The following is a 124,734-nucleotide window of genomic DNA, read 5'->3' on the forward strand; positions in this document are numbered from 1 at the left end:
TCAAAGGAGGTTGACAAAGGAGTTGTTGATCAGAAGATGTCAATTGATGATTTTGGGTGCAAGAATTCACCATGGAGACCAACCCTGCAGACCATACCAGAAGCGCCCTCTCCACCTCTACATGCAAATGTGTAATTTATTCCATTTCTTTTTCTTCTTTTCAATTCTATACCGTGCCATGTATTGTGTAAGATTTATCAGATGTCATGATCAATGGTGTTGAAAGAACTGGCAAAACCTCTGATGCAAATATTTGATTTCATGTGGTATGACAAAAGAAGTATGCGGTGAGCAAGTTTACTATTGGTAATTTGGGTAAATTATACAGACATTCAAAACAAAAAACAAAAAGGTGATAAATACATCCAATTTTTTTTTTTTCTTCTACACTCACCTTACAAAGTTTGTATTTGGCTAGCAAGTTTACCTTTGGGTCAATTTTAATATTTTACTCACTCCAAGATAGTGCTATCTTGCATAAGATTTGTGAGATATGTCATGGTTAATGGTAAAATGAACTTGCCAAGCTTTTATGCAAATATTTGGCTTCATGTGCTATAAGAGAAATAATAGTGGCAAAAGTGACTTTTCATATTCATTATCTTTTTCAGAATCTATTATGATATTTTTTTTCATTTTGGAAAACAAATTTGCAAGTAGAATGCATACAAAATAATGCCAATAAAATGAAATAATGAAATATCCAAAGGGTAGATATGCAGCAAACCCTTTACCCAACCAAATAAGCAGTTTTGTAACCATTCAATCAAGAACAAAAACACCACACATTCATAGCACATAATCTGATTTTAAAAATGTTCTGGGTTTTCAACACGTGTCAATCACCCTTTAGTATAATCTATTTATGCAAATGACATCAACAACACAATTCAATAAGGGTATCTAAGTACATGACAGAACCAGCTTTAACCATTAACACCACCACCACCTCTCTCTTCCCTCAAAAGAAAGAAAGAAAAACATATGTGGTAGATATTGCAGTGAGTGAGAGACAAAGTCATTAAACAATACACATGCCCATTTCTTGGAAAAGATAATTAAACCTAGATATTGTACTTCCATTCTCGATCTACACATTGAACTGGCATTTTCAATAGACAGTTTGGGATGAGAACTTTACACACAAGCACAACTTGCTACCACGATTTTCAAGTACTTTAATAATTAATAATGACTTTGGCTCAAGAAAAGATGTGAAGCATTTAGTACTGTAAAAAAAAAAATTGACTAAAATAATTCAACCACTGCCAATAGTAATATAATAAAGAAAAGTATTATAAACCTAACAAATTCTTACAAAATTTTCTTGTCATCATGCAATAATAAAAAAAAAAAAAAAAAAATCAAATCTGAAATATGACCACATATTATTCATAAATAATATGATGTTTTACATTAGTGAGTAAAACAAGTTACTAAATTTTGTTAGTTTTGTATGACATTACTCTACAATAAAAATACATACCTTGTCAAGTGAAAAAAATGTCAAAAAAGAATTACAATCTTAATTCACTTTTGAACATATTTCTAAAAAAATTTACATATTTCTATACAATTAAAATATTTTATACAGTTTGTAAGGTATAATGAAATTAATGACCACCTATTAAGCAGTCAATAACCATTTTCATAATGTTAGATCTTTAAAATAAATGAAGGGGGGCCAAGTGGATACTTTTTAAATTATGTTTAATAGACCCCACAAACTATCTCCAAGTTCCAACATCTGCATAGGTTGCTTAATTAGCCCATCAGACATGAACCAGAGTTTATGAATGTATAGAAGCTATTAAATGGTAAAACCCTTGGGCCAAAATATTTGAAAATATTTATACTTTCAACTTTTGCTTTCACAAAACCAGAAGCTAAGGATAGTGCAGAGAGGTTCCAAAATTCATATTCTATCTCAAGCCTCAAAAATGGATATAACAAATTCCATCTCAAAACATATTGTTCCAAAACCCACAACCCGTAGAAAGAAAAAAGAGTTCCAAACCTTTAATCAAATCTTACATGGAGTTAATACAGCTTAAAAGTGGAAAAGTGGAAAAGAGTTAAAGAGCTAGTAGATTTGTTCTGCAATTCTTCTCAAAAAGAGAAGACACCCTAAAAAAAAAAAAAAAAAGAAGAGGAAGAAGAAAAAGAAAAAGAGAAGTGTTTGTTCCTAGGTTGTATTCTCAAGGACTTCATAAAGAAACAAGGTAAAGCAATTTTCATTGAACTTGTTCTGGAAAGATCTAGTCTACCTATATCCCTATATAAGACACCAACCTGGGATCCTCAGTTTGTTTTCTAGACTGGAATTGGTGCTAAATCAGTTTCCTTCTAATTTCTGAACATGAAAGGTTAGACTAAAAAGCAGAAACAGAAAATAAGAAACTGACAGCAACATCTAACAACCCCTTACAATGCCAACAATCCTGGAACAAATTCTTCTGTGTTATTTTATTTTTTTTGATAAATTTTTTTAAAAAATTTTTTAAATTGAGGTATTTTAGAATACCTCTTACTTTATTTTATTTTATTTTTTATTCCTTTTCTCTACCAAGTTTTGAACCTTTGGCCTTTGGGCAAATTCTTCTGTGTTCTCCAAGGAATAAAAACCAAAACCAATCCAAAGGCAGTGCAAAATGACATAGGAAAGGCATGGGAGGGAATGGAAGGGAGTATAAGGCATTGTTGTTGATAAAAATTGCTGGACATAAAAATGCAGCATCATTCAAAAGTAGGAAATGAAGATAAATGACAAAAAGAAAAGGCAGTTGCCATTTGCCTTCAAAGATTAAGAAAACTCCTATAGGGTTTTGAAGGAGGAGCTCCCTATGGCCCACGGGCCCAGACTGCACTGGTCCAGTCCATATATGACTGGGGACAAGCCTCATCTTTCAACAATATGTTCATAGTTATTAACCAAGCAAAAACTTCGAAGAAAATTTTAAAGTAATAAAACTTCCAAGAAACTAACATTCAATGAACTTTAAGTTCTTGTTGAATTGTTCACTTCCATAAGGACAAATTCCAATTGCAAAGGGAAAGGGGAGAAGTTCCACATGAATCAACAACAGGTAAGAGAGGTTAGTTTTAATCCTTTCCAAGGGTGTAAATAAAATCCATCAAATTCAAACAAGCAACCAGTAAACAATAACTTCAAAGGATATGATACACTCAAAACTAATTGGAAAAAGGTGGGGATTCACAAGTTCCTAAGTGAAAGGATTCATTTGGTAGAAGAAATGAAGAAAACAATAAAAGGGAGATCCCTTCAGTCCAAGCATAGAGAAGAGAAGGAAGAAATTCATCTCCCGCATCATTCGTACATTCACAGTAGCATAAACTACTCCGACCTACTGCGTTTGAATGAATGAGTCGGCAGTTAATTTCAAATCATTCACCCACCCATGAGTGGACTGAAGGAAGCTCACTTATACCATTTTCCCAAAATATGGGTAACGAAATTTAAACTACAAGACTTCATTTCATAAGAGAGGAAAAACAAGAATTAACTTATAGACTTAATTCAAAAATTTAATTAAATTAAAAATAAAATTTATGGAAGATAAGCTCAATATTAATGCATTTTCAATGACATAGTATAATCTAATATCTACTCTAGGAATTCATAACCAATCAAGAAAAACAATAATCCTATAATATATAACACTCTGTAGACTAATTGATGATAATTTATGTAACTTTTATTCAGGTATTAGCTATATTTCTTAGTTTCATGCGTCCAAATTAAGAGGTTAAAAACTGACACAATAAAAATGGAAAAAAGAGAGAGAGAGAGAGAGAGAGAGAGAGAGAGAGAGAGAGAGAGAGAGAGAGAGAGAGAGGAACAAATTGACTAATGCAACAGAAATTTATTGAACTGACCCTAATTCATTATTCATATTTATGGTGATTATACGTAATTTGAGACTTTGACATAAAACAAATTTTAAAAATCAGAATCTGCTGTGAGAATATAAAATAAAAAAATAAATAAAAAAAAAAGATCATGAAGAAGATATGTTGCATTTTGAAACATAAATTCCAGAAGTACTCAAGAACTACAGGATCGAAGCCAAACATTACAAACAATCCATTTTAGATATATATTTTCATTGAAGAAGACAAACTTAAAACCAACCAAATGCCTAATATCCTCATAAATCTTTTTTTTTTTTTTTTTGATCGGCAAAGAAATATCCTCATAAATCTTAATATTATAAAGCATTAGCATATTCAATTTTTGGATTTTCAAAATGTTTTTCCGGGATATTTGGGGCTTTGCCCCGACTAGCTCTGGTATATGTAGTCCTTCTGTCTCACACATACCAAGACATAATAGGATAGTCCAAGGGGTTTAAAGACTTCATAGGATCGAACTCATGACCTACTAGAATTGTTGCTCCATGAGTGGAACATAATCTTGCATGAAACCCTAATCCTAATCCTAACCCTAACCCTAACCCTAACAATGAGTTAAGGATTAAAGTTAATTAATGCAAGAAAAAAAAAGACCCATTTCGCATTAGCGCTGAGATGATCAAATATCGTTGTGTAAAACATCAGATCAAACAAGGTAGATATTTCACACGTAAGATCATGCATTGCTCATCACCATTAACAAGACACATATTCAAGATCTAGTTTGTTTCATCACTAGCCACTCACAGTGAAAGCAATGAGAACCATTTGAATCTAGTGGTCGTTTCAAGCCTTTGCTTTTGCAAAATCTAAATAAATATAGATAAATCCACACGTATATATATAGGAAATATAAATACGAATGAGATGAATAAAAGGATTTTGTGCTTACCAATGGGAGCCCAATAGCTCCATAGATGCTTTCTGTTCATGATCATCACAAACCCTAATTTCAATGATTAAAAAAAGAATCAACCTGCACTGTTATGTAGAAAGAAAAAAAACCCAAAGAAAGGAATTCAAAGAAAGAGTACTCTTGTAATACAAGGAAAAAAGAAAGAAAATAAAAACGAAAAGTGAAAAAGTGAAAAGCACAAATCAGAGAAGTGTGGTTGTGTGAACAGGCAGAGAGAGAGGATGGGTCGCTGTCTTCATGAGAGTCAGAGAAAGGAAAGCGATACGAAGATCTCTACAAATCTGGCAAGAGAGAGAGAGAGAGAGAGAGTAAAGAGAAGAGAGAGTGGGGTTTTCTTTTCTTTTCTTTTCTTTTCTTACTCTGGGTATATTTTCCAAGCAACCAAGGAATGTGTATTTATAGATAGATATAGATATAGAGATAAAGATTAAAGAGCTCATAACCCTTTCTCTCTCCCCCACTAATCTAGACAGAGCTTTCAATTCCTACATCACCAATACACCTGTAGCCTGTCGTGAGAACATATGTGGTGGTGGGGTTTTCTTTTTCCATTACTCCATTTAGTGTCCTCCTTTGAATCTCTCTATCTCTCTCCTTTATTGGCAAATACTTGTAGTGGGAACTACTACTACACAGTAATAAGATAAGTATGGATAGGGCAAGAGTATACTACTTGTAAGAATTTTTTAAATGCACACTTCAAAATTTCTCACATAAATGATAAGTTTTACATACTTCTATTTACATCACATTATTTTTTATTTTTTATTATAATTTTATCTATCAAGCTTAGGGATGATCATGGGTAGAATTTGGAATTGGTTTGTAGCGTCCCACCCCCGTTCCAACCTAAGTGAGAGTGAATCAATTTTATAATTTTAAAAAATATAAATATTAATAAAAAAATTATTGATAATATAATATATTATGAATAATAACTTATAATTGAAAAAAGCTAAAAGATATAAGATGATAAATGAATTAGTGAAAATAAATATTAAGTATAATACTTTGAGATTTAATTTTATCATATTAAAAAAAATTAAATGTAAGGTATATTTTAAATAAATATATTTAGTAATATAAATAGGACCGGACGAGTTAGAATGGAACATGATGGAATGGGAGAAATAGAATTTGCCCCCTTCCCACTTTCTCATCGGGGCGGAAAAAAATAATCATTCCTAATTAAGCCATTTAAACAATGGCTTAACTTTCATATTTAAAAGTCTCTCAAAATTTTAAAAATTTTAATGATTTTTAATTTTAATTTTACGTTTTAATTAATTAATTAATTTTTTTTAGCAAAGGCTCTTCTTGGCAAAAGTCTCAGATTGGCAAGCCCACCATGAATAAAAAGTCAAATAAAAAAAATAAAATAACATAACGAAGCCCACACACCAGAACGTTCGAAATAAAAACAGCATTTTTTTTTAAGACTAAAATGTATATGGGCTATTTTGGTAACTTGGCTAAAAGTCACTTTTTTTGGTTAGTAGCAAAAGTCAAAAGTTGGCTTTTTTGGCTTTTTTTTCATTTGGCAAGTTGGTTTTTAGCCAACGGTACAATTACAATTTTACCCCTCATGGGTCACAATGTGTTACATAGGTTCAGTTGTAAATATTTTAAATAAATGGGGGTAGTTTAGTCATTTTATTATGATTTGACATCATAAACAAATATTAATAAAAAAAGTCAAAAGTCACTTTTTATCAACTTCCCAAATCATTTGTCTAAAAAAGCCAAAAGCTTGGTTAAAAGCCAAAAAGTCACTTTTAACCAACTTCCCAAAACAACCCATAGTATCAATCATTTTCAAGTTGAAACGTGTGTGTTAAACTTTTGAAATCTACTAAAAGTAACAGTTTAATGAAAATAAAATATTGAAAAATTAATAACAACTAATCCTTTCATATATATAGCAAACAATTTTTTTTAGTAGAGTATATTTGAACCATTTCATTTGAATATAGGATTTTTTTTAATTTTTGATTTAATTTTGAAAAATAAAATTATTAATTGATGATAGTTTTGAGATTTTTTTATTTTTATTTTCTGTGATATTGATGATTTAGATTTAATTTGAAGATTAAAAGTTTTAAAATTATATATATATATATGAAAAAAAAACTCCAATTAATTAATTTAATTACATTAAAATATTAGATTCTTCCTCTAAGAAAAATGAACCCTTCCATTTAAGATCACGCCACAATAAATATCAAATAAATTAGCAATGTTATCAATTGAAATATATATTTTTGAAAAAATGGATCATAAAAAAATAATTGCTACTTTTCATGTCAAAAAGTTAAAATTTTGAAAATAAAACAAAATAATTTCAAAATTTTAAATTAAAAAAATTAATAGATTCAAAAATTAAAAAATTTATTAAAATTAATATTAAAATGTCAAAAAATCTCAATTTAATATTTCGCTTAAATATGAAGCAGCCCTGGAAGGTAATCTTATTTTTAACTTCAATTCTCAATAAAAAATGACCACTCACCCACGGTATTTATCAACCACAAATAATAGTTTTATTTGGCACTTGTCAATCACAAATGACCATTTATTTGGCACTTGTCAATCAAAAATGACCATTTATCAACTCACACAATGGTGTTTTGCTCATTTAATCGTGTTTTTATTGGTGTCAACTAATCAATGAGAGCAACTAGAGGCCTCAGCTGTAATGATGAATATCTCAGATGTGATGTTTGTTAGCGTTTCACAATCATTTTATTTTAAAATATGTTAGAAATTTTTAAAAATTTATTAAATTTTTTATCAAAGATTTTATATAGGTGTGAGACTTACATTATATGAATCTTACATGTAAAATATTTAGTAGAGAATTTGGTAAATTTTTTAAAATTTCTAGCATTACTCTTTTATTTTACAATGATGAGATTGTCTCCGGTCAGATTTAAGTATCGTTTGTGTGTGGGTGATTTTCTGATCACACTGTCCAACTCAGTATTCAGCTGGAGAACACTGGCAGAATAGATGACACCTGGCTAACCTGTAACAGAAAGATAAGATTCCGGCGGTGGTTCATCCACCCGGGGGCACTCCGACGATCAAGTCAGTATATTTCTCAAAGATAATCAATAGTGCTTAACTCATTTGACAGAATATAAATTGCATACCTTAGACCCACTTTATAGCTAATTCAATCCTAGTCCCAATAGAAACCTGACCTCTATGGACTCCTATTCAGTATATACTTTGGACTCCTCAAGAGATATTGATAGATTCCCTAAGAACATTATCCTTATCCATCTTGAAGTCTTCCCTCATTCTAGGACTCTTGTCCTTTATCCGCTTTTCTCGGACTCCGATATTTTCGGAAATAACCTCGGCTTAACCGAGATCACCTCGGCGTCATGACCTGGACACGTGGCACCTCGGTTGACACATCGGCGTCACCTTGCCACGTGTCGGTACTCAAAAATATATTCCCACAGTTTGAGAATTAACTATTTTAGTTATTTTTTAATTTTTTATGAAAAGATATGTAGAAAAGCAAAAAGAGTGATGTGAGAATTTATAATGACTTTTTAAGTTTTTGAAAAAAATCTTAAATCTCCAAACGAGGCCTATTTATTTATTTTTATAGTATATTTGTAATAGATATATTTTATCATATCATTCAATGTGGATGTCATAATTTTTTTAATTTAAAATAATTATAAATTTATATTTTTTATTCATAACTATTAGATATATTTCATTCCATACATAAAATGGAGATAATTAAAGTCCATTTAAGGGTATTGTTAGGTTTCATAAATTCTATTAGGATTCTTATTTATATGATTTAAATTGTTCGGGGTAAATTATTTATGAACATTTTAAAATTGATTTTGCCGATCATAACTATATAATTCTATTACATTTGTTTTATAGTTACATAATTTTATTAAATTTGTTTTTAAAAACTGAATGGCTATATTAAAAACAACATTTGTCAGTTACTTTTTAAAAGTGAAATGTGATGAAATTGTATAATTATTATAATTATCAAATCAATCTCACATTTTAATGGATAATCAACATAGAAAGATTTAAAGGATAAATAATTTGAATTACCGACTGACCTAAACAGAATTTAATAAGAGAAAAGTTAATTTCTATGTTTTATGCTAGTGCCCTTTTATCATAAATCATCATTATTATCCTTCCTACTGTAAACTATTATGGAATTTGGCCCTTTTTTATGAGTATGATATCTTAAGATTAATGAAGCAAGTAATTGATTTAAAAAGAAAACAATTGATCAAGTATATTGTTTGGTGCCTCCATCTAGTGTAAAATAATTTGATTTTAATTTAGATGTTTCTCTCTAGGTCTTGTTTGTCTGCAAAGAAACTGAAATGATGATGGCAATGGAAGCATATCATGTGTTGATGTCTAGGTGTTATTGTACACACCACCAACACAATGCGCTAATTTGGTATGTAAAATAGATAAATATCATTTTATCTCTATTATCTTTATTAATAATAAAAGTTGGTACAGCCACCAGGGGTTGCCCCATGTTTGGTTGTCTGAAAAAGAGGCAGCCACCACACCGCCGTGGCCTACCCCCATATACCATGTTGGTTCATAAAATTTATGGTGAATATATAAATATATATATATATATGTAAGCAGTGTTGAATCCAAAAGAATTAATTTTGCTTCATTTTTCTTTGTTTGGTTGATACAGTTTATGTTGATACAACTATTATTACTCGTGTTGTACACAAATGTCTTGATTTTTCATTTTTTGTTATTTTTAAAATAAACATAATAAAAGTTTGAAAACACTTCATTATTATTGTTTTATGCAAAAATAGTTTTTTTTTTTTAAATTCCAAAACAATTTTTACGTACTTTCTAAAAACAGGTTTGTTTAAAAAAAAAAAAAAAAAATTGAAAGCAATTGACAAAAATAGTTCGTCAATTTTTTTTTTTAATTTTTTTTAAAAAAATAAAATATAAAACAGAAAACTAAAGCACATCAATTGGTCATCTTTTCTATATTGAAATTTAATTATCACACTATTGTCAAAGTAAAATTTGACTTGCTAAGCCGTTACTTTGAGTTTAAGTCACACAGTTTATTTTTTTTATTTTTTATATATATGAGAGTGTTGGAAACCTCATCCTAATTCATGCGCATATATATATATATATATATAAGTCGCTAATCTCATTAATTCTCACTAATTGCAAGACTCAAATCTTAAAACAACATTAAGAGAAAATCACAAATAAAATTTTTAATCACTCGTCTACGTAACTTTTTATGTTAAAATTATAAATCCTAATCAACCGATACGATCCAATTCATTACAAATCTCTTTATTAAGACCATTGACAAAAGTAGCTAATCATCCATGGAAACCAAACCAGGATTGCTGATATCTCTGGAATTGTCATCTAGTTTAGCATTATGCAGAGAGATGTGGACTTGATTTCTAGTATTTGATGATTAGTTCAACTTTATGCTTTTTTTGTCCTCTTGTATTTGGACTCAAGACAATTGTTTTACAGTAATTCCAAATAATGCAGCTCTAAGCGCAGCCCATGTAATGTATATATATAATGCTAGTTACAAAGGCCCGTGTTACAGTATATTTAAGATTTATATTTTAATAATTTAAAAAAATAAAAATATTATTTTATAAAATTAAATAGAATAAATCATTAAATTTATAATAGAATTATATAAATTGTATTATAAATAATAACAATTAAAAAATATATAATAAGTCCTATCATTTTAACATAATTATATTCTTTTCTTTTTCAGTAAGATTAAGTGTGAAGACATAAAGATAAACAAAATAAAATATATATTTTAGTATGAAAGAGATAAGATAATTCCCCATCTAAAAAAAACTGAACTAATAAAGAAGCATAAGAGAATACATATATATACAAATGACCCTATTTATTAATGAATAAATCATACTTGCATAACAAATGATCAATTTTATTAATAAATAAATCCTTAAGTCAATTCATAATTTTTAATGATATGAAAAATATATTTCAGTTAACCATTTTGTTAATAAATAAAACACTCAGTCAATTAATAGTTTTTAATAATATGATATTTTTCAATGAAAATTTTTAATAATTTATTATTACGTAGGAGAGTAGTTATTTATTTTTTTTCTTCTGGGTTAAATTAAAATTTATAACAAACGATAGTTATAATTTGTATTATTATAGGACTAATTCATGTTTTAAACAAACATTATGATTATGAGTGTATTTGTAATTTTTAAAAAATAAAAAATTTATGTTTTATAATTGACCAAAATGTTTGCATATTTATGAGAAAATCTTCATTTAAATTGTTATACCATTAGTATACTATACAAAATAAAAGGGTAAAATAGGAAATTTCCAAACAACCTAAGGGCAAAATAGGCAATCCAAAACAATCTTCCCAACCAAAGCAATCAATATGTCTTACATAATTTTCAAAATGTCACCACTCAAATTGTTTCACCAACCAACTAAAGGGCAAAATAGCAATTTCAAAATAAAGTACGAGCAAAATAAGAAAAGAAATGACAAGGCATAGGAAAAAAGAGCTTCTTATAGATATAGATATTCGCAAACACATGTTTTTTAAGGTTTAATTTTCAATTAAACTATAGTCTTATAATTCCAACATCTAGTGAATAATAAATTAATGATCCTCCCATTAATCGGCAGCGAATTGAATTCAAACTATATGCTAATATAATTCTTTAAAATTATCAAATAAAATGTTAATTACAATTGACACCCCTTTACTTTTATCAAAATATCATTTTGATCTCTCAACTTTCTATTGTAACGAGCAGCACCTTATAATTTAAGTTAAATCATAATGGAGGAGCTGAACAACGCAAAACTAACGTCTCTTGGACAATTGCCCTGAGTTATTTTAAGTGAAATTCATTATTCTTAAAAATAATCAAGATGATAGATTATGTTCTCCCATAAAAAAATAAAAAAAAAAGATAAATAAAATTGTTCCATTCATTTTACTCATTGTGATTGTCATGATTATTATGTTAATTAATCTTGTATTACTTAAACTAAAATTAATAAAATCAATTATAATCTATTTTACTTATTGACATAATGTCCAATTCAAATCAAAATGTTATTATGTTTATATTTATAATTTTTTTTTTTTTTAAACTTTCAAAAAGTGTAATGGGTAAAATAGATTGGTTTAGACTTCAATCTGGGTAAGTTTAGCAACATCAAACAGGAGTAAAAAAAAAAAAAAAAACACTAAAAAGTTAAAAAATCAACTAATTTTAAAAAAAGAAGTCAAAGATTCGCTTCTTTTTTTTTATATACTTTTTTGCACAATTTTTTCATAAAAAGTTAAAAAATAATCGAAATATACTAATTTTTTTCATCTCATATTTTAGTAAAAAAATTACTAAAATAAACCACCCTAAGCTCGTTTGGCAACATCACATTTTAGCTTAAAAATCAAAAAGTCATTAAAAAATGCCAAAATCCAACAAATTATATAAAAAGTCAAAGATTCATTTTTTCCTCTACTTTTTGCACATCTTTTTCATAAAAAATCAAAAAATCATCCCAAACATACTAATTTTTTTTACTTCATATTTTAACTAAAAAATTAAAAAATTACTAAAATAATCACTTTCCAAACGAGGCCTAAGATTAAAAAATATAAAAAATTAATTTGGATAATTTGAGTTTAGCCTGGATTTTTTTAATTGAACTTGGGTTTGGGCTTGAATAAGCAAAATAAACTCCTCAATCTCTCTATAATTGGACAGACTTTTACGCTGTATTTAGTTAGAGAATTTAAAAAAAAAAAATAATACTAAGAATCATGAAAAAGATATTATGAAATCCTTCATGAAGATTTCTTTTCTTTTGATTAGTATGTGACGTTTTCTTATATGTGTAATCTAACGTTAGAGAATCTTCATGATCATTTTCATGATACCTAGCATTACTCAAGAAAAAATATAGGTAAAATGTGAATAAAATATGCCTATATTTCATTTCATTTCACATATTTTTTTCCTTTTTATTTTTAAATTTCTTCTCAAATCTCTCAATCAAACACAATATTAAAGTTGGATTGTAGGCATAGGTACGGATATTGTGGCCCATATCTATTAGCCTGTTTTGCCCAATACAGATAGGCCGACTTAAGTTGATATGGAGTTTATCCAACTCAGCCCAAGAATTTCCTTATGAGAAGCCCAAGAACCCTTCTTCAGGGATCGGATCTCATACAATTGGGCGTTGACGCAGAGACGGAGAGAGAGAGAGAGAGAGAGAGAGAGGGAGAGGGGTTGAAGAGGGGGACAAGGGTCTAGAAATCAGTACCTTTAGCATATGCTGTAGGTTCCAAATCCAATTGCCACGCTCTGTCGGTTTCTTGATTTTTGCGGCGGCGGCGGTGGTGGTGGAGGGTTCATCGTGAGGCGGTGGAGCCGCGCAGTGTGGGTGGAAGTATTTGAAATTGAGTTAATCCTCCTATGGCGTATAGAAGAAAGCAGGGAGTTCCAAGACCTATGATCTTGAAAGAAGAATTTGGGCTTCGTTCTCCTCTTCCGCCCGATGAGAGCTCGTCTTCTTCCTCCAACTCTTCTCTCGCCGCCAAAGCCATCAGAGCATCGTCTGCTTGTCGCGACTCCTCTCTTTCCTCCGCTTACGCCCAGTCCGCTCTCTCCCCCCTCCGAGACCCCAACCTTGCACCCCCTTCTTCTCCTCCCTCTTTACCAAAGGTCTGCTTTCTCTCTCTCTCTCTCTCTCTCTCTCTCTCTCTCTCTGTGTCTCCCCTGTCTTTCACTCAGACCTCCTTATTGTTTTGATATCACTTTCGCTCTCTGGAACATTATTTCTTTTTTAATTGATCAAAATGTAGGCTTAAGTAATGCTTGCTTATAATTGATGAAAGCTTGGTGTGATTAATTGTTTTCTTGTTTATGTGAATCTATGTGCATTGTTATATATAATGATTGATGATCAAATTTATTTATTTATTTTCCTGTCAAATGCCAAATCCATCATGACATACACAAAATTTAACAAATCAAGAAAACTCAACATTTAGACATTGACAATTTATATTCACCTAATCCGTTAAAAGAATAATTCAACAACAATTAAGTTAATTACTAGTAACATGACAATCATTAAACCATGTACAAACTAAACCCAACTTTTTCTTTCTTATATATATATATATATATCATCTTGTAGGTTTCTTTGGGACAGCAGATGAAACATTTGTTCAGAGGATGAAAAACTCTTACATGGACATATTTTTAATTTCTCTCCATCCATATGAATTGAATAAATTGTTAGATACTTACAATTTATGGACTATCCCTCCATAGCCTCCAAAACAGTAAGTATTTACTACAATTGAAACAATGAAGTCCTATAGCATGACCCAATTCACCCTTTTAAAATAGGAGGAAGGGTGAAGGGGATGAAGCAAAATCAATTTTACGAATAGGGCCCTGATTGTTTGGTGGTTTACAGTATACAGTCTTTTAAAACACTTTGCATGGTTTGAACTTTCTAATTTTTAACTTTGCCAGTGCCCAACCTTTTTGAATAAGTAATAGCTGTTTATTACTCTCATTGCATGACATTTTTTTAATGATTTCTTTCTCTTTGTGCGAAGTTTTGCTTGTGGAACTAAAAGAATTTTTTCTCAGCTAATTAGTGTGGTGGTGTATGTGATTGTAGCATTCAAACAATTATGAGTATACATCTGTGAAAAGTTTGAGTGAACCAAAACATGGATTTTGGGGAGGCTTGGCAAGAAAAGCTAAAGCCATCATTGAAGATGATAATGCGGCTCAACAATTTGAAACACCTGGAAGAACGAGATTGCAGATGTCTGATACAGCAACAAGGGGTCAGGTGGGAATCAAGTTTCAAGATTAAAGTAACAGGCACTCAATGAAGGGCATAACTTTAGATAAACTGCAAGCTAACATGTCGTTCATTTTTATCTCAAGTCAAGTTAATTCCTGTCTCCTTAGGCCTTGTTTGGGAAAGGCTAAAAATTGGCTTTTTAGGTTAAAATTTACAAAAAGACAAAATAGGTTAAAATAGCCAATAAGACAAAATGTTACATCAAACCCATAATCATTTCACTTTTTCTCTCACAAACATCACATCCAACTACAAAAAAATTCAACTATTTTCCCAAACACAAAATTTTTTGCCTACTAAAATAGCAAAAAAGTAAAATAGCTTACTAAAATAGCAAACTTCCCAATCAAGGCCTTAGTCCCCTAGCAATGCTCTCATTTGGATAGTGACAATCTTCCTAACTGTGGCATGTATTGGTTTTTATAATACGTGTCTCAACCATCTTAATTGATTTCAGCGCAGGTTGTAGTTCTAAAATAGCTCAAGTAATTTTTTATTTTGCTAAAAATAATATTTGTAATTGTAAACAGTAGTAGGTGTTTTAACTTTTTGATAATTTGAGTCCTAATCTCTCTCTTTATAAATTTTAGCTATTAACCAATTTTTGAAACCTTGGCTTCAGACTATGTAGTTGTCATTTTGTGTTCAAATACCTCTAAATGTGATGATTCTTTTGTCCACATGTTTGCTGTAGTGTGATAATCTATCTCATTCACCTGAAAGCCAGAGAAAGCCGGACAATCCTGCATTGCAGAAGGGCCTAGACGCAATTACATCTTCCCTTGGTTATATTGGCGGCACCATTGGTAATGCCCTTGAGGTAAGCTTCAATATGTGCTTGGTTCAAGGATTTTGGGTTGGAAATGGGGTTGGATTTGGAGTTCAGCCTTTTAAATTGGTGTTTAGGGTGCAACAAACAAGTAGCATTTGACTTTGCTTTCAGACCTAATGTTGACTATTAGTTGTAGAAAAAAGAGGTGCAAAACACAAGTGATTTGGCATTTTTAGCAAAATCTAGTTTTTACTACAAAAGGTAGGGGAAAGGAGAAAACAAATAAATCACCATTACGAACTCCTGAACAATGCTAGTGTTGTCAGTTTAACTGCCACTGCTGCTGCCACTGGCACTGTTAACATTAATTGTTGTTGTCAACACTCTTCCTCTGGCACCTACCACCGCTGGAACCACCTCAACAACATGCTACTGGCACCACTGCCACAACTGCCTCTATCCCTGCCAAGTTGTCACCACCATCAAGGTTGCCACCATCATACTGCTGCCGGTTCACTGTATTACTGTCATTATCTACTCCATCCATCACACCCATCTCGACACCTGTCCCCTGCTGCCAGCCCCACCATTGCCGTAGACACCATCACAGTAACACTTTTTAATATCCCATCACAATTGATATAATATATGTATTGTGTTGATTAGTTCTATTTCCAAGAAGAATTAAAATTCAAATTACCCATGTAAATGATGTGGATTTTGATCCAGCATTTTTCCAATTGTTCGAGTTTGAGGGCTGTCACAATGTCAGCTATGCAATAAAGTTGAAAGTTAGGTCTGCATCCATTCGTTCCCTAGTTGACAAAACCAACACTAATAATGGTCTTCCATAAATGGTGAAAAGCAAAGCAACTTTGAAATTCTGTGTTCTGTTAGTTTTTCTCTATCACTGATCGATAATCTCCCCATTTTATAAAGAAACCTGATTGTTTACTCAATAGTTTTACTGATTTCTTTATTTGCTCTAATGATACCCCTTTACTTTTTTCAGGAGGGTCTCAATATTGTGGAGAACCGGACTGCAGACATCATTCAAGAAACTCGCAAGCTACAAATAAGGAAAAAAGGTAGCAGCAGTTCTGAGAAGCAGAATCAGACATTGAATGTTGGCGGCACACGGCAACAAACCTTAATGCAGACTCATATGCAACCCCAGATGCAGACTGATCAGGAAACCCAACTGAAGGCATCTCGCGACGTAAGGTGGCAATTGTGTAGCATTGGTTAAATAATGATAGTATCTTGGATGTGTTGTTTCATTCTCTTTCTATTTCAATGTTAGAAGTGTCATTAATAACCTGAATGTGTTTGATATTTTTGTCACAAGCTCACACTTTTGCATCAAATTCCTTGTATTTGGTGTGCACCTTACCTAGTACCAAGCAGCACACCAGTAAAAACACGAAATGCTAAATGAGTGTTGCTCTCAGTCTTAAATGATTGGCAGTATTCGCTTGTTTTTCTGCCTGCTTACCCAAACATTTTGATGTCAGGAACCATTTTGAGAAATATATTTGCTTTACTATCATATGCTGTTTGAACAATATTTATATTTAGTTGTGTCAATGAAACGCATGATATGCCTTCTGGTTCACATCCCAGGTTGCCATGGCAATGGCTGCCAAAGCAAAGCTTCTTCTACGTGAGCTGAAGACAGTCAAAGCAGACCTAGCTTTTGCAAAGGAGCGTTGTGCTCAGCTGGAAGAAGAAAATAGAATCATTAGAGAGAGTTTTGAAAAGGGAGATAATCCGGAAGATGATGATTTGGTATTTGCATTTTCTTGTTCCCTTTCTCTGTCTCTCTCTGTCTCTCTCTCTCTCTCTCTTTCCTTACATTTACTGAGAGTTCTTAGTGCAATACATTCTCTATTTTCAAATTACTCCTGTGAACTTCCAGCATTCCTGCATTTGTTTTAGAATTCTTATTCTATTTAAAAATTGATTTAAAATGGTAATGAAATTTGATATTCAAAACCCAAAATCAAAAATAGTTTTATCTTCTCTGTAGGATTTCAATATTTTCTTTATTTATCTTCCCCGTTTCAGATAAGATTTTGCTGGGTTTTTTTTTTTAATTTTATTTTAATAAGAATAGGAAGTCCTGATTGAAGCAAATCTACCTTTCTAGATTACAGTATGCTGATCCTCATGTTTTCATGTCAGATACGGCTTCAACTTGAGACACTTCTGGCAGAGAAAGCTCGATTGGCACAGGAGAACTCGGTCTTTGCTCGGGAGAACCGCTTTCTAAGGGAGATTGTTGAATACCATCAGCTAACCATGCAGGATGTTGTATACTTGGATGAGGGGAGTGAAGAGGTTACTGAAGTTTATCCCATCAAAGTACCTCCAGTGAGCAATATGGATTCTATGGGCACAATACAAAATTCAACCCCATCCTCCCCAACTGCGGTTCTGTGTGCAAGAAGTCCACAAGTGGCCCAGGATGTTTCTCCTCTCCATATGCCCACGCAAGAGCTTGCAAATATCTCCCCAGGTGTTAGCTCCTTTAGCCATATTCCAGAGGTAGAAGATTTGGAAAGACATCCAGATCATGCATGAAGGATGCCTGCTCTTTTCGCACTCTTTTCAAACAAAGGTTTGAATTTGTATCAATATCATTTTGTTTTTTTTAAATTGTTTGACATTCGTAGTCATTTTCACTCTTTTTGGCCAAAATATAATCGGTTTGTATTGATTGTATAATTTTTTTGTCATTTGGGTCATTGCCATGTTAAGAAAATGAATATAACTTTTGGGAGTTATTTCTGGAAACTTATTTTGTGCTCTATTTCAATTCGAAAACATTGTGCTATTGCCAAAGAAATATCTAGGGTATAAAGTTTTGTTAAGTTTGTGACTACGTTGTTACTCTAATCTCAGTCAGTTTGTCTGGCCCTTTCTAATTTTGCTTCGAAGAAATATGGTCTTTTATTGTTTGTAATGTTTTGAGTGATTTGCAGAGTATTGCATCACATGAATTTGGCTGTAGGCTTTATGTGAATTGATGCATTGATGAGATACCAATTCTCTGCATTATATAAGTGCTTTTATATATGAGATGCATTCGTGGGATGAGATAGCAATTATGTGCATATAAAGGCAGTGACAGATCCAGAATTCTATCCTTTTTTTTTTTTTGGGAATTGTCGAAAGCATATGATATAGGGGTTCTGTAGATTTTATGTTTTTCTCTTTGGTGGGAGGACATGCTAGTTATCTACCAACATATATTGAGAAACAATTGGGCTTTTGCAATTTTTCTTTTATGCCATAGTTGTTCATAAAAGAAATGGAAACAGGAAACAATAAAAATATTATGTGAAATGGAAAACACTATTTAATATAAGAATGAGTAAATAAGATATGTATGAGATATTTATTAGGAATCATAAAGATAGTAATATAAAGCATTAGAATTCTTGTATGATCAATTGGGGGATTTATATTTGTAAGGAATAGAAAATAGGAATAGGTACTAGGAAATCCTATTAATTCATTCGTTAGTAGAGTCAGACTCTTTTTACTCACCTAAAAAAAAAGTTGGACTCTTTTTAAATCAATGTTATTCACACTCTTACTTGAACAAATAATTGTGAATTAGTGGGTTCTCAAAAAAAAAATAAATTGTGAATTATTGATTTGTCCCTACTATTGTTTCTATATGTCTTGAACATTTCTTCAAACAACTGATGTGCAATTTCTTCAATAACAAAAACAAGAGAATATTGTTCTATCGAATTGACCGGTTTTGGTGTCATAGCTTGGCCAACAGAGGACAGATATGAGAGACCAAATAGATGGATTATTGATGGTTACATTGTTTGTTTGTTTTTGTTTTGTGATGGTCACATTGGTGCATTGCATTACAGTACTGCAGTGCAGAGGACAATTCCACAAGATGTGCATGAATGATTTTGAATAATTGGGAAGGTTGTTAATGGCTTTTATATATTTTGTGACCGACACATTGTTGTCTCCACAAGATGTGCAGTTGCCATATACTTTTCAAGCACACTCCATAGGGAATCCTATGTTGCATCATCTATTACCAATGTCTTGTAACAAACTTTGTTTATTTCTTTTTAAATATATATTCGTTGAAAGTGCTTAATTCCAAGATTGGGGTCTGATTCTGACTGTTATTTGCTTGGTATGCAAAGTAGTTGTATTAAAAAAATGGGCAACTCGTACAAGTATTTCTTTAAAGTTGGTTTTGAAAATGATAAAATGTACAAAACAGCAAGGTTTTTGACTTGCCATTAGAGTTCTGATGACATGATTTCAAGTTCTGAAAATAATCTCTTCAGAAAAATGGAGTGAGGTTGATGTAAAATAATTGAATTCTATTAGTATTAAGACATATTTGATTTGGGATTCAAAAGGGAATTAAAGGAGTTGGGAAAGTACATATCACTCTACCATATGGTCAAAAATAATACTCTTCTCTTATCTCATGTTATATCATATAGTACAAATATTTATATACAATATATAATCTCATTTGATATCTTGGGTATTATTAATCACATTCATAATTTCGTAGTATTATCAAATGAGAAATTATAATTTCCTCGTAGGACAAATCTAAGTGGTATTCTAACTTAAATATTATTAGATAAAATAATGGGTCTCACCACCTGTTTGTCTCTTTTGAGGAGGTAACATGACACTTGTCTAAGCATAAATGGTATGGAACAATACTCTAAGACTACCAAATAATTTTTTTTTCTTATCAAATATCATCTTAATTAAATGTTTGACAATGGGTTATGTGTCTAATTAAGGAAAATGTTTGTTTGTTGTGAGAGAATTGTTTAGGTGAGAGGGACAATGATGTGGTGCCACTTCTGTGGATTAAAATGAGGACAGAAACAGGTGGTGATTCTTGTGACAAACAAAAATAAGTTGGCATTGGGCAGCTATACATGAATCATTTGAAACAGTTCGTTGTTGGAGATGCTTCTTATGCCTCCTAAATACATCAGTGGAAATTCACATGAACACATGAGAGAGAGACACCGAGAGAGATTTATTTAATACTAATTAAGTTGTGTTAGGTTTGTTTGTGCGGCTTGTCGAAACTTGCTATAAAAATTGAAATCTCTAATCATTCCATGTTTAAATACGACCAACGAATCAATATTGGTTCCAAATGTAACTAATTAAGAAATTTCCATCCACCACTGTATGTTGATTTAGGTTTTGTTTGATATCTCTTAGAAGTTGACTTGTAAATTCATTTTATTAAAGCAGAATTTTAAGTAATCTAAACGTATACTTATTTCTCATCAAGCCAACTTTAACCATTTAAAAATGTTATAAAATAATTTAAAAATTAGTTTTTCCTTAAGTTATGTTTTTCGTTGGTTTATTTTTAGTCAGTAAATTAGTGTTTTTAACTAACTCTAAAAGGAAGTCTTAATCATCAATTCTAGCCAATTTGTGTAGTTTTCATCACAAAATGTAAATTTAATGTTATGCTTAGATATTAGATTTATGAAGTGAAATGAAATAAATAAATTTTGTTTCTTTGTCTTCGCAAATATATGATCCAACTGTAATAAATTTATGTCAACTTAATAAATTAAGGGCAAATTATACAAATAGTCTCTATAGTTTGGGACTTGTATTACTTTGGTCCTTAACTTTTCAATTGTAATATATTTGACTCTGTATTTTGAATCTTGTTTCAAATAAGGACAATTGAAGATACCATTCAAGGGAAAAATCGTCAATTTAATAAAATATAAACTAATTTAACAAAAATAAATGTCAAAAAAATATTTTTGATTTTTTAAAAATTATTTTTATCCACCAATGATAAAATTATGTAAAATTGATAAAAATTATATGATTAATTTTTTAAAATTAATTTTACATGATCATCATCCAAACACATAATAAAAATTAATTTGGTAAAAAAATAAATAAATGTTTAAAAGATTTATCAATTTTACATAATTTTATTTTTAGTGGGTAGAAATAATTTTTAAAAATTCAAAATTATTTGTTCAACATTTATTTTTGTCAAATTAGTTTATATTTTATCAAATTGATGATTTTACCCTTGAAAAATCTAATGATATCTTCAATTGTCCTTATTTGGAACAAGATTCAAAATTCATGGTCAAATGTGTTACAATTAAAAAGTCAGTGACCAAAATAACACAAGCTCCAAACTATAGGGACTATTAGTGTAATTCACCCATAAATTAATGGTGAGTTCTAGATACACTACAACAAAATGTACTTTTGGTGACTAAAAAATTTCAGTTGCCAAAAGTTGCGGAATTGGCGACCAAAAATAATATTAGTCGACAAAAGTCAAATATTTAGCTACTAATTTTTTTTAGTTAGGGAATATCAATTATTGGTGACTAAAAAAAAATTTAGCAACTAAAAATATCACAATTGTTATATAAAAAAATTTAGTTTATAATATATGATAAAGAAAATTTTTAAATGCATAAAATTCGATCATAATTAGATATAACTTTCTTACATGAGATATAAGCTACATTCATAGATCCCATTTCATATAATAAATTGTGTTTAATTCTATAATGAAATTATACAAAAATATTATATGGTAAATTTTGAATATAATAATGCCTTGCCTTGTTTGCCGTCATTAATTGATGGGAATGGAATTGCCGACGTGTAATAGCAGGATCACTTTAGTTACAGCAAATGATGCATTTTGCCATGTAATTTAAAGTTGAATAATACCAAAATGATCATAATGAATAAAAAATAATAATAATAATACCATAATGATTATAATTTTTTGGGTTAATTGCACTTTAACCCAAACAATTAATTATGAATATTATCTTATCTGATCAACTTTAAAACTTTATATTTTGTCTCCTCAATTATCAAAATTACTTCACTTTCATCCCATATAGGATAAGAGCTTTTGTACATATTTTAGTCGTTGAGGTCTGATTGTATGATTTTAAAATTTAAGAAGTTATAATAATATTCAAATGATAGTTAAAAAAATAAAGTACAATTTTTTATTTTATTTTATTTTATATGCTCAAGGTACTCAAATTTACTGACTTATGTATTTGTAAATTTAAATTCATATCTAATAATAAAATTAAGAGATAATTGTTAAAAAAACCCAAGTTAAAGAGGTAATAAGGTATTAAGTTAAGTAAATTTTTTTTGTTAGTGAGAAGTCCATTTTTTATTAAATAGTTTGGTAAGAAGTACTTTTGTTTGTTTTGAATGAAATTTTATTTTTAATTTTACTCATTAATTTATCTGTTGACTTTTGTTGACTATCTGTTCAAAAAATTTCCTATCTATTCCATAATTTTCATATTTGTTGAATTTTTTTTTTCTTATTTGTTGAATTTTTTTATCCTAATTATTTAATTTTTAAATCTTTTCAATTTAAATTTCTCTTATTTGTTTAAACATTTGTCCAAATAAAATTTTACCTGTCAAAATTATCTATCTGTTGCTATCATCAAATATTTTTTTTTATCTATTTAATGTTTTTTATTGATCAAATATTTTTTTTATCTATTTAATATTTTGTTCAATTTTTTTCATTTATCTGTCCAAATTTTATTATCTGCTTAATTTTATCTGTACAAAATTTTTATATCTGTACAAATTTCATCTGTTCAATTCCTGATCTGTTTAAATTTTTTTTCCCAAATCTCTTATTTGTTGAAATTCGTTCTCACCAAAACAGCAACAAACACACAACACAAAGAATCAAATATAAATAAAAAAAAATTACATACACAGAGAAAGGGAAGGGGAAAAAAACACAGAAAATATATATATATATATATAGATACAAAGAATAACTGTATATGTAGATATACATATATGAGATTTTATGTATGAAAATAACTATATATGTGCATCTATATATATGTGGATTTTATGTATGAAAATAGCTATAATATATATGTATCTATAGATCCAAAAGTACAGTGCAGCAGCTCTCCGTCATTCTTCATTTCATCGCCGAAACCATCCGCCGATGTGGTCACTGTCGGAGAGATCTCAGAGATCTTATCTGAGAGATGGAGAGAGGCGGCGGCGCAAGGCGGCGAAGAGAGAGAGATGGAGGGAGGCGGCGATGGATCTCACAATCTCACGGCGTGTGGATCGACGGCGGATCTAGAGAGAGAGGAAGTAGAGGAGATCGGTGTGGATGACGGTGGACGTGGCTGCAGTGGAGAATGCGGAAGAGCTAGAGAGAGGGAGACAGCGAGAGGAGGGAGGTGACGGAGGTGGTAGTCCGTCGGTGATGGTCACACGGCGGCGGCGGCGAAGCAAGGAACGGCGGTGGGAAGACCTAGGCAGTTCGTCAGTAACGGCGAAGGTGTGAGGGAGAGAGTCAGAGACAGAGTAGAAGGAAGAGAGAGAGTAGAGAGTGAGCGACTTAGAATATTAGGGTTTCAAATGAGTTTAAACTGTATAACAATATCCATATATAATTGGATAATTTAGTCATTTTACAACATCTCGTCGAACATTAGTATTTAGTGCGTGAATCTCCAGACAAATAAAATTTAAATTTGTTTATAGGCAGAATGGAGCAAGGATCCTCTAAAGTGATTTTTTCCTAAAGTTTCTTAAAGTGCTACAGTGTATGGTTGAGATTTACTGGCAAGTCACATCAATTTTTCTGATGTGACTTGCCAGTAAATCTCAACCACACAATATAACACTCTAGGAAACTTTAGAAAAATTTCACTCTAGAGGATCCTTGGTGGGCAGAATGACCTAAAATTAACTAATATAAAATATAAATATGTTATATATAATTTGTTGACCAGAACATGCTTCAAGTATTATTCTCGAACTTTTTATTGATAAATTTTATTTATGAGTATTTTAACTTAAGAAGTTTACGAAGAAAATTTATATTTTACCTAGCCTTATGTATTTATAATTTTATTTTATAAAATCATTTTTCTTATTTTACGCTACTTTTTTAGACTATTATACTCTTATATTTAATATTGTTATATATTATACAGAAAAAAATAAACACTATCATTATGTTTTGGTAGTTCTCCATATTAGTTGTCATCCAATTTTAATGTCGTTGTAAATTGTTTTGCTGTGTGATTCTTGGTTGTGTTAGGGTTTCTCTTATGTTTGAAAAAGACAAACAATGTACTCTGTTTGTTTACATTATTGTGAAGTCAAACATTGATCCAAGGAGAGAACAAGTAGTGCTCTGTTTGAAGAAGACGAATACTGTGCTCTATTTGATTACATTGTCTTAAGGTTAGTATGTAACGGATGCATGCCATTTGTGATTGGATTTATAAAAAGGATTATATGCTCTGTTTTTTGCTTCCAACTTCATTTTCTGATATTGATGGGCATGCAACTTCATTGTCTTAAGGTTTTGACTGGCCATGTGTTTGAATTATGTCTCTATTTTTTGAATGTGGTGAATATTCACATCGCATGAACAATGTGAATGTTCATAAAGTGTTTAATTTTGGGATTAGCTGTGCAAATTATAGACTTAGCGATTTTTTTTGTTGCATGATGTCAATGTTCATATACAGTTGTTATAAATCTTTTTTGTGGTGTTTGTGTGTTCATAATGTGGTTGCTCACTTCTTTGTTTTTATGTCTTTGCAACAGATAGATACCTTTATGTTGCTGGTGTGCTCATATGCGGGCAGTACTACTGTAATAAATATAGTGCGAGCACTGTCTTATGCACGTTTCGTGGAGTGTGTGCGTGAAAAATGGAGCGAATTATCTGTTGATTATGTTTCATTGTTCTATCGGCTACCTAGGATTAATAGGTGTAATTTGAACAATGATAATGAGTTTCAAAGTATGTTATTACTTGCCAAATCAATAAGGGTTCAACATATAGAGGTTGTTGTTGAGTTGAAAAGTAAAGTTGGTCAGTCTAGTAGCTCTGGTTTGTTGCGTGTTAGGGGTGGGGATGAAATGGATACACTGCAGAGATTTTGCCACCATAAGGAGAAAAAATTGTTGTTAACCCCTTAGGCCAATAATATTACACACGTAGGACAACGATTTGTAAGAGGTGCTGAAGAATTTTTTAATGTTTTATGCAAGTATGCAATCCAATGTGGGTTCCAATTTAAGTATGTCAAAAATGAGAGAGTGAGGGTTATTGTGGTATGCGATGCGTGAGGATAGGGGTTACTTGTGGGCTATACATTGTAGAGAACAACCAGCAAATGAAATTTTCTATATTAAGAGATTGAATAACGTACATAGCTATAGTACGGATGTTCGGACATCGAAAAATCCGAGAGTGAGTTCTGATTTGGTATCGACTATTATCTCTGAAATTGTTAGGGATAAGCCATTAACTCGCCCGTGTGAGGTGGTCGGTATTTTGAAGCGGGACTATGGATTGGATATAAGTCACCATATTGTGTGGTTGGGCGTGGAGAAATCAAGAGGAGTCATTCACGGGGATCACTCATTATCTTTTGACGAGCTGCGATGGTATTTGGACGCCGTGATGTGTTACAATCCGGGAAGTTATGTTAATACTGACTACGACTCAAGCACTCAAAAATTTAGCCCTTTTTTTGTTTCATTTGCTGCGTGTATTTCGAGATTTAATTTTTGTCGACTATTGTTATTCCTTGATGGGACATTTTTTAAAGGAATGTATAAAGGTCAACTACTTGCCGCAACGGCGAAAGATGGGAACAATGGTTAGTATTTATTGGTTTTCAACTGATGTAAATATTTACATTACATTTCATTCATGTCAGAATGTGAATATTGACATTCTGTTCAGAATGTGAATATTATTATTAATGTTACTAAATAACAAGTGAAATAGTAAGATGTTATTATTTACAACATCCCTACAAGAATTCACATGTAAGCAAAACAGAGTAATAGAATATTGACATGATGTAGATGTTCATAACACTTGTTTGATTCATGTTTTTAATTTAACACTTTGTTGTTAATATTCACATTGGAATATTGTGTTCATGTGTTCGATCTTGTCATGTTGTATTTGTCATAGGTTTATTTCCAATAGCATTTGCGATTGTTGATTTAGAGACCATGGCTAAGTGGTCATGGTTCTTGCACAAGCTTGGGAAGGTTGTTGATACTAGGCAACAAATTACGTTCATGCTGAAGGTATTCTCATCAGCTCACCACGGTTATTGCTTACAACACTTGAAGAATAATTTAAGAGACCGGATGAAGGATATTGATAATCAATTTAGGGACCACTTGGTTAGCAGTTTGGGTGATTGTGCATATGAGCCAATTGTGGTGGGTTTTCATAAAAAACTTGATAAATTAAATGAGGAGGGTAAGCAACGAGCGCATAGTTTCTTGAAGGAGTTGGCATCTGAGTATTGGGCAAATTCATATTTCAGGTAGGTTTATACGCTTGATGTATATCTAATGTGAAATTTCATATTCAGGTCAAGAAAATTCATTTCAATTATTGTGTAATGTTGTTATATTTTGTAGGGGCATGCGTTATGGAGAAATGACATCTAATGCAACAGAGTCGTTTAATAATTGGATAAAAAAAACATGTAATCTTCCTATCACTCGAACGGTGGACACTATTCGTACTCAGTTGATGCGGAAAATGTCGACGCGGCGAGACCAAGCGAACAAGTGAAATGAGGCTATTTGTGTTACATTTGAAACCATATTTCTTGATTCGTTCAATGACAGCAGGTCTTGGCAAGTTAGCAAAGCTAATGAGGATGTATTCGAGGTTTACTCAATACCATCTGTCACAATTAATATTGCGAGACGTACCTGTTCTTGTTTTCAATGGTAGATCAACGGCTTCCCATGTGACAATGCTATTATTGCACTTTAGAAGAGTCAGTACAATGTCAACGATTGTGTTGGACACTATTTTCATGTTGAGACGTATCATGCAGCATACTCGGGTGCCATATTTCATATACCATCGGTGGAGAAGCCATCCTTCTATCCCATGGACTTCACCATATACCCACCAAACTGTGAAAAGACCACCTGGCAGACCCAAGAAGAATAGATTCCATCAAAGGGGGAGAAATTGAAGCAAATAAGGTGCGAGAGATGTGATAAGTTGGGAAACCACAATTGGAAATCCTATAAGGAGCCGATATAGGATGTGCAAAGTTCATTTCAACATTGTACATGTGGGGTTTTATTCTTGTTTGGAATAAGATTACGTTTTGTGTGACAATGAGCATAAAGTGTGTTGGAATGATTTGTTTATCTTTTTGGTTTGTTGTACCTAAAACAGTGGCATTGTGAGTGGTATTGTTTAGCAAAATGAGATTTTGTTGTATATATTGTGATGAATGTATGCGTGTGGTGTGAATATTCACATTTTTGTTACCACTGACAGTATCAAAGTAGTTAACATGAATATTTATATCACTATAACCATTCACATTATCAAATCATTTGATGTGAATATTCAGATTTGTATTACAAATTGTCATTGTGAGTGTTTTTTGCTATCAAAATGGGATGTTGTATATATTGTGATGTGTGCATGGGCGTGATGTGAATATTGACAAACCTGTTACCATTTACAACATCAAAACATTTGATGTGAATATTTACATCATTTGTAACCATTCACATCATCAAATTATTTACTGTGAATATTCACTTATGTGTTAAGAAATATGATATTCACACCTATCACATTGTGTTACAATAATACTTTAAGCAATATTCACATCCATGGAGTGAGAATTTAAACATTAGATCCCTTGATGTTGTGGAAATTCATTTCATGTCATGTTTGGCAAAAAATAAATACAATCTTAATGTGAATGATCAACACGAAATATGTCTCAAAATGCATATACATATATTAAATGAAAAATGGAGTACAAGCAATGATAGAGAATTGATTTACTGTAAGAACCTGATTTTTTAGACAACTAATTAGTTTATTAATAATAATATTAAGTCAATCATTAGTGATTATTAAACTATTAAATTATAATGTTATAATATTAATAGCACCATAATTAATACCAATATTAAATTCTTTTAAATAAAATTATTTGTCTTGCTGTGATTAAATTTCTGTATCAAAATACAGTTGTGAAAACTAAATGAGTTAAGTAAATAGTAACTGAATTAATCAGAGGATAGTGAGGAACAAAATATCTAGTGACTAGGTTATATATATTTATTCAATTGATTTAAAAAAAAAATCAAATCAAATCAAAATTCATTTTGGGAATAGAAACTCAGCCCAGACATGCCAGACACACCTTTGCTTGCTGCCACTCTATGCTCACATGCATAGATGGCCAATTTCAAGACCTTGCCAAGGCAGCCACGATATGCAGCAGTTGTAAGCTATCCTATTAGGTGGTATTTCCTAAGCCAAAAGAGAAATAAAGTAAAACTAAAATAATAATAATAAATTAGGCCTCAAACTCCTACAATTAGGAGCATTCTTCAGCAGTCCCTTGCACACACATATGTAACTAAACAAACAAGAGGGGGAGAGGAAGAGAAAGCAAGAGGGGAAGGAGAGAAAAGAGGAGTAGAAGGGCTCAACACTTGAGAATGTTTTTTTACTTCATTGAGGTAAAGAAATACTCAATCTCTACCCTTTCTTAGATGTTTTCTTAAACCTACACATTAAAAATATGCAAGAGTGTGTATTGATAATACACAAATGCTCAATGCATGTTACATTTGGATAGAATGATAATCTTATGATTATGTGATTTCTGTCTTTTTTTTTACTAATATGGGTTAGGTGGTTTAGCTAATGATTTTGCTCTTTATGTGATCAAGTATTCTCCATTGTTGAATTAATCTCGCATGTTTGTGAATTTATGTTTACTCTTCATCAATATTAATTTCTGTTATCACTAATGAACATAAATATGAAGGATTAGAGTTTCACATGCGAATAATAGTAAGAAACATTTTTTTTTTTGGTCTTGCATGTGATTCATGGTGGATACAAAGTGTGTTTTCACAAAACTAATAAACTTCCAGCAAAAACAGATTTTAATCCGTTTTGAATAAACCCTAAACAAACTCATGAGAACACTTTCATAAAATTCGAAACTACTGGAGTTATTTTAGCATGTTTTTATGACACTAGAATATTGAAAAAAAAATTTTGACAACGTTTTCATGGCCTGAATATATTTTTAACCTCATTGCTATTTGGAAGCAGCAGCAACACTGACTTTACCAGATCACCGTTTATTCCAAAAAATGAATTTTCAAGTGATTCAAATTAGAAAAGTTAGATTTTTAAGTTACCTTTCAAACGCCGCTGCTTTCATAATTTTTTTCTAAGTATTGAGAGAGAAACACCAATTTTTCCAAAAGGTGACAGAATCGGTCCAGTTTTCTTATAAAAATCATTTGACCATCTTCGACTGGTTTTCAGCCTTCACACTCTTCTGGAAATATGTTCTAAACTCAAAAATTTAGCAAACTGTTCTAACCATGCCTATTTTTAACACCGTTTGAGACCCCTTTTTATTTTTCAAACCCGAATCACCAGTTCTGGAGGTGAATGTAACTCACTGTCCCAGCAAACCAGTCTTCTTCCAAAAACATTTCTCCATTTTAAAATCGTTTTTAGACCTGGTATTCTTCTCAAAATATTTTCCTAACTCGATGAACTAGCACCAGTTAAAATATTATAATGGTTGAACATCGTTTGGTATGGGTTTCATATTTTTTTTTTTTACCATACAGAACTGAAAGAAGTAGTGTGTGAATTCCTAAGAAATTTTATGATAATTCCTAAGACATTCTATCATATTTATTTTGGTTGTCATACACGATTGTGTTGTGCTATATAAACATTACGTCACTATAGTTTTCAAACTAAAACTCGTACATGCATCAAAATGTGAATTGGACAAAGTAAAGGGACACGGAATCGAACAGGTACATTAAAATTTAAAAGAGATGGGGTCAGCCCGGTTCAGAATTTTGCGCAAGTGAGTTGCGAACCCTAACATGGCACGGGAAGGTATTTCAGCTCTTATTAGTACAGGCGATATAAGGTTGGTGGTGCGGGTGTCACAACATAGACCGTTCCCTTGGGACAGACCATGATGTCACGACTCAGGTACGTAACCCTGGTGCGTAGGCATCATTAATAGTTACAGTAAGTAACATTTGAATATTTGACCAATGGGGAGTCAGAATTGTCCATGGCCATTGCTTAGCAGTTGAGTGGAAATAGTACTCCGTGGGGAGTTACTTAAATTTATCTGATAAACTGAATCTATGAGAATTTAAAAAGAAAAGCATGCATTTTCCTTATGATGAATCACCATTTCCGTTTGCCATTTATTTATTTATTTATCTATTATTATTATTTTAACTGTTGGCACTCCTATTATGCTTATTAGATGCTACATGTTATTCTGTTACTATGCATTATTCATTAATTATGAGTACTATTATCGGGGTAGATATTTTCGGGTTGTAGTATATTACTAAGCTTGTCGCTCATTGGCATTCTCGTTGCCCTGGCGTTTTATGCCAGGTAGCAAAGAAAACAAAGGAAACACTGAGACCTTGCAAGGTGACATTCAGCCTTGATTAGCTTGAAGAGTCCCTAGATTCCACGAACCATTTTCTATATTTCCTAGTTTTCTTTAGTTTTTCTTTCGTAGTTGTTTTATTTTCTTTTTGTGTACCAAGACTAAGTTTTAAGTTATTTGGAGTTGTAATTTAAGAACTTTTAGTTTCCATGTTGTTAATTAATGGATGATGGTAAATTCGGTGGCAACATTGATGAGGATTCTTAATTAAGAAAATTGATTTTAAGTTTTAAACCTTATTATGATGTCCTCAAATTTTGGGACGTCACATTTACACTTAAGCTAGTCTGCTCCAATATGTCAAAACTATTGATACTAAACTGTCTTAAATATGGATAGCAGTTATAGGTGGACACCCCCCATTTATAGATTTTCATATTGCATTGTCTTTGTGTGATTCAGGAAAATATGTATTAATGAGTCTCTTATTTGACACCATTCAAAGCGATTAAGGCTATTAACAATTTCTTCACGCTATACATGCGCCCTGATGATGTAACACACTGCGGGCCTCACAATTCACCCTGAAAATGCAAAGTTGTTATTGTTAGAATTTGAAATTTAAGTATGTATAATGGTTGTGGAAGATGTGTACAAATAAATGTGAGGCTTACGATTCAGATGCTTGTTGAGGACAGATGTCCACTGATATGATTGATTGTGATGGATCTTGGCCTGATAACTTGGTCCATAGTGGTGATGATGGTCCAATAGTGCACACCACTGCCTCGATGTCGTCCCTCTATCATGGGGGGAAGAATGAAATTTCATATTAGGTACAAAGCAACATAGTGCATACGTCCAAGTTCCAATATTACACATCATAACAACTATTATATGTGTTAGCCACATACAACTATTTGTGCTTGGTCAATAAATGGGTCATGTATATCGGGTCTTAGTTGTAATGAGTTATAATGCATCTATAGATTGTCTTTGACGTCGTAGACAACGATCATTCAGTGGAAGTTGTGGTGTATAGGGAAGATGAAAAGTCTCTGGCCTTGATAGTTATTGATATATACATCAATCAGTTTATTTCTCTTGTGGAGGGGGTACTCTTGCATGACTTTCTGCACACAATGGACATACAATTATGTACCACGTATTTATATTAATGTTCACTGTTAAAGATGTGAATGTTCATATCTTTAATTTGTCAATCAGTTATATAATGTATTATAGTTGTGAATGTTCACATTTGTTAACTTCTCAATTAGTTATATAATATTGATGTAAGTTAATAATATAATCACACAATGTTGAGGTGAGCATTCACATCTATTTAACATGCAATTCAAATACTGTTCATGTGAACATTCACATAAACATTGTACAACAAACCAATAGTCTAGTTGTTACCAAACATGTACTTGTGAAGATGAATGCCGAATCCTCCAAAGTTTGGTTGACCAGCTTTTGTAATTCGAGTAGTATTTTGCTATATACATCTATCACTTGCACAAACAGATGGATGACAATACATTATTTCTAGTGTCTATACAGTGTGTTTGTGTATATGTATGTTTTGTATAAATTTGCGAGTGTCATACGTTGTTGTGTATTGATTTTTCCTTGATGATGTGTATGATGTCATCAAAATACACATTTCTAGAATTTGAGTTCCCTCACCACACAAGCAACCTGTGCATTGTGATACCAAAAAATGTGAATGTTAACATTGCACAATTATAAAATGATCTATTCCATTACATACAGATGTTAAGCTTCACATCATTATTAAAATAAATACAATCTTAATGTGTATAATCACGTACTCATTACCACCATTCTTGTGCAAATTTTGGACCTTTTGCCTATTGAGTTTGCTTATGTTGGTCCAAATCTTCATTTTGTTGGTCAATGTTAACTTCTTAGATTTTATTGGGTGCTTTGTTTGTGGTCGTTTGGCCACATCTTGTACAATGTAGACTGTTTGAGATTGGTCTTTAGCTCCCTCTTTATCTTTCTTTTGGCCAGGCAGTTCGGGGTATTGAAAGTCAACCAAGCGGTGCTCTCTCTGTACCTTCTGCTTGATACGCTTTACCCTAGATGGTGGGCTGAGAATGTCTTTCAATGGTGCAATGGGATGCTTCTTAAGGATGTCATGAACCTTTTGTGCTTCGGCTTGCGTGATAATATGGACGGACTGATCATTGTAAAGGTCTTGAAGAATTGGTTTTTCGCATTCTAGGTTGATGACCAATTTTGTCAACCGCTCCATGCAATTCTTGATCTCCATGTCCACATTGAATGTGCCCGATTGGTCGAATAATTTGGCTTCAAGTACAGCGATTATCCTTGCCCTAAACTCCCATGATTCTTCTAAGTGTTTGTATTTTGCTTCCCATTGCCGTATGAGACCCTAAGTTTTTTGGTTTTCTTTTATATGCATATCCACGATATCCGATTCACTTGGTTGTGCTACGATAATACCTCTCTCAACATTGGGGTTGTTAAACCTGGTGTTGATGCCATCATTAACATCATTTAGGTCAACTGCATCCCCAGAAATTCCATCACAGTTGTCACTACCTTTATTGTCTTTGCTTTCATCATTGTTGCTTTCATCTTGTTTGGGTGTTGCACTCGACAAATCCTTATGTTTGGGATCCACCATCAAATTGGTATGATGGTACATCTTTGCTTCTATTGGAGATTCCATCAGTTCGCTGTCATATCCCTGGAATTGGAAACATTATGTTAGTTACATAGTTCATTGTGTCAATACGTGAATGTTCACAACATTTTGGGGTGTTCTTTTAACTTATTTAAACCAAGCTTCGACAAAGATATGGACTTCATGTTGGTATGTAAAGCTATGAGGTCCCACTTCACACATCGAGGAATGACATTGGGTTTGCGGGGTTGTAAGATGGTTGTGTGCTCACATAACCAGTACTTAAACAAATAACAAACATTAATGTTGATTTCAAAAAAAATTAACACTTGCATGTTCATATAAGTAAACACTGTTGTCAATGTTTGCATCAGCAACACACTGATGTGAATGTTCACACCATTGCGTCTATTGATGTGAATTTTTACATCAATGCACACTGTTATGAATGTTCCTATTATTGCACACTGATGTGGATGTTCACACCAGTGTCCATTGAAATGAATGGTTGTGTCAATGCACACTGATGTGCATGTTCAACATCATTGATGTCAACCTTGACATTGTTACCTACCAATGTGTGTGCCACATTTGTTTTTGTGTCAACATAAGCAAAACATTGCGTCAATCTTTACATTATAACATTTTATTATGAATGTTCCCACCATTGCATACTGTTGTGAACATTCATATCAGTTTGTATTGATACCAAACTAATGTGTGTGCAACATTTGTACATTTGTTTGCTACATTTGAATATAATGATGCCATGCTGGTGTCAATATTTACATTAGATCATATTGTTGTGTGTGCTACATTTGTGCATTTGTTTGTATACACTGATGTGAATATTCACACCAGTGTCTACTTATGTGAATTTTTACATCAGTACACACTGTTGTGAATGCTCCTATCATTGCACACTGATGTGGATGTTAACACCAGTGTCCACTGAAATGAATAGTTATGTCAATACACACTGATGTGCATGTTCACATCATTGATGTCAACTTTGACATCATTGCCTACCAATGTGTGTGCTACATTTGTCTTGGTGTCAACATGAGCAAAACACTGGTGTCAATGTTTATATTAGATCATTTTATTGTGAATGTTTCCACCATTGCATACTGTTGTGAACATTCACATCAATTTGTAATGATGCCAACATTCACACTAGTGTCTACTGATGTGTATGCCACATTTGTTTTGTTGCAAACAAAAGTGAACAGACCCTGTGAATGTTCATATTACATATATAATAAGCTTTATGGGATTTACCATTAATAGTATAACATATTCGGTGACTCGTCCAGGTTTTTCCCAGTTTTGGCCCACTGACCCTATGAGAGTTACTCGGATGCTCTGAGCCCGGTCATACTCGATCATCTTGTCCAATGGGTCTATGTATGAATAAAATGTCCATCCAATTGTTTCTTCGGACGTGGAAAAAAATAGTTTCACGTATACATACATGCAAACTAATCTTGCAACCTCTTCGTTGTCTTGTTGCTTTGTTCTATTTAATGCTTCATTCAGAATTTCATGTATTTTTGCTGCGCTTAACTAACTGATATCTTTGCACGTTCGGTGTATGATACTGATCGTTTGTTTCGCACTATAAAGAGGTCCATTAGCTTGGTGCTGCAGTCCACCCCAAAAATAAGTGATACATCACTTCTAAAAATCTAAATGTTCTTCTCCCCAATGTAAAACCTCCCACTGGATAGCTTGAATGTTTGCACAATACGTACAATGGTATCATCGTATTTCATGCAATGATTGAGGTCAACTTCATTATTGATCAAACAATCAAATAGGGGCCAAAATGGTGTTTTCCTAAAGCATTTCAATTGACCATTTGTAAATTTTGTACCCTTCAATAGTTTCACTAATCCAATGATATTAGACCAGTAGTTGACCTTTTTCATGTTCACTTGTTCGGGACTAGCTGTTTGATCGGGTGCGCCTTTGACATGGGCTTCATCTCTCTTTCTTTTGCCTTGAAATTTACGGAACACCTATTTGTTCAAATACAAACAAATTTAACGTTATTGTTCATAAATGAATAGTGATAATAACTGTAAATTATATGTCATGTGAACAATGGGATGATCATGGTGAAATATTATGTGAATAGCTGGTGTACATGGTCGCATGAACAGGTTATAGCACATGACAACCCAACATGATCCAACAACAAACTGGCAAAAACAAACATGATGTAAATGTGTGCAATGGGTACGGTCTTGTGTTGTTAATGTTGCCATTGGTTTGTAGTCATTACCAATATCTAACAATCTGATATAAATATTCACATTATGTACAATGAAATTCAGATTGAATCAAGAAAGGGTTGACAAAACCATCCAAGATTAGGGACTCTACATCAATAAGCAACAATATTAACAATTTTGTCAATATATATATCATATTTCATTGATGTCAGAATGTGAATATTGACATTATATTCAGAATGTACTAACATTGACAAAATGGAGGAGATAAAAGAGTGTATTACAAAACAATAACACATGAAAATTGGGGGTTCTATGGATATCAACAATTAGCAATACCAACATTGACAAAGGGAAAAAAAACAGAGTTCATTATCAAATCACAACCACAAACAACATTAATAACAAAGGAATGTAAATTATACATTTGTTTGTTAATATTATTCATATTCAACAAAAAAATCAACGTCACCAACATAGATAGAGTGAAAATGGGGAGTTCATTACAAAATGAAATCCAAAAACAACAATAATAACAGGGGCAATGTAAACATATACATTTGTGATTAGATTATATTATCGTTGTTTAAAAAATAGAAGATGGAAGGATGGTGCTTATCTTTGGTCCTCATTATGGATGAGATGTGTAAATCGACGGCTGGTAAGAACCAAGGAAGAACGAACCCCAATCCTTTCAATGTAAACCTTCGTAGTGGTGCGTTGATATGGAATAGTAGTGGTAGTAGTGGCCGACAATGGTTGGCGGTGGAGGACGACAGTGGTGAGACGATGTGAAATTTAGGGTTACGGTTTGAGAATTTTTTTATGCCAACGATGAGTTTTTTTGGGGGAATAAATGTGTTGTGGAGTAAAGAGATGAAATAGGAACAGTTGGACTTTCAGAATGGAGTATACACGGGAGAAATAGGAGGAGGGTATTTTGGTCTTACTACACTGAATGGGACCTAGTGGACTAATAAAAAATGATTTGGGTTTTATGGTATAAAAATCTTAGAAATGAGATTTTTTTTTTTTTTTTTTTTTTTCGATTCAATAGAAATGAGATTTATGAATAAAGCTTCCAAGCCTAAAATGTAATTATAAATTCTTAAAATTATTTGCACGCTTTGGTATGCTGGGTGAATCTTCGAACTCATGTTCACCCCTATCCTCAATTACTTTGGAGTACTTTAGGAAGTTGGTTAAAAGTGAGCTTTTGACTTTTTAACATATTTTGAGTCATATCACCTCTTATATTTTTTATTTACAAAAAGACAAAAAAGACAAAAAAAAAAAAAATCAAAAATCAAATTTTTAACCAACTTCCTAAAATACCACTTTATTAATGTTGTCAATGACTTTTTTTTTAAAAAAATTAATTTTTCATTATTTTGTCAACCATTTGCATAACTATTTTTGTAGAGTTGAAGTATTCCATTAAATATGAAATTGATAATATTTAGATTCAAAGTCACCCTAAAAAATTGACAATTTAGATGTGTTTGTTTTAGAATTCAATTAAATGGGAAATTAAAATAAGAAAAGTAAAACAAATAACCATCAGCTGGGCAATGTTTAAGTGGATGAAGATGACATGATACCAAACATAGCTTCTTTTTTTCTAGATCTCTGACTCGATCTTGTAAATTTTTTTAGTATCATTTTCGATGCGAAAATTCAAAAACAAAAAAAATAAGGAGAAATTTCAAATCAATAATTTTTAGAATAAAATAATTATCAATTAATAATAATTTTTTTAGATATCAATAATTAAAATCATATATTTTTTCATAAGTCATAATTATTTTTAAAAAAACTAGACTGAAATATAATTTATCCTAAAAATAAAAATCTGATCCGCCCATCTACACGCGCTCACTCAGAGCGTGAGACAGATTGCATTCGCATGTTGATCTCGTGGAGTCGTGGTACACGCATTCGAATTTTGATAAAGAAAATAATATTCAAACATAAATTTTTATAGAGAATGATATAATTTTTTTGTTTTATAATTATAAATCAAAGTAATGAATATTTTAATTTTCAATGAATATAAATTATTCTGTATAAATTTTTATACAAATTATGTTTGTAGAGCGCTACTCATTTTATAATATTACAAATAGCGGTCCAATTTTAACAACTTATTAATTCAACTTAACAATATTAGAAATACATAATTTTAAACATTAATTTATTTTATCTCCCACATAGAGTGTGAATATCACAAAATCAAATAAGGACCACCTTCTATGTAAGAGGAAGTAAATTAATGTGTAAAATTGTGTGCCAATATTTTTATGAGGGATGTTTGGCAATTGGCTAAACTAATCAAAGGTCAACATAAAAAGTTAACTCAAGCTATTTAATTTTTTTACATTTTTTTTTATAAAAAATTAAACAATTATTACAAAGTCAATTTCCAAATAAATCCTCATTCAGATTTAATTTTAAAAAAGTTGTAATTAAAATTTGATTAGTTTGTGTTTGGTTTATGGATTTGGAAAGGGAGAAGGAAAAATATAAATATAAATGAAATATAAATAAAATATAATTACATTTCACACACCTTTCACATACTTTTTAATTTGAGTTATGCTAGGAGTTCCAAATAATCTTCTAAATTTTCTGCCAAACCTCTCATATGGGTATACGACTCACACACATGTGGATTTGTGTGAGTCCCACACTTATGTTTGGTAAAAAAATTGATAAATTATTTAGAGTCCATAGCATTTTCTTTTTAATTTTTCACTTCTAAATTTCTATCTAAATCTAGGAACCAAATGAGACCTAGAATTTGTGTTCAAAATTTATATATATGTCCAAATTAAATGCCAACTTAACTTGGCAAGACTTCTCACATCTCCATCAATCCGAATTTTGTGTTATTGATATATTTTTAATTATATATGACAAATATAAATATTATAATTTGTAGTGTTTTGAAAGTTGGTAAAAAGTTGACTTTTTAACTTTTTTAACAATTTTTATTTTGGCTAAAAAAACTAAAAAGTCAAAAAACTGGCATATAAATTAATAGACAAATATTTACATAGTGTTTTTAATATTTCATTTTAAACTTTGATTTTATCAAATTTGAAATTTTAATTTTATAGCTAAAGTCGGTTGAAAATTAGAAGTAGAGTGGAAAATTGATTTATTTTTTTATGAAAAATATAAATTAATGTGAGTAATTGTTTCTTAATTTGGTACTGTAAAAAACAAAGAAATAAAATGGGTAAAATTATTTTTCAAATTCATACAATGTGAAACATTAGTGATGAACTATTAAGAATTAAGATTTCTTCAACTTGACACTCTATTTAAAGGTCAATTGAGATAATTCTGACAATTATAAATTTATTTTTATTATAATTGACATAACAAAAATTACAATTACCTAAATATTCTTTAATATCAAAATGAAATTAGTGTATTGTCATTATTTGTATTCACTGACAACCAAATCTCTCTTTCTAGATTACTATAAAATTCTCTAACTCTCTTTGGCGACACATAAAATGTTTATAGACAATAATGACAGTTGTGTTGATTGAGAGTGAGAAAGGATGGCGCGATAATTGAGCAAAATTGTGTTACTGGTTAAATAAAAATGAAAAATAAAATAGGTGAGATAAGAAATAAATAAAATATTTAATTTCATAAAGATTAAATATATGCATTTTTAGAAGAAGAAAAAAAATACTTACATCATACATTTTGATTAACAAAAAGGACTATTTGTTACGTAATTGAAAATCTCAAAATGTAATTTCTCAAATGTAAGAAATATTTTTAACAATAATGTTTAAGATTTACATTTTATACTGACAAATACATTATTGCAACAAAAATGATAAATTTCATATTATTGAATGTTTAATCAACGAAAACTGATATAAAACATTTTTCTATTTTTCAAGAACGAAATATCCACGCTTAGATTTCACAGTAAAAAAAACACAGGGACTCGCGGCTTTTCCTCTTCGGTGTCACTCTAAAACCTTACAGCAAAGGCCCCCCTTGCCATTCTCTCTCACTCTAAACACATCTGTAAAAAAACCTTTACACAGCAACAAAAGGCCAGCAAATGCCCAGCAGCACAGGTCTGATTCACACCCCTATTTAACCACCACCACCCTACTGAGCTGGACCAAAACAAAAAGAAAGAAAAAAGCATTTTTTTTAATTTTTTCTCCAGTATTTCGGGGTCTGCTAGACAGACCTGTCAAGCTCTTTTCTCTTGGAGCATGTTTTTTCTCTGCAAACTCCCTTTCTTGATTCTCTTCTCTCTTCAATCTAGATTCAAACCCTTTTGGCTTAGAAACCATGTCTAGTTTATACACCCAGAATTTGAATTTCTCACCTGCTAGAGTTGTTTCTCCACATATAAGGAACAACAACAGCAACAACAACAACCCAGATGTAGATGGGTAATACCCTGTTTCTAACAATTCTTTGATTTCGATTTCTTATGCTTAGGTGACTTTGAATTAGCTGATATATTTGATTGATTTGATTTTTATTTGTTTCTGGGTATTTTGGATTTCTTGTAGTCAGTACTTGGCAGAGCTTTTAGGTGAGCACCAGAAGCTTGAACCTTTCGTGCAAGTCGTTCCAATATGTAGCCGATTGTTGAATCAAGGTTGGTAATCTGCAATTGGTTTTGGATCTAGGCTTTCTATGTTCTAATGGGTTTTCTTGTTTTTTCACTAATTTTTATGATTCTGTTGTTCAAATCTCCTCATGTACTTACATCTTAAAGTCATGTATATTATATGTGCATATACATAAGGTACCTGTTCTTTTGTGTGCATGAGAGAGAGAGAGAGAGAGTTGTGCAGGCACCAGTTAGCTTAGCTATCAATTGGTTTTCTTGTTTTCTCCTATACAACAAAGCATTCCAAGGAACATTGAAATAGAATTTGGAAAAATCTGTTCTTTATAGAATTTCCTAGAGAATGATGTGCCTGTGTAAGTTCTGTAATTGCCATCTTCGTTGGTTCTTTATTTTAAAATGATAGGTTCAAATTCAGCCATATCATTTGTATTCAAGTTATGTATATACTTTCTATTTGTATAGCATTACCTATAGAATTAAGCCTATGACTTGTGGTGTTTGTGTATTTAGAATTTGAAAGTTGTCAGAGATTTTTGAAGGATGCTTATGTAATGCAAACAAATTTTACATTTTGGTATTTCTGGGTACTGTCGTTCACAGAAAAAATGAAGCAACGATTATTATTATCATTTTGTTTATAGAGATTTTTTGTCATATTGACTCTATGTTCTAGGCATGTAACCAATCTCCTTCTAGGAGTATCCAAAAAATCCAGTGTGCTATCCCTCCAAGAGTTTATTTTAGTTAGTCGATCATCTTTCATTTTCTTATTATTATTTTTTTGGTCTGAACTGTTTTGTTCTTTCATTATAGGATCTTTAGTTACATATCATTCCCCATTCCATGGATGTATTTTATGCTTCTTTTCATTATAATTGTCAGGAGATATTTGGAAAAGAATTTTATCGTATTTTATCATATTCATAAAAAGAAAACATTTCATTGCTTTTTATGTTGACAGAGATATTAAGGGTTTCTGGCATGTTGTCCAACCATGGACTTAGTGACTATGACAGGCTACAACGTGGAAGCCCCAGTCCAATGGCTTCTTCAGACATAATGCCAAATCTTGGAGCAACAGGTTTTGGTGGTTGGAGTGGCCATCTGCATGAGGTAAGTGCATGGAATGTCATTTATATTTGTCACCCTAAATGACTGAATTTATCACCCCCAGTTTCCTCATTTGGCGACATTATCTGTTCTTATTCTTCTAACATGTAATAGTGTACTCACTGTTTTTGTTAGTAGTTTTTCCGTACTGCACTGAATTGTGTGTAGGGTTGCACAAGTTATTTGTGTGCCTAGAACTTGACATACCCGAATTCAGGTGTGGAAGTTGTCTCCGGAGAATCACCACAAGCACTATCAGCGCATGGGTAGTTTACCCACAATTAGACATATATAGAGCACTAGATATTTATGCTTAAAGAAAGCCAAACTGAAAACACAATAATTGGTTGTTGTGTGATGGAGTTTGAGATTGGACATTTATGCATCATTTCTTCCTGTTGATCGGTCCGCCCATGGAATAGTTGTAGGAATACAAGTCAAACGGGTTGTTGAAAGAAATTTCTTCCAACCAGCTGATGACTAGTTTATTCAGTGATAGTGATGATCAAAGTTGAAAGAAATTTCTGCAACAATCCAACTAGATGATTAAGGTCTTCTCCTGCATGTTATGATATAGATCTCTGACTACATCTCATCTGTTCGTTATTGCCTCACTTGCTTTGTTTAGGGGGGAAATATGCCCTCAATAGAGTTTCACATAGCCTCTGGAGGTCTGCAAGAAAGGAAGCTCATTATTTTTAGTCCTAATAGTTAGACAAAGCAGTAGACAGGCAACCCTTGAGGAGCCATCTGAGTCGGTAAGTGGATATGTTCCCCACATTACTGATGAAGGTTCAAAAATCATCTCCCGATTGCCTGGTTCATTGGTTTAGGGGGTAGCCTTTGAATCTCGAGTTTACCTTCCTAGGTGTGTCCAAAGGACCCTGCCTAGGATGGGTTATTGATTATTTTGAAGAAAAAAAAAATAGTAGACAAGGTAGAGAAATAACCTCGAACATGCTTTTGCTCTAACAAAAAGAGTAGTAAGAGAAAATAAATCCAAGCAACACAAATTGAAAGAGGTTTTGAAGTAGAGGGACCTCCCCATCCCCTGACAGGTTAACCAGAGGAATGCCTAGTGATTTTGCAAGTAGGGAGTTGGGGTTTGTTGGTTGGATTTGGATATATGTAGCAGTGTTTTTGTTTCATCCTTGTAAATTTTTTCATATGCTATTGCTGACCACTGTGAGTAATGAGCAGCAAGGACCAACAATATGTGCCTCTCATGTTTTAAAAGCCGCATGCTTTGTGTTTCCTGTTTTTCTCTTTTAAGTCATTAAATGTCTTGTTTTCCATTTTCATTCTTTCACTATGTGATTTTGATTCAAGTTATAAGAGTCATTGGGTTTATTATGCAACAGAGATTCAGTGGACCACATGGGATAACAATGGACTGGCAAGCAGCCCCAGGAAGCCCAAGTGCCTATATTGTGAAGAGGGTATTGCGATTGGAGATAGCCGTAGGCAGCTATCCCAATGTAAGCTATGTGACATCAATCTCTTGATATTGTGTTTTATTAAAGGATGATTCTTGAAATTCTTTCCCGATATCAGAATGTGCTTAGGCTGACTACACTTCTTTTGTACATTAGTTCAATTTTGTTGGGCGGCTTCTAGGTCCTCGGGGTAATTCCTTAAAGCGTGTGGAAGCTTCAACAGGATGCAGAGTATTTATTAGAGGAAAAGGTTCAATAAAAGACGCTGATAAGGTTATATATGTTTCAACATTGTAGAAGTTTATGATTACACAAAATTTTCAAGCTTGGAGTTAGTCAATGTCATACTAAAATTTGAAGACGGTTTATAGTCGAATTTCTTTCTCATATGTATACTCTTTTTTGAAATTTTAACTTTAGCTTTCATACATTTTATGTATTTTGAAGGAGGAGAGTCTAAGAGGAAGGCCTGGCTATGAGCACCTGAATGATCCACTGCACATTTTAATTGAGGCAGAATTACCCATCAATATTGTTGATGCACGATTGAGACGGGCACGAGAAATTATAGAAGAACTTCTCAAGCCTGTGGTATTTATTTTTATCCTGATCCCTTTTTCCACTGTTTCAATTTTTATGGCTAGTCATTACTTCCAAAGTATATTTATGTCCTTCCATATTTCTTGTTCTCACTAACGATGAGCAATAAGGAAGCGAATAATTGCACTCTGAGATTAAAGTGAATATCTCAGTTTGTAAGTATTTCTCATAGGTTTTACCTTTTGTAGTTCATAGGAGTAAAACTATGTTTACAATTGGAGGAGAAATCAGGATAAGTAAATAACAAAAGCCATCTTTCTCACTGTGTCAAAAGTTGCACATATATGTAACCAGGGGTTGAAACTTGAAAGGAAACCTTTTGAGGGTCTTACTTGTTTGGTTGTGTTTTCCCTTTTTGCATTTTTATTTTCTGAAAAACACCAAAACTTGTTTGTCAATGTAATTTTTTGTAAGACAACTAACTTTTTAGGAAACACTAGGAAGTTTTTTTCGAAAACTGCTTTCACACAAAAATGAAATATATGTGGCTTTTGACTTCTCATTGTTTCTATTTACAAAAACACGAAAAATGAAATTAAAAAAAAAAAGAAATGAAGAAAAACAAAAACACAAATAAGCAGGCCCTCAATGGATAATGTGGATGCTATAGGATGATCCTAACTGCATTATACGAGTGGAAATGCTTTTGGTAGGCCAGTTTGTATGTGTTTGTGTTTTTTTTATAGACAGAGATTTACTCATTTCGCGTATCTCCAATTGCAGGACGAGTCACAAGATTTCTACAAAAGGCAACAACTAAGAGAACTCGCGATGCTAAATTCCAATTTTAGAGAGGAGAGCCCTCGACCAAGCGGAAGTGTCTCTCCGTTCGGTTCCAATGGAGGGATGAAGCGTGCCAAAACCGGTCGATAGCCAGATCTTTCTAAATTATCCACCTTAACAATCATTCTGGAGCCCCGTTGCTGCATATTGACGCCATATTATACCTCAATAAATCTTGATTTTCTATAGCTTGGAGGTGTGGGGCTAACAAAAATGGCCAGGAGTTTTAATGCATGCCGGATCCTTATTTGGCAACTTAAACAGAAGGAAAACAAAAACGCTTTTCATGATCTGCTGCTGTAAACATGAAACAATTATTGAATTTATTTGTTATTTAACCTTTTCGCTATTCGGGTTGTGTCGGAAAATCTTTGACAGAGCAATATTAGGGCTGGTGATTAAGAGTGTTGGGTTGGATTTTCTTAAAGCAATTGTTGTTTAAATTTGAGAATAAGGTTGGTATTTTTGTCTTTATATCTTGGTCTGGTTTGGTATGGTAGAATGTTGAGTACTATTGTGCCTCCGTTTGGAAAGTGGGTTGGCTTTTTGGCTTTTTTGACTATTTGAACCTGGGCTCAAAAGCTTAGTTTGGGAATGACTTTTTGGTTTTGTGGCTTTTTTGACTTTTTTTGTGAGAGAAGAATGTAATGATTATAGGTTGGATGTGATGTTTTGTCTGTTGTGACTCAAATAACCTATTCTGTCTTTTGTGGCTCAAAGAGCCAAAAGAGCCCATCCCAAGCGACACATGTGTTGGTGTTGGCGTTGGCAGTGCTAGCAGGGGTGAGTTTTGGCCAATGAGCTTTGGGTACCTGCTCGCATACATGTTTCGAATAGGTTTGAAGTAGAAGACACGTCGTGTGTGCGCTCTCTAGCTATTTAGTAGACACATAGCCCACGAAATAGGCTAATCTATGGCAATCTATTGCATGACTTCTATTTGGGGAGACAATTTTTAAAGCCAAACAAAGGGGACACAGTCAATTGTGAAACACTTACAAACAAAAGTGTGAATGGACGTGTACTTATCTTTTTATCATTGTGAAATAGTTTTTTTTTTTTTGATCTGGGAAATTTAACAGCCAAAGAAAAAAACAGAACACATTGAAAATAAAACAGACTAAGAAGCACCCAACAAAGCAGCAAGGGCAGCTGGAGGGTTTGAGACCCAATTCTGGGGAAGATAACCATGCAGTGCCGCTTGTGCCACCCAATGGGCAACACTATTGGCAGATCGAGGACTCCATTGGAGGATCAACATTTCTTGAGAAGCCAATCTCCTAATATCATCAATAACCAGTCCACACTCCCAAGGAGGAACTGTCTCAGACACACTGAGGAGGATGACTGATTTATTATCTCCTTCAATAGTCGCCCCTTGTAAACCGCAAGCCTGAGCAAAAATACAAGCCCATCTACAAGCTAGAGCTTCACCTTGGAAAGACGAGGAGATGTATTCCTTCTTAGTTAGGCCATTTAGAATCTGTCCCGAAGCAGTCCTCAAAACCACTGCAATAGAGGCCTGGGAAAAGCCTTTCTTCGTAGCCACATCCCAATTGAATTTGAATTGACCTTGATCTGGGGGCGTCCAGGTACCCACTCCCTCTGGGATCAAAGAAGGCCAGTGAGGAAAAGATACTGTTTAGCGATGCACCGCATTCTCAAATTCCGCCATTGCCACTCGAGCTCGATGCAAAGTCGATGAGGGCTCCACCGGGAGATGGTTAAAGACATAATTGTTTCGGTCCTTCCATATGAACCAGCCAATCCAAGCTACTATACCAAGGCAGGAAGCTTGTTTTTCTTCGTTCTTGAGTTTTTCCACCAGCCCACACGACCATTGCACAGTCGATTGAATGGTTCCACATTCAATTTTGAAATTTAAATCACTCCCAAACCATACAGCTCTAACCCAACCACAGTCGAAAAGAATATGTTCCACCAATTCAGGTTTGCTGTGACAGATTGGGCATTCATTTGAAAGGGCACACCATCTCGGAAACAGATTCTCTTTGGAAGCCAGCACATTTTTACACGCTCTCCACCAGAAATGTCGGATCTTTGGAGGAACTTTGAGAGTCCAAATTAACTTCCAGAAACTGTTTGGAGGTCTAAAAGAGGAAGAGGGTCTCTAAATCCCCTGGTTTTGCGCCTCCGAAAGAGCTACATGATAGCCAGTTTTGACTGAATATACCCCTTTTGATTCAAAGTGCCAGATCATAGCATCTTCCTTAGTTGTCAAAGGTAGGGGAATTGACCTGATTGCATCCACTTCCTCTTCAAATACTAGACTTCGAAAAACATCTACCTTTCAACTCATACGGGTAGAATCAATCACATCTTCTACCTTCGTGATCAAAGAGCCATCAGGAATTGGAGTGGATAACTTGAATTTAGGGAGAGATGGCACCCATTTGTCGATCCAGAACTTGACGTTGGCTCCACTATGAATTTGCCATTGCAAACCTTCCATAAGCACATTCCTTCCCTACAAAATACAAGCCCAAGCCCAAGAAGCTCTACGCCCTTTTGCCGCTTCCAAAAAGGAGGAGTGGGGAAAATAGATACCTTTTAAGATGCGAGCACCAAAAGAGTTTGGGTACTTCACTAATCTCCAACCTTGGCGAGCTAATAGGGCCAAATTAAAAGCTTTGAAGTCTCGGAAGCCTAACCCGCCTCGAAATTTTGACAGCGCCAAAGAGTCCTAATTTATCCAATGAATTCCTCTACCTTCCGAGTCCCCTCCCCACCAAAATTTGCTAATATATGCATTTAATCTTGCACAAAACCATTTTGGAAAGGCAAAACAGGCCATGGCGTAGGATGGGGTAGCTTGAACCAGTGCTTTGATCAAAGTCTCTTTCCCCGTTTGTGATAATAATTTTGATTTCCACCCTTTGAGTCCATTGGGTATGTTTGGTTTGGTGGTCTTCCATCTAATATATCCTCTCAATAAAAATAAAACAAACAAACAAACAAATTATTGAGTTAATTACACCAACTACTCTTTCAATTAGAAATTATCATATGGGTTTTGAACACCTTGTGACATTGTGCCCGATTAATGGTATTCATGATCTGTACACCACTATTCTTATTTTTTTGAATTATTTAATAAGACAATATAATTACTCTATTTTAAATATATCTAAATATATTTTTTCTAATATAACTTTAAAAATAACCATTTAAATCACTTAATTATAAAATTGTAACACTTTACCTTTGAATATGACATTCGTTATTAAAAATATATATATATATATATATATATATATTTTTAATTGAGCAATCTCCAATAACAATTGAGAGTGTTCGGATAATTAATCCAGAATAAATAGGCATAGAAGATGGAGGAGTAATACTATGACCCACCCTTATTAATTCAGAAATTACTCAAAATTTTTAATTTATATTTATTTTACACATGGACTTTATATTATACAAATGGATAAATTACATTGACACCCCCTGAGATTTCTATTTAATACAGATTTTCTCCTCACGTTTGAAAATTTATACTTACTCCCCTGCCAGATTAAAATGACATATTTATCCCTTAACCTTTATACATATAAAATAATAAAATAATACTGATATTTTGTTCATGTCATTTTAAGAAAAATAACAATCATCTTCTTTAATTTAATTCACACAAAAATAAATAAATAGGTGATTCTCATTCCACACGCTTTGTGTTTTGATATCCATTATGATTATTTCGTTTTGGGGGGATTTTATTTGAATCCAAAATATATTCTAGTAAACCCAATTTAAATTTATAAATTTTAATTCCTAATATATCTTAATATGAATTTACTAATAAGGACAAGATATATTAAACCCCAAAATAATTTTTTTTCCCCTCATGATACACCCTAATCAATTATTACTATTCAAATCTCTGTATCTTCTTTTCCAGGATATCAAAGTTATTTTTTTTTCTTCTTCTTCTTCCTCCCTCCAAAACTCCAATCCTCTCTCTAAAACTTCAATCCACCCTACCAAAACTTATCATCATTATCAACATCATTATTTTTTTATTATTTTGAAACCTTAAATCCTATAAAAAGCTTGAACAAAATCAAATAATGGAGAAGAGTAATAATCAAAATAGTTTTTTGGAGCAACCCATCAAAAAGGAGGTAAGTATTCATATAAAGGAGTTTCACAATTTTTGTAGAGTACCGTCAATTATTTTCTATATCATTTTTTTTTTGGACAAAAATTAAAAGACCCAGTAATTAAATTAATAATAACATATTATTGGAGTTGTTCTTATTTTGTCATTTAAATAGTACATTATTTGAAAATTACTTTTTCTTGTTAGTGCTTAATACTTATGTGCTTATAAGTTTGGTTTTTACTTTTCCACGAGCATCCTTGTGAATAATTTATAATGTAAAGGTTTTTTTTTTCTGTATTAAAAAGTTTTATAATGCTTATGTAAAAGTTTAGTTTTTTTGTATTTATAATACTTATATGTTTATAAGTTTGATTTTTTTTTCCTTTCATATTTGTGAATTATTTTCTGTATTGAAAAAATTTGAAAAAATTTAATTTTTTTAGCTTGTTTATTATTTATTATTTGGGTTTACCTTGAGGGTAATTTGGAAAAAATAATAGGGTGTAATGAGAGTAAAATAAAATTTTAAATAATTAAATAGAGTGTATTTAAAAATTGAAAGTATTTAATAATTTTTTTGGTGTAAATAAAATCCCTTTTATTTTGGGGTATAATTATTATTATAATAATATTTCATTAAGTATATATATAAAGATAAATAAGTGTTTAGAAATAGAATTAGCCTATAACTAGCGACCTAGAAAATTCTGGAGGGGTAAGGACTGGTTTGGCATCACCTATAAAAAGTTAAAAAGTTACTTAAAAAGTAAACAATTCATTTTTTTTCACCTTTATTTTAACAGAAAATCTGTGAGATCAACAAAAAAAAAAAAAAAAAAAAAAAAGTGCAGCCACAAAGGCACCGTTTGGGAAGAAGGTTTGTAGATTTTTTTCGTTATTTTAGTCACAAAAGACAAAATAGACTATTTTAACCACAATTAACAAAACATCACATCCAACTCACAATCATTATACTATTCTCTCATAAAAAAATTTAAAAAGCCAAAAAATTAACCCGCTTCTCAAACCAACCCAAAATAGTCCAACCACAAATTCTTATGAAAAAAGAAAACGTGGCACTTTATAAGCCATACATTCCCATAAAAATTTAAATAAAAAAAAAAATTGAAAAGAGATAGAAAGTCAGCGCAGTGTTGCTGACTGTGTTAGGAAGGATAATTTGATAGTTTTGATATTTGTTACAATATTTTATTACATATTTTTTCTTTAAAAGTCAAAATTTTTTATTTTTTATTTTCTAAATATACATTTTTTTAATTATTTTTTTAATAAAAAATCAAAAAATACATTTTTTTAATTTACTCCAAACACCTACTAGTCTGATCCCTACCCTAGAGTCTTCCGAAGATGGAGGGAGGCCCAGATATGAAGTAATAAATAGCCCATCAGGAAAAAGGCCCAAATATGGGCATTCTTTGGAAGTCCAACTGTTCCCAGTGCCATTTCTGAAACCCCAATCCGTGAGGAGACGACGAAGACGAGAGAGCTGCTATAGTGTGCATCGAGAGAGAGAGAGAGAGAAGAAGAAGAAGGATGGGGAAGACACCGGTGAGGATGAAGGCGGTGGTGTACGCGCTGTCGCCGTTCCAGCAGAAGGTGATGCCGGGTCTCTGGAAGGATCTGCCCGGAAAGATCCACCACAAAGTCACCGAGAACTGGATCAGCGCCACCCTCCTCCTCGCTCCTCTCGTCGGCGTCTACACGTAATATCCCATCTTCTCTCTCTCTCTCTCTCTCTCTCTCTCTCTCTCAGAGCTAGTGTTTTTAATCTACATCTATATATATGTGTGTGTATATCAGTCTATGTATGTGGATGTATATATAATGTAAAATTTTAAGCGTATGTATGTGTGTGCCTGAATTTATTCTTATTGGCTGTATTTGATTCTTATAATTTTACTGAAATTTGAGAAAGTCAAGGACTGGAGATGCCATAGAGACCCAAATTGTGTGATCAGATGTAGGAATAGTTATGCAATTGTTGGTAGTATTGGGTCGTTTGATTGCAATGCTTCCTGAGAAGTTTATTCATAGTTGGAATCTGTGGATCAACTCTAAAACATGAACTTCCATTGTGGTTGATTTTATTCATGAGTAGATTTTGTGTTCTTTTAGCAAATGAGTAATTGAGTGAATAATTTTTCATAACAAGCAAAGGAAAAATCGGTGCCTCTATTTGTCCCAACTCGGAGTGCTGTAGCATATCTAAGTCTGTAACAAATCAAATATAAATTTTACTAATCTTTTCAAGTTTTTTGAAAATTTTTAGATCCTATTGAACTTTTGAATATCATTATGGAACTTGTTTGTCTGTTTTGTTTTTAATATTGGTTTTTGACTACTGTATTTAGAATCGGATTTGAGCAAGAAACCTCCTCTTAGTGGACCACATAAAAATGTCTCTAACAGAATAAGTTATTTCTTAAGCAGCCCTTAGGAGGAGAAAGGATGTGACACTATAACCAAGTTGGTTGGCATTCCTTCCCTTTTTTTCTGACATTTAAAAAATTAACTTACTAGAGTGTATAAATTACACTTTGAACTCAATACGCAAGAAAAATTTGTAATTATGTGGTTTCTTACCATAAAAACACAAGCATAGTGAAATATATATTGCAGTGATATTTGCACCACTAAAAATGATCTTTCCATCAAATTACCTCATTTACTTTTGACCTTTATTTTTGCATCTCAGTATATATGCAAAAAGCAATTTAGTGGAAATCATCTAACATTTTGTTGATGAGCTATGTTATAAATTACAATACAATGATATTGTGGCCCTGAAAATTGATAAGATAGTGATACTGAGCAAGGAATTATGATTATACCTGTGTAACTTAATTGTCATAGTATTTCAGTAAGTCTTCACCTTTGTGTTCATTTGGGTTATTTGCTTAGTGGCTTGCTTCTACAATATTAAGACATGCATTAAGATGTGAAAGAATAAGGTGGAAATTCTTTCCATCTCCATCTAGTAGGGTTGGTGTTTGTAACTGTGTTTCATTATTTTATGCATTTTGAGGCTTTATACGCAATATTGTGCTTTTAGTACCCAACAGGCATTGATTGTGACCAACTTGTCCTTTACGTAAAAACTCAAAACTCGCAGATAGGATCAGTGTGTGTTCTGGAGCCTTTTTTATTCTTGAGAAAAAGCATACAGTAAGTGACTAAGTTTGTGTACTAATTGTTAGGCAAATTTGTCTCAAGGCAAAAACATACTTTACATATGCTATCTGTTATTGTTACTTACTGAAAGGAAATGTATTATTTGTTGTATTCTTCATTAACAGCTAATGCTGCTTTGTACTGAACATATTTATTGGATTTGTGTTTACATCTCGCAATGCACACAGGTATGTCCAGAGCTACCAGGAAAAGGAGAAGATGGAACATAGGTACTGAAGGCATGGGTGAAGTCAAGTGCTTCAAGTGAAGAGCATTTTTTATTTACTGGCAAATAAGAAGCCTGTTATGATAATTGACTGCAGTTGCTGTCATGGAACTTTTGCAACTTTTATCAATTCATTTCCAGATACTAGTTACTCAAGTTTCAAATTCATGTTTTGCTGCTACTTATCGCTTTGAAACGTTTTTGTTTGTCTAGTTGTTTGAATGGATGTGATGTCTAGTTTTGAATCAATGTCTTGGTTTCCATTAACGCCAAAATGGCCATTCTTGATAACTAGGAGCAGAGTTTGATTGTTCCATCAGATGATATTACCATGTGGTAGATGATTTGAAGGCCATTGGATTCAGATAACTGGGATTTGTTCTTCCCCTTCATCCACGTTACAAAACATATGCTACCCTCTTATATTTGTCATTGATTTCATATGCTGGTGATATGAAATTGAGTAGTTACGAGAAAACAATCAGTGTTTAGTACCAAGAAAATAAATAAATAAATGTTTCCACTAGCATGTATAACACATTTCATTTGTAGCTATGTTACACTGACTCGGCCAGTTTAGTGAAAGTCCCTGTGTTGACACGACATGGGTGCAGGTACGAGTACAAGATCTGTGTTGGATATGGCTCTTGTTCTCTCAGATGCAGATGACTGAGAGAAGATGAGAGGAAAGTAGAGAAGGATATGGACTATCTATTTTACTCATAGAAAACTGGTTGATGGGTTCTTATACATGTGTATATGGCTTGCAACCTTTACAGAAGGGGAAGAACAACATTTGCTTGGGTTTGATGGATCTGCTGCCTCTCCTGATTTTTGAACATGATTTAGGATTTCAGATTTCTTCAGTTGAATGAATCATTTTCATGTTTGCCATACGATCACCCTAGGTGGAGTTGCCACCATGAGAGGAAGAGTTGCATACAGTTTTGCCTAGAACTCAACTTTGAGATGACAGACCAATATGATCCATTATTGCATATATAATCTGGATAATAGAGATAAACTCTCATCTCTACTAAGAAAGATTCGCCCAACTACAAAATGTGTTCGCATAACTGATCCCATTTGATAGGAATTAAGACTTGATTTGGTTTAATTTGATTTGGTTATTCTCAAGTCCTGTTTGCATTTTACTAACATTCTGATATTAAATTAGAGATTTAAGATCAGTCTTTCAAGATAAACTATATTCAATCCACCGGTAATGCCGAGGACCCCCAGTGGGGGGTAGGAATGGCACCGAGCTGGGGCGGGGCCGGGGATCACACTCCCCGTCCCCGATCCCCGATTGTGAAAATCTCCCCGGCCCCGGCTCCGATCCCCGACGGGGAAGCTATCACCGTCCCCATCTCCGTCCCCTAACGAGGATCGGGTTTCCCTGACCTCGAAAATTCTCCGACCCAAAAACATCATCAACAACAACAGATTTACTATCAACAACACCATCAACAACAACATCATCATCAACATCACAGATCCACTATCCAACAAAAAAAAAAAATTTTTGGACAAAGCGAGACATATATATACATACACAACCAGGTTACAGATCTGAGATCCAAAAAAAAAGGACAAATATGGATATATACATACATACACCATCGGCATCTCCGATCTAACCATGAGATTACATCTTAGTTGTGCCGCCGGAGACGAAACGAAGCTTCTCACGCCAAATGGATTCGCTCATGTCGAAGACAGTATGGTTGTGGTTGACGCCACCGGCAAAGCCAAACTCAGATCTAGGGGTTCGAAACCCTAGATCTAGCGGGGGACGGAGAGAGAATCTGGAGAGAGAGAGAGGCGAGAAAGTAGAGGGAAGACAGTGGCGGTGGCGTAGCGGAGGAGAGGTGTGAGAGAGGGAAGACAGTGGCTGTGGCATGGCGGACTGCGGCAGTCTCAGACAGTGGCGGAGGAGAGGTGCGAGAGCAAGAGAGAGTACAGAGGGAAGAGAGAAAGAGACGCAGACAGAGGAAGAAAGAAGTGAGACGAGAGGGTTTGGTCACCAAACTTTGGTGTGTGTATATATATATATATAGAGAGGGTAAAATAGTAAGTTCACTTCAGGGCAAACGGGGACGGGGACGGGGACGGTCCGGGTACGGGGGCTGGAACACTTATCCCCATCCCCAGCCCGAAATTGATCGGGAATTAATTTTTGGATACCATCCCCGCCCCGTTGGGGATATTTTTTGGAAAAAAAAACTGTGCAAATTGCGGTCAGGGAGTCGGGTCCCCGTCGAGCCGAGTTCAAATTGCCATCCTTAGTGGGGAGTGACCCCAACACCCCCATCTTCACATGGGGGGTTACCAATGGAAGAAAAAAAAAAACAATTATGGACCAATCAAAAATCAGTGGGGGTGGTGGGGGTCACCCCCACTTGGTGGTCTTATGCATTTTCCTTCAATCCACCTCTCCAAACCCCCCAATCAGACAGGCCATTAACGTTTTGTCCTGCCATTAACCCAGTAGGAAATGGATCCTTCACTTCGTAGAATATAATTTGAAGTATTCTCCTTTAGTGATTAACACGGATCCTTTAATTTAAAATTCCCAACTTCTGTGCATTCAGATGTTATTTCTTGATTTGTTTATCCTAGTACATGGGTACAAACCATCACCAAGAGTATAGTAATTGGAGCAAAGTTACCAATACATAATACTGATCAATGCATAAAGTAGAGAAAGCTCCCTAGAAAGCAATAAAATGCAAAAAACAAGAGTATAGTAATTCAGTTCCAAAGATCACATTACACAACTAGAAAACCACATAACATATGCTAACAATTGCTTGAAGAGACAGCCCGCATTTGCAAAGTAAAAAAAAAATTCTAAACAGTAGCATGTAAAAATGCTCTTCCAGGTTGACGTTGTGCCAAGGGTCCATGGCAACCAAGAAGCTGCAAGAATCAAATTAAAAATCATGAGTTTGCTTGTGTTGTTAATAACAGGTTTGCTCAGCAGTAAAAAAAAAAATCCCCTAGAGTAAGTTTAAACAAAGACTAACCTTGGCATTGACGCCATCTGACACAATGCGGTTTTCTGCTTTCCACTTGAGATAATCAGTACGGCCGTACTTGGTAAATCCCCTGCCATATCACAAAGGTTGGATTCAATAAGTTTATAGCAAGCCCACAAAACTCAAATCTAAATCATATGGAAAGGGTAAACAAATTAAAAAAGATGGGTACACAAATTACAAAATATCATTTGGCTACAATTTGCTATCGATGTAATAAAGTCCATTTTTTTCTGTCTAGGTTTTTTATTTTTTGTGGACAAAATAGGTCGAAATGACATGAGCAGAATAACCGTAGCAAATTATGGAAGCAAGGGACTTGATAAGATCAAATGATTATAACAATCTAACAACAAAACAAATGAACTAGATTAGATAGTCCAACTACTTGTGCTTTTCGAGGTTTTTCACTCAGGTTAAAGTCAATCTGTGTTATTTATGCTCAAATGGGATTTTCCTACTACATGCATCAAAGATTTATGTGTGAATTATATAACTCACACAGATCAAGAAATTATTTACATACCACTTCCTGCTGACAATGATCTTTTGACGACCAGGGAACTTGAACTTTGCACGGCGCAAGGCTTCCTGGGCATGGTGACTGTTTCCATCTTTGCAGCGAACAGACAGAAGGACCTGACCAATTGCCACACGTGCGCATGTTCCAAGTGGCTTACCAAAAGCACCACGCATACCAGTCTGGAGCCTATCAGCTCCAGCACATGAAAGCATCTTATTAATGCGCAGGACATGGAATGGATGCACCCTGACTCTCAAGTGAAATGCGTCCTTTCCAGCAAATTTGGTCATGTATTTGTTGCAAGCAATACGTGCAGCTTCCAATGCCTCACTAGAGACATTTTCCTTCTCCCAACTGACCAAATGCACACAGAAGGGAAACTCATCGACTCCCTTTCTCTTCATTCCGACATCATAAATCCTAATTTTTGGATCTGGCACACCACGGCAGTACCTTGATTTCGGGTAAGGCTTATTTTTGATCTGGCGATAACACCTTGCAGGTCCTACAACAGTGAAATGAATATAATACAAAGAACGTCACTATAACATATTTCAAAGTGAAAGTGAAGGACTCAATAATAAAATCAACTACACAGGATTCAAAATTTCATGTGCACACTACATTCACATTTTTACCATGCTGCCAACCAACATAGCAATTTTAGGAGTAAGAAAATTCAAATAACTCTCACAATATTCATTTAATTGGGAAGCAATTGATCACAAATGTTGACCATTAGACTCTCAAATACATAATTTGATACATATATGTCTAGTAAAAAAAAGGAGTAGAATCAAACAAATCAATAGCTTGAAATATACCCATCTTGTACCAAATTATGAATCAATCTTCCTAATACTAAACGCAAACTTACTCAAAACAACAAAAAGCATAATCACAGAGCAAAGGATAAAAACAAAATTAAGAGAGAGAATGTTGGATTAAGGTTTAAAAAATCACATTTTTCACAGATGTCTCACTGCAGATTCCAAAAAAAAAAACCATATTTTTCACATATTTCTCACCAACAAAAAACAAAACAACAACAAATTTTACATCAGAAACCTTCAAATTCCCAATCGATGAATACAAAAAAATAAAATAAATAAAATCCACAAATTAAAACAAGAAAATCGTCATTACAAGCATACAGATATATGTATATATGTATATATATATGTAGATAGAGTTGAGAGGGGCTTACTCCTCCCCATGGCGAAAGCTTCGATCAGAATTATGGTCTCAACAAACCTTACAAGAAAAATGAAAAGAAATACAGTTTGCGTTGTATATATAGGAAACCCTAACCCGATCACACGCGTTATGGGTCTAACTCGTGAGGTGTGAGCGTGCGTCATTTGATGGGCCTCCACAAACCGACTTTCTTTGAATTTCAGCCCAAGTCCAGAACCTTCTTGGGTCTGACAATTTGGGCATATTCAAATATTACAAGGCAAGACACCCTTCATGTTTCTTCTTCCACCCCTTTTTGGAATAGATTACTTCAGTTTAAAAATTAAAAAGTCACTTTAAATTAATATATTATTTTTTTTACTCTCAAACCATTCTCAAGCCTGGCCCTGAGGTAAGAGAGGTTTGCACCTTGACTCTCAAATTTAGGCTAAAAATAGAAGTCTCAAATATAATTTTATGTTTTAGATATAAAAAAGGCCCAAATACTATAGGCCCAATTGAACATGAAACCCAAAAAAAAAGAAAAAAAGAAACACAGTCTACAGATCTTAAGAGCTACAGCCTACTGTGCCAAACTAAACTAAATAAAATAAAATAAAATAAATTTAGTTAAATAAACATAGACAAACCAAAAAGAAAGAAAACATACCGTCATGTTCATCCTTCAATCAACCATGTCATAAGAAAGATTGAATTGGTTAACTTTGTTATCCATTGAAAATGATGTAATGGATAAATTCGATTATGCATGCTTCATTAATGATTTTGCAGCTAAAAATATGAGAAAAGTAATGTTTATGTGATAGTTGGTTCAATTTTAAATTGGATATTGCTAAACTATAAAGCAACAAGACCGGATTTTTATTTTTATTTGGAGAATTTGTAATGATTACTTCCTATCTTAATATATGAAAGTAAATTTTTGTTTATAATTTTATAAATGATTATATGTGCAAGTAAATTTTTTGTGACTACAAACAAATAAAAAAGTTGTTATAACTTATTGTTTTATCCATAAATTTTATTTTATTTTTTTCAATGTAAAAGGGGCTCCATTTTCAAAGTTCGCCTTGAACCCTTTAAATCTCAGGGCCGGTCTTAACCATTCTATAATCAATGTTTAAGAAAATTAGTATCAACATATTTTACCTTAAATTTTAAATTATATGATATATTGATCTTGAATTTCCATGATGCGTTACAAGTCTATGAACTGGAATGGAAATTTCCTTTTCATCTATCTATAAAATAAAGATGATCAAAATCCAACTAATTTTGTGTGACAAAAGGTCCTGAATTCGAAATTTATACCAATTTTTTTATAGCTTTTGACTGAAATTGGAGAGTGAGGGGTGGGTTCCTCGACATCCTCCCCAAGTTGGCATGTAAGGTCAGGTCATAAATGGGCCCGGCCTTGGGGGTTCCTGGTTAAAAAAACAAAAAATTGAAAAAATAATAGGCACCTTAATATTTATTGCAAAGTTAAAAAGGAAGTGTTACTTTTTTAGGAAAAAATTACAACAAAAAGAAAAAAGAAAAAGATTATACCTCATTAATAAATAAAAAAATTAGGGGTAATTACAAAAACAAAAGTTCAAAGTTTGATTATTGTAACAAAATAAATTATGAGTTTTTAATTTTGTGAATTTAAATCTTAATATTTTGATTTATTTTTAATCTAAATCATCAACTTATTGTCGTTAAATAAAACTGACAAAAAAATAATATTTTAATTATTAAACTCAATATAAGTGTACATAAAATGTCAAAATATTTTTTTTGTTGAGTTTAAAAACTAAAATACTCTTTTTTCCATTAGTTTTTCTTAATGAAAATAGACATACAGTTTATAATACAAATAAAAAATTTAAAGTTTTAATTGATGAAAATAAAAATTCATGATTTATGATGCTACAAAGATCAAATCCTGGAATTCTTTTTGTAATTTTTTTAAAATTTATCATTAAAATCATGATCTTCCATGTTGATGTCAATCACAACCTTCCACCCAAATCAATTAACTAATCCTAATGGATGAAGGATAATTTTATAAATTTCACCTCATTCTGAATAATTTTATTTATTTACCTTCCTTTGGGTAGTTTAATTCACCACCTCCTCCTTCGTCTCTGTTTTGTTTTTCTTTGTGTATATATATATATATATATATATGTATTATTAAAAGCAGTATTTTTCCATTACTTAAGTGGCACATTATGAGTTTACTTTTTTTTTTTATTAAAAAAAAACATGTCTTTTTCATTTATATATAGAGTTTTACACAAACTCAATTTCAATTATAATAATCAATTTTATATGGACTATATTTGACAAATATCTATTTTTCATATATATAATTATAATTTAATTACTATGGTATTTGAATTTTTTTTTATCTCAATACACAAATAAATAAATAAGACAGACTATGCTTAATTATGTGCATTGCACAAATCAAATTAATTTTTTTATATTTTATATTTTTTATCTATCTTATTGATGTCATAATATTAATTTTTTTATTTAGCATGAAATTATTTATTATAAAATATTTATATTTAATTTAAATTTTATATACCTATATACAATATATATGAATAATTTGAAAAGAATATTAAAGAAAAAAATAATACTCTACATAATTAATTTATGTATTTTCTTCTTAATCCAATTATAACATATTTATATTTAATATTTTAAATAAATTTTATATAGTTCTATTTCTACATATTTTTATTAGCCAAATAAAAATAAATATAAATATAAAACTAAAAGTAAAATTAAATAATTAGAATCACTTTTAATTTTATATTATTAATTCTCTTTCTAATTTAATTATTACTAATATCAAAATAAGTGTTTATTTTTTATCTTATAATTTAATATATATATATTATACAATATCATTATATGATAATTACACTTTTATAGCACATAGAACCAAAATTATAAAAATCAACAAATCATTTAACTAAATTTATTATATATAAATATTCAACTAACACTTTTGTAGAACGACAAGGGTAAGATTATTAAAATATATAATTTAAATTTAATTTTTTTAAATTAAAATAATATTATTTTTTTGTAACATATGTCATAACATAAAATAGCATTACATTAATTAAAGTTACCTTCATTATGATTTTATGCCAGATATCATATTTCTAGAAGTGATGTATATACATGTATAGCGTTCAATTTAATATTGATTGATTAAAATAATGGAACTCAATAATTTTTTTGTTAAGTTTTTAGAAGATAAATTGACAAATGTTAAATGATAAATAGTGTGGAGTATTATTTTAAAGAATAATGATTCATCGAAAATAATTGTGTATGCTTGAGGCACCTAGTGATGTTTCTTGAATAATTTTTAAATAAGAATTTTAAATTTATAATATTACTGATAACGCACATTTGTGAGTTCTTCTAGAAAATATATGCAAAAATAATTTGGCTGAAATAAAAAATTTGTAGTTATTATGATGTATCACATAATTAATCAAAACCCTTTAAGAACTAAAATTTTTAAGGTTTAGAGATTTTGTGCCTGATTTCTTTTGAGAACACTATTTACAATTTGAATTTGTAATTTTTTATACATCAATGTGAATAACTCTTACGATTTTACTGATATAAGTATAAATCCTACCTTTGAGTCAATCCACTTTAAACATTTTTTTCATGTAATAAAATACTTAAATATTGTGATATAAAAGTATTATAATAGATCATAGTTAAACATCACTTGAAATATAATTAAAGACTCAATGCATCACTTTAGACATAATAAAAAACATAAGAAATTAGTAAAGAACTTTTCGATTAATAATCAAAATAATACACCAGGAGTTATAACCAAGCCGTAATTTGTATATTATAGAACTTTTCGTTATTTTTATTTTTTTTCAGAAAAAAATATTTTGATACAACCGGAATTCATGATTTTTAGTAAATTTGATTAACATAAATGAAAATTTGATTGCAGGCTGAAAATACACTTCTTTTTTTAATTTTGAAAGAAATTATTTTTATGAGCCTTTTATATGGAATCACACACATAATGACAAATTTTCATTAGTTATTAACAAATTTGTTTGTATTTGACTTTTAATTGTTAAAATTTTTTACATACAAAATATTAAGACTTAAAATTAATTTTTTATTTTAAAAATAAATTCTATGCATAGTACGGGCCACCTACTAATTATAAATAATAATAATTAAAAATGGATAGATGAGTCTGGGCTGTTTTAAGAAGAGGTTTTTTTTTTACCAAAAAAAAAGAAAAGAAAAGAAAAGTCCCTCACAAATCCTTGGGTAGCAGTTGAGCCAACAACCAGATATAGTCCAACATATTATCAAAATCTTCAAAAAAAAAAAAAAAAAAAAAAAAAAAAAAGGAAGAAGAAGAAGAAGAAGAAGAAGAAGAAGAGGAGGAGGAGGAGGAGGAGGAGGACAGACAGTCAGCCACGAATCAGGATCCCCTTCTTACATTTCTTACTTGCAGGGTTATTGGACCCACTTTTAGGCCCAATTTTGATAATTCGAACCGTTCATATTTTAAGATTTATTCAGTATATCATACTTGTAAAAAATCAAGTTGATCGGATATTAGAAAGCATATGTTCGGAAAACTCAAACTAAAAACTATTTTTTTTAAAAATTTAATAAACAGTTTTCCGAACACATACTTTCTGATATCCGATCAACTTGATTTTTTACAGATATGATATATTGAACAAATCTTAAAATATCAACGGTTCGAATTATCAAAATTGAGCCTAAAAGTGGGCCTAATGGCCCTACAAGTAGAAAATATAAGGAGGAAATGCAAGGAGGGGATCTTGATTCGTGAGCCACGACATCTTCTTGTTGAGAAAGCATCCTCTTCTTGCCTTCCCTACTTCACTTCCTCCTTGCAATGGTTAAGATTTATTTTAAGAGAATTTAATGGTGTAGATCATTCCAAAAAAATTATTTTTTAATTTTTAATTTTTTTTAATAAAGTGATCTGAGCCATTAAATTCTCTTAAGGTGAATCTTGACCATTGCAAGGAGAGAGTGAAGTAGGGAAGGCAATAAGGCATGGACATGAAATTCTTTAATGCTTTGTTTGGTTGGGGGAATTTGAGAAGGGATTTGGAAAGGAAAAATGGAAAAGGTGGCTGAAATATGAATAAAATATACTTCTATTTCATCTAGTTTCACACACCTTTTCCCTTTCCCTTTCCAAATCCCTCCCCAAATCCCCTAGCCAAACACAGCGTAAAATATCTCGAAAAAATAATAAGAATTAGAAAATTTGGGCATCAAACCTTTTAGAATAATATCCCAAACGTACAGTAATCAGTAGAAATGAAAAGCTACATTGCAAAATATTCAAGGAATTCAATCGATTTTAAACAAAACTATTACCAACAAACATGAAATGATCAACCTATTACACTTTTTACAAAATCAAATGGAAAACAAAAATGTGTACTATACATAAGTCTCATTCACTCACAATTTCTTCCCCAATAGAAGAAACATGATCGAAAACCAGCATCCATCGCATATCCATCCCAAGGGCAACAAGATCTATAGCATTTCTTATCTAGGCGTAATGGTGGAAATGACTCCACTAATAAGGTCATTGCCAGAGATGTCTCCTGATACATAAGGAGCATGATTCTTCAAATCAGACGATGAAAGTGGTGGGGTCACAACCTTTCCAGGGTTTGCGATCAAAGATTCTGATGTTTTGGTGTCTGACTCTAGCATCATAAGCCATATGCTTTCGAGTTCTCTAACCACCTCTGACATTGAAGGCCGATTATCTGTTTCATCTTGACAACACTTGAGAGCTAAGTTCACAAACCTCTCCACACAATCAGAAGGATAAGATCCCATTTTTTTGTCAATGACTGAGAAGATCATTCCAAATCGATATGCCACTTTTACCTGATACAGTTGGGAAAAGTAAACATAAAACATAACAATTTAATGCATATGAAATTGCAATATGTTAGGATTAAGAACACTCCAAAATCAATCACATACAGAAAAGAGACAAGATATTTACTTGGTTCGGCAATAGCTTACGTACACGGGATAGCTTACGTACACGGGAGAGATATTCACTATAGAATTTTTCCGGAAGGAGTTTACAACACTCATACCTCACTCTCTTTCTATAGCACTCTCACTCACAGATTACACTCTCTACTTTGTCTTTCTCTTTCTGATGAACTAACTCAGCTCACCTCTTCACTTTTTATACACAAAAAGAAGGGAACAAAGTCAAGAAAAAGGAATAATTGGGAGGGTTGCCACCTGCCATCTCCCCTTCTACTTCTTAACTTGGATAGCCAACCATCCAACCTCCAACTACTCCTCCATGTGGGCTGGAGTTAACAATTCTCCCCCTCCACGCCTATATAGATAACTGACTTACTTGAAGTCCATGCCGGTCAGATTCTTGCAAACTTTCAGTTTGTCTCTGGTGACAACCTTGGTCATTATGTCAGAAGGATTCATGTCCGTGTGAACCTTCACTAGCATCATCAACTGCTTTTCCATCACTTCTCGTATCCAATGATACCGGACATCAATGTGCTTTGTACGTGAATGGTACATGAAATTCTTGCTCAAACCAATTGTACTCTGACTATCACAATGTACCTTGTACTCTTCCTGCTGTAGACCCAATTCTTGGAGAAACCCTTTAACCACAACATTTCCTTTCCAGCATCGGCGGCAGCAATGTACTCTGCCTCTGTTTTAGATAAAGCAACACACTTTCGTAGTTTGGACTACCATGAAACAGCTCCCCCTGCAAAGGTGAATAAAAATCCTGATGTAGACTTTCTACCATCAAGATCACCCGCCATATCGACATTTATAAAACCCTTCAAAATTGGTTCAGCTCCCCAAAACATAGACACATCTTTGAAGTTCCCTTCAAGTACCGAAGAATTCATTTGACAACCTCCCAATGCTCATTTCTTGGATTGGCGCGAAATTTGCTCACAACGCCAACTACGTGAGCTATATTTGGCCAGGTACACACCAATGCATACATCAAACTTCCTACTGCAGAGGAATAGGGGATTGCCTCCATTTCTTTCCTTTTAGAGCTAGTCGTGGGACACGAACGCTTTGTCACCTTGAAATGGTTGCCAGTAGTGCTATCTGGCTTAGGCATCTTTCATGTTGAATCTTTCAATCACCCGTTCAACATATTTCTCCTATGATAGCTAGATCTTCTTGGTTTTCCTGTCACGAACAATCTTCATGCCCAAAATCTACTGTGCTAGGCCTAAATTCTTCATGTCAAAATACTGTGACAAATCCTTTTTCAACTTGTTGATCATAGTAATATCATATTCGATGATCAGCATATCATCGACATACAACAGTAGGATGATGAAATTTCCATCCGAAAACCTTCGAAAATGTACACATTGGTCTGCTACTGTTCTTGAGTACTCATAATCCACCATGAATGAATCAAACTTCTTGTACAATTGTCTTGGCGCCTACTTCAGGCCATAGAGACTTTTCTTCAGTTTGCAGACTAGGTTATGTTTCCCTTTAACTTCAAATCCTTCTAGTTATTCCATGTAGATCTCTTCCTCCAAATCACCATGGAGAAAGACAGTTTTGACATCCATTTGTTCTACCTCCAGATTCAAGCAAGCTGTTAATCCCAGAGCTACTCGAATGGAAGTCATCTTCACAACTGGGGAGAAAATCTCATCAAAATCAATTCTTTCTTCTACCCAAAACCTTTGACCACCAAGCGAGCTTTACGCTGCAGTATTTTACCGTTGCCATCTTTCTTCAATTTGTACACCCATTTGTTTTTTAATGCCTTCCTACCATTTGGAAGTGAAACAAGCTCATAAGTGTTGTTCTTTTGCAAAGAACTCATTTCCTCCTTCGTGGCTTGTATCTATCAATCTTTTTCTATATTGACTCTTTGCTTCCAAAAAACTCTCAGGCTCCCCTTCATCAATAATCAGAATATACTAAGAAGCGAGATATATGGTTGATGGCACGGCAGCTCTTCCAGATCTCCGCAACTGAGGCCCAGTTGCCTCTGATTGAGGGGGTTGCTCCCTGCTCAACACCCTCTTCATCCTGGTTTTCATCTCTTTCCTCCTGATTCTCAATTTCTGGCATAGGATCCTACAACTCTGGCACTTCTTGTTGCACATCATCACATCTAGCATTTTTTGATGGCTCGGGAGATGGGAACAAGTCTGGAGTGATGACATCTCTAGACTTTGTAGACTTCTCAAAATCTGTTACTGTTTGGTCTTCGTGAAACACAACATCTCTGCTCCTAAACATCTTCTTGTTCACTGGGTCCCACAACTTCTACCCAAATGCTGCATCTGAATAACCCACAAATATACATGGAGTGGACTTGTCATCAAGCTTCTGTCTGTTTTCCTTGGAGATGTGTGTGAACGCCTTACACCTGAAGACTCTCAAGTAAGAATATGATATCTTTCTTCTGGACCAGACTTCCTCAGGTATCGCAAAGTTCAACGGGACTGAAGGTGACATGTTTATGAGATAACAAGTTGTACGGGTAACTTCAGCCTAGAATGACTTTGGCGACTTTGCCATTTTGAGCATGCATCTGACTCTTTCAACAATAGTGCGGTTTATCCTCTTTGCCACACCATTGTGTTGTGGGGTACTGGGTACTATTGTCTTGTGTCGGATACCTCTGCTAGCACAATATGCTTCAAAAGCATTGGAAGTGTATTTGCTACCATTGTCTGTGCGAAGACGCTTCAACTTCTTCCCGGTCTCTCTTTCCACCATTGCATGGAACTCTTAAAAGTGCTAGAATACTTCATCCTTCGTCTTCAGGAAATATATCCACAACTTCCTTAATGCATCATCAATGAAAATCAGAAAATACTTGCGGCCGCCAAGTGACTCCACTTCGATTAGGCCACAAACATCCAAGTATACCATACTGAGCACTTCTGTTTTCCTCTTGCTCGTTGAACTAAATGATACTCGATGTTGCTTGCCATAAAGGCAATGATCACACGACTTCAAGGCACTCCCTTTAGACAAGGGTATCTTGGATTGCTTTGCCAACAGATGCAATCCCTTCTCGCTCATGTGAGCTAGTCTTCTGTGCCATAAGTCTGGTGAGTCCTTGTCTTCTATTACATTAAGACTTCCCAGACAGATCTTCGTTTGAGTCTTGTATAGTGTTGAAGACATCTCTCCTCTGGCGATTGTCAAAGCTCCGCTTGTCAGCTTCCAACGGCCATTTCCAAATGTACTTGTATAGTCTTGTCGATCCAGGGCGCTTCCGGAGATAGGATTGAGGCACAAATTTGGAACATGTCTTACATCTTTGAGAACCAGCTTGTGTCCGACATTAGTCTAAATACTAATGTCTCCAATGCCCACAATCTTCGAATAGCTAGAATTTCTCATTCGAACAGTGCCAAAATCCCCAACGTTGTACGAGCTGAAGAGTTCTCTGTGGAAAATGGCGTGATAGGATGCAGTTATGTCTATCACCCACTCTGTACAGTTGTGGTCAGCCACCTAAAGGCAATCCTCCTTTTCACCAACTGCAAGAAGTATTTCATCAATTCTTGTGACTGTCGTGTTTTCATCTCCTTTTGACTTACTGCTTTGACCTTTATCTTTCCAGCTTGGATAGTTTCTCTTTATGTGACCCTCCTGGCCACAGTGAAAGCGAGTGAAGCTAGAGTTACCTTAACTTTTATTGTCTCTAGATTTACTCATGTTGTTCCATCTGCCTCTACTCTTACTTCTTCCTCTACCTCTTCTTCTACCTTTGTCTCTACCTCTATCTTCTGTGACAAGAGCATGGGACTGATTACCTCCCATGTCTTTCCTCATTGTCTCTTCATTGTACATGGCGTCTGTGACAATGCATATGGTCAGCTTCCCCTCTGGTGTAGAGTTACAGAGAGAAACCACCAACATCTCCCAACTGTCCAGTAAAGAACTGAGCAGTAGAACGGCTTGCATTTCATCATCCAAGTTGATTCACCAGATTCTTGAATTCACTGGTGTGCTCGGCGATAGACACACCATTCTTCAACTTCAGATTTACAGGCCTTCTCATCACCAAGGCTTTGTTTCGGGTGGTCTTTGACTGATACATTCCTTCTAACATTGTTCAAAGGACATATGCATCTGTCTCCTGGGCGACATTGTGGAATACATTATGGTCTATCTATTGTCTGATACAATCGACAGTCTTTCAGTTCATCTTTATCTAGTCTTCATCCTTTACTTCTTCCAGTTTAACCCCTTTTAGAGCAATAGGGTCAAACAGGTTTTTATAATATAGGATGTCTTCCATCCGCAACTTTCAAATTACATAATTGGAAGGATTCAACTTGATCATGGATCTTGAAGTTGACGTGGATTCCTCCATCGTCTTCTTACTTTTCACAGAAACTCTAATTCAAAAATCTGACCATACGGATCTTTCCAGAATACTCTAAATAATTAGAAACCACTATTGGATCGTCAAAATCGGATTTCAAATGGCTTAGATTTAGCCAAAATAAGTTTGACGGTTCAGATCTGCGAATACATCTTTGTTGCGTAGCACCAGATAATCCTTTTGCTTCTGGGTCGGATCGGGTCAACCCGACGAGTTAATCGGGCGTGATGACGTAGTAGACACGTGACACTACTTTGGGCTGGCGTGGTAGTGGCGTGGCGATGATGTGGCGCTGACGTGGCAGTGACGTCACTATCACACGCGGAAGACTCTACTTCTTTCTTCAGCCGCTCGTCTGGCGCGTGTCCGCAACTGAGATGACACACCGACACAGGTAACGACACGTGAAGCACGTGCCTGCAACTAGGATTCACTCGTATTCTTTGAGTGGCGCGTGAGAGCGCGTGGAGCATCGTCTGGAGTTCTGCTTTGCAGTTCTAGGCTCTAATACCACTTGTTAGGATTAAGAACACTCAGAAATCAATCACACACAGAAAAGAGACAAGATATTTACGTGGTTCGGCAGTAGCCTACATCCACGGGAGAGATATCCACTATAGAATTTTTTCGGAGGGAGTTTACAACACTCACACATCACTCTCTCTCTATAGCACTGTGACAACCCTCACCTCTGATTAGTTCTAATCTGCGTTTTAGCATGATAAGTAATTGATCAGACTGAAATTCTAAATCGAATGCATAAGTGTATTGTTTTAAATGCATTTCTATCTGTTTGATTTCTGAATGATCTGTTCGTGTTTTAATTTCGAACTGTAAATTGAAGGCCTTATCGGGGACTGAATCATAAATTGATTAGTGTTTTATGCTAATTAGAATTTATGGGATTTTATGGTAAGTTTAATTGAAATCTGATTTGGAATAATTAGATTAGAATTATTTTGTTATATTACATCAACTTGACCTATTTGCATTTTTGCCACTAGTGGGCATTTAGTCCACTAATTGTTTTTAAATCATTTAGTGCATCATCTCATCCTTTCCTCAAACCAAATCGAGAGAGAGAGAGAGAGTAGGAGAAAAACTTGAGTTCATCTAGATTTGACTTGAAATTAGAGGAATTGTAGGAAGATTGCAAAATTGAGCTAGTACACTTGAGATTCAAGGCTTAAGGTAGGTAATTCACCTTCTTCATTGTGAATTTAAGTTATTTCTCGTATGGTTCATGGTAAATTAGTGTTTAGATTCAAGAATTGGTTTAAAGTGTTGAGTTGAGAGTGAATTCATACATGCATGTACATGTTCTTGAATTTGGAGTTGTTTTGCATGGAATCCTCACATGCATGTACATATCATGAAGTTCAAGGTTGTTTTCCATGAAATTCTTCCATGCATGTCTAGATTATGGATGTAATCTAAGAATTCATCATGTTTTTGGAGTCTTGGCTCATTTGATCATGTGTTAGAAGCTTTGATTTCAAATAAACACATGCATGGCATATTTACATCTTGTTCTTGAATTTTGAGTTAAATTGGTGTTCAATTAGTTTACTTTTGGGCTTTGATTTTATTAAATGATCTTCAAAACGTGTTGTATTATGAGTTTCCAAGTGTTTTCCAGAAAATTGGCCCAAAAGGTTGAGTTTTGAGTTAAATTGGTGTTCAATTAGTTTACTTTTGGACTTTGATTTTATTAAATGATCTTCAAAACGTGTTGTTATGAGTTTCCAAGTGTTTTCCAGAAAATTGGCCCAAAAGGTTGAGTTTTGACATGTTTGATTCTTGGTTTTGTGCTTGGGGATCAATCTGGAAATTCCAGATTTTGGATCCACGCTCGAGCGGAGGACTTCACGCTCGAGCGTACACTCTGAGTACATGCACTTCCGCTCGAGCATATAAAGCCACGCTTGAGCATGAAATGCATATGCCCAGGAGTTCATGTGTTTTGCAGTCCGCTCGAGCGAGAGAATTCACGCTCGACTGAGGGTCTGAGTCTCACGCTCGAGCGGAGGTCAAGCGTCCGTCGAGCGTGAAAATTGCGTATCCAGCACTTTTCATGAGTTTGCAGCCCGCTCGAGTGAAGGAAGTCACGCTCGAGCGAAGCTTCATTGTCTGCATGCTCGCTCAAGCGTAGAAAGCCACGCTCGAGCGTGGACCCCTGTTTCAGCAAATTTTGAAAAGTGTTTTAAAGTGTAACTTCTGCATCCTCATGCCATCCTAGGCATTTCTAGGCCAAGTTTAAGGCATCTTAATGAGGATAATGTTATAGAACCACACCAAGTCAAGATTAGGGGCTAAGTTTTTTATCCCAAGTGTGTAACTTAGTGTGTGTATTCGTTCTGCAACTGTGTAGGGTTGGCACCCGAGGACGCTGACTAGCCTACCTGTAGCCCAGTGCTCTGTGAGTAACAATGTTGTAAAGATATGTTCAATTATAACTATTTCTGAACGACTGATTATACTGCTTTCTGAAATGGCATCGTTTACTGAATGAATGTTTGTCCTATTTGTAAACTGTATTCGTGGCATCCTTAGCAACTTACTGTTACTGTACTATTACTGCTACTGTTACATAGATCTTTGTCGGTTCCAATGTTTGAAACTACTACTGTTACTGTTATGATGACCATCAACTGACTGTTCGGTCTATTAAGACCTACTGTACTGTTTTGCTATTGGATGTATCACATATAACTACTATGACATGAAATATGAGCCACTGATTGAATAACTAATTTACTGATGCAAGTGACTGTTTTAATTAATGAAAGGGCATTCATTCTTAACCCCTTTACGCATATGTTATTCACTGGGTTTTAGCTCACTATTTATATTTATATGTAGGTGTCCAGGCATCGGACCGAAGCTAGAAGCGTCGAGTTAAGCTCTCGTTTTCTCAAGCCAACCCTTGTGCCTCACTTCGAGGTTCCAAGTCCGTTCAAGCTAAGGCTGTTTGGGGGTGTTCAGGATCACTCTTTTGTCTCTGTTTTGCACTGACTGAATAAGACTTGACTGTACAGTTATGGTGATGGGATTTGGTCCCTAACCAGGATGTTTATGTATATAACATATGTATATAGGTTTTGGTTATGTATGTGAATATGTTCAGAAAAGTCTTTTTGCATACAGAATGTCACGGCTCATTGGATATCTTTCTATTACTGTTTGGCTTCCGCCAGCCCCTTACTCTGTATTACTGTCATTTCTGTTAAGCAGGCCTTTGGTAATCACCGATTACTGGCCGGTTGCGATGCTAAACCCATAGGGGCGGGTTTGGGTCGTGACAAACACTTTCACTCACAGATTACACTCTCTGCTTTGTCTTTCTCTATCTGATGAACTAACTCAGCTCACATATTCCCTTTCTATACACAAACGGGAGGGAACAAAGTCAAGGAAGAGGAGTAATTGGGAGGGCTGCCACCTACCATCTCCCCTCCTACTTCTTGACTTGGAGAGCCAACCAGCCAACCTCCAACTGCTCCTCTATGTGGGCTGGAGTTAACACAACAGGCAGTGAGCTACGCAACATGGGTTTTTTCTTTTGTTTTTAATCACCCAATGCAATATTTGTTTTCTGAACTTATGATAATTTTTCATCTACAAATTTATAAGTGAAAGTTGAAGCGAATGGAGAGATTTGATCAGTGAGATGTATCCCGAGCAGTATGTGTCACTAAAAAATATGATATGCATTCATATACACTGCTTTCGGAAGAAAGAAGTTGGGAGGAACTCACCTCTCGAACAATGTTTTTGCCATGTGAGATTGGATGCATTCCTGTCAAGAGCTCTAGAAATACAACGCCAAGACTATAAACATCACTTTTGTCAGTCAGTTTATGAGTGAGGAAGTACTCTGGATCAACGTATCCCTGCATGAAAAATGTTGTTTCAGTTTCACTCTAGAATCACTAAATTCTTAGTGTTAAAAAAGATTCTAAGTAGCCTTGCCAATAAAATGCATACAACGCTCACTCCGTCTTATGATCAAGTTTCACATATCAACAATTTTAACCAGTATTAACTATTATATCTTTTAGGATGGTTCTAAGATATCAGGCTGCATAAATGGCATACCAACAACATAAGATTATATATATATATATATATACATTTCTTATTTTGAATTTGGGTAAAAAATTCCTGCTTCAATATTCTGTGAAAAGATGTCATCTAAAAGACTCGAGCTTACTGGTGTCCCCTTAACGACAGTCGATACATGACTAGGCATCATTCCCTGAATATCAGGAACCGGGGCAAGTCGGGAAAGTCCAAAATCAGCAACCTTTGCAGTAAATTTAGAATCCAACAATATGTTGCTGGCCTTGACATCTCGATGGAATATCGGAGGATCAGCTTCCGTATGTAGATAAAGGATGCCCTTAGATGAACCTAGTGCAATTCTCAATCTCATAGCAAAACCCGGAGGCTCTTTAGCCGCACCTGGGGCACCATAAATATTAAACATATATTCAAACACTGAGTAATTAACATGTACATTGACTGAAATTATAGTCTTGGTTAATACTGATTCCCAATCAGAGTTGCCACGGAATACCCATATTAAAAAAGTAAGAATAATAAGAAGCAAATTTAGAAGAAGTTTATAGAATATACCAGATAAGTGATCCCTCAGTGTGCCGTTGGACATGAACTCGTAAACCAACATCTACATGCCAAAAAAGAGTAATCATGTGAGGTAACCGACTTTCATGGTACAAGATAGAAGCTTCCATAGCTAGTAGAGAAATAAAATAATTGTATGAAGAAGAGAAATGCATAGAATATTCTTCCCCCCCCCCCCCCCCCCCACCCGTACTTAGCTTGGAAACAAACTGAACCAAAATTACCATTTCTCCACTTGAGTTGAACCATTCTGTTTTTTTTTTTTCCTACCATTATTTAAAATAGCTAAAATATAATTTGCATCTTCCATTTTTGCAAGTAATCCTTTCCATTTTTTTTTTACATTAATCTTTTTTTCATTGGATGTTGCTCAATTGTTCACTGATGCACATTAATATGAGCCAAACAGTACATTAAAGTGACGGATAAATATACCATAACAGAAATGTAGGAGAATTTTGAATTTAAACATTCAAATAGGTAGTGAAGTACCTGTTCACCTTCCTCATCACAGTATCCAAGCAAAGAGACCAGGTTACGATGATGTAACCTTGACAATAGTTCTATTTCAGTGAGAAACTCCTTCTCACCCTGCAATGACCCTTCTAGTGCACGTTTTATGGCCACAACTGTGCCGTCAGCTAGAATACCTTTGTAGACCTTCCCATACCCACCTTGTCCAACTTGACTGGAGGCATCAAAATTGTTAGTCGCCAGTGCCATCTCTTGATAAGAAAAATCTTTCACACCATCAATTTTGATAGTGATCTTAGATACTGCAAAACAGATGATGTGGGTCCAGTGTTACATATGATAATAACAATTATTCATCAGATCCAAATCCATGCTACTTCAATTCATTGGCACCACATAGCTGATGCATCTAATAATTATAACACAAAAGCAAATTTTTATTTTAAGCATTGATTGTTGACATAAGTTAACAATGTCTTAATTATTGAAATTCAATCCATCCTTCACCAATGAATTACATCTCAATGTAGAGGATCTTTATCAAGTATAGTTCATAATTTTTTTTTTTTTTTTTTTGGGGGGAGGGGGGGCTAATTTACAATGTAATCCCAAGTTCCAAACTATAAGCACTTGTGCCCTTACATTGGTCTTGGAAGGTGAATGCATTCTACAAGCCCACAAGGCCCATGGTAAATCATGGTAATTTTAAATCCTATTACTCAGGGTTGAACAAGTGCTTACATAAGTTTGCCCATTATAAAACTATTTTTTGAAGATTTAATCTCAACAAAAATCAAGCATGCTATTTTGATAAGTTGGAAGGGTAATTCCAGAGGGATAATATGCGTATACATCACTTTCATGTATCCATAGAACAGCTGAAATTTGAAAACTGGCAGCTTCCTGTTCATTTACGAAAGCTATCATGATATACTTCATATATTGAAACCAGATCATTCAAAAAATATCAAATAGCTACCTCGGTTTAAAGCAGCCAATGATTACTATAATAGATCTGAGTATTTTATATATATATTTTTAATAGAATCAATAATTAGAATATTTATCAAACTTGCCAACATTTTGAAATACTTATGGTCAACTACAAAAAGTGGGGACAAAACAATAGAGAATCATGATAAATTTACTTCCACCTTAGATATTGGCAATTATAAGATACTCACATCGACGTCTTTTTGAAACTGCAGCGTATTTGTTCATATGCAATCTCCACATGAGAAGTGACACAACAGCAGATAATATAACTGCACCGGCAAATGTTCCTACTACAATGCCAGCTAGTGCCCCCTTGCCAATTCCAGATTTTGAAGGGATCACTGCAATAGAAATAAAAGTAATAAGCACAAACCAATTCAATCCATCCTTAAATGCATACAAAAATTGGAAAGCATGACTATGCACTCCGTTGTTTAAAATGGCATAGGTCTCTATTTGTGGCCAACTTTAAGATCGATGTAACACCCCCCGCCCCCCCCCCCCCCCTCCCGATAGATCATCCAACGCCATGATCCATGCATCATCCACTACAGTTCCAGCTAATAGGAGCATTAGCTAATTTTTTTTATTTTTTATTTAGTTAATAGGAGCATTAGCTAAGTCTTTTTTTTAGTTTTTTTTTTATAGTATGCAAACCATTCTTACGGGAAATTCTATTTCCACACTTAGGGGTTGTTTGGGATGACCTAAATAAGTGCACTTTTTGTCTTTTTACGAAAAGATGTGTAGAAAAATAGAGAGGTGATGTAATGGAAAAAATATAAAAAGATAAAAAGATGAATTATTTTGTAGTAGCCAAACTTGGCCTTAATTAGTTCAGGGCACACACTTAATGAAATATTAATTTAATGACAATTATATCCTAAACAAAAATGACTATAATAGACATCAGCATCACTCATACACGTCTTTTAAAAACAAATAATCATGCATAATAATGAAACCCATTAATTTAGATTCAATAAATCCAAATAAACTAATTCAATTCAACTAATTTTTAAATCTATTTAATTGATATATGTATATATATATATATACATGAGCAATTCTTCCATGTCCAAGACACCCATTGCCCCTGTGCAAGCACTCAAAAGGCTAGTTAGCGTATACTCATTTCGTTTCGCAGTTGAATTTCTCATTCGATGGTAGAGTTCCAAACACAAATCAATCTTCCACTCTTGTGCAAACCCAATAATCATTGTTGTCCATGAGACTACATTTCTCACAGGTATTTCGTCAAACAAACACTTGATATGCACTGCCTAACTCGTTGCATTTGCAATACAAACTGATCAAAGAACTCCCAGTATAGAACATTGGTGAAAACCCCAGTTTTAATTGCCAAACAATGAACTAGATTTTCAAAAAAGACAGTGTTTGGACACCCCTAAGAACTCAAAGCGTGAGACAGAACAATTGGGTTGGCTCTCAATTCTTCCCTGTTCAGCCTAAACAGGATTGAAATAGGACCCTCCTTTGAGTTCGAATCAATGGGTTCATGTGAATTTGTAGGCAAAATGTCTTGAACAAGACGAAGATAGATTTGGCGACCACCGTGAATAACATTTGGTTCAGACCCATCAGTCAATCTTCCCTCAAAAGGTTACAATTTTTCTAGCGCAAAGAGACCAAAGTACCAGTAAGAGGAAAAGCCTTGGTTCCAACAGATCTAAGCATAGCAATTTCTAAGTTTTTGTTTTGAATCGTGGGTTATTGTCAATGGTTTTCAATCAAAAGTGTGTGGAAAGGAAGGTTAGTGTTGTGTGTACAATGGTTAGGAGTGAAGGTATAATTATAACTTTAAATGTGTGATTTGAGAAAATTAATTAATAATCAAATAAATAAGTGTATGTATTGAGAAAAAATATACCCTGAACTAATTAGGTGTGTAAAAATAGAATTTCTCCATTCTTACTGCCACACCAGGAGTAAACATCACTAGTATACACATGGAGGGTAAACTAGTTACCCATATTTTCAACTAGAGCCCAAAAAAAACGTGACAACCTTCTCACAATGAAAGAAATACAAAGACCATAACTAATAAGATCACTATATCTATGTCGTGATATTCCTGTACAAAACATGACAGATAAGGCCTCCTTGAGCCTGTTGGTCTTGAGCATGACTCTTTGAACCTCAGGTCCAAGGTGCGAGGAGCTGCTGACAGATTGCTAAAAAAAAACAAGAAACAAAAACATTTGTCAGATAAGGTTTAGGAGACAAACCATCTATATAAGGGTCCCGCAGAGGGAAATCAAGAAGTTCATAAGGTCCAAAAATTTCAGCATCGTCAATACGCCATCCTGTGAACATGCTCCGGATTCGTTGAACCTCGGTCATATTGAAGAAATGAGAAGAGGTGTTGTCAACGTATACGGGAAAAATCTTCAAGTTCATTCTCAGTCGATAGCCTTCTTCCCAAGAAACAGAAACAATCTCAAGCTGAAAAGGGTTTAACTCAAGATCTGTTGTGAGGCACCTCTCAAATGGAACCCAGTATGGCTCAAAATCTCTGAATGCAGGACTTTTCAACCGATATCCAACGATCAGAGGTGCAGCACAGAAGCATGGTGAGTTTGGGGCATATTCATAAGTGCATGATTGCACCTTACAATCATCACTAGAGTTTGTTGCGCTTGGGGTATGACTGACAGTTTTATTTTCATTCTGAGGTCCACAGAACTGGACCAGGTTGGTATTCAAGCATATTGGATTTCCTTGAAGCCTGCAAAATTTTCAAACGAATAACAGAAGAGAGAGGAATTTGATTACTCTTTGAACCTGCTAAATATGTCTTTATCTTACTTGACTGAATCTAAAAGGTAAAATTTTAGATTTTCACCAAGGACACATGCATATAAAGATATTTCATTGTGGATGAAGATGGAAAACAAACCTAACAGTGACATTTGCAGGGACGCTAACACTGCCAGAAATATTTGAAAGCATATTGTTCTGCAAATTGCTGCAGATCAAAGACCATCAAGCATTTAAAAATATAAATAGTAATAAATAAATAAATAAAGCAATATCAACCAACTTCACATCTAAAACCTATCACAGTCTAACAAAAAAAGTTATAACCAATATCTCAAAAAGAACAAGCAAAAACTTGCAATGATTCTTCAACTTTTTTGTGAGCAAAACAAGTATAGCTGAGAATATAGCACTAAGCAATATCAACCAACTTTACACCAACCCTACTAGATTCTAATACAGAAAGTTACAGTTTGAAACTTAAAAAGAGCAAGGTGAGCTTGCAAAGAAGCATTAAATTTAAGATTAGCAAAACAAGTATGAGATACTTCAAAGTGTATGTGCATACTAGAACACACTCTCACACACACACTGTTCTGCAAATCCCTGCAGGATCAAAGAGCATAAAGCCTTGAAGAAAAAATAATATCAATTAATCTCACCTAAAACACATCAAAGTCTAAGAAGAAAGAAAGTAACAGGTTAGATCTCAAGAAGAGCATGTTTAAACTTGCAACAAATCTTTAAATTTGTTGGTAGCAAAAACAAGTACGAGATGCTTGGAGTGCATATACATTACACACACACAAGTGTAAACAAAGAGGGAAGGAAACGTAAATTTTGCCATTGAAAGTCCTATTTTGAAAGTCCTATATGCTTGGAGTGCATATACTTACACGATGAGACTTGCATTTCCATTGAAAGTCCTATTTTGCCAGATAGTGGCTGGAACAGAACCATTAAGTGAATTGTTCAAAAGTGACCTGCAATGGGAATGACACACAAAATAAACTCAATCATTTCATTACATAATTAAAATAATAGGCATTGGTAACCCTAAATCTTATGGAACACAAAGGAAAGTAAGTGGAGACTTAATTCAAATGAATAAGAATTTAAATTGTCTTCAAACATTACCATTTACACAACCATGCAAATTATATGGAAAAGGGGAGAAAAGAAGGGTTGAAAAATGCTCACAATGTCTGAAGTCGAGGAAGGCCCGAAAAGTTGGCAGGAATAGGTCCAGTAAGATTGTTGCCTGATAAATCACTGCACATTTTTTATCGATGATCGGTTCAAAAGTCCAGAAAATTGTTAGTATCATGAATAACTAGAATTTTCAAGGGTACAGTATACTTCTCTGATTATATCCTCTATAGAATATAGAAATAGAATTACTTTAGGACTTAAATGTTAAAGATGGAGTATCTTACATAGTTGTCATATTCTCGGAAAGCTTATATGGTGGTATGGATCCATTAAGTTGGTTTGAACTGAGGTCGCTGAAATGTGAAGTGAAGGTCGTCGTTATGGCTAATAAAATCAGATATATAAAGCATATATAACAAAGAAATTAGTGACTAGCAGAACCGTCTCCAAATCTTGACAACAAAAAAGTTTTTTAGCATGGTTTATCTAGCATCTCCAACATGGTGGCTTTTAACTATATAAGACACAAAATGATTTTGCAAAGATGCGTAAAATGTCTGGAGGAGCCAATTGGCAAGTAATTAGTGCCATAATATCTGATAGCTACTCATGAACTTACATATAAGCGAGGTGCGGTATCCTGCTCAGGTCAGGGATCGGTCCTTGCAAGCTACAGTTCCTAAGACTCCTGATACAGCCAATAATACTGATTCATAAGCAAATCTCAAGAAGCGTCTGAAACATATGCATATGCATGTTCCTCAATCTCATAAGAAAAGAGCATAAAGCTTTCAAGGAAAAGAAAGGTAGTCAATAGAAGTTGACGTGTCATGAACACTCTCTCTCCTCTAAATGTAGCTTAATTTTTTATTTAAATCAAAGAAGAAAAACAGAAGAGGCATTATGAAGCTAAAGCATCGTGCATCTTGGCTTACATCTCATGCAGAAACAAAATAGATAACATGACACCTTGCCTCAAGCTTAAACATTTTCTATTTACTTACAAAATCATATAAAAAGCATATGCACTTACAACTTCAACAATTTAGACATGTTGCCATAAGAATCTGGTATTGTAGCCCCATCAAAGTGGTTGTTGTCCAGTTGACTGCCAAATGAAAAAAGAAGAAAACTTACGAGACATTAAACACAAGATACTTTGTGCTTCTTCAATATGGTAAACATGGTTTCCTCATTAACATAATGAAGAAAAAATCAAAAGCAACATTACAGAGATAATCTTCATGGAGGGTGACATGTTATTTTCACCCATACACATTCATGTGTATATATATATATTCTTCTTTACAGATGCATTGTGCACACCAACTCAACAAAGCCTCAGATCCAGATATCCCAGCTAATTGAGGTCTCTGCTCTTGATGTATAACACATACTCATGCTACATATAATGTTCTCAACCTTGTATTCATTTATGAGGAAACTAATAGAGTGATTTTGTATTCTAATAACTACAGAAGCAGAAAACGTACAGTATCAGTAGTCTAGGCAGATTGGCGAGCTCTGGCGGAAGATACCCTGATAAATTATTATTGTCAAGTAACCTGCAGAATTTTACATCATTCAGACAAGCCAAATGTCCAAAATATAAGAACCCCAATACCATTATACCACATTAAAAGTTGAAAAAAGAAAAAAGAAAAAGAAATACCCACTTACATGTGAACAAGATTTGGCAGCATAGACAGTTCAGGAGGGATTTGCCCACTAAGTGAATTATTGTTCATGTGGCTGCTCAGGGAACAAAGTAACAGTAAAAATATCAATCAAAATGATAGTAATTACAACAGCTACATTAACAACAATAATGATAATAATAAATCGGAGGGACTAAAGATAAAGAGCAGCTACATAGTTGACCAGCAGACATCATATCTAAGCTAGATAGCATCACAAAGAAACACTTACAAGTGCTTTGTTTTGTTCAAGTTCGCAAATGATTTAGGTATTGGTCCAGATATTTGGTTCTGGTCAATCTGAATTCTCTGTAAATTAGGAAGATAACCAATCTCGTCAGGCAAGGGACCGGTGAGTTGATTTCCATTCAAGAGCCTGAAAAACAGAAGATCACATACAGAATGAGGAACATCAAAAAATATCATGCAATTTCGCACTACTCAAATACAAGTGAGAAATAGACTGATGTCTATGTCCATATCACATTTAACAGGAACATGTAACCAACTTACAAGAGTCCTAAAGATGTAATATTGCCAACCTCCTTCGGTATACTCCCACTTATCTGATTCCACATAACATCCCTTTAAGAACAAAACAGAAGAATAAATATCAGTTGACAAAAGAAAACTAAAAATCCACCTTTATGGGAAAAAAAACTTAAATCCCTAAGGAGAATCGATAGAGACAAAGAGGCACCAAGTTACAGCTTAAATGGTAGACGTTTTGAACAGAGATATTCTGACTCACAATATTTGCATATAAGACAAGCGGCCAAGCTCGGGAGATAAACTTCCTGATAGATTCATAGTCAGTAGTTGCCTGCAAAGGAAAATATAAAGCCCACCCAGTATTTAGTGTAGGGTAGAGAAACTATTTTCTACATTTATGTACTGCTACAACAGGCTTGAACACCAGATGTAGTTTTTACATCGTTTATTATGTTATTTTGAACCCTTAGTTCATGCAGTAACATATATATATATATATAATGAACTATATATCTATTAGTAACTTCTGTTGTAAGGTGTTTGTTATATACATTTTTACAGTGTTCTGTACTTTAGAATTTTGTAATCTAATAAGATGATCTTTCAAGAATTCCATTTTAGAATGTTTTAGGCAACATGATCTTTTTTTTTAAAATTGTGCTTTGCAGTTTGTGTAACCTTGTTATATAGCAAATGCAGCTAAGTGCAGAATTTAGTATTTAGCACAAAGAGATGTAAAAGAGAAACTTCGAGTCACATAATTTCTAGGCAACACAGTTTCTGTTAAATAATTAATTAACCATCACATCTTTTCTCTTTGATCAGTAAGCAATAAATTTACTACAAAACAACTTAAATACTAATTCTGGCTTAAGATGGAAGATCCTTATAATATTTTATATCTACATTGATGAATGTGCCCATGTTATACAGGAATTTTTACTTCCACCTTAACCATGGTTCACAAAAATCATGTTCATGATGATCTGATAAAGGAACAGAAATTAGGAAAAGACTGAATTCATACAACTCTCTGACGTGTAGATTGCCATCCCGCATTGTCGTCTTGTAGCACAAAACCCCTGTCCAATTCGACTTACATGGATCTCCACGATTCCAGTTACTGAGATTCCGATTTGGATCAATCAAGCTATTCCTAATGGCACGCAATGCTGCAACTGCAATTATTAGAAAAGGTCATCATTATTTCATCAGCATGATTAATTAAACATCTACATCTATCAAAAAGAAATTATAAGCAAATTTTCTACACACTTCACTAGTTGTTGCCTTTCTACTTAGCTCATGGACTAGAATTTATTATTATTATTATTATTTTTTTTTAAAAGGGGGGGGGACTAAGGCCTCGTTTGGGAACCCTCCATTTAGTCAAAAAGTTACTAAATTAGCCAAAAAGCCAACAACTTATACCAAAAAGTCAAAGATTCTCTTTTCTCTCTACTCTTTGCACATCTTTTCGTAAAAAGCTAAAAAGTCATCCCAAACATATTAGTTTTTTATAGCTCATATTTTAGCCAAATAACCAAAAAGTTACTAAATTAGCCTGTTCCCAAACGAGACCTAAGTTGTCTGTATTTTAATCAGAACAAATTATTTCCAAAGTCTTTTGACAAATAATTCCCAGTTCTACAAGCATGTAAACTGAGAAAATCATACAAATTGACAAACAGACACTGCTTAATTGCTTAAGGATTATGGCCATTACTTTAAAGTTTATATGCATTAATTGGATCTACATGTAGAAATTATATCCTAAGGCTAGCACGCAACACATAGATCCTTTATCCAAGTTGTCTGCCAAAAATCAAGCAAGAAAATACATTTCAGTATATAAGGTCAGATATATTACAATCAATGCATGGCACGATATCTCTTTAGTTACGTGATATGCTAGCATGTTAAGGGTTCTCGGAAGAGAGCTCTTTTTGACAATAACTTTTTTAGATAGAGGGGCTCCTTCAGAAGCCCTGACATAACGTTTGGCACTATTCAAAATTGTCATATCTCTCCCAACTAGATTCACCCTTAGATCGTCCAGTTTGAAGGAAAGCCATACTCTGGTTGGTCATGCAAAGAGATTAGGCACCTATCCATCTCGAGAAAAAGGTTCCCCGGCTTGATTAGCCTGCTCTCTTCTTTCATCACGACAAAATTGAGCTCACACTGAAATCTGTAAGAGACATCAAATGGAAAATTCTTCTCCAGCACACCGCAACTTATTAACCTCATTAAAAGTTTTTCTTCACAAATTTTAAGCCTTATTTGCGTTGGTGGTGGCGTTGACAGAGCAAAGACACTTTAATTTGGTATTCAAACAATAAGTTCCTAGAAATTTAGCCACATCAAATTTGCAAGATAAGAGACTGTTCCATATGAGTAGTTAAACAAGACTTGTAGTTCAAATGAAAACAATTCCAGTCTTTTTGTATGAATTGATTTTTTTTTTTCGATGCACTGTTCTTGTCAAATGACAACAAAAAATGAAAAAAGAAACTCTCTCGCGTTGCATATGGTGAACTTTAATGTCCCTGTAAATTAATGGGAACTTTGAAACTACAAATTAAATGAGCTTATATATGTAATTCCCAAATTTCTAACAAGCAAAAGTTCATGGAAGTGAACTTCTCTCTCTGATTTTACAAGTAAAACAAGACTCAAGAATAGAAGCCTAGATTGCCATCATATATACCAATACAACTCAAATGGGTGAAAAACAAGGCAAATCATAAGAACCTATAAATTAACAAAAGCATTCAAGTGTTACCTTCTATTGGGTCTGTAATATTCTGGCCATCTGCTCCATTAAGCATACAAGAGCAACACAGCCACACGAAAAGGGCAGCTCCAAACAACCAAGTCCTTGAACAAAACATCTCAAAAACCCAGAATTGGCCACAAGTCTCCAACAAATCTTATCTGAATTACCCAAATCCTGGACCTGATATGACCAATAAAAATAACCAAACACAAATTCAAAATACAGTTTTGCATAAACTAAAGAAACCCAGATCAAGGACTAAATTCTCAATCATTTTAAACAATAAGAATCTCTGAATATATATATATATATATATCCCAGTGATGGAAAAAGAAGGAAACCTTGAGGAGATGAAGGAAGATGGGTCTGGGTTTGGTGAGTTTGTTGTTTGAGGGAGGATAAGAACAAGAAGAATAAGAAGAGAGAGAAGGAAGGTATGTATTTGACTGGGTCGACATTACTAGTGCTGAGAAGAGAGAAAATGACGATGATGGAAGCAGCCATCTTTTTAGTTGAGCGGCTTTAATGGAGCCAATGAGGAGAGAAAATGACGATGATGGAAGCAGCCATCTTTTTAGTGGAGCGGCTTTAATGGAGACAATCAGAGAGAGAGATAACAGACGGAAGGCCCAATAGGACGAGGGAGATAAATACTCGGATATTTTCAGTTGTTTGTGTCTTTTGGTTCCAGTCGAGAGACATCCAAGAAGTCGGCTGAAAAGGGAGAGGTAAAAACACAGTCAGTAGGAAAGGAATCCCAACTTCCAAGTCCCATGGATTGAATCAATTTTCGTCAAAAATGAGTGAAGAGGGGGTGGATCTACCATGATTGAGACATTTTTTTTTGAGATCTTATCATTTTTTTTTAGCTCTTAATTATTGATGATGTGGGTCTTTATACTATATATATATTAAGTAAAAAGAGATTTTTAACCTCAAGTCTTGTGCGAGCTTCAGTCTCTCAATTTAAATTTTTTGATTTTTTTATTTAAAAAATAAAATTTTTAGCATTTATTAACTTTTCCCAAATCTCAAGTTTTACTCTCGTAATAATACTTTAATGCGTTAAGAACAAGCATAAAAAAAATTCTTTAAAATTCAACACATGAATTTCTTGAAAAGTCCCAACACATATGATTATTATCCCTCATAATAACACTTTAATGCATTAAGAACAAGTATAAAAAAAATTTCTTGAAAAGTCCCAACACATATGATTATTATCAAAATATTAAACTTTAATATAATATAAAAAAAGAAAAAAAAGAAGACATTTAAAAAAAATATATTTAAAAATTACAATTCATATATATAGATAATTACAAACACAATTCGTATATAACACGAATAATATACTAGTATACATATATATATATATATATATATATCAATAATTGAGATTTAAAAAGAATTATGAAAATTTCCCAAGCATTTTTCGGGAGTGGATTTAGATCAATCAGAGGAGTCTCAATTGTCAAAGTGATGTCTCAGCCACTCAAAACAAGTGATGAGTGATATTTTGAAAAGTTGGTAAAAAGTTAAGTTTCGTTTGGTAAGTCTCTTAAATTATAATTTCACTCATTAATTTGAGTTTGGTGTTTGTTTTGAGTTTTTAAATCATAATTCTACACCTATTTTTTAAAACTCAATTCAAAACATAATCATTATTTTTCAAAACTCATAATTAATACATAATTTAAAACTCTTTTCAAAACTCAATTCAAATCAATATTTTAATTTTTTAAATATTTTATATATTTAAATATTTTAAAAATATTTTAATTTTGTTAAGATTTTAAATATTTTAATATTTAAATATATTACGATTTTTTTAATTTTTTAATTTTTTGAATATTTTTAAATATTTTAATTTTTAAATATTATGATTTTAATTTTTTAAATTTTAAAATATTTTATAAAAATAAATTCAAGCTCTATTTTATAAAAATATTTTTTAATATTTTAATTTTTTTGTTATGTATTTGGTTACGATTTGAGTGTAGAGTTGTGAAAGTAGCATGGAGTTTCGAGTTATGTGTTTTGTTATGAGTTTTAAAAATAATTCCTTAATTGAGTTTTGTTTTATGTGTTTAGTTACGATTTGAGTGTAGAGTTGTTTTTAAATATAAAATTTTAAAATTTTAAATTATTTAAATTTTTTTGAATATTTAAATTTTTACGATTTAAAATTTTTGAATATTTATTTTAATTTTTTACTTATTAAATTTTTTAGATTATTTAAATTATTTAAATATTTATGATTTAAATTTTTTGAATATTTATTTTGAAAAAAATTTATTTCCTTTGTAGTATTTTCAATTAAAAAATTGATTAATGTTATTTTCTGTTAATAATAAATTTTTTTAATTGACTTTTAAAAAGAGTTTAGTTATAAGTGTTTATCAGAATTTTCAATAGTGTGAAAGTAATGTGTTTTGTTATGAGTTATAACAATTTGAATTAAGTTTTGAAAACTCTTTCCAAAACTCATGACCAAACAAATTTTCTTACTTTACATGTCAAATCAAACTTTCAAAACTCAATTTCACGCTCAATTCAAAACTCAATTCAACATTCTATTTAAAAATCATAACCAAACAAACTTTCTACACTTAAATCATAATTTTAAAACACACAAACTCAAAATAGAATTCATATTCTCAAATCATAGTTAGAAAATCTTACCAAAAAGAGCCTTAACTTTTTACTTTTTTTTAATCTATTTTATCTTTTTGTAAATAAAAAATATGAAAATTAATATCACCTAAAATGAATAGAAAGTTAAAAATTGACATATTACTTGCTTTCCAAGAAAAAAGCCCCCTCAGTGCTGCGTTCGGATCCTCTAGAGTAACTCTCTAGAGTGATCCTCTAGAGTGGATGATCCGACGGTTCAGAATCGTCCTCACCAAAACGACGTCGTTTTGGTGAGGATTTTCAAAAAAAAAAAAAAAAAAAAAAAAAAAAACATTTTTTTGCCGATTTCAAAATTCCCCCCAGCTGAAGAATGTCATTCCAGCGGGAAGAAGCATACCTGCGAAAGAAGGAGAGAGGGAAGAAGAGGCAGAGAGGCTGCTCCGTCGTGCATCCCGTCGGCCCACCGTCGCAGTCGCCCCGTCGCCCCACCGTCGCAGTCGCCACTGTCCTGCCGTAAGCTTCGGTCTCTCATCTCATTCCCTATTCCTCTCTCTCTCTCTCTCTCTCTCTCTCTCTCTCTGTTCTATTCTTACTGTAGAGGATCCGAACGCATCAATGTTGATGTACATGTATAAAAACCAAAACAATACAACAGAAAAAGAAAGGCAAATTAGGATCATAATCAAGAACAAAGTATATAGACAAACCATGTACTAAATAACAGAGCAAAATAATTCATCACATCATAAAATCAGAAAATACAAAAGTGGAAGAATACAAGAAACACATCTCCCCCAAAAAAACCTCGATTCTTACCCGAAGAATAGCAACACAAAACAACAAGACTGCACAAATAAACAGCTCTGACTGGTACTTGGAAGCCAAAATTGCAAATCGGAACTGAAAACCCAACAAAGAATAATCTTTGAAGCTGTTTGCACATCGGAACTGAAAAGCCCCCAGTAGAGATCTAAGAATAAAACTCCCAAATCCAACCACGAACAAAAAAATCTGTAAATTTGTGAACCATTTAGTGCAAAAAAACACTTGTCAAGCACTCCCATTGCAACAGAGTTGCACGAATGACATCATAGTATTATTAAATTAATATATTACATAATATAATTACAGATGCAATAGACTCAAAGTGAGTTAATTCATGAATTGAACTGGAATTTTAAAGTAGTTCACTAGAGAGCATATATCACTTATATATTTTATTGAATATTTATACAGATAAAATGAAATGTTCAAGTATGAACATGCATTGCAAACCACTAAAACACAAAATTTCAATTTAACAGAATGTGCATATAATAGCCCTTGCGCTACCATCTTATGTTATGTTGTCTGACTTCGATTTTCTATCTTTTTTGTGTAGAGATTTTCAATGCTTGCTTCCACACACACACCTGCCCTTTTTGGTATTTTGTTATGATATAAATCAATCTATGCAGTCACGATTCTTTTGTTATCAAATCTATTTATTCATTTGTCTCAATACACTTCAACAGTATAGTTTTATATCTCGAGAATTTTGTTTCTCAAAATGTCCAAGAAATGATGCAGTTGAGAGTATATTGGGACAAAAAAATACTGAGACTTGGGAACATGGGATTGAGAGTTGAATTTATTTGAAAAATGGAATTTCTGTTTCTTTCCCATTTTTGTCAGTCATCAGTTCCTCAATCTCAATGCTGAAGAATAAACTAAAATTAAAGCTATTGTGCTTGTTTTTCCTTTTGTCAATTATTAATTTAGGAAGTGTCTATTGTGCTTGTTTTTCCTTTTGTCAATTTGGTTTCTAATTAAATGTGAGGAAGAAGAAGAAACTTAAAATGTTTATTATTATAGTATTTTCTATTTAAGGCCCAAGGAAATACAAATTAAACTAAGCATATGATCAGTCTTTTTAGTTTTGTTGCACTTATTTTCCTTTCAACTCTTAGTTAGCAAACATGGGATTTCAAATTATAGAAAATGACTAGTTAGAAATATGGAAAGGTAGCTGATGCTTTACTAGTGAATTTATCAGCTTGATTTCTTATTTGGCCTGATATGGTCTAGTAATTATTGATCATAAGAGTGTAAAAATTATTAATTAGTAGAATTTTTCCTTGTTTGTTTATATATATTCAGGTCGTACGTTTGTTATTCGTTAATTATATTATTTGGTTTTTATACAGTTTTTATGCTAATATTGAGCACTTTTTTATTTTTAAGTGACTTGGCACATTGATATGGAACCTAACAATCATGAGAATGACGGGGGTGAGTGTGATTGGAAGCCTAGAGTTCGCATGACATTTGATACAGAACAAGAAGCATATGATTTCTATAATACTTATGGAGGAAGGTTGGGCTTTAGTATTAGAAGGGGTTATGTAAACAAGAGCAAAGAGGGGCAAATCACTTCAAGGCAATTTGTTTGTAATAAGGAAGGATTTCGGGTTGTCGACAAGCGAGATTCATTAACAAAAAATCCTAGGCAGGAAGTGAGGACTGGTTGTCAAGCCCGACTTGTCATTAAGTGGGATAGGAATATTCAGAAATTTTTTGTTAGTGATTTTGTTGAACAACATAATCATATCTTCGTACCAGCAGAATGTACGCATATGTTACCATCCCAAAGGAAGATATCTGCATCACAGGCAACCGAAATAGATTTAGCCGAAAAATCTGGAATCCGTCTTAATGCTGCATTTGAGCTCATGGGTAATGAAGTTGGTGGAAGAGAGTCGCTTGGGTTTACAAAACTTGACCAAAAAAATTATTTGAGAACGAAGAGGCAAAACAGTTTAGCATATGGGGAGGCAGGTAGTATTTTGCAATATTTTCGTGACAAATCATTGGAGAATCCATCTTTTTTTTACTCGGTCCAATTAGATAGCGAGGAGCAGATTACGAACATATTTTGGGCCGATGCTCAGATGATCATGGATTATGAGCAATTTGGTGATGTTGTCACTTTCGACACTACTTACAAGTTAAATAGTGCACATAGACCATTTGCGTCTTTTGTTGGATTAAACCATCATAGGGAAACTGTGGTATTTGGTGCAGCTTTGATGTATGATGAGACCGCCGATTCTTTCGTATGGCTTTTTAGAAGATTCTTAGAGGCAATGTCAAGTAAGGCTCCAAAAACAATTTTTACGGATCAGGATGCTGCAATGGCTAAGGCCATACCTATTGTCATGCCAAACACAACCCACCGCCTTTGCACTTGGCATTTGATGCAAAATGCATTAAGGCATGCAAATTCTATCTTCAAGGATAAGGCGATGAAGGATAAGGGAATGAAGAGTGTTTTATACACGTTTATGTACGACATTGAGGATGAGGAAGAGTTTATGTTAAAATGGGAGGAAATGCTTGACAAGTATGAAGTAACAGATAATCATTGGTTGAAGTTAACATTTGGGGTCAAGGAAAAATGGGGTTGGCCATATGTTAGAAATGCATGGGGTGCGGGCATGAGTAGCACCCAACTTAGTGAATCCTTTAATGCTTTCTTGAAGGATTTCATTCGGTCTGATCATAACTTAATGCAATTTTTCATGCATTTTGATCGAGTTCTGTCTGAGAAAAGGTACAAAGAGTTACAAGCTGAATATGCTCTATGCCAAAAGTTGCCCAGAGTGAATATTAAAGTGAAGATTATGGAGCAAGCTGCAGCTGTTTACACAAACAAAATTTTTGAAGAATTTCAGGATGAGTATGTCAAGTCCCTTGAAGTCAACATTGAAGAAATTGAAAATGATGGTGAGAGTACCGTTTATACGGTTCTTGATAGTGATGGTATAAAGGTGAGGAAGGTGAGGCAAGAGTGTGATGATTCGGTCACTTGCAATTGTAGGAAGTTTGAGATGAAGGGCATTTTGTGTAGTCATTGTTTGAAGATCCTTAGAGAAAGACTCAATTTGAAAGAGATTCCTTCACAATATATTCTGAAGAGATGGACTAAAAAAGCAAGATCTGAAAATGTGAAAGATAGGTGTGGGCATGATATTCAGGTTGATGTAAGATTGCATCAAACTTCACGTTATAGGTCATTGATGGCAATATTCAGATCAGTAGCGTGTAGAGCTTCTGAAAGTGAGGAAACATATAATTTGACGGTTGAGAAAGCGGATGAATTAATTGCAGACATTGAAACCATGTTAAGCGCAAAATTCAATATGCCTTGTTCAGATACTATTCAACAAGAAAGCCCCCCCAACACATGCCCCGAAAGCTTTGAAGTGGATGGTGTAGCGGATAATAATGTAGTTCAAGCAAAAGGACTCAAGAGAAAAGAGTGCACTAGCAAGGGACGACGGCGGACAAAAGGTGGTTTGGAGCTTGCGTTGGCAAAGAAAAATAAAACAAGTTCACATAATGCTTCTCAAACTTCCATGTCTGTTACTCGTCAAACTCCTCCCTTATTTTCGGCAAGTGCTCCTGAAGCACCTCCCTTAATTCCTCAGTCGGCTCCTTTATTTTCAAGTGTTCCTCAACTTCGTCCATTCTCGCCGAGTGTTCCTCAAGTTAGAGCTTCTCCGTCTCAATTTATGTATCCCGCCTATGATGTAAGTTAGTTTAATAAAAAGTTTTAGTACGGATTTGTAGCTGATTATTATCATTTTAGATTGATATGTGTTTGTTATTGTTGCAGCCAAGTTATCTTCATCACAATATGCATTTTTCAATGCCATCGATGTATTCCGTCCATGGAACCTATCAAGCATTGCTGAACAATGCAAATAGTTATCACTCGCAAGCTTCAAATAGTCCCGCATGTAGTGAAGTAATTTTTTTTTCACCTTCCCTCTTTTATTTTGTCATTCATTCATGTAAAGTTTCATTTTATTTTATGGTTCCTTTGATGTAATGTTATTTTATTTTTTTTGTAGGTACTATATGGTCATGGTCGTGGTCGTGGGCGTGGCCGTGGGCATGGGGATGTGGATCACACGCCAACATCTTAGCGTTATTTTGTTTTGGGAATTTTTGTGAATTTTTGGTTGGATATGTAATATTCATTAAACTGTTGCTAAAAATTTGGGTTCAATTGTTGCTTAAATTTTGCTACAATTTATGTTCAAATGTTGGTTGAATAATGCAGAGATGTTGCTGTCTGAGTTCATGAAATGTTGCTCAAGTTATTTGCTGAAATTTTTAAATGCTGAAATGTTGCTGCATAATGCTGAATTTATGCAGAATATTGATGAATTTATGCTGAATAATGCTGAAATTGATGCACAGTATTGCAGAATAGTGCAGAATTTATGGTGAATAATGCTGAATTTGCTGCACACTCTTGCAGAATAGTGCAGAATTTATGCTGAATAATGCTGAAATTGCTGCACACTCTTGCAGAATAATGCTGAATTTATGCTGAAATTTGGGTTCAATATAAGCAAAGTTGATAGCTTTCTGTTTTGGAGCTTGCTGTGTGTTATGGAACTCATTTCATTATGTATGGGGATTTGTTCATTTGACCTATGGGGAATTGTTTTGGAACTCATATGTTCATTTTATTATGTTATCAGCATCATAATTTTGCATTGGAATCATATATGCAGTATGTTGTCAACTCTTGTAGGTTACATTTGCTTTGTATTTGAGTTTTTGGGTGATTTAATGGTTGTTTTGCGCAATGATCTATGGAAGTAGGTAATATAAAAACAGAACGACGAAATGAGAATCATGTCTTCTGTAGATACCCATTCTGCACATAAAACCTCCTAGACAAACTTGTTCATTGAACACATTTCAATAGCTCATGTTCAACCTGCTAATCAATATACCTGTTTTCCTCAAACCATCACATATAATACACACTGTTATACAACATTCAACATTTTCAATAGATTTCAGAAACCTGTTATACAACATTTTCAACATTTCAACATTATTCAACATTTCAACATTCAACATGACACAACATTTCAGAAACCTGTTATATAACATTCAACCTGAACTAATAGATTTCAGAAACTGTTCATTCAACATTTCATGTCCATCAAACATGTTACACACGTTTTTGCAAACCATCAGATTTTGAAGCACCAAATAAAAATTCCAAAACCTAAGAACTTAGTCATTTACATGATAAAGTACCAAAATACACAAAATACAATGACATAAGTCATTGCCTTGAAAATCTTCTCAATCCTTTCAACCCTTCTCCTCAAATCATTAATTTCTTCTGTTCTTGCATCTGTCGGAGGTCCATCATTGGCACGGATTGATGAGGTAATGTCGTCGTCGTCGTCGTCATCATTTGCGAACCATTTGAAGTAATTGCAGTGTTCGTTCGTAGTCTACAATGGACAATAATCAGTTAATCAATAAACGACAAATGAAATTTGTAAAAAGTAACAGATTCATTTATATAACAGGTACTTACATATTTTCTTGGGCAAACAAAATAGACACGCCCTTGATTTCCATTCGCATTGGTTTGTACAACACGCACGGAAGCTATTCTTCCACAATTACAAAACCTTGCCTTGAATCTTAAGTTCGTATTGTGAATGGAAGATGAAGCCATTATTTTTCTGCATTAACTCACAAACATTACATGCCATCACTAAAAATGCTTTTACCAGAAGTTCATATTAGATAAGCAACACAGAAAATGAAAAGAGGGATCTCTCGCTATATATATACAGATATATGCACACACATATAAGTACACCATGAGCACTCAAGAAAAATAGTAAATAGCAAGTGGAGATTCCAACCCTGCCAAAACCACATCAGACCTTCAATTTGGTTACAGGTCATTGCCTGCGGAGTGATCATGAAGGAATTATAGTCAATTGACCTAGCATTTCTACAATTTCTTAAAATTTAGCATTCCATGAGGAGAAATAGACGAACAGGCACAACCAAAAAGACCGCCAAGTAAGAACAAGTGAAAAAATGAACACTTCCATGCAGTTTCATCAATAAATTCTACAATAATTCCATTCTTGGCATAAAAAGAAGTTTCTGAGTTTGACTTCGTGGCCAGAAATGGCAATTGAAAGCGTATAAGATCCCAAATGCCAATGTGAAAGGGGAAAAAAATGGCCTACTACACCAACAAGGAACTGCAAATGTCAGTAAAACTGTATGGATGCTACAGAAAAGAAAATGAATCCTAAGTGAGAGATTCCTCAACTCACAAAAGATTTGATGTGGTCAAGAATTTCAAAACTCAACAAGAAGTTGAATAAAAATTGTACCATCATCAAGTAGGATAGTAAACAAGAATTTAAAAAAAAATAATGATAATAATTATAAGCATCAACAAATACAAAATATCATGTGAGGAATAAGTACCTGATATAAGACACCACTTGGAAGCTGATTCTTTATTACTTCACTGCACAGAGGGGGCAAAATGTATAATCCCAACATTCAAAATGTATAATCCCAACATTCAAAAACAAATGTATAATCCCAGCATTTTTAGTGATGGCATGTTCGTATTGTGATGGCATTTTTAGTGATGGCATTCCTGTTCGTGAGTTATTATAATAAAAGAAAACCTGTTGACAAATGAAGGCACAGGTGTGAAAAGGAGTTTGGCTCCCTCTTAGGAGACTTTTCTGGTTCAATTCTATTTTTAGTTTTCGAAAACATGCAAAATTTACTTAATGAACTATTTCCCAAAACAAATAAAAAATTTCTAAAAACAACTTACCTTTTAGAAAATGCCAAAAAGTTATTTTGACTTTTCAAAATTTGTTTTCAAACTCTTCACTATTTTGTTTCTGAAATTATAAAAAAAATAATAACACAACCAAAAATAAAAGAGATACTAACAAATAGGGTGGGCTAAGGCCAAGAATCTTGCCTATGTATGAAAGTATATGCATATTCATCCATGCATGTGCATCCACGATTAGATAAGAACCCTAGGTTTCTGATTTTGAAAGGTCCAAAGAATCACAAATCCATATTGGAAATTGTGGATTCCATTTCTAAATCATTGTAAAGGGTTGAACTCAGATCATCTTGTTGATTAATATGAGAAGACATTCCGTCACTCCAAGAAAACACTTAATTTTAGAATTTTGGACAAAACATGACCAATACTACCTAATTATCAACCTTTTCAAATAAAACAAAAACTAGTGTTGCAGCCTGTGCTTCTGTTTGATTATTTTTATTTTGGTTTTTGAAAAAAGAAATTAGAATCTATTGTTAATCACAGAATATAATACAAATGTATTGAAACATTCCAAATCATTAGTATAATAAAAAAACCCAAAAAACAATTAAACTAAAATTCAGGGAAAGTGGACAAGTTTTGTCTCCTTGGAGCATGTATGCATTATTGAATATCATGTTATTTTGTCTCATATTCATGATGCAACATGTCATTCATTTATATATAATAATACTTAAGCAACAATTATTTAGTACACATAGGACATAGTTAATAATATCGCAAGATGATTACAATTGATGAATATCATATGAGCTCCATTATTTTATTTTGGTAATTGAGAAATAATATGAGAGGTAACATTTTGTTATTGATTTGTGGATGGTCACATGGGGTTCATCACACACCGAGTAATTTTCATATAAAAATTTCAAAGGTTGGTTGGATCAATATCTTGGATTCCATTCCTCTTGAGACTATTTAGGATTTGTGGTCGAGACTATATGTATCAACAAATTAGTCAGACGAAAGCCTTGGATATTATTGTCATAAAAATAAAATAAATAAATGAAAGGAGATCTAGAAGTACTGTAGTACCACTATTATTTAAGTAAGACTTTGGCTAGTTTGTGAGATGGAAGAATATTATAGTATAAAAAGATGAGACATGAGACATTGGGAAGGATGGGAAGAGCAGAGATTCCACTTCCTTAATGGAGGAAAGGGATGGGGCATTCCACACTTTGTTATCTTGACCAAAAACGACTCTGCTATTTTTTCCATACCATACCAACTCCTTCAAGTCCTTCCCATCTCAAGCCCTATATTTATTAAAAGGGTGGATTCTCTATCTCTAGTTTTTTAAGGTTTCTGGAGGATACTTCACATGGCATTTTATGGCCTGGTGGATGGTGCAAAGAGGATTGGGCGTGATGTGTGTAGAGTTCGAAGGAGCAAATTCTCAAACAGTTGGTGTGTGAGCATTCCAACTGAGTGAGTAAGACAACAATGTTGGTGTTTCCCTTCTTTTTCTTCGTTTTCCAGGTAACCAAACAGAGGGTAACGAAACAAAGAACAAACTCAATTTTGAGCAAAACCCACATCACCAAACACTGAAATAAGATTGAAATACATATATATCTACACACATATATGTGTATAAAGGGTGCAAATCAATGATTTAAGCAATACATGAAATAAAAAAGCCTAACTTGTTGGTAGATAAGAATAGAACAGAGAGAGAGAGAGAGAGAGAGAGAGAGAGAGAGAGAGAGGAATAGGGAATGAGATGAGAGACCGAAGCTTACGGCAGGACAGTGGCGACTGCGACGGTGGGGCGACGGGGCGACTGCGACGGTGGGCCGACGGGGCGACTGCGACGGTGGGCCGACGGGATGCACGACGGAGCAGCCTCTCTGCCTCTTCTTCCCTCTCTCCTTCTTTCGCAGGTATGCTTCTTCCCGCTAGAATGACATTCTTCAGCTGGGGGGAATTTTGAAATCGGCAAAAAAATGTTTTTTTTTTTTTTTTTTTTTTTTTGAAAATCCTCACCAAAACGACGTCGTTTTGGTGAGGACGATTCTGAACCGTCGGATCATCCACTCTAGAGGATCACTCTAGAGAGTTACTCTAGAGGATCCGAACGCCTCAGTGCTTATAGGAACCAAATAGATCTTCGTTGCCTTAGCGCCACGTCATTCGCCGCCAAGTTTTACACGCCTCGCTGGGCCCACTTGACACCTTTGACATGTTTTAATACAGTGGGCCATCGCATTATCGAAATAATCAGTACTCCCCTAATAGAACATTTACATGTGGAATTTTCATTCTCTTCGTCCAGTTCCGTGAGAGGAATAGATATCCGTACTAAGGGCCCGCTTGGTAACCATACAATTTATAATTTTTTGTAAATCAAAAATCAATTTATTTTTTGTAAATCAAAAATTAATTTATTCTTTGAGTGGAGGGGAGAAACTTAATTTATAAGTCAAAAATCAGTTTAATTTAAGCTAAAAACTAAAATAAGTTAGAAATAAGTCATACCAAACAGGACCTAAAGGGTGTTTTGAAAAGGGATTAAAAAAAGTTAAAAGTTAGTTTTTTTATCAATTTTGGTCACATCATTTTTTACATTAAATAATAAAAAAAGTTAAAAAGTTAACTTTTTACTATATTTTCAAAACACCACTAAATTTATGTCAAATTAATTTTAGAGTTATGTTAGAAATTTTAAATAATTTATTAAATTTTTTATCAAATATCTCATATGATGTGAGATTTAGGTTTGTTTGAGTTACACATGAAAAGTTTAAATAAAAAATTTGATAAATTATTTAAAATTCATAATATTTTTCTTAATTTTTTATTGTACATCTCCGGATGCATGCATGCAGGACATAAAAAATAATAGGAGTTACGAGCCGACCTTTAGACCGAACTTACTTCCTAGAAAGTCCTAATCCAAAATAATTTAGTCCATCTTCCATTTTTACCCATTACATTCAGTTGAGTGATTTTATCCTAAACCAAAACACATTTCTCTCTCTCTCTCTCCTATTTCTGTCACTGGCACACCATTTTCTCCTCCTTCTCCTCCTCCATCACCAACCATCATCTCCTTCTCCTTCGTTATTATCACCATTGTTCCTCCCCTATCATTCATCTGCTAGCTTCAACACCGTAATCCTCCATTATCGATCTACCATCTTCAACATCATCATTGCCACACCATCTTCCTCCATCACCAATCTACCATCTTCGACATTGTCATTGCCACCATCTTCCTCCATCACCGGTTTGGGATGCAAAGTATTCAATCAGTGCATTTTTACGCCTTACATTCAGTTGAGTGGTTTTATCCTAAACCAAAACACATCCCTCTCTCTCTCTCTCTTTCTCTCTCTCTCTCTCTCTCCTATTTCTGTCACTGGCACACCATTTTCTCCTCCTCCTCCTCCTCCATCACCAACCATCATCTCCTTCTCCTTCGTTACTGTCATCGTTGTTCCTCCCCTATCATTCATCTGCTAGCTTCAACATCATAATCCTCCATCATCGATCTACCATCTTTGACATCATCATTGCCACACCATCTTCCTCCATCACCGGTTTGGGATGCAAAGTATTCAATCAATGCATTGAAAGGTGTTGTTGACCTTTTACAAACGTGTAACTGATTTGATAAATTTGTTACTTAATTCAGTGATAAATTTGTTGTGATGCCCCATCTCTCTCTCAAATCAAGTCTGCTATGTGTAAATTTTTTAACAAATTCATCAATGATAAATTTATTACTGGTTTAAACAAATTTATCACTAGTTTAAACAAATTTATTACTAGTTTAAACAATACAGAGCTTCGAACTCATCAATGTCGACACAGCCATCTCTATTCATGTCGATTTTCTTGATCTCTCTCAAATCTAACATCATCTCTCTCAAATCCAAGGGCCACAGAGACAGTTCTCATGTTCACTAACACCAACGCCAACGAATTCATCAGTGGCTCTGGAACTTGTCAATGTCAACACATCCTATTTCTATTCATGTCGATTTTCTTGATCTCTCTCAGATCTATCACCATCTCTCTCAAATCCAAGGGCCACAGAGACAGTTCCCATGTTCACCAATACCAACAAATTCATCAATGACTCTGGCAGTTCTCATGTTCACCAACACCACTAATTCATCAATGGCTCTGGCAGTATAACAGCAGGGACAAAATCGGGATAAAAAAATATAACAGGACTTCTTGGTGCATGAGATAGAAACTTAGGACCTAATGAGTAATAGATTCAATTATTGAGACCGACTGGTAAAAAACTCTAAAAAATAAGGATCAGTAAAATGAAAAAGTAATTCAATGTAAAATTATCAGTGATTAGTTTTATAAATATTAATAATTAAAATTTTAAATATTTTTTAAAAATTTATTGAACTGCAATTCTTCCGACTGCTTAATATCCATTATATTATATTATATATATTTAAAAGTTTGTACCTTAATAAAAATATTTGTGCATATAAGTGTATTATTGATGAAAATATTTAGAAACTCTCTAATCATGGCCCTGACATCAGCTGTTTGTTTTTTTTTTCTTATTTTTTAATTTTTTTTTAAATTTTTGTGCGCTCCTAATTGACAAAAATCTCGAATTCTTTACATCAAATTTTTAAAATTTGATTAATATCGTTACGTGGACAAATCACAGATTTGGGAGGGACATCTAGATGAAAAATTATTTAGTTAGTTTTTTTTTTGAACTGGTATTGATAGTTTAGAATCATAATCTTTTGCTTCTTGGGGGTATTTTATCACTGCCTTGGGGGTGTAAATTGCCTCTTTTTTTTTTTTTTGTTCAATTAGTTGGAAAGTATACAAGAGCAAGTAATGGAGCACCAATTTGGAAAATTATCACAACAACATTTTTTTACTTTAGTGACATTTAAAAGTGTCACAAAATTATTAGTTTAATGACATTTTTTAGTCTTGTGGCATTTTGAACAAATGCCATTTGTATCTGTGCCACGGTATATACTAGTGCCACGGTATATACTTGCAAGTGCCACTACATCATCATGGCTAAAAACTTTCAATGACATTTTGATGTCATGGTAGATATTATTTGTGGAACTATCAAGCGCCATTAAAAAAAGAGTTAGTGACACTTATAAGTGTCATTACACCATCAAGACTAAAACCTTTGAGTGACACTTTAATGTCATAGTAGGCACTATTCGTGACGCTATCAAGTGCCATTCGTGACAATAATTCGTTGTAGAACAATTTGATCCGCTCTTGCAGAGACTCGAACTGCCAACCTCCAGCACCATAAACCTTATACACCACACTCTTCCCACTATATCTCTATAGCACCACATGATTATATATGCAACATATATTATTTATATAGTACATACATCCATATTAATATAAAAGTATATGTATAAACATAATTATTTTATTGAACATAATTCATGTAAAATAAACTATTTACTAGCAAAATAAAAAAACACAACTTTTGGTGACTAAAAATATTTTTTAGTCGCCAATTCTATACTTTTGGCTACTAATTATTTTTTAGTTGCTAAAAAACTTAACTTTTGCCGACCAAAATTGGATTTGGTCGCCGAAGATGCACTTTCAGCTACCAAAATTTTGGTGGCCAAAAAATTTAATTCCCGCCTTAGGATTTTAGTTCTCCCGCACTAAAAATGACCACTGTTTAGTTGCCAATTGTAGACTTTTGACTACTAAAATTTTTTAAGTCACCAAAAAGCTTTACTTTTGGGTACTAAAATTTTTTTAGTCGGTAAAACCCATAGAATCAGCGATCAAACTTAATTTTAGTCGCCAATTGTAGACTTTTGGCTACTAAATTTTTTTAGTCGCCAAAAAGCTTTACTTTGGGCCACTAAAAATTTTTTAGTCACTAAAACCCATATAATCAGCGACTAAACTTAGTTTTAGTTGCCAATTGTAGACTTTTGGCTACTAAAATAGTTTAGTCGCAAAAAAATTTTACTTTTGGCTACTAATGCTATTTTGGTCATTGAAAGCTATACTTTCAGCGACCAAATTTTTTTTGGTTAGGAAATTTAGTTGCCGAATGTGCTTTTTCCTATAGTGTATATTAAGTTTTATTTATTTATTTTTAATCATTTACTGCATTTTAAAAATTTAGAAAATATATTGACATTTTTTGTTTTTTCAAAAATGCCATTATAAACTTGAAAAGTTTTTGGCTTAGTGGCATTTCTCAAAATGCTATAAAATATTTGTTTATGACACTTTTCACCAAAGTGCCATAAAAAGTAATTTGCACCTATCTAGTGTCCTGACATTTTTTAAAAAATGCCATTGCTACTAAAGTTTAGTGACATCTGTTGATAAATGTCACGAATATAATTTTTTGTGTCATTATTTTATAAAATGCCATAAAATTGATGTGACATTTCTTTATTGAAATGCCACTAGAGCCTAATATGTTTGTGGTTTTGTGACATTTTTCTAAAACATTTAATGCCAATTTTTATTTTTGTGGCATTTTCTAAAAACATGCCACTAGTGTAGTGTCACTAAAGTGTAAATTTGTTGTAGTGACATTTTTGTTATGGTGAAGTGACACTTTTTTTAATTGAAATGCCACTAAAGCCTTGTATGTTTGTGGCTCTATGATATTTTTTAAAAAAATGCCACTAAATATTCTTTTTGTGACATTTTTTAAGAACATGCCACTAGTATGGTGTCGCTAAAATGTGTTTTTGTTGTAGTGTATGTAGTTAAAATATTCGGTGGTTTTACATGTACCAATTAATTTATTAACTAGTACACCAACACTAGTTATGATATTATTGACCCCACTCATTATACAAATTATAAATATCAAAAACCTCTTAAATTATGTCGCATCTTCAATTGATACATTAATTAATACACTAATTGATATATAGAACATTATTCTAAAACATTTCTTCTTTATAAAGTAGTGACACTTTTACAAAAATATATTAAAAGTCACTTCTTGTTAACTATTTGTTGTATCTAAGATCCATTAAATGTAAAGCAGCCTAATCCTGTTTTGCTCTGATTTTTTATAAACTTAAATTATGGCAACATCATATACAAGTAAGTTTTTAAAAACACAATGAAATTTTATTTTTTTAACATTTTTTCTTTCATGTACATTGTATTAGTATTAACAGAACTCTTTATTATTATTATTAAGGCAGTAACATGCCATCGGGTTAATAATTCGGTTTTTGTCAACCTATAAGAATTGGGAGGTTGGGATTGGGTTGAATATGTGTGTGTGTGAAGAGACTCAAGACCATCTAAACAGAGATTCCTAACCTAGGAAACTAGAGAATCTTCACTTCACCCCGAACAAAATTGGCAGCTCCATAATTAACCCTGATTGGGTTGAAGAGAATCTACAGTCGGGATAAGAAAGAGCACAGAGACCCACTGGAAAAGACCCTACTAAAGGAAAGAGAATGTAAAGACAATTGAGTTTTTGGATGGAGAAGGGTTGGTTGATTGAGATGGGTGAGTTAGGGTTTTGGCGTATGGGTGGGGCAACAAATACAATGTAAATGAGCCAATATTGGTCCCTACTGCCATGAACCATGTATGTGGTCCTTCTCAAGTTTCCTTGATGTCACATATACATTGCCTTCTTTAACCTACTAGGCCCATATCTATATATATATTATATAAGGAAAATGAAGTTTTTAACCCATAAACCTTGTGAAAGTTTCAATATCCCAATCTAAATTTTTTAATTTTTTTATTTAAATTTTTTTTTTTTTAACATTTATTAACTTCTCTCAACCCTTAAACCTTTTGAGGGATTTGCTCAAAATCCTCTCTTCTCCCAACCCCCAAGCCTTTTGAGGGATTTGATCAAAATTTCCTCATAATAAAACTTTAATGCATTATGAACAAGCATAAAAAAAATTCTTGAAAAGTTCAACACATATGAATTCCTTGATGTCACATATACATTGCCTTCTTTAACCTACCAGGCCCATATCTATTATATAAGGAAAATGGTATTTTTAACCCACAAACCTTGTCAGAGCTCTATTATTCCAATTCTAATTTCTTAATTTTCTAATTAGAAATAAATTTAAATAATTAAGAAAATCTCCATTAGTTAACTTTTATTTGAAAATCTCATATCGGGAAAAGAATGAAAAAAATGAGTTATTTTACTCATATAAAGGGAATCTTATACTCTCATCCTCATCTAGTGAATAGTCTTGTAAGAGTTTCAATATCTCAACAAAAATTCTCAATGCACACAATTTTAGTGCTTGGATTTCAACTTCCGAACGAAATCATGCTCTATATTGATATCCAAACAATTAATTTTTATTCAGAAATTAATATTCTAATAATTATTCTTGCCAACGATTAATTTTTATTTAGAAATTAACATTCTAATAATTATTTTTGTTCAAAAATTGATGTTCGAACGACAAAAATATCGTAAACTAAAACAAAGTGTGGGTGGTGAAAATAAAAGCTACCAAAACAACTATACATGTTGTTTAACAGGATTGTCTACCAAAATTGCCCATGTATTTGATGTTCTTATGACAATATTAAAATAAATAAAACATACAAACCTACTTGATTCCAAGTTCTGTTTCTGTAATAAAAATCATAGAATAGTAGTTGGTTTTCATTTTTCAAAAGTCATATGGGATGTGTTGAAATCACTGGCATAAAAATTCATAATTTTGTGTTGATCTTTATATGTTTCCAACATCCTAAATTGAAGAAGACCTAATCAATATATTATATAAGGAAAGTGGAGTTTATAATGAGAAGTCGTATGAGAGTTTCAATATCTCATACTAATTTTCTTTACTCCACTGGCTAGCTTTTATTTAATAGTCCCACATCGAGAAAAAAAGAAAAAAAATTTGAATTGTTTTACTCATATAAAGTGAATCTTATACTTTTATCCCATATAATGAGAAGTCTTGTGAGAATTTGTATTTTACAATTTCACATAGTTTTTATTTTAAACATAATTTTGTATGAGATTTTGAAACTCTCATAATATTTAACTTAAAAATAATTACAATCCTACATCGAGAAAAAAAGAAACGAAAAGTGAGTTGTTTCACTTATATAAAATGTTACAATCCCACATTGGGGAAAAAAAAATAAAAAATGAGTTATTTCAAATGAATCTTATAAAGGGAATTTTAAGGGAGAAGTCTTTTGCAAGCTCCAAACCGTCATTCTAAAATTATTGAATTTTCTTAATTTTAAACAATTAAGAAAATTCTCATTGGTTAGCTTTCATTTACCTTTTATTTTACAATTCCAAATCGAGAAAAAAAAGAAAAAACTGAATTGTTTCATTTACATAAAGTGAATCTTATGCTCCAATTTATATAAATTATTAAAATTTCTTAATTTTAAACAATTAAGAAAATCTCCATTGGTTAGCTTCCATTTAACTTTTATTTTATAATCCCGCATCTGGAAAAGAAGGAAAAAGTGAATTAATTCACTTATAAGTGAATCTTATGCTCCCATTTATATAAGCAAAAGAAAATTTTTAGTGAGATGCCCTATAATCAATATCAATTTTTTTTTTTTATTTTCTTAATTTTAAACAATTAAGAAAATCTCCACTAGTTAGCTTCCATTTAATTTTTATTTTACAATCTCACATATAGGTTTAGATTTTAAAAATAATTTTGTATGAGATTTTGAAACTCTAATAATATTTAACTTTGAAATAATTATAATCTCACATCGAGAAAAGAAATAAAAAGTGAATTGTTTCACTTATATAAAGTGAATCTTATACTCTCATTTACTATTATAGTATTGTGCATGTTTTAGTTCAAAATGGTTTAAATTTTAAAATAAAATTTAAAGGTTTTAATTAATTAATTTTGTTGTAAATTAGTTGGCCTTTTGACTTAGCTGATTAGGCTTAATCGTTTTCGGTTTGATTGATTCACTAGTTTAACCACGGTTTTAACTGTTTTATTAAATATATTACTTATATTTGTTTGATTTGAAATTGTAATGCCCCCAAAATAATATAATAAATCCAACAAAAAACATTTATTAATTACCGCATACATCAAAGGAAGTAGTCCTTTCATTACATAAAGTTAATGTTATAAAAGAATTTAGTACAATTACATGCCTTATAGGCTTACACCTTTCCAAGTCTTGACTTGATTACAACAAAAATGAGATTAACTTATACAGTTAAAGCCCTAGGTTATACAAAAATACACGATCAAGATAGAGAAGCTCTTACTCCTAAAAGTCCCTCAAAACTACTGTCTTGGTGAAGGTATACCATCATTACCTGAAAATATTTTTTCCAAAATAGGGTGAGCCACAGCCCAGTAGAAATAATCTAACACAATATATAAAATTTAACAAATATATAAGTATATGTGCATACACAATGCCGTGAGAAAACATCCTTATTTTATATAGTCATAAAATACCAAATTTAATTCTTAATCCATTTCCATTCAATTTATTTCATCACATGAGCCAATTTCATCAGATGCCAATAACTCAAATGAGACTACAATTCATAGTTCTATAGTCACATCATCAACATATAAACACTTTAAACTGTCATTTTACGGATATTTCATCCGCAGGATCGACACCCATGTATAATTTCAATTTGCCATTTTACAGATATTTCGTCCGCGGGATCGACACCCATGTATAATTTCGGGACTTTCACCCAAGATATTCCGGCCAACTTAATTATAGTGGAGTCCATTCCCTTTCTCCTTCCAAACAATGGAGTCCATCCTCTTTCTCCTTCCAAACAATGGAATCCATCTCCTTTCTCCTCCCAAACAATCATTCATATATATGTAATGTATTTAAACACGTAATCAAACAATGGAACACATACCATTTCCACTCCCAAATAATCATACATATACAATGTATATAAACATAATCATATTCAATGACAACCAACAGGAGATTAGTTTCAATTCACCTAATCTGCATGCAATGTCTACAATAATCATAACTATCCTCCACCGATAGCCCAATACAAATATTTCTAAACAGACATTCAATCTCAATACAGATAATTTATCCAAAATTTCCAAAGGTATGAAGTATTACATACTCAATTCCACCATCTATTTTAAAACTCACTCAATTTCATGTTTACCACACCAATTTCAATTATTTATACAAAATAATTACAATAGTCATTTTAAGGCAAAAATCCTATTTTTCTAAATATCAACCCAAACATCAAAATCAACCATTTTAATACAACATGGTCTCATATTCAAACCCCAAACCCACTTATTCCACATTCCTCAAAAACCCCTCTTTTCATTTTGTATCCCAAACCCTAGGTTTGCTTACATTCCTCCCAAATTCCACCATTGTTACACAATTCCAAAAAACTAAGTTAAAAACCATACTAAAGTGTAGAAAATTCCTACCTCAAGAAAAAAAGACGAGCAAAGCAAGGTTGAAACTCCAAAGACACCGAAATCAAAGTTTGTTTGGATCAAAATGAAGATCTTGAAGCACTCTACCTTTTTCTTAAAGACAATAGGGTGAAGAGATCAACGGATCTAGATGAAATCGAAGAGAGAATGTGAGTTTTAGAGAGAGAAACTCAAGATTTAGAGTATATCAAAATATCATCTATAAACACAACAACAAATTCATCTAAATATGATTTAAACACCATGTTCATAAGGTCCATGAAGGCTGCAGGTGCATTTGTTACCCCAAATAGCATGACCAAAAATTTATAGTGTCTGTATCTAATTCTGAATACAACTTTCTCTATGTCTTCTACCTTAACCTTTAACTGGTGATACCCAGATTTAAGCTCTATCTTGGAGAACACTTGTGCCCCATGAAATTGGTCAAATAGATCATCTATTCGGGATAATAGGTATTTATTCTTCACAGTCACTTTGTTCAATTCTCTGTAATCTATACATGGTCGTAAGGACCCATCTTTCTTCTTAACAAATAAAACTGAAACACCCTAGGGTGAAGTGCTCGGGTGGATGAATTTCTTGTCTAAGAATTCTTGGAGCTGAGTTTTTAACTATTTCAGTTCAAAAATTGACATTCTATATGGGGTTTTGGAAATAGGTTGTATTCCAGGTATTACATCAATTGTAAACTCAATTTCCCTATCAATTAGAATCCCCGGTAAGTCTTTAGGAAACACATCAGGAAAGTCACAAACCACAAGAATAGTTTCCACACTGGCACTATCCGAAGACTTAGTCAACACACTACGCAAGTAGCCCCCGACAACCTTTTCTCAACAATTTTCTAGCTTTCATAGATGAAATCAAGTATGGGGGAGGTACTACACCAATTCCATTAAATATAAATTCGGGCAATCCAGGTGGACGAAACACAACTTGTTTTGTTACACAGTCAATTGAGGCATGATATTTTGTTAACCAATCCATTTCCAAAATTATATCAAAATGATCAAGGTTAAGAGGCAATAAGTCAAAATATAAAAGCATATCTCCAATAATAATCTCACATACAGAATATAAATAAACACATGTCATGGACCCCCCAGCAGGTGAAGATACAGCTAATAAATAATTCATGGGTTCCAGTGGTCTATTTAATTTTTGTGACAAAACATGCGAGACAAATGAATGTGTAGACCTCAAATCAATTAGAATATAGGCATTTTGAGCACAAATTGAAAGTATACCTAACACCACTATCTCGGTGTTCTGCACATCCCCTAGTACAAGTGCAAACACCCGGCCTTGCCTCAAAGGTTCCTTTCCCGTATTAGTTCTAACATTTGGTCTTAATTCAAAAGCAGATCCCGTTGAACTTGCTACAGGACGGTTGGCCTTCTCTGACCCGATTGGACAATCTCTTATCATGTGGCCAGTTTTGCCGCAACAGAAACAGGCACCAGACACTCAATGGCAGGCTCCTCTATGTCTCCTCCCATATTGAGTACAAACAGGTGCAGACCTACTGCTTTGACTTGAGCTGCTAAAGGATCCCGTATTTTGTTTCTTATTTACAGTAAATGAACGGTCCTTCTTGAAATTAAATCTAGATCTTTTCCCTTTCCCCTCAGTGATTGGGGCTGGAGTTTGTTTCTTTGCTGCCAAAATGGCTTCTGCCATCAATGCCCTATCGAGCACATTCACATACGTAGGTAGGTTAAGGACTCCTACCCGATCTAATATCTTCAAATCTAATCCACCCTCAAATTTTCGAGCTTTCTTGTACTCCGTGTCCACCATATGAGGCGCAAACTGAGCTAGTTTAGTAAATTTCGCCTCATACTCAGTTACAGACATTTTGCCTTGCTTAAGCTCCTGAAACTCTGAAACATTTCGGTCCCGAAAGCACTGAGGGAAGGTCACATTAAATTGAGCCCATGCCAAGTTCTCATTACTCTTTTGGATCAATAACCACCATCTCCAGACTTCAAGTTGTAGGTGGCCAAAAGAACTTTCTAGATCTCAAAACAGGGAAACACTTCGAATAATTTCTCCATCTCCAACAACCATATTTTAGCTTTTAGTGGTTTAATACCACCAAGAAATGTTGGCGGCTTCATCTTCATGAATTTTTGTGTCAGGTTGATCATATCATTATTATCTGACTCATGTTGTGCTGGTGGAGGCGGAGGGGGCAAAGGTTAGGAATGGCAACGGGGCGGGGCGGGGCCGAGGATCACACTCCCCGTCCCCGATCCTCGATGGTGGAAATACCCCCGTCCCCGGCCCCGATCCCCGATGGGGAACCTATAATCGCCCTCGTCCCCGTTCCCGTCCCCTAACGGGGATCGGGTTTCCCCGACCCCGAAATTCCCAGACCAAAAAATTAAAAACCTTGATCAAAATGTTCATCAGCAAACAGAGAGAGAGAGATTTTCAACAACAGATCAACAAACAGATCTAACACAGATCAACAAATAGATCTAACACAGATCAAAAAATCAAAAACCTTGACCAACATGTTCATCAACAAACAGATCAAAAAATCAAACACAGATCAAAAAATCAAAAACCTTCATCAACACAGATCAACATGTTCATGTTCATCTTCATTATTTTCAAATCTGAAGAACAAAATCAATAAACAGAGAACAAAATCAAAAAAATAAAGAGAGAGAGGAGGAGGAGATACCGTGAGAGAGAGAGAGACAAGGAGATACCGTGAGAGGGAGAGAGGAGGAGCTACGGTGAGGAACGACGGTGAAGGAGGAGTCGTCGCCGACATGGTGAGAGACGGTGCGGTAAGCGGCGGTGCAGTGAGAGACGATGCTGTGAGAGACGGTGCTGTGAGAGAAAGAGAAGAAGAACGGAGGTGCAGTGAGAGGAGACACCATGAGGGGCTGAGGTGAGGAACAGAAGAGAGAGAGGGAGAAGATGTGTGTGTGTGGGTTGCATCTGCCAACAGCCCAAACCCTACACACACTCACACATATATTATATATAAAAGGGGCAATATAGTAATTTTACATCGGGGGATCGGGGACGGGGTCGGGCCGAGTCCGGGGCTGAAACATGTATCCCCGTCCTCGGCCCGAATATCATCGGGGATTTAATTTTTAATACCATCCCCGACCCGTCGGGGGTATTTTTCGGGGAATAACTGCTCAATTCGAGGTCAGGGGATCGGGTCCCCGTCAGGCCGGGTTCCAATTGCCATCCCTAGCAAAGGTTGTTGCCTCTGATGCTGTGTCAATGTTTCAGTCAAGGCTGCAAGCATCTGTTCCATCTGGCTCATGCGAGCCTCTGAGGATTCACTTGTATCATTTCCCCTTGCATTCTCCATATTGCTATAGAGACACCAAATAACAATAAACATAGGAATAATCTTGTTCATTTCTTTCAATTTATTTATCCAAATTCAAATTCAGTTTTCACATTTATAAGATTACTACACACGCACACATACAGATGGAATGCCCCTACTTCTTACTAGGACATCCTAAGCTCATATGGACTTGTGTGTGCGGTAGAACACGTGCTCTGATACCACTCTGTCATGACCTGAACCTGCCCCTATGGGTTTAACGTCGTTACCAGCCAGTAATCCTTGGATCACCAAAGGCTTTTGAACAGAATAACATATAATAGGGGCTATGGAAGTAGTATACAAAATTTACATAGTCCATAGAGCTGTGCAGACATACATGGGACAGAAATTTTCAAAACAAACTTATATATATATATATAGATATGACGTCAAATATACATTAGTCTTACGTCACTCAATTACACAGATAGAGTCGAAGGGAACTTAGCCCAAGTGCAGATTTGCAAAACAAACTCAACTAAAACCTTGACATGATCCTCTCAAAAGGAACCTCCTCGGGAGGCGCAGTAGTTGGCTAACAAAACAGAATCTTAGGCCATCAACTCTGGGCCTGGTCACATGCCTGCTCACCTACATATATAATATAAATAGTGAGCTGGAGCCCAGCAAATAATAACAAAGTAAAGGGGTTTTAATGAAAGTTGTCCATAAATTTTACAAAAAACAGAATTCAATAGTTATCAGAAATAGATTCATAATCATGTTCAGAAATCATAATACATAACATATACAAATTTAGAGTCGTATTCATAATTGGAACTTGCAGTTAATCATACGTGGTACATTTATTAGCACTAGCAGAAACAGTTAACCTGCAAGAGACGGCCATTAAAGCATACAGTTGACCCGTAAAGGCATGGCCATAAAGGTTTACAATTAACTCACGTACACAGAGACGGTACAGTTGGCTCATGAGACGTACAGTAGTTGGCCCATAAATGGGACGTATACATAAGGATCCATAACAGTTGGCTCATGAGACATACAGTTGACCCATAATTGGGACGTAACAGAACAGATAACAGATGTCATCTGAAGCTAAGAATGCCACAAATACTGTGACAACCCTCACCTCTGATTAGTGTTAAACTGTGATTGAGCATGATAAGTAATTGATTAGAATGAAATCCTAATCTGTTTGCATGAATGTATTGTTTGAATTGCATTTCTATCTGTTTGCTACAGAATGATCTGTTCATGTTTTAATTTCGAACTGCGAATTGAAGGTCTTATCGGCGACCGAATCAGAAATTGATTGGTGTTATATGCTAATTAGGATTTATGTGATTTTTATGGTAGGTTTAATTAAAATTCTATTTGGAATGATTAAATTAGAATAAATAAAGTTAAATTACATTATTTTGAGTTTATTACATTTTTGTCATTGAAGTGGGTCACTTTGTTAAAACTTTGTTTGGAGCTTAATTCACCTTTTGACATACCATTCTTCATCCACCTTTCAAGACCAAATGTGAGAGAAAGAGAATTGGAAGAAAAATTGAGTTCAACAAGGAGTCTTGCTTGAGACTTAGAAGAAATTGAAGGAGAATTGCATAATTAGTCTTCTACATTGGGAATTCAAGACTTAAGGTAGGAAACTCACCCTCTTGAGTATGATTTGAGTTGTCACATGCATGGTTCATGGTAAATTAGTGATTTGAGTCAAGAATTAATTTAAAGTGTTATTTTGAGAGTGATTTCATGCATGCATGTCCATATCATAGAATTTTGAGATTGGTTTCATGAAATCCATACGTGCATGTTCACATTTTAGTTGTAGTCCATGAATTCACCATAGTTTTGAGCTCAATCTTGCATTTGATCATGTTTTAGAGCATTGGAATTCATAAGAACTCATGTTGTTATGTTCTTGCATAGTTCATGAACGTTTCTTTGAAATTGTGTTCAATTGTCTCACCTTTAGGCTTGATTTTAAAAAATTGATCTTCAAAACATGTTGTAGTATGAGATTTCAAGTGTTTTTCTAGAAAATTGGCCCAAAAGGTTGAGTTTTGATAAGTTTAATTCTTGGTTTGAGCTTTGGAAGCAAATCTGGAAAACCCAAATTTTGGCTTTCACGCTCGAGCGCAGGATTCCACGCTCGAGCGACCACCTTTGTGTTCAAGGCTCCGCTCGAGTGACGGAATGTTGGTTCGAGCGTAGATTGCAAGCTCTTAGGTTTTTGTGGATGCAAAAGCACGCTTGAGCGACAAGACCTACGCTCGAGCGAGGAACTGTGTCTCACGCTCGAGCGAGCATCGAGTGGGGATTTTCAACAACTAGTACTTTTTGCATTTTTACAGACTGCTCGAGCGAGGGATTCTACGCTCGAGCGACCCCTCTGTTTTGGTAAGCTCGCTCGAGCATAGAAAGCCACGCTCGAGCGAGACCCCTGTTTCAGCAAAAATTTGAAAAGTGTTTTAAAGCACATTTTTGCATCCTCATTCCATCCTAGGCATTCCTAGGCCATGTTGAAGGCATCTTAAGGAGGATAATGTTGTAGAACCACACCGAGTCAAGTTTAGGGGCTAAGTTATTAATCCCAAATATGTAACTTAGTGTGTGTATTCGTTCTGCAACTGTGTAGAGTTGGCACCCGAGGACGCTGACTAGCCTGTCTATAGCCCAGTACTCTGTGAGTAACAATGTTGTAAAGATACGTTCAATTGTAATTATTTTCTGAACGATTAACGGTACTGTTTTCTGAAATGGCATTGTTTACTGAACGGATGTTTGTCCTATTTGTAAACCATACACGTGGCATCCATAGCAACTTACTGTTACTGTATTGTTACTGCTACTGTTACAGAGATCTCTGTCAGTTCCAATGTTTGGAACTACTACTGTTTACTGTTATGATGACCATCAACTGACTGTTCGGTCTATTAAGGCCTACTGTACTGTTTTGCTATTGGACGTACCACGTATGACTGTTATGAATTCTAAATGACTGATATGGCATGAAATATGAGCCGCTGGTTGAATAACTGATTTATTGATGCAAATAACTACTTTAATTAATGAAAGGACATTCATTCTTAACCCCTTCACGCATATGTTATTCACTGGGCTTCAGTTCACTGTTTATATTTATATGTAGGTGTCCAGGCACCGGACCGAAGCTAGGAGCGTCAAGTTAAGCTCTCGTTTTGTCGAGCCAACCATTGTGCCTCACTTCGAGGTTCCAAGTCCGTTCAAGCCACGGCTGTTTTGGGGTGTTTCAGATTCACCCTTTTGTCTCTATTTTGTAATAGATGAATAAAACTTTCCGACTGTACAGTTATGTTGAAGGGATTTGGTCCCTATATTGACGTATGTATATATGTTTTGGTTATGAATGTGGCTTGTGCATAAAAGTCTTTTTGCATTCAGGTTTTCACAGCTCATTGGACATCTTCTATTTTTTGTTTGGCTCCCGCCAGCCCCTTACGTTGTATTACTGTCATTACTGTTAAGTAGGCCTTTGGTAATCACGGATTACTGGCCGGTTACGATGCTAAACCCATAGGGACGGGTTTGAGTCGTGACAAATACATTTTAGAAATATTAGACAACCATTCATTTATGCAGAAAATAATAATATTTCAGAAAACAAATCATCTTATATCATTCAGAAAATACTTATAATTGAACATAACTTTACAAAGTTATTACTCAGAGATAACCGGTGGCTCCAAATAGACGAGTAGACACTTAACTTGAGGCGCGTGACCTACATAACATGACTGATACATACATTGAAACACACACTCGAATTGTACATAACTTACTTCATTTGTTGTTAGTGTGTTTCCAGCCTTTATCCTCATTATAGTATTTTAATCTTGGCCTAGGAATGTCTAAGATGGAATAAAGATGCAAAAATCTACTTGAAAACATTTTTCAAACTTGCTGAAAATAGGGTTCACGCTCGAGCATGGCTTTCCTCACTCGAGCGGACATGCAAAATGTGAGGTTCGCTCGAATGGTTTGCAAACTTTGAAAAAGTACTGGTTGCTTGATTTTCACGCTCAACGAACGCTCGAGCGTGTCTTTTGTTGCTCGAGTGATCTGCAAAAACACATGAACTTCTGGGAGCATGCATTTCACGCTTGAGTGGATTTCTGGTCACTCGAGTAGAGGTACAAAAACAAAGGTGGTCGCTCGAGTGTAAAATACTTCGCTCAAGTGGAGGGTGAAAATTCTGGAATTTCCAGATTTGTTTCCAAGGTCCAAAACTCAATCTTAAAGCATCAAAATTCGGTTTTTATCGGCCAAAACTTGAGGAAACACTTAGAAACTCATGAAACATCATGCATTAAGGACCATTTCAAGAAATCATGGTCTAATAGCTTGCTAATTGTGCAAAAATTCAACTTAAATTTATGAATGTTCCATGAACATGACATGCATGAATTTCTTTGAACTTAAGCTTCTCAAAACATGATCAAATGCTACAAAACAACATGAAATTTGATGATTTTCCAAAATTAAGGTGAATTCAAGACATGCATAAGGAAATTTTTGGAAATAAAACTTAAAATATGAGAAAATATGCATGCATGCATGGTATGGCTCAATACTCTTCATTTCTAACTCAATTCATGCATTAATCAACATAATTCTCTTGTGTTCATGCATTATAGTCTAGATTTCAAGGCTTAAGGATAAAATTCTTACATAGAGGCTTGAGTTCACAAGTGTTGAAGTTGTAACTCTCAAATCTTCTTCAATCTCTCAACAATTTCTTGCAAGCTTTCCCTTCTTTACTTGATCCTAAACCCTTTCTTAGTCTCTCACTTCTCTCTCACGTTTGTGTGTCTTAGGAGCATGAGTTGGTGATATAAAAATGACCTAATGGGATCGAGTATATGGCCCACCTAGGGACACAGATTCAATTGAGGTTAAAAGCAATCATTTCACATTAAATTAGTCTAATTATTTGGTTCCGAATCGAATTTCATGTAAACCTACCATAAAATTTTAAAAATTGTAATTAACACATAAATCAAGTCAATTTCTGAATCAAATGCCGATAAGGCCTTCAATTTGCAGAACAGATCGGAAACGTGAATAGATCATTCTATGTTAAACAGATGAGGCAACACAAATAAGGCAACACACATGCAATTTAATTCAGGTTTTGATCTAAAAAACTTATTAGGCATATTAAAGCATGGATTAACGTTAATCATGGGTCAAGGTTGTTACAGAGCCAAAATTTGGGCATCACGGGTTTGGAAAAACAAACAACCAACCTATTCCAAACACATAACCACAATTCGATAACCAAAATAAATGAGGGACGAGAGAAACAAGATATGAATCACTATTTAGAACTATACAACCCGAGTCTGGAACTCAACAAGTGACGGACCAAAAATCGAAATCGCTATAACCTCCCCTCTTAAAGAATTTCACCTCCGAAATTACAAATCAAGTTCGAAATCAAGATTTAACCATTCACAACAATGCTATTCTTACAAGTTCAACGTCATGACCCATCATCCGGTCATTCATTCTCATCGACTCGATACACGAGTCCTACATTGAAAACACATTTTACAATCTCCCAAACATTTGCAATGTTTAAACCAAGGTCCAAGTTTTCAAAATTTTACATAGCGCATGCAATGCTTCCAAAAGTGATATAACACATATGATATTCCACATTCTCAAACATATGCAATGTTTATAACAACTCATATTTCCAAATGTAAACAACATATACAATGTTCTCGCATTCTATCAATTATAATCGCAATACAATACATGTTCAAACATCAACAAATAAGTCCAGATACTTTTCTCGGACTTCCAATTCACGCTCCCAAGTTGCTTCCTCAACCCCGTGATGCTTCTACAATACCTTAACCAAGGGAATTGTCTTGCCTTGCAAGATATCCAAGACCCTCGCCAGTTTCTCCTCATACAAGGCATCCTTATCTATTTCTAAGTCGGTCCAATCCAATATGTGCTATGGATCTGGCTCATATTTTCGAAGTATACTAATGTGAAACACGTCATGCACTCTGAAAAGTTGTGGCGGCAATGCCAACCGATAAACAACCTCTCCGACCCGCTCAAGGATCTTAAAAGGCCCAATGAATCAAGAGGACAACTTCGCACTCTTCCTAAATCTCATCAAACCCCACCTAGGTAATATTTTCAAAAACACATGGTCTCCCACCTCAAAAGACAAGGGTCTCCTCCTACGATCAGCATAACTTTTCTGGCGACTCTGAGTTGCAACCAACCTCTTACGAATAAGTGTCACCTTTTCCGTCATTTCACGAACCAACTCTGGGCCCAACAAAGGTGCATCACCTACCTCAGCCCAACACACGGGGGATCTACACGGTCGGCCATACAAGGCCTCAAACGGTGCCATACCAATACTCGATTAAAAGCAATTATTATAGGCAAACTCTACTAAGGGCAAGTGCCTCTCCCACAAATCTTTGAAGTCAAGGACACAACCTCGAAGCATATCTTCGAGGATCCGAATAGTATGCTCGGACTACCTATCAGTCTGAGGATGATACGCAGTACTAAAAATCAATCTAATGCCCAAGACACTTTGCAAGCTCTGCCACAACCGAGCTGTAAAACGCAGATCTCTATCCGAAATAATCGTCACAGGGACCCTGTGTAACCTCACTATGTCCTTAATATATAAGTTGGCAAGATAGTCTACCGAATCACTCACACACATAGGTACGAAGTGCGCAGACTTGGTTAACCGGTCAACTACCACCCAAATGGCATCGCTACTCTGTTAAGTCCTGGAAAGGCCCACAACAAAATCCATCGTGATATGCACTCACTTCCACTCAGCTATAGGCAAGGGTTGCAACAAACCCGCTGGCCTCTGATACTCGACCTTCACTTGCTGACAAGTAAGGCATTTCGATACAAATACGGCTACATTCTTCTTCATACCCCTCCACAAAAACTGGCAACTCAGATCATGATACATCTTTGTGCCTCCCAGATGCACTGCAAGACGTGAATGGTGAAACTCTCGGAGTACTTCCTCTCGGCAAGACTCTGGTACAAACAAGCGGTCACGGTATCTCATACTCTGATCAGGATACACAGTCAAGCCTCTTTCTACCTTCCCATTAGAGATCTTCTCACGGAGGGATTCCACCTCAAAATCACCCCTCTATGCTTCTAATACTCAGGTCACAAGTACAGGTTGAGCAACCACTAAAAACAAGGCTGCAAACTCAACAGACTCGCCCAGGTGCAAGTCAAACTCATTAAGAGCACTCAATATCTCCCATTCTCAGATGGCAATACAAGCTATGCCACCAATAGATTTCCTACTCAAGGCGTCAGCCACAACATTAGCCTTCCCCGGATGATAATACAACTCAAAATCATAATCCTCTATGTATTTCATCCACCTCTTCTGCCTCATATTTAAGTCATTCTATGTAAACAAATACTTCAAACTCTTATGATCAGAGAACACTTCAAATCTCTCACCATACAGATAATGCCTCCAAATCTTCAAGGCAAAAATCAACGTTGTTAACTCTAAGTCATGAGTAAGGTAGTTCCTCTCGTGTGTTTTCAACTGTCGCGAGCCATAGGCTACTACATTTCCCTCTTGCATCAAAACACAACTCAAACCTTCCCGTGAGGCATCACAATATACTGAATAACCCAAACCCCTCTCTGGAATAATCAAGACTGGAGCAGTGGTGAGTCTAACCTTAAGTTCCTGGAACGACTTCATACAAGTCTCATCCCACACAAATTTGACTCCCTTCCTCGTTAGCCTAATTAAAGGTGAAGCTAGTCTAGAGAAGCCCTTTACAAATCTCCGATAATACCCGACCAGCCCCAGAAAACTACGGATCTCGAAGGCATTCTTAGGTTGTACCCTGTAGACGCCCTCGAACGCCCCGGGAGGATGAGTCCCGTTCTGTTTATTTGTGGGTTCACTACAGTTCAGGACTCTCAAATTGTCACGGTTCTTAATCTGAACCAAAGAGTCCAAATCCGGCAAATCGTTTTGAGAAAAACAGATTTTTAGAAAAGAAGTGCCAAACATGGACTGTTTTGCCAGATACAGAGTCGCTACCTAAATATTTTATTTTGGAAAATTTAGGAAACCCTAACTCGGTGCCAAAGGCCACGTGTCTGTCATCACCAAAGTTGCCTCGGCTCGGGAACTTGGGTACGATTGGGGAAGGTCAACTATGAGCACCCCCTTTTGCCCGATCGAAGATCGGCCTCTACTAACCATGATATCTTGTTTTGAAAAAATTACATGTTCCTATTCCGGTTATTAGCCTAGAATTACTATGTTATGCGCACAACAAACAAGTATAGATTAGATCGCCTAATTCGGAACAAAGCATCACATATCCGTTTGTTTGGAAAATATTTTGAAATTTGCTACTCCTGAATAAGCTAAAACACAAATTTTGATGAGTTGTTTCAACTCAAGCAATCCAACCTTCACCCACAGGCATTCAGGCAGTTCACATCACAAAAGCATCTAGCTACATGGTAAGCATGCTGTCATGTTAACATTCACACTCGTGCGAGATGCTAAAGCACAAAATACTTACAGGGTACTCCAAGCCAAAACAAAGAACTCATTAGCAATCGATGTATGATCCAAGTCCATGTTAAGATGGCTAATGCAACATACGCAAGATGCAGCTACAATAGGCTCGGCTAATCTATGGATGGCATATGATGATGCTACAACTAACACGTATTCAACTTGGAATTGAAGTACAATGCAGTTAGTATGATGCGCCGAGCCCGGTGCATGCAAGACAAATGTATGGATGCACGCATGCATAGCATAAGGTATGTTAAATTAAACATGTCCTAGTACTAACCATCAAAGCAGGTAAGTAAAAGGGAGAAAGAAGTGGGGGTTGGAAGACATGCACACACGCACCCACACTTATTACAAATTTGCCCTCGCTCGGAGGGACCAAAAGAATAATACAATTAACTAACCTACAAGCTAATTAAATGTTACAGACCAATTAAAATAGTTAAGCACATTAACTAATCTAAGAAAGTGGTAAAAGCAGCCTCGGGAAGAGGATCCAACGCACGCGTGTTGGGTTCCTCTTGGAAGTCCACTACCATGCACAAACTGCCTCTATTTTCCCTGCTCTGCTCCTCTGAGGACTGCACAAGTCCAATGTTACACTGTTTGGATGTTGGGGAATGCCACCGGCTGAGGCAAATGGTCACCGGCCATGGAAGGATGGTCATCGGCCACTAGTTAAGCTCTCGGCCATCTATACTTGGTCAGTCGGCACTAAAGATGGCCGGCCGGCCAAAGCTTCCTGCAGAATCCTGTTTTGACAGCAGCAGAGGGCAAAAGAAGGCATGGCAATGCATTCCAAGCCAATGTGTGCACCAACACATCCCTTATCATGTTTATGGCTCAAAGGGACATGGTTCTTGGTTCTCGGACCACCAGTCGCGCATTTCAATGCGTGATGGCCCAAGGGACCAAGTGTGCACTTTGATTTCAAATGTCATGCAATGCACATAAACATACAAATGGAGCTCAACCTCTATCACAAGCAATTCAAGAGGCAATGCAATGCAATCCTAAGCATGTGAGCCTAAGTATGCAATATGGGCATGCAAGCAAGTAATGTATGTTACACAACCTAGGCAAACAAGCATGCAAGGCATGAAGCAATGCAACCAACAAGTATGTAAGACACAATGTGGGTGTTCAAACATGCAAGCAAGCATGTGACTTCATTCAATCATGCAACAACACACAAGCATGCGACAACACATAAGGTGAGCATGCGACAACATGCGAACAATGGACTTAAACTGATTCGGGCAGCTCTATACTAAGCCCAAAACAGTGACCAACATGCTCAAGAATGAAGGTAAAATGACATGTAAACATGCATGCACGCAAGGACCAACACTTAAGCATTAAAGAGCAATTCTCAAGCACACTTAAGAGGATGAAAACATGGGCAAATAGCACGCATTATAAGCTCTGAAAATCATGTCATGAAAGGTGCCAATCCAAGTCGATAAGACAAGCTAAGCATGCAACAAATGGTCCAAGTACTCAAGGCAAGCCAAGGAGGCTTAAACCAATGCCAAGTCAACCAAGCCTCACAAGGCTAAGGAGACTTAGAACAGGTCCAATGTAGACCTGAACGAAGCTAAGGATGTACCTAGATGGCATCTAGGTGGTCTAAATTTGCAAGCATACAAAGAGGCACATTCATGGAGCATAAGGCAACAACCTTCTAACACATTGAAGGAGCATCAAACGTGAGCATATAGGCATGTTATAAGGACTGAAATAACATGGTAAATGGTTTCAAACCACTGAAATAATGCAAGTAATGCATGCTCATGGTCCATGCACTTGAGGCTCACAAGCCAAGAATGCAAAGAGGCTATACTAAGCATGCCATGGTCGACCAAAGAAATCAAAAATAGAACTTCAACATGCTAAAACAAGCATAAAAGCTTCACAAAGCTAAGCCTAAATCATGCTAGAACAAGGGTCTAAACCTAAAGCATGTTAAGGCAAAAATGTGGCATTACAAGACATGTATGCAAGGCATGCAAGGTGTGTCCAAACCAACATAAAACAGAGGTAATACATGGAAAAATACTACCAAATAACAGTTAAGGCATGGTCAACATGAACCTAAACTAGGTGCTCACACATAAGGCAAAAATGGACCTTTTCAAGGACAACAAGGAGAGGGGGTGGCCCCCTCCTTCTTAGGACCTTAAGGCACCATCCTCACCACTGAAATCCCTCAAGATTTCAGTGGTGAGGAGGCCCAAACAAAGTGGTCCTGGAGCTCACCCAAAATGGCACAAAATGGGGCCTAACAAGCCCTAAGAGGGGTCAAACAACCCCAAATGCCAAAAAACTCTTAAACAACTATTTTAAGCAAGTAAAAACAGAACTTTTATATGCTATACACGAAGCTTAAAAATAGATGCAAGGTAGGTTAAAAAGCTATGCAAAAATGGGATAAAAATGAGTAAGTTCTTACCCTTGTTGACCCTCTTCACAAACAATGCTCCAGCTGCCTTCTTTAGCTCAAAACCAGCCAAGAACTTCAAGAACAACCTCCAAGGACCTCAGCTACTAAGGAAAGGTGTAATGGTAGGTGTTTGTGTGCAATAGTAAGAACAAACACACACTAATACACCAAAAAGAGGAAGAGGTATAGAGATAGAGTATATGTAAACCCTAACCCTAAAACTTAGAGATCTGGAGCTTTTTTTGTCAACCCTAATGGAGGGAGAAGAGGCTCCCTCTTATAGAGCTCACTCTTGCAAAGCTTCTCAAGTAAGCTAGTCAAAAGGGAGATCCCTCCATACACGTGTATGAAGGGGAGCAAAGTGGGTGCCAGCTATCATAGCTGGGACAAAAATATCTGAAAAGCAGATGAACAGTGGTCGGCCAACCAAAAATGCAATTTGACCAAAATAGATGGTCGATCGACCATCTAGAGTGCCAGTCGGCCAAACATTTGGCCGATGGCAACAAAACACAGCCGGTGGCCTCAAGCCATGGCCGGTGGAGTGTAGGGATGGCCAACAAGCCATTCCTTGCCCCTCAAAGGCAAAACACAAGTGTTTAGTGCAAAACCAAGCACAAAACAGTCGAGTCGAGAGATCCTGAGGCATGGCGCGTGGTCGAGACCTCCAGGAACTCAAGACGAATACAAACATGGATGATCATCGAGTGTTCAAATAGTGACGCCCAAATCTTGAGGACGGTCAAAAATGGGGTGTCTACATACCCAACCTTGTACTACCTCTATCTTGGATGAATCTACAATTACCCCTTCCCCAGATACCACATGGCCTAAGAACTTAACATCTTTCAATCAGAATTCAAATTTCCCAAACTTAGCATACAGTTTATGGGCTCTAAGAAATTCAAGCACTACTCGCAAGTGCTCCTCGTGTTCTTCCTTGGAGGGTGAATAATTCAAAATGCCATCCACGAAGACAACCTCAAAACGGTCTAGAAACTCCTAGAAGATTCGATTTATCAGATCCATAAATACAGCTAGAGCATTGGTTAGCCCAAAAGGCATCACTAGAAACTTGTAATGGCCATGCCACGTACGGAATGCCGTCTTTGGAATATCCTTTCCCCTTACCCTCAACTGATGGTAACCCAATTTCAGGTCTATCCTAGAGAAACAACAAGATCCCTTCAATTGATCAAACAGATCATCTATACGAGCCATTGGGTACTTATTCTTAACAGTAACCCGGTTCAACTTCTGGTAATCGATACAAAGTCACAAGGCTCCATCTTTGTTTTTAGCAAAGAGGGCCGGTGCTCCTCAAGGTGATGTACTAGGGCGGATGAAACCTTTACTTAACAATTCCTGGAGTTGAATCTTCAGCTCATTTAACTTAGCAGGTCCAAACCGATACGGTGCCATAGAAATCGGTGCCGTGCCAAGTACTAAATCAATAGAGAACTCAATCTCTGTGTGAGGTGGTAAACTAGTAAGATCCTCGAGAAGACATCTGGGTATTCACATACCACCCTTGGCAACTCAACCCAGACTTCATCACACTCACTACTCAAAAAGCTAGCAAGGAGACAACTAAGTTCACTCCGCCCACGTAGATCGTATATCGGGGATAAGACTCTATCCACCCAGTCCCCCAAGAAATAAAAGCAGTCACCACTCAAGGCACATACAGTAACCCTCTGACTATGGCAGTCTATAACAACCCGGTATGACGAAAACTAGTCCATACCCAAAATAACATCAAAACTAGTCATATCAAGCAATACAAATGCAAACAGTAATCGAAGATCAGCAACCTCGATGTCACAACCCCGACACCCTTGTTTTAGAATGACCTCACCACCAATAAGTGACTTTATATAAATAGGAGATGCTAACTGTGCCAACTTCAACCCCAAAATCGATGCAAATGCAGATGAGATAAAAGAATGAGATGCACCCATATCAATCAACGCATTAGCAATTGAATTGCAGAACAAAAAGGTACCTCTCACTACAGAAGGAGTCGGTACAAGATCTGGCGCGATAACAGCATACACACGCCATGTTGGCCTCTGGTCTACCTGCTCACCTCTCGAAGCATAAGCCTGCAGCACGGATTGAGCTGAAGAGGCTCTTTGATTGGCCCTCGAGACCTGTGCTGACTGTGTTGGCTTGTGACTCTGTGTCTGTCTCGAACCAGATGCACTAGATGTACCACCCAACTGTAAGCAAAACCTCTTCAAGTGCCCTGCCTGACTACGTTGATAGTAAGTAGGCAGTTGTCCTCTACCCTAACTCTGGCCCTGAGAATGAGCTGAAGACTAAGCTGCTCGCTGCCCTTCTCCTCTCTGCGGGCAAGCTGGAGACTTGTGACCCAACTGGCCACACTTGAAACAAGTCACATCTCCCTGACCACCCCTCATAGAACCTGAACTCAGGACTAGAAAGGTGAACCTCGACTATACTCCCTGGGACTGCTGAAGGTTAGAACCCCACTACCTCTTATCATCTCCCTGATTATCCTGACTCCTCCTAGAGCCTCTCATCCTCTCCTCTTCAACCTGTATGATGGTCTTAAGATGGGCCACCGCGTCCACAAGACGCCTATAATCTCTAATCACAAATCTGGCCCCCCTGAACATGAGCCCGGTCCTCAACCGTTTCTCAAACTCTAAGCAATAGCACTCTTCAGTCGCCACCAACTCAGGTGCAAACCTAGACAAGCTAGTAAAGGTGGCTTCAAACTCAGCCACAAGTGTGTTAAACTGCACCAACTTAGAGAACTGGTCCCTCAACTTCTCCCTAACCGTGGGAGGTAGAAACTTATCCTAGAAGACATTGATAAAAGCCTCCCAAGTCCTTTCAATGCGTCCCCGTGCATATTTCCACCACTGACCCACATCCCCCTTCAGCTGGAAAGATGCCAAGGTCACCCTCAACTGGTCATCCTCGATGCCAAGCATCTCGAACATTTTCACTATCTGTTCAATCCACTTATCTGCCTTCAATGGCTCCTTAGGATCCCCAAAAAACTCATCCGGGTTCAACTGAAAAAACTCCCTCTTTAGAAAGGATAGCCCTACCTCAGCAACTTGGGCCTGGACTTGATTCTTAGCTCTGAGAATGTCCATAGATTCCCTCAAAGCTCCGGCCATTTCGCGGGCTAAAGCGCCCATGGCTTGTTGACCTATTGGCTCGGCCACGTTGGCCTGACCAACCCCTTCCTCCTGTGCCGGAATTTCATCCGGTATAGGTATCTCGTGCCTCCTAGGCCTACCACGCCTACCACCACTACGTCCACGTCTCGACATCCTAATAAAGGTCACGAAGAAAGATTAGCACTCGCATCCTAATACGTTGGACAATAATAATTCACTCCACATAAGCACATAATCACGTAGACACATACGAATTTCTTTCCTAGATAATGACCGTCCCGCGGCGTTACTAGAGTTCCAATTACAAACAGCAGTGATCAAGTGCTCTTCTAATAGAACTTCAAGAAACCCGTAGATCCAATCAACATCTTAGGAATTAAATTTCATACCCATATAATCACATAAACATGTTATCATATAAACACATATCATCCATACTTAGTCTCTAACAAGCGAGACAAACCTATTGTGATACTAACCACTTCCCATATACCCAAAGTATTCAAACCCAGTGCACTCTGATACCAAGTTGTAACGCTCCCAAAATAATACAATGAATCCAACCCAAAACATTTATTAATTATCGCGTACATCAGAGTAAGTAATCCTTTCATTACATAAAGTTAATATTACAAAAGAGTTTAGTACAATTACATGCCCTATAGGCTTACACCTTTCCAAGTCTTGACTTGGTTACAACAAAAATGAGATTAACTCGTACAGTTAAAGCCCTAGACTATACAAAAATACACGATCAAGATGAAGAAGCTCTTACTTCTAAAAGTCCCTCAAAACTACTGTCTTGGTAGAGGTATGCTATCATTGCCTGAAAATGTTTTTTTCCAAAATAGGGTGAGCCACAGCCCAGAAAAATAATCTAACACGATAGATGAGGTTTAACAAAGATATAAGTACATGTCATACACAATGCCGTAAGAAAACATCCTCACTTTATATAGTCATAAAATACCAAATCCAATTCTTAATCCATTTCTATTTGATTTATTTCATCACATGAGCCAATTTCATCATATACCAATAACTCAAATAAGACTATAACTCATAGTTCTATAATCACATCATCAACATATAAACACTTCAAACTGCCATTTTACGGATATTTCGTCCGTGGGATCGACACCCATATATAATTTCAATTTGTCATTTTACAAATATTTCGTCCGTGGGTTCGGCACCCATGTATAATTACGGGACTTTCACCCAGGACACTCTGGCCAACTTAATTATAGTGGAGTCCATCCCCTTTTTCCTCCCAAACAATGGAGTCCATCCCCTTTCTCCTCCCAAACAATCATTCATACATATGCAATGTATTTAAACACGTAATCAAACAATGGAGTACATCCCTCTTCCACTCCCAAATAATCAATCATATACAATGTATATAAATATAGTCATATTCAATGATAACCAATAGGAAATTAGTTTCAATTCACCTAATTTGCATGCAATGTCTACAACAATCATAACTATCCTCCATCGATAGCCTAATACAGATATTTCTAAACAGATATTCAATCTCAAGACAGATAATTTATCCAAAATTTCCAAAGGTATGAAGTATTACATACTCAATTCCACCATCTATTTTAACACTCACTCAATTTCACGTTTACCACACCAACTTCAATTATTTATACAAAATAATTGTCATAGTCATTTTAGGGCAAAAATTCTCTTTTTCCAAATATCAACCCAAACATCAAAATCAACCATTTTAATACAAAATGGTCTCATATTCAAACCCCAAACCCACTTATTTCACATTCCTCAAAAACCCCTCTTTTCATTTTGTATCCCAAACCCTAGGTTTGCTTACATTCCTCCCAAATTCCACCATTGTTATACAATGCCAAATAACTAAGTTAAAAACCATACTGAAGTGTAGAAAATTCCTACCTCAAGAAGAGAAGACGAGCAAAGCAAGGTTGAAACTCCAAAGACACCGAAATCCAAGTTTGTTTGGATCAAAATGAAGATCTTAAAGCACTCTACCTTTGTCTTAAAGACAATAGAGTGAAGAGATCAATGGATCTAGATGAAATCGAAGAGAGAATGCGAGTTTTAGAGAGAGAAACTCAAGATTTAGCTTTTTGAAAAGTTTTCGAGAGAGAGAGAGAAGAATGAAAAAGTGATTTGAAATGTCATCTTCATGGACTATTATACACGCAGTCTGCTCGAGCATGAGATACACTTTTCCAGAAGTTTTGCAAGCAAAGGACCCCGCTCGAGCGTGAGACTGGACGCTCAAACGTCCAATGCATTCTCCCAGTATTTGCAGAATAGCAAAAATACTAAAAGGTGACAAATCCCACTCGAGCGCAAGAATGGCCGCTCGAGCGAAGGAGCAAAATTTGTGAAGTCCGCTCGAGCGGAAGAACCAAAATCTGGTCATCACAGGTTTGGAAAAACACGCAACCAATCTGTTTCAAACACACAACCACAATCTAATAACCAAAATAAAAGGGGGACAAGGGAAACAAGATATGAATCACTATGTAGAACTATACAACCCGAGTCCGGAACTAAACAAGTGACGGGCCAAAAATCGGAATCGCTATAGAAATAAATTAAGATTGACCTCATTAAAAATTGAATGACTGAGATTGCTTAATTAGAAATGAACTTCTCGTCCAAACAACTGTTAACTTTTATTTTACAATCCCATATTAGGAAAAGGAGGAAAAAATGAATTGTTTCACAATGTAAACCTTATGCTCCCATTTAATATTGTAGTATTGTGTATGTTTCAATTCAAGCCAGTTTAAATTTTAAAATTAAAATAAAATTTAAAAATTTTAATTAATTAATTTTTATATAAGTTGGGTGGTCCTTTGACCTAGACGATAGGGTGAACCGTGTTCGGTTTGACTGATTCGCTAGTTTAACTGCGATTTTTGCAAAATATATTGGTTAAATGTGTTTAATTCGAAATAAATTAAAGATTGACCTAATTAAAGATTAAACAGCTAAGATTGCTTGATTCAAAATAAATTTTTCATCTAAACAATTGTTAACTTTTAAACAATTAAGAAAATCTCC

At 34.4% G+C, this 124,734-nt stretch overlaps 6 protein-coding genes and 1 long non-coding RNA gene across 8 annotated transcripts in view; 4 read left to right on the forward strand and 3 right to left on the reverse strand.

The window, feature by feature from the left end:
* LOC145807567 (uncharacterized) overlaps nt 1-5,388 on the reverse strand; it is a 6,008-nt gene extending 620 nt beyond the window's left edge. The window contains exons 1-2 of the long non-coding RNA XR_014350780.1: nt 4,826-5,388; nt 1-240 (exon numbers count right to left, since the gene is read on the reverse strand). The exon at nt 1-240 is cut by the window's left edge and continues 620 nt beyond it. This is a non-coding gene — a long non-coding RNA (uncharacterized LOC145807567). The remainder of the gene's footprint in view (nt 241-4,825) is intronic.
* Nucleotides 5,389-13,036: 7,648 nt separating this feature from the next.
* LOC114297217 (uncharacterized) lies at nt 13,037-18,411 on the forward strand. The gene is made up of 6 exons (XM_028241608.2): nt 13,037-13,626; nt 14,600-14,776; nt 15,486-15,611; nt 16,576-16,782; nt 17,187-17,351; nt 17,748-18,411. The coding sequence occupies exons 1-6, from the start codon at nt 13,378-13,380 to the stop codon at nt 18,144-18,146; spliced, it is 1,323 nt and encodes a 440-aa protein (XP_028097409.2). The 5' UTR covers nt 13,037-13,377; the 3' UTR covers nt 18,147-18,411.
* A 7,332-nt stretch (nt 18,412-25,743) lies between these two features.
* On the forward strand, nt 25,744-27,228 carry LOC145806993 (uncharacterized). Its single transcript, XM_082904883.1, has 3 exons — nt 25,744-26,287; nt 26,611-26,974; nt 27,072-27,228. Exons 1-3 carry the CDS (start codon nt 25,744-25,746, stop codon nt 27,226-27,228), a joined length of 1,065 nt encoding a protein of 354 aa, XP_082761009.1.
* Nucleotides 27,229-39,948: 12,720 nt separating this feature from the next.
* Nucleotides 39,949-45,046, forward strand: LOC114297187 (KH domain-containing protein At3g08620). Its single transcript, XM_028241571.2, has 7 exons — nt 39,949-40,455; nt 40,579-40,667; nt 41,605-41,756; nt 43,115-43,231; nt 43,346-43,462; nt 43,637-43,780; nt 44,513-45,046. The coding sequence occupies exons 1-7, from the start codon at nt 40,352-40,354 to the stop codon at nt 44,660-44,662; spliced, it is 873 nt and encodes a 290-aa protein (XP_028097372.2). The 5' UTR covers nt 39,949-40,351; the 3' UTR covers nt 44,663-45,046.
* A 9,795-nt stretch (nt 45,047-54,841) lies between these two features.
* On the reverse strand, nt 54,842-57,164 carry LOC114297215 (large ribosomal subunit protein uL16). The gene is made up of 4 exons (XM_028241605.2): nt 56,888-57,164; nt 55,684-56,185; nt 55,146-55,227; nt 54,842-55,038 (listed from the first exon to the last, which is right to left on the reverse strand). Exons 1-4 carry the CDS (start codon nt 57,039-57,041, stop codon nt 54,970-54,972), a joined length of 807 nt encoding a protein of 268 aa, XP_028097406.1. The 5' UTR covers nt 57,042-57,164; the 3' UTR covers nt 54,842-54,969.
* Nucleotides 57,165-62,229: 5,065 nt separating this feature from the next.
* LOC114297214 (putative LRR receptor-like serine/threonine-protein kinase At1g06840) lies at nt 62,230-83,033 on the reverse strand. Of its 2 annotated transcripts, XM_082906009.1 has the most exons (21): nt 82,687-83,033; nt 82,352-82,525; nt 80,594-80,744; nt 79,826-79,897; nt 79,588-79,659; nt 79,307-79,450; nt 79,058-79,129; nt 78,871-78,942; nt 78,411-78,485; nt 77,997-78,065; nt 77,662-77,730; nt 77,426-77,497; nt 77,122-77,208; nt 76,365-76,433; nt 75,694-76,193; nt 73,633-73,785; nt 72,467-72,750; nt 71,966-72,017; nt 71,541-71,791; nt 71,086-71,220; nt 62,230-62,826 (listed from the first exon to the last, which is right to left on the reverse strand). In XM_082906009.1, the coding sequence occupies exons 2-21, from the start codon at nt 82,458-82,460 to the stop codon at nt 62,476-62,478; spliced, it is 2,859 nt and encodes a 952-aa protein (XP_082762135.1). In that variant the 5' UTR covers nt 82,461-82,525; nt 82,687-83,033; the 3' UTR covers nt 62,230-62,475. The 2 variants fall into 2 exon arrangements, with proteins under 2 accessions (XP_082762135.1, XP_082762136.1); XM_082906010.1 differs by lacking the exons at nt 79,588-79,659; nt 79,826-79,897 and having other exon boundaries at nt 82,687-82,824.
* Nucleotides 83,034-87,222: 4,189 nt separating this feature from the next.
* On the forward strand, nt 87,223-89,952 carry LOC145806994 (protein FAR1-RELATED SEQUENCE 5-like). Its single transcript, XM_082904884.1, has 3 exons — nt 87,223-89,553; nt 89,640-89,771; nt 89,878-89,952. The coding sequence occupies exons 1-3, from the start codon at nt 87,223-87,225 to the stop codon at nt 89,950-89,952; spliced, it is 2,538 nt and encodes an 845-aa protein (XP_082761010.1).
* Nucleotides 89,953-124,734: the final 34,782 nt, after the last annotated feature.

Source organism: Camellia sinensis, chromosome 14 (genome assembly GCF_055761805.1).
Source record: "Camellia sinensis isolate YWXY chromosome 14, ASM5576180v1, whole genome shotgun sequence".
NCBI lineage: Eukaryota > Viridiplantae > Streptophyta > Magnoliopsida > Ericales > Theaceae > Camellia > Camellia sinensis.

Excerpts from the sequence above, each read along its gene's own strand:
- LOC114297215 (XM_028241605.2), bottom strand. The coding sequence starts at position 57,041 with ATGACGCACGCTCACACCTCACGAGTTAGACCCATAACGCGTGTGATC. Across the intron at positions 56,186-56,887 it reads AGCTTTCGCCATGGGGAGGA|GACCTGCAAGGTGTTATCGC; the intron begins GTAAGCCCCTCT and ends TCACTGTTGTAG. Across the intron at positions 55,039-55,145 it reads CAGATGGCGTCAATGCCAAG|CTTCTTGGTTGCCATGGACC; the intron begins GTTAGTCTTTGT and ends TGATTCTTGCAG.
- LOC145806994 (XM_082904884.1), top strand. The coding sequence starts at position 87,223 with ATGGAACCTAACAATCATGAGAATGACGGGGGTGAGTGTGATTGGAAG. Across the intron at positions 89,554-89,639 it reads TTATGTATCCCGCCTATGAT|CCAAGTTATCTTCATCACAA; the intron begins GTAAGTTAGTTT and ends TTATTGTTGCAG. Across the intron at positions 89,772-89,877 it reads ATAGTCCCGCATGTAGTGAA|GTACTATATGGTCATGGTCG; the intron begins GTAATTTTTTTT and ends TTTTTTTTGTAG.
- LOC145806993 (XM_082904883.1), top strand. The coding sequence starts at position 25,744 with ATGCGTGAGGATAGGGGTTACTTGTGGGCTATACATTGTAGAGAACAA. Across the intron at positions 26,288-26,610 it reads GGCGAAAGATGGGAACAATG|GTTTATTTCCAATAGCATTT; the intron begins GTTAGTATTTAT and ends TATTTGTCATAG. Across the intron at positions 26,975-27,071 it reads TGGGCAAATTCATATTTCAG|GGGCATGCGTTATGGAGAAA; the intron begins GTAGGTTTATAC and ends TATATTTTGTAG.
- LOC114297187 (XM_028241571.2), top strand. The coding sequence starts at position 40,352 with ATGTCTAGTTTATACACCCAGAATTTGAATTTCTCACCTGCTAGAGTT. Across the intron at positions 40,668-41,604 it reads TAGCCGATTGTTGAATCAAG|AGATATTAAGGGTTTCTGGC; the intron begins GTTGGTAATCTG and ends TTATGTTGACAG. Across the intron at positions 41,757-43,114 it reads GGAGTGGCCATCTGCATGAG|AGATTCAGTGGACCACATGG; the intron begins GTAAGTGCATGG and ends ATTATGCAACAG.
- LOC114297217 (XM_028241608.2), top strand. The coding sequence starts at position 13,378 with ATGGCGTATAGAAGAAAGCAGGGAGTTCCAAGACCTATGATCTTGAAA. Across the intron at positions 14,777-15,485 it reads ATACAGCAACAAGGGGTCAG|TGTGATAATCTATCTCATTC; the intron begins GTGGGAATCAAG and ends TGTTTGCTGTAG. Across the intron at positions 17,352-17,747 it reads ATCCGGAAGATGATGATTTG|ATACGGCTTCAACTTGAGAC; the intron begins GTATTTGCATTT and ends TTTTCATGTCAG.
- LOC114297214 (XM_082906009.1), bottom strand. The coding sequence starts at position 82,460 with ATGTTTTGTTCAAGGACTTGGTTGTTTGGAGCTGCCCTTTTCGTGTGG. Across the intron at positions 80,745-82,351 it reads TATTACAGACCCAATAGAAG|TTGCAGCATTGCGTGCCATT; the intron begins GTAACACTTGAA and ends TAATAATTGCAG. Across the intron at positions 71,792-71,965 it reads ACTGAGGGATCACTTATCTG|GTGCGGCTAAAGAGCCTCCG; the intron begins GTATATTCTATA and ends ATGGTGCCCCAG.